Source organism: Rhopalosiphum padi, chromosome 1 (genome assembly GCF_020882245.1).
Source record: "Rhopalosiphum padi isolate XX-2018 chromosome 1, ASM2088224v1, whole genome shotgun sequence".
NCBI classification, from domain to species: domain Eukaryota; kingdom Metazoa; phylum Arthropoda; class Insecta; order Hemiptera; family Aphididae; genus Rhopalosiphum; species Rhopalosiphum padi.
The window spans coordinates 12,901,344-13,045,522 of record NC_083597.1 but is presented as its reverse complement, the minus strand read 5'-3'; the positions used below and the strand labels follow the sequence as shown (position 1 = coordinate 13,045,522).

The 144,179-nt window shown below is 29.4% G+C and overlaps 8 protein-coding genes and 1 long non-coding RNA gene across 12 annotated transcripts in view; 4 read left to right on the top strand and 5 right to left on the bottom strand.

The window, feature by feature from the left end:
- The window catches only part of LOC132918048 (rac guanine nucleotide exchange factor JJ), a 7,339-nt gene extending 1,593 nt beyond the window's left edge, over positions 1-5,746 (bottom strand). The window contains exons 1-2 of one of the 2 annotated variants that reach the window (XM_060979120.1): positions 4,796-5,746; positions 1-1,516 (exon numbers count right to left, since the gene is read on the bottom strand). The exon at positions 1-1,516 is cut by the window's left edge and continues 1,593 nt beyond it. In XM_060979120.1, coding sequence (XP_060835103.1) covers positions 1-1,505 — 1,505 coding nt within the window. In that variant the 5' untranslated portion in view covers positions 1,506-1,516; positions 4,796-5,746. Of the gene's footprint in view, positions 1,517-3,293; positions 4,727-4,795 lie in introns of those variants that run through there. The other variant, XM_060979113.1, reaches the window with a different exon arrangement.
- Positions 5,747-30,433: 24,687 nt separating this feature from the next.
- On the top strand, positions 30,434-34,845 carry LOC132932159 (zinc finger MYM-type protein 1-like). Its single transcript, XM_060998402.1, has 8 exons — positions 30,434-31,091; positions 31,612-31,737; positions 31,802-31,927; positions 31,991-32,116; positions 32,180-32,267; positions 32,593-32,742; positions 32,817-32,896; positions 32,969-34,845. The coding sequence occupies exons 1-8, from the start codon at positions 30,962-30,964 to the stop codon at positions 34,843-34,845; spliced, it is 2,703 nt and encodes a 900-aa protein (XP_060854385.1). The 5' UTR covers positions 30,434-30,961.
- An 18,792-nt stretch (positions 34,846-53,637) lies between these two features.
- LOC132917452 (glutamate receptor ionotropic, kainate glr-3-like) lies at positions 53,638-70,213 on the bottom strand. 2 transcript variants are annotated; one of them, XM_060978200.1, is made up of 7 exons: positions 69,908-70,213; positions 69,075-69,215; positions 67,054-67,194; positions 64,763-64,887; positions 64,036-64,256; positions 60,195-60,469; positions 53,638-54,714 (listed from the first exon to the last, which is right to left on the bottom strand). In XM_060978200.1, the coding sequence occupies exons 2-7, from the start codon at positions 69,173-69,175 to the stop codon at positions 54,417-54,419; spliced, it is 1,161 nt and encodes a 386-aa protein (XP_060834183.1). In that variant the 5' UTR covers positions 69,176-69,215; positions 69,908-70,213; the 3' UTR covers positions 53,638-54,416. The 2 variants fall into 2 exon arrangements, with proteins under 2 accessions (XP_060834183.1, XP_060834184.1); XM_060978201.1 differs by having other exon boundaries at positions 70,040-70,213.
- Positions 70,214-70,367: 154 nt separating this feature from the next.
- LOC132917453 (uncharacterized) lies at positions 70,368-72,962 on the top strand. The gene is made up of 3 exons (XM_060978202.1): positions 70,368-70,735; positions 72,416-72,487; positions 72,592-72,962. The coding sequence occupies exons 1-3, from the start codon at positions 70,673-70,675 to the stop codon at positions 72,841-72,843; spliced, it is 387 nt and encodes a 128-aa protein (XP_060834185.1). The 5' UTR covers positions 70,368-70,672; the 3' UTR covers positions 72,844-72,962.
- Positions 72,963-73,504: 542 nt separating this feature from the next.
- On the bottom strand, positions 73,505-76,589 carry LOC132930872 (uncharacterized). Its single transcript, XM_060996974.1, has 5 exons — positions 76,382-76,589; positions 75,884-76,051; positions 75,608-75,820; positions 74,896-75,096; positions 73,505-73,848 (listed from the first exon to the last, which is right to left on the bottom strand). Exons 2-5 carry the CDS (start codon positions 76,041-76,043, stop codon positions 73,739-73,741), a joined length of 684 nt encoding a protein of 227 aa, XP_060852957.1. The 5' UTR covers positions 76,044-76,051; positions 76,382-76,589; the 3' UTR covers positions 73,505-73,738.
- A 10,130-nt stretch (positions 76,590-86,719) lies between these two features.
- Positions 86,720-90,759, top strand: LOC132931916 (uncharacterized). The gene is made up of 3 exons (XR_009662792.1): positions 86,720-86,934; positions 89,080-89,338; positions 90,472-90,759. It is a non-coding gene; the product is annotated as an uncharacterized LOC132931916 (long non-coding RNA).
- Positions 86,970-89,829, bottom strand: LOC132931915 (uncharacterized). The gene is made up of 3 exons (XM_060997999.1): positions 89,434-89,829; positions 89,099-89,324; positions 86,970-87,240 (listed from the first exon to the last, which is right to left on the bottom strand). The coding sequence occupies exons 1-3, from the start codon at positions 89,532-89,534 to the stop codon at positions 87,088-87,090; spliced, it is 480 nt and encodes a 159-aa protein (XP_060853982.1). The 5' UTR covers positions 89,535-89,829; the 3' UTR covers positions 86,970-87,087.
- Positions 90,760-96,029: 5,270 nt separating the features above from the next.
- Positions 96,030-105,873, top strand: LOC132918563 (nostrin). Its single transcript, XM_060979844.1, has 13 exons — positions 96,030-96,224; positions 99,135-99,237; positions 99,328-99,413; positions 99,555-99,805; positions 100,347-100,501; positions 100,568-100,656; positions 102,188-102,323; positions 102,440-102,607; positions 102,678-102,833; positions 103,692-103,847; positions 103,959-104,061; positions 105,368-105,490; positions 105,578-105,873. Exons 2-13 carry the CDS (start codon positions 99,148-99,150, stop codon positions 105,682-105,684), a joined length of 1,620 nt encoding a protein of 539 aa, XP_060835827.1. The 5' UTR covers positions 96,030-96,224; positions 99,135-99,147; the 3' UTR covers positions 105,685-105,873.
- On the bottom strand, positions 105,687-128,071 carry LOC132918562 (neprilysin-2). Of its 2 annotated transcripts, none has more exons than XM_060979842.1 (12): positions 127,822-128,071; positions 127,324-127,488; positions 113,070-113,203; positions 110,937-111,062; positions 110,562-110,807; positions 110,254-110,465; positions 109,706-110,097; positions 108,865-109,167; positions 108,678-108,774; positions 108,379-108,547; positions 107,596-107,846; positions 105,687-106,726 (listed from the first exon to the last, which is right to left on the bottom strand). In XM_060979842.1, exons 2-12 carry the CDS (start codon positions 127,350-127,352, stop codon positions 106,385-106,387), a joined length of 2,301 nt encoding a protein of 766 aa, XP_060835825.1. In that variant the 5' UTR covers positions 127,353-127,488; positions 127,822-128,071; the 3' UTR covers positions 105,687-106,384. The 2 variants fall into 2 exon arrangements, with proteins under 2 accessions (XP_060835825.1, XP_060835826.1); XM_060979843.1 differs by having other exon boundaries at positions 127,324-127,484.
- Between the last annotated feature and the right edge of the window lie 16,108 nt (positions 128,072-144,179).

Below are 144,179 nucleotides of genomic sequence, written 5' to 3'. Positions count from 1 at the left end.
TGGTGGTGGAGTTGGTAGACATGGCCACCACGGCCGTTATTGTCGGGCATAGTGGTGTACAAATCCGTGTTGGTAGTTGTTTGGATCATAGAACCCTGGGTGGTGTATGGCTGGATGGTATCCGTGATCTGGTGGTGCAGGTATGCCGAAAGCGCTTGTTGACCCGCCGTCGACTGCCGGTGGCCGGGGAACGACGTGGCCGGGTGGAGGGACGCCGTACGGACCACCGTTAGGTCCGCCCGGTATTTGCTGCTGTTGTTGTTGGGATAAGAAGAAGTTTGCATCTCGTCCGTGAAACCTGCCGTACTGCTGTTGTTGCTGTTGCTGCTGCTGCTGCTGTTGCTGACCGGCCGACGGGCCGGTAGGAATTGGGTTCCCCCCAAACTGTCCGAGAGGCTTGCTGTCAGGTTTGGGGGAGTCAGCTCTAAAAAAGAATCGGTGTTGAACGATGACGTGGACGTGACGGGGCGGAAGTCGGCTGGCATCATCATGGACGACTGTTGCTTGTGCAACGACGACCCGTTCTGCTGCTGCTGCTTGAGCTTCTGTTGCGCTACGTATGCCGGATCCCGGTACGGGTGATAGTGATGTTTCATGGGCAAAAGCGCGGGATCTGGTTTGCCGCTCTGCTTGACCGCGTTCTTGTGCAACTGCGTGCCGTAGTGCCGTTTCAGGTGACCCGAACTGGTGAACCACTTGTCGCAAGCCGGACACTCGTAAGTTTTGGCGCGCCGGGCCTCGTTTGACTTCCACGACCCGTTTCCTTTGGTCCCGGACCCGGACCCGCCGCCGCCGCTTCCGCTTCCGCCTCCGCCGGGCTGTTGGTTCGAGTCGACCGCGTACCCGCCACCGTCAAAGTTGGCCTGGTACTGTTGCTGTTGTTGCATGTCGGAAGGCGGTGACCCGCCCATCATCGTCGGCGGTGTGGTGGTCGTGGTCGACACGTTGTTGTAGTCGGGTGACAGGTGTTCGCCGGACAGCGTATTCTGTTGCGGCTGAAAGTAGCCGGGCCACTCGACCGCCGGCGGCGGCGGTGGGGGTGGCTGCGGCGGCCTGTCGTAACCGGGCGGCACGACGACGCCGTGCTGCAAGAACGCTTTGGTGTCCTGTTGTTGCTGTTGTTGTTGTTGTTGCTGCTGCTGTTGTTGCTGTTGCTGCGACATGACCTGCTGCGAGTCCAAGTCCAGGATTTCGGTCTCCACCTTGGGCGACACTTGCTGTTCCTTGGCCGCGCACATGCCGCACAGCTTCTTGCCGAAGTGGTGGCCACTGCTGATCATCGACAGTTCGACGTAGCACCGGTCGCACCGTTCGGCGGGCATGGCGTGCGTGACGCCCGCCGAGTCGTAATAGAAGCCGCCCAGCCTGTCCGGGAACATGGTGTTCTTGTACGACGGTATGGTGGTGACGGGTGGTATGGCGCCGGGAAGCTGGAACGAGTGCGGTCCCGTCGCCATCGAGTGGTACAACGGGAACTCGGACGCGTTGCTTATCTGCATCTCCATGACTACGTGCGCTGAAAACGAGAAAAAACACACGAATACGCGTTAGTCATAATTATTGTTTGCGCACAGCAAGTGTTGTCGGGGACACGCGGGCCGCGGGTTAGCGCGAGTGGGCGCGGGCGAAAGACGGACGAGGACAGAGGTGGTGGCGGCCGCGCGAGGCATTTAACGATCATCGGGGCCGATATATTATTATGCATGCGTAATAGGTATGGATGGTTATTATGTGATTTTTACGCTTTTTACGTGTCCGAAAATAACGAATGATAATATTTAAATGTTCGTAATCGGCGGAGCGCAATGGTGTACATACACCCCCTCGCGGCCGACGGTGCTGCGCTGGCCACCGCGTATAAAATACAAATAATAATATATTTACGTATACATAAACCATACTATACATGTATATACGAAGTCGCGACCCCTCGTCGGGGCGCCGCCCACCCGCTGTGACAAGTGTATACGACCTGTGTAATTTACGTACGTACACATCTCCTCTCACACACACGGGGCCAATTAATCGACCTCCCACCCCCCCCCCCCCGCGTCGACCGCCATCGAGCGTATATCACCTGTGCGCGGTGTGCCGTGTGTTTGTATGCGGTGACAAGTGTAACGCTCGCGACGACAAACGCTGAAAAACGCGCAATACAAATAATGGTGATAATAAATATTGTCGATTATTACGACAAATCGGTTTGTTTTGGTTTTTTTTCCACTCCGTTGTGTGAAAAACGTATAGCAGCGATTTCCGTGTTATTATATTACTATTATTATCATTATATAGATGTATAATATATACCCTCTGCACACCGATCATAATAATAATAATAATAATATTATATACATGACGTGTACACGATTCGGTCGAGTTGCGTTCAGACGTGTGTACTTACGCCGTTTACGACGGAAATGCCGCACTAAACGAAGGCACGGGGTATGTCAAGGTCGGGGTCGGGCGATAAAAACTTCGAAACACTCTCGCCGACGACGGTGCGCGCGCGATGTATTACAACACCACCACCACCACCACCACCACCACCGCCGCGGGCCACCGCCAGACACTAATATTGTTATTATTACGTCGACATTTCAGCCGATAACGCGTAAACTTCCGATTTATTTTTCCATTAACTCGAGTCTCGTATTTTTACGTTCAAATATCGATTAATATCGCGTCTTAACGTCACAATAACCGGCCACCACGTCATAATATACCTTGGTATACCAATTATCTTTTAACCGGTGGGAACGGTTAGGGGGGGGGTTAATATCTCATACAAGTCTTGTCAAAAATAACGATTTTTAATTACGTTTATATGGCATTTCTGGCGGGGGCGCTCGTGTGTGTGTATGTTTGTGCGGTTAGTATAGTAATTATATTATTATATTTTATAAAAAAACTAAAAAAAAACACGAATGCAACGATTTGATCGCGGTGCGCAACGAGGAATGACTCACGCTAATCGACATACCTGTTATAACAGTCATAATAATAATAATAATACGATATTATGAGTAACTATTTTGTTTAGATTCACTCTCACTGTCGACGTTTTATAACACGATAATATTTTACAGTACGTAATAGTATAAGCTTTCAACCGATCGATGCGGAACATCATTATTGTACTGCGCGTCGCCATACACAGATTACTCGACTTATAAATTATAATTAATATTTTTACAAAAATACATACAATTTTATGCACATTGCGCGTGAACAACGTCATTTGAGATGCTTAATAATAATAATATCGTGTGATGTAAAACGGTCTAAATACGTACCGGGTAGCAAGTACGGCATGGTCCCGCCGCCAGAAACCGTGTAGAAACGAGAATTTGAAATCTCGGGCATCGATGTGTTCGTCGTGGATATTATTACAATATTATGTATTAATAAATAAAAACAGTAATATAATAGTGTGGAATACACGGCGGCGAATTTACAGAGTGTAGAAAATCGTTTACGAGTGTTCACCTAAATAATTCGCGACCCATATATGCTAAGCGTAAATCGGAAAACAAAAACTGTCGGAATATACAATAATTGAATATCGTCGTGTGACGGCTTATTACGATCGACTACGCGCGCGCGTCGTGTACCTACAGCTGTATTAATAACATGTAATCCACACGAGTATCGGAAAAATAACAATATTCGTGTATAACCTGGACGAATAATAGTATAATAATATTGTTATCGCGATCGATGTGTGTCGCTCGCCGATCGCGCTTTATTGCTTTATTATCGTCCGACGATGTGTGTAGGGAAATTTAATACGCGCCTGGTGTATTTTCGTCCCGCGGAATTTATACAAACTCGAATAATATCGTTCAATGTCACCACGGTTTATGGCAATAATAACGATCTTAATTCACCGAGGACTATATTATTATGTCGAGCGAACATTGGAGGAGGGTCTTACCGAGACTTAGCCCCATCGAAATAATATTTATTAGTTTTGATTTTCTCAATAATTACGTGTATAATTTTTTCATTTGTTAAGACCATACAGTATATTTATACAAAATCAATAGCGATACGAACATTGTTTTACGTTCAACTTAAATCCCAGAACTATACATTTTACTAATTACCCGACAAACGACAAGCACAGACTTTCGGGGCATGTCTGAAAAGCTAGTCAACCTGTCTATTGATAAAATAATAACGTTTTCACTAAAAAATGGAAATGTAATTTATCATTAAGTAGATACTAAACGCTGTATTATAATTAAACTTAATAATAATTAATACGTATAATATTAGGTATGACGTATGAATAGTGTTTATGTTAAAAATATTTCTATTGGTAAATAATATGCCGGAGGTGTGGAGGTTGGTTTTACCCCACGAGAATATAATGTACGCTACAGAATATTTAAAACCTCCCACCATTAAATTAGTCGAGAATTTTATCTTTGCCGTGGACACCGCGACAAGGGAGATATATTAATACGAGCTAGCTATTCGGTGGTCGGTCCGGGAACAAATTAATAAATACAGTAGAAACACTAATATCACTAACTCTGAAACTCCTAAACAAAACTAAATCGTGCGAAAAATAATTACTACAACGCCGATGAGCACCCGTGATTTCGGACTTGTTTAGCAAAATATTATTTTAGTGAATTACGACGCTCGTAATAAACCCAAGTACCCAACGGTACACGACTTAATATTAAATACCTCATAATTATAATATATAATAAAAAAACGATGGCGGTAACGTAATACGACGTGTAAGCGGAATAATTATAGAATAACTCGAAAATATTAAACTTACGTTATTAGCTTCTCCTTCGGCGTGCGAGCACATGAGAATCAGCTGAGCGTACTGTTTTGTTGTCGCTAGAGCAGTCCTGTAGCGGCGACGGTAGTGGTGTGGTGGTAGTGAGTGTAGTAGTAGTAGTATCAGTGGTGGCGGTGTTGTAGTAACGACACTCGTCGTAGCGGTGACGGTGATGCCGCGCGCGAACCGTCATCATCGGCGTGACGCCGGCGTGTCGCCGGGTGGCCATTGGCGGTCGGGTAAAACATGTTTGGCGGGCAAAAACATCGCAAAATTTTTAAAAAAAAAAAAAAAAAAAATTAAAAAACGTCAACTGGTGGGTAGGTGACGGACGTGTTTATACGGTCACGAGTCGGCGGATGACTTTAAAAAAAAAAAAAATAATATTTTCGTTTTTTGTCAAGCGAACAGAAAAAAAAAACCAAAATACGAAACCGATAATTTGATAAAAAAAAAAAAAAAACCGAAGAAATCGCGACGAGTCTCTCGACGGTGTGTGACGCGCGTTCGTCGTCCGTGCGAGTCGGAGCGCGCGATATTGTGATGTGTGCTCGACGACACGGGGCAGCCGGTGACGGAGGTACGAACGGGGCGAAATATCGCGTGTGTATGCCGACGGTGTGTGTGTACACTACACGATGCGATGTCGCTTGGCGGCGGTATCGGTAGTGGGGTGGCGGTGATGGTAGTGGTGGTGGTTATGGTGGTGGTGGTGGTGTGAGAGCGCGCGGTGTGTGCGTGTGCGTGTGTATGTGTACGACGACTACGGCGACGACGATGACGACGACGACGACGACGGCAGCGGCGACGACGACGACGACGACGACGGTGTCGGTGGTGATGGTGGTTGGGGCGGCGGTGGTGCGCGCACCGCCGATCGACAGGGTGCTGTGTGGTGTGCCTCGGGGGGAAACATGAAACGAGTGCCGACAGAGTGACCGAGAAGACTGAAATTTTCGAATGCCGCCGCCGCGTTGGTCCGCGGGCGCGAGCGTGGCGTAGAGCGGCGACCGGCCGGCCGTCCGACCGACCGACCGTCCGGCTTGCCCAGGTCGGGCGCGCGGCGTGGGGGGTTTTATCGTGCCCGATCGGTGGGCGGGCGGGCGGCGCTCTGCGATAGGGGCGGGGGCGGCGGCGGTGACCGCCCGCCGGCCCGATGACCAGCGCTCCGCGCGCCTACCGGCGTACGTACGCGGGGCGGTTAGGGGTGGCGGCGGCACGACCCTCTGACGGCGGCCGGACGTACTACCCGCGCCGGCCGAGGCGGATTCCCGTGCACTCGGTCGCTCCGTCTCGCTCTCGCGCACGCCGCCGTTACGACGCGTAAATACATATATATATATACATATAATATTATACAGTGTGTATATGTACGATATACGCATAATACATATTAGAACGGAGGGGAGAAGTGTGTGTGAGTGTGTGTGTGCGCGCGCACGTACGCTGGTCCGTCTCTGTGTGTGTGTGTGTGTACGCGTGCGAGTGTATGTGTGTGTGCATATCTGAGAACCCTACACACACACACACACACACACAGAGAGACGGTGTATAGCGTCCGAAAATGCGAATAGCTTCCGAGAATAATATTCATCCTCCTCGCCCGCCGCCGTCACCGACCGTCAACGTCCATATACATACACCCCCGTCGTCTCACCGCCCATTCGCAGCCTTTATGTATATCGTGTGTGTGTGCGTATATATATATATATATATATATATGTATATGTATGTATATGTATATGTATATGTATATATAATATGTCGTTTCTACGCGCGCTGACCGACACCGCCTTTGCATCCGCTTCCACCGCCTTCGACGGCGACGACGGCGGCGGCGGCGACCGTGTATGGTCTCTTGCGCGACAACGCCGCAATATACGCGCGCGCATAATATAATGTATTCCGTGTATTAATTCGGTTCAATCAATGGCCAGCCGCCGCCGCCGTCGCCTCAGCAGCACGGCCGTGCGTGTGCGCCGATGTCCATGTGTGTGTATGTGTGTGTGTGTGTCCGTCGCTTAATATAATATAACGCGGACGCGGCTACCCCTTGCCGACCACCACCCGCCCTCTACGGGCCGCACAACCCTTAAAGTCCGAGCGGCGGAGGGGAAAGTGTTTTTTTTATATTTATATACATATATTTTTTTAAATCTCTGTATCGATCGCGTATATTATAATGTAGTGTGTACGACGGTGGCGGCAGCGACGTATATGCAAAACGGACGCGGACCGACCGGACTACCACCACGACAACGGCCAAGGCGGCGGCGACACCCTCTGTACCCGGGACGGCCGTCGCTTCGAAGACCCGCAAACATAAAATAAAATAAATACGAACACCGTTTCGTCGCGCGAATAATATAACGTGTCGTTTATTGCCATCATCGCTATTGCTGCAATTATATTATTATTTTTTAGTATATACATATTATTATTTTGATGAAATCGTCATCCTGTAAGAGTAAAAGTTTTTGCGGTTCGCACACCGAGAAACTTCGTGCGAGTCTCCTTACACACCGCCGCGAATCGTGGATTCGTAATAAGTGCGTTTGGAGCGCAGTTTTCGTGAAATCGACGTGTATTAATGTATAATATCATATATCTATATTATAAACGCGAAAATAGAAATGTGTTTGTCACGCGTGTTCTTTGAAACTATACTCATCCGATTTTTTTTTTTTTAAGAAAGTATATCGCGGTCAGGTTTTAAACCTTATTTTTTTTTATTCTATAAGCTAATGAAAAATTGAGTCATTGATTTCTTATATGACCGCCAATTATTAGTCATTATTAGAAATTAGTATTTTAGTGAATAGTTGATGTAATATGACAGTAGTAACGGTTTAAAACTTTTTCGTTGTTTTTGGTTCATAGTTGTTTGTTTTTGGTCCATAATGAAAAAGAAATCAAATAATTAAACAAAAAGCAGAAGAAAAATAATTTTAAAAAATGCTACTGTTAAAAAGTAGTACAACTATTATATTATGTAAATTCATTTGTCGGAAGTATCATCAATACACCAAACCAATTAACCAAAAATATTATTTATCTATACGCGTTACTACGTTCTATAATATGCTATGTTAGCATTCGGCAACCGAATTTAACACGGATGCATTTTGTACCTACGAGTCACGAAGTGCATGGGAATATAGTATAAACGTATAATATAATATAATGTAACCGTCTACCCCGTAATCAGGTCATTTTGCTGACATGTCATTGCACATATATATTCGAACTCAAACTATAGGGGTGTTTAGACATTTACAATATAACAGTCTTAGAATTCAAGTAATGTCTCCGGGAAAAAAAATCCCACATCTCGTCGATCTTTTAATGACTGTCGTTATAGTACCTAATATAACTATGTCACGGACGGACGAACACGTGTACGCAGATTATTATAATACACACTTTGGGCAAATGGAGGCGTACGGTTGCAGTGCACAGTGATACACCCGACTAGTTACGCGGTTCGTGGCGTGTGTCTGTGACGTTTCATTGACGATGTTTTTACGTTGGAAAAATAAATGAAAAATACGACTGCACGCTATTGTATGGATTTTAATCCGATAGACAACCGATGAGCTAAGGATTATGATGTTTTATCGCGAAATACATTTTATATTAATTATTGTTATACTCGTATTAGATAAAAAATATAATTTTCCCTTGTATCCACCTGATATTATTACGATTTATAGTTTGAAGAGCGTTAAGTCAATTGGACATTGTTTTAGTCGCATACCGATATGGCTATACTGGGAATAAAAAATTTAAAATACAATAGTATATTTTAGCCATTTCAGGCGCTAGAATAATGGTTGTTTAAATTGGGTGGTCTGGATAGTCCGCGGAAAAGTCTAAATAGTAAATACTATTAATACCCGGGATTCGTGCTCTCGGTCGGTTTCTCGGAACAGTGGTTTATCGGCAGGTACACCGGACTTTGGACAGGTAGATTATCCGTAAGTCACAGTTTCCGACAATATTGGCAGCAATAATAGTTCTATCTTGTATTGTTTTTTTTCCCCGTAAACATATTTGACGATTTTTTTACTCTCGTGATTTGTCGTATTTGTAGGCTTTGTTATATTATAAATATATATAGTATGATACATTTGCATACTACCTCGCGATATCAAATCAATAATAACGTATTATAATATTACAATGAGTCTACACGAATCGCAATAAATACATTTAATATAATATTATATAATTCCTCGCGCAGTGTTTTTTCAGGCTCGAGCGGTTTACTCGTTGGGGGAGTGTCGCAGTGTTAACAAATATTTTCGCAGATATTCAGGTACATGTATAGAACAACACAAAACAGCAACAAAATAAAAAGTTGTAAAAACGATTGTACTTTGACGAAAATGAAAAATAAAAAAGAGGTGATTGAATCGCAAACTCGTATTAACAAGTGTTTATATAATAATATCATGTACTTATACCCTCCCACCCATCACCGACCTACCGCATCGCCACCAATATAATTGCCTAAACGGCGACAAAGCACATGACGTGTCGCCCGAGCTTTAGGCGGATGTACGATTATTGTATTATTATTATTATTATTATTATTATTATTATTGTATAAGACGTATACGACATAAGTCCATCTCGTTTAACGCATAAACGGAGTTCTTTATAATATTTTGCCGTTTATCAACTCACGGGTACCAAACCTATATAAACGCGCACTATAATACCTCTATATTATATACATCACGTATCATTGAAACGTTTAGTTGTCCGAATACACTTATCATCCGAGAATAATAATATGTACATAATTTTCCGTAATCATACGGTTGTATAACATTTGTATATTATTATTACGGTATATACATATTACATATACAAATATATAAACGAGTATTGACAATATTTGATGGGTATACATTCAGTATAAATATAATATTGTGTTATATAGACTTATAGACCAAGACGATTCTGCATGCAGATTACATGAAGATGTGTTGTGCGTACACATCAAGTCGCATTCTCGCCGGATAAATAGATTTTAATTGCTACACAGGGAGGAGAGGACGGAGAAATGGCCGTTCTACTTACTCGTGCAAGTATAGACCGTCGAAATTTTAAGTAATGCCCATCGGCGTCGGTGGCAGACCAGAGGAGCGCGTCGTATAGCCCACCTATATATATATATATATAACTATATATATATAGTTATATATATATATATATACATATACGACGACGAGAACCGTTCGTAAATCGATAGCGGCCATACGCATAATATAATTCTGCGGCCGCCCTTCTCTTCCTCCTCTTATTCTGCTATCCGCCGACGCCGTCCATCGTCCATCGTCGGCGGCACGAGTTAGATATTTTTTTTCCTCGTCGTATCCCGCTCGAGATAACGCCAATGCATACTAATAATATTACAATAACGACGACGGTCGTGGGTCCAGAAATCCGAAATGGGGAGGAAAGCGGGCTACATTTGTTTTCAGAAAAAAAAAGTGCAATCAAAATCGTATTAATAGTTTATTAATTATTGTACACGTACACCGATGATATTTGACAAAAAAATTGACGATTGTATATTTTATATTTAAAATCCATATGGATTCGAAGACACAATATGAAGTCATGAACTATTTACCCATCTTATAAATAATAAACACAAACGTAATAACATATTCGATTTCCTGCAAAAGGGGAGGAGGGAAAAAGTTTCTTAGCTCCCACTTGAATCCTTACACGAACGACGTTAATAGCAATCGCGATCCGCACGCGATACCCGTGTACGTAGATATTTTTTATATTCGCGTCATAGAGGTTTTGTCCGGCCGCCGACTCGGCACACCGGTCGACCGATTTTTCTCGATATCTCGTCCGCCCGTCGCAAATGCCGGCCAAGTCTGTGCACCTACAACGTTATTATATCGATACGGGTGTTGTATATTTTACAATATACATGGATAGCAGCTGTCGCGTGTTGTGCGTTTTCGTTCGGGCCGGTCGTTTTTATAAACGCTCGCGTGGGCCGTGGACCGAGGGGATGAACATAATTACTAATTAGCCATCGGTTTTTATTTTTTTGTATTTTTATTTTCATTTTTTTACGACTCACCGGCGGGCAAGCGTGTAGGAGGACGGATAATATTATATACATATTAAATACGTACACGCGCTATATTATGATAATATTATAATATTATATATGAGTTATTCTCGTGTATAATTTAATTTAGACTCAAGCGCGCCGCCGCCGTTCTCCCTCGAAACCCCGCTGTACGACATCATGTATATAATATTATGCACCCGGGCGGTGGAGATTCGGCCAAAACTCGGCGTTTCGCCAGTGTTCTTATTATGATAATAATAACGATGACGACGATGATGATAATAATAATAATAATAATAATAATAATATAATAACAGCGTCTTTGTTAGGACCGACTCGATATAATATAATAATAATAATAATAATAATGGTATTACAACGAGTGGCGTAGGTACATATTATAATAATATATCTGCAACAGTCGTGTAGGTATATAAATTTCCGTTTCCGAATCGACCCGCCGAGGCTGTGTTTGTCCGCGCGAAATCGTATATGATGCACACGACTCGTTCGACTCGAAATAATACCATAACAATATAATATTATAATTATCATCATACAAACGAATTACTCATCTTGTACAATATCGCTAGTAATATTACGAGTATATACGGCGGTGGCGGCGGGACGTCCGCTAAAAGTGTTTGGAAATACGGGAAAAAACCCCTTCGGTCGTCGATATCCGTACAATTCGGTTACATATTATATTATTATAACGTGTGTAGGTACGTCGTTTACGATAACGCAGATAATATGATTGGTACGGTATAACGACATCGAATTTTAATAAGTATAAATAACACGTTAAAATACGATAATATATTAATATATGTACCTTGCCTAACGTGCCGGTACGTGTGTCACCGCGGCGTGACGCCTGCCCGTCTGTTGCGTTTTAACGGTGACGGCCATAATATACAATATGCAATATTATAATAATATTTTAATCTCTCGGACGGTCGAAAGTTATCCGAAACGCGCGTGCACGAATTCGTAAATTACTGTTTTCGATCGCGAAGGGCAACGACGGTCAATCGAGCGGCGGCGGCGGTGGTGGGCGGGACGTGGCTACTGAAAAATGTATCGCGGCATTTTATTTTTTCGTTTTTCGTAAATTTCGTCGGAACGAAATAATAATAATAAAAAAAAAGAACGTCTACGTACATGTATATCATTACATCACGCGTGTGCGCCATAATATTAAACCCGTTGGATATAATATAGGAAGGACGGTCGCATAAAATAGGTGCGTGCGCGGGGTGTGTAGCGGCGTTGCAGCAGGAGACGTGAAGCCCTCTGCTGACTGATCTGGCGATTTTTAACCTTTCGCAAATTGTTTCGACGCTAAAAAATAAAACTGTTAATTGTCCGAGAGTGTATTACGCATTCCGTACGAATAGTAATAATAATAATAATACTGTAATGATGTCAAAAATTATATGAAACACGAAAGGTCTACCCGACAGCGGCGATTATTCCGCGCGTGCCAACTCCAGCGCAGTATATTATAATAATAATAAAGTACACTACATATACTATGCGTACGCCATGTATTCCATTTCCGTGGGCGTTTTAATGATAATATTATCACTTTATTATCGCCGCCGATTACGCGTATAATACATTTATATTATAATATATATATATCGTGATATTGTGATTAGTGCGTTAAACGCAGGTAAAACAATAATATGTAAGCATATACATGCACATATTATACCTTATGCATATAGTGTACATAATATTAATATATATATTTTTATTAATTTATATTACAATATATTGTATAGTATTGTTTTTATTAGGAAACGTTTGAAAACTATATAGGCATTTACATTGACTATTGTATATTAGGTAGGTATCTATACAAAAATAAAAACTCTAATTATGATAATCTTATGAAAAAAAATAACCGTTTTTAATTATTTAATTCAAAAACTTTTACAATTAAAATAAGTTGGAACCTAATAACAAATACAATAACTTTATTAATTGGAAATATTTGAGAAAATTTTTTTCTTTGATAAAATACCACTATAAAGGTATCTAGAGCTTTATAATTTATAAATTTCTACGAATAATAATATATTTTATATACAGCGTTAGAGATTCTTGTATAGTTATTTAATAAACTGCTCTTTGAATAAGTGCACAATATGAACGTATATAACAATGCATGATCGTTAAAAAGTATCTTAAAAATAACGCAAAATGAAAATAGTCCACGAAATCAAAAAATATGAATACATTCATACTGTTTTCTGCGATACAGAAAACACTTAATTAGATTAAATTATTAGATTCTAAAATCAGGTTTAGAGTTGAACGTTTATTATAAGACTTGTATAACGTGATTTAATAAATATATTCTGTTATGTATCATTCTTATTATTTAATGGTAGTCCCGCCGCAGTGACTGCAATCATTTATGTATTTTTATTCGTTTCATTTCACTGTGAATATATGTATTTTTTCTATGAATTTATTTCAACATCTGGGCCACTTGCTCACATTTGGTTTACACTTAAATTACTATAAATTATATAAATTTGGTTCATCATGCCCATCATGCATTTCAAAAATTATTACTTATTTCATCTGGTTTCAATCATATATACCTAATAATATATATTACGGGACGATTCACCAACCATATGCTCACCCACCATTTTATCGTTTACTAATGGATTTATTAAAATTCTGATTTTCTAAAATTTTATATACACTTAGAGACCATATTATTATCTAATACTGATATTTTTACATCATTTAAGAAGAATCCTGAGGTAATTCAAATTATTTTTTTAAGTGAGAACCATTCTTTTTTACTGTAAATCAATACTATAGAAAGATTTTTATAAAAATGTCGATTGTCGACATCGAAATTTGAACGAGTAATTTCTGTGTTATTAAATTCTATGTATTATAAATTATATAATAGTCTTTAACTGTAGTATTACATAAAATATGAAGTCTATGTAATACTTAGTCTAAAGACCTATTTTAACTATTATACCCAGTCACTTAGACAATGGTTAAAAATTATACAATTTTAATATACATTTTAACAATTGTAACAATTGTTTCAAAACCATAATCATAACTTTCAGCATATATCTTTTATTGATTAAAAAAAAAGAAAGTAAAAACCAGTTGCTTGACAAATCTTAGTTAAAAAGGGTGATACTTATTTGAAAACAAGAGTTGGTATCACTACAGGAAACTCCTTAGATTACATAAAACAAATTTAAGTATTTATAAATATGGTTCTCAAGGATATTTAAAAATCAAATTTTGAATATTCCATTTATATTATGCATGGCTACAAGCATAAGCCATGTAAAGGCTGTTTAAGTTATTTCTTTCTGATTTCTGCATTTTTTATGAAAGTTATGTTTGAGTTTAACGTTAATTAAATGTATTTGTACCCAACAATATTGGCACATTTATAACAGATTCCTCTCTTTTATTTAAACGTCTACCCAGCACATTTCGTTGTATTTCCCTCTATACGACGTATATAGGTGTCCGTCTAACATCAAGCCAGTATATTATTATTAAAAAAATTTTTTTTATCTTCCATTATTCTGAGTATATATAATATATTATAACGTATTCTAGTTGTAATCCATATAAATCCAAAATAACGTATTGTAAAGGCATTATCACGCACAGTGTATAATGTTATAAACGTTTTCAATCCTGTCAAGCCAAACTCACCGTTTTTTATTTCCTAGAAATTGAACCTACCGATATATTATATTATTATTATAAAAGACATTTATATTATAATATACAATATGGTGTACTGGGTATCTCGATGATTCGGTATATGGCATGGTCTGTTCCTCGGACGACCAGATTTCGTACAGATTCGACGTATATTGTGGCGGGTCACAGTTGGAAGACCACCAGCTGTTAATTATTATTATTATTATAATATATATATACACGAAATCGGGTCCGGAAGTCTATGCGTTCTGTCTCATTTTTCACCCGATCCGACACGGACATGCTGGGCACTTATGGATTTAAACTATATAATATGTTTATGATATATTCGTCTATACAGAATTACAGAATAATATAGTTAACACTTACCCCATCGGTACGATGTATAATGTAGTGTCGTTCAGCAGTGTGTGACTTCGAAGAATTGTGAAATGCGAACCGACGCGTGATCGAAACTATATAGACATTATTATTTATCATTGTCGTATTGTGTTATAAATAATACGCACTATTCAACAATTGTGTAAAATATTATAATGTCCAGAAATTGTCGAATGCTAAAAATTCGTTTCTTTTCCTCTGGTGCGCTTTTAGGGATTATACAGGTTACGATTATAATATATATATATATATATATATATATATATATATACATAAATATGTGCGTGTATATAAAATAAATGGAATTTATTATATTGTTATTATAATGTATCCGATAAGTGTGATATTTTGTTGACAAGCCGTATCATTAAACCTTGTCAGACAAAATAAGTATACAACAACTATAGTACGGATATAACAAAAGTATACACTATAATATTATGATATGTCTAAAGAGAACGGTACCCTCATATGTGTTATTTCTGTCTTACTAACATAAAACATAGAAAATTTGGGTTCAATTAAACTATTTGTGCGTTTTTGTCTTTAATATTAGAGTGAACTGACCTATTATCAAAGTTAAAGATAAATAAGTAAATTATCTGTGTTTGAGCGTGAGCGTTGGCTTCTTTCGGTATTTTAATTTTGAAGTTAGAAATTGCAATTTTTAACTTATAATATTTAGAATACTCTTATCTTGGTTAGACATTAAAACATCGAAAAAAGTCAACACATAAGCACAAAATATAATGTTCTTACCTTTAACTTTGATAATAGGTCAACTCGCTCCAATATTAAAGATAACAACACACAATTAGTTTTACTGAACGCAAATTTGCCATGTTGTATGTTAGTAAAACAAAGACAACACATGTAAGGGATGGTAGATTGTCTAATAATTATTGTAATAATTATAATATAATTATTATTTATATTTTCGATATACAACATTTAAAAATATAGGTATTTTGCTAAAACCTGTGAATAAATAAAAAATGTACACTCGTATGTTTGGATTTAAAAACCAAAGTTTATATTTTATAGGTAGCTTATATAGATAAGCCTGAAGCCAACAAATAGATATACAATTATGAAAAAATAATAAAAGCATTGTAAAATATTAGAATTTTATAAGCTATAATATATATTTATTGCATTTTGCAATTTTGCATACCTATGTTAACACATTAAAAAAAAAAAGAATGATATTTTTCGAAATATTTAGTGTTTTCAGCTTTACACGATATTAAACAAATTATCCAGTCGTGTATATATAAATTATTCTACACAAACATAAGTTAATGTAAACTAAAAATATATGAAAATATTGAAAATAAAATATTTAAAACAGTATTTTATATCACATGACATATTGACATGTATTCGAGTACATTAAATACTTATTTGAGTATACAATTAAATAATACGGTTAAACACACCAAATACCAAACAATATGTAATATCGTCGCAATATCGCATATATTTTTATACATTTATATTATAATATTCTTCGATTGTTTACCGTAGTTATTATGATTCAATTTCTTTTTAAGACTGCGGCGAAGAAATAATCGTTTCGTTTCGTGACGAATTTTCAGTTAATGATATTTGTTATATTTATTGTTTCTTTGGCGTAAATTAATTACAATTCAATTTAATTAAAACATAATATTTAATAAATACATTCATTAACCAAGACCGCCGTGGTGTATATACAGACATACACAGTATACATTCTTATATAAACACACAAACGAACGTATAAATATTATGCATTTTATGGTTTTTAATCAATTTCATATTTTATAAATCAAAATCAATTATTGTATTGTATACACGTAATGTTTTATAATATTATATATTTTGTTTACTGTTTTTTTTTTTTTTAAATTTAAAATCACAAATAAATAAATAAATAGACCCTCGAAGAATTAATTTTTAATTAACGAACAATCTATACATTGTAAATTTACTTAACACAACAGTAAATGCACGTACTGTACATAAATGTAAAAATTATTGATTAATAATTGATGAGAAACGGTCCATACTCCACATTATAATATATCGGATATAATATGATATAATATATTGTAAATACAAAAAATAATTGTTATGAATTATTATTTTCAACCAATTTACTTTAAAATGCACGAACATTAGGTACATTCAATAAGTCGTAAAAAGTCTCCAAACAATTCCAGTTAATTTAAAAGTGGTCTTAAATTATAATTCTTGATGAAATAATATAATAAATACATTTTTTTATACAACAGTCAACAGTATTAAAAAAATACGATATGGTTCATGTAGAAATAGAATATTTGCATTATTGAAACCCCTTTGGCTCACTTTAGATAAGTAAGCATATTTAATAATAACATTGTAGTGCAAGCAATGTGTTATTTTTTAAGTGACTTTGTCGCCTAGACGGCTAGACATCAGGATTATACTGCAGAATAATCAGTAGTCATTCGAACGGGAGTAATCGATTCATTCAATATTGTGTAAGGTTAAACCTTTACTATAGTGATTAAATTAATTATTTTTTAATAATTGATCTGACTAATATATAAGATATACAGACTGTCGTGTTAGTGTTTGAAATATAACCTGAAGTTAGCGAACTCTTATGCAACATACTTTACGGCCTTTACTAACCTTACTACCTTACTACTTTTACTAACCGGACGAGTATATCTGATGGCAGTGGTGATGGGATTCGAATCCACGCCTCCGGAGCAGACTAATGGAATAGGTATCTAAAATTGTATTAATTTTAAAACAGCACTAGAGGAACAAATATCATTTTACATAATATGCGTTTAAAATAGAGAATTTAGTAATAATTATAATAAACATGGCCCTTCAAGGACTCGTTAACTTTAGTATATTAGGTATAAAGACACTTAAAATAGATTGAAAGATACAAAAGTTAAAGTATTGTTAAGTGAAACAATATTTCTGAAAAAGTATTATTAAATATAAATGGTACAGGTATTTTATATTTTGATAATTAATGTGAAGCCAATATCGATGATAGTATTTTATCAATATACCTATGTATATATAAAAAATATGTAGAGACTATAATAAGTATAATATGTTCCACAATAATTGAAAATACCAATTGACGAGCAAATTCAGTTAAATGATGTTACAAATATAATTTTAAACAATTTAATTACTTTAAATAAAGACAATTCTATAGTAGTAAGGAAGAATTTATTTAAATTATTAGAATATTCTAATTCCTTAAAACGAGTTAAAACATACGTAAGCTAATAATGACACGACGAAGATAACGAATAATAATTTTTTTATAATTGGAGGAATAATTGCTATTAGTATAAGGTCTATTGCTAGTAGTAAGCCTAAATGTAATAATTAAAAACAAACTTTGTAAAACAGTCAATTCAGTACAAAAAACCTAATAGAAAATAAAGATAATGATATTGTGAGCACTCCAAACCATGAAAATCGATTGCCTACAATAATTTAACTTTACAATAAACAATGAACTTTAATTTAACCCCGGGAGTGTTGAGAACCCTTTGGCTCACTTTAGATTAGTAAGCATATTTAACAATAATATTATATAGTGTAAGCGATATGTTCTTTTTTTAAAGCGACTTCGTCGACAAGACTGCAGGATTATATACAGATTAAGTAGTAGTCAGTCAAACGCGAATGTACCTAATCGATTCCTCCAATACTGTGTAAAACCTATACTAGTGATTAAATTAAAATAAATGCTTTAATAATTTATCTAATTAATAAACGTTTTTAAGATAAACGGACAATCGTGTGAGTAATATAACCTAAAGTTAGCGAAGTTTTATAAAATATACTCTGCGGCATTAACCGGACGAGTATAATAACGGTATTTTAGATTTTTGGAATATTAATTGTACTATTGTGCCAGCCTTAAATTGTTTTTTTTTTTCGGGGAATCGGTCACATACGTTACACGCATTCGATTTAAATCGGAAATAATATACCTACCCGGGAATAAGAAGCCAATGAAAACAATTCACTATCCTATGGAATCTATATAGTCTATAGTATGGAGTATAGACAATAGTTGTAGTATGATACGGACTTCGCACGATACCGTAAGATAATAAAATAATAAACACGACGTTATTCTACGACATTGTCGACGTTCTATAAAATTAATAATAATTCTATAAGGCATCATTTTCGTCCGCTTGTACTGATACAACACGCGTGTCACAAATAATATCGCGTACCTATCATACTACATATATACGTTTTTGTGTGTAAACACTAAATAGACACGTTTACCGGATTAACCCTGAAAGCTATGGCCATTAATATTTATTTTTTTCATTTTCGACAGGGTCATCATCGAATTATTGACTTCAGCCCGACACCTTACATGGACACTATATATATATATATATATATATACTCAATATCGTACATGTATACATATACAAAGGATCAGTCTTTGTGATGCTCGTTCTTAGAATTCCCGGACAATTGGTTTCAGGTTGGACACTTGTCATGTGCGGTCACGGTTTATTGGATTCAAATAATTCCGTTCTGAATAGATATTGTAAGATAAACACGATGTTCACACTAGATCAATTGTGAAATTGTAAAATGTCAACAGTCGACTGCTGTGTGTGTTCCGCGCCAAAGTCGGATTGTAAAGCACATATACAATTTATATATATATATAAAGATAACAGGTACGAAAAAAGATTTACACAAGGATTTATTGGTAATACACTTCTGATTCACATGATATTATTATTAATACCTTTGTTCTTTTTTTTCCTTAGTTTCTTTTTCGAATGTTCTTTTTGTCCCTGTCCATTTTTTTTCTAAAATTCGCATTTTATGTACGGGAGGTACAATACATATTATAAGTTTTGTAAAATATCCGTACGGCTATACATAATATATTGCATTACTACTATTTATGTGTATAATATGTTTATAGATATTATTTTTTCGTTTTCAAGATAAATCGAAATTTTGAATCAACAGAATCTAAGATAAAAAATATTATAGTTTATAATATAATATGTATTATTTTCGTACATTAGGCCATGGTTTGATATAATGCCGGCAATTTAACAGTTCAGAAATAATACAGATGGGTATATACTGTATAATATAACATACATAATAATATATAGTATAAAAATTATTGTATTTAAATAAAAACTAAAATACTGTTTTGGTGGTTATTTTCTTGAAATGTAGTGACGGAAACGATAAATATCTATTTTGATCACTGGTTACAATAATAATGCATATGTATTAACTTCTTCTACCTTGTAAGTTATAAAAAATAAAAATAGTTTTTTAAAATATTTTACTTAAAACAACAAATTAATGAAAATTATGTTTAGGTATTTTTATTTTTATTGAATTAATTTGTTTATATTTATTTCAATATATTAACTAGGTTTGATTGTGGGGGTAGGTGATATTTTTACTATATGTTTCATCAAATCTATGCATATTTATAATATATAATCAAGTAATCAGAAGAGCGGTGGTAACCGATGTCGACAACCTATATTTTCGTTGCGGTGACATGGTATCCTCACCGAAAATAAGCTGTTGCATTTAATAATTATTAGTATATTGTTTTCGAATTTGCAATTTATTTGCAAACTTGAATATTTACAGGGTGTCCCGTGAGGATTTACCAATTTCGATATGTCTTGAAATAATGGAGATATCATAATTCTGGTTTTTTAATAAGATTCACAGGGACAAGAACTACAAATATTTTTTATTTTAATTTATTTTTATGTTTTGGCAAAAAAGTTAAAAAAAACATATTTTCTTATTTAATTATTTTTAAAAATATTGAAGATAGCCATTTTGTAGAGTTCATTTTTCTGAAAATATTAACGTTTAAACATTTTCATTTCATAAATCTCCTGATTTTTAATATTTTTTTTTTAGTTTAGAAAAAACTGTGAATTATTTAATTCATTGATTCATTGTATCAAACACGTGGCCCGTGTGCTCATACGGCCCTCGAACGCTTTCGGTGTTTTTCTTAAAATTAGAAAAATATTAAAAATTAGGAAATTAATGCAATTAACATATATTGACTTATCAGAAAAATGAACTACAAAATAGCTATCTTGCTATCTTCAATTTTTTTTGAAAATAATTAAATAAAAAATATATTTTTTATCATTTTACCAAAACATTAAAATAAATTAAGACATGAAATATTTTTAGTTCTTGTCCTCGTGAATCTGATTGAAAAACCAGAATTATTTCAGGAGATATCGCAACGGGTAAATCCTCACAGAACATTCTGTATATTCGTATTATGGCACTATGATAATAATAATACAAAAATGAATAAAAGTAAAAACAAAGCCCAGATTATTAATTGCATAAACATAGCCACATAGGTAAGTTCTTCTATTTGAATTGCTAATATTTTTTTTGACGAGGGGGGGGGGGACAATTTTAAAATATTTTGGCCCAATCTTAAACAAATGTCTAGTTTTATCTATGATTATCGCCAATGTACAACTCAATACAAACTGAACCAGTCGATCGTAATAATAATATTGCTAGTTGTTACAGTGCATCGCTACAGCAGATCGTCCTGTTAACACAGATACTGGTTTACACCAAGTGCTACATACTCGCAAAGGTATGCATGCTCACATAATATGCGTTAATATCGGCGAACGGCATGTAATATTATAATAATTATTATTATGATGTATATCGTGTTGTACTTACCTACGCGTTTGCTAACATATTTAATAAGTCAAAGCTAATTATAGGTATATAGAATGTTAGAACGATAATTGATGTAGAATATCGACGATTGATAATTATATTAAGTCTACGAGTTTTAGGATTATTTTAGTTAATAATCATCGACGATATTATTAAAACATAATACAAAGTTTCGTAAAATAATGAATATTCCTAATTAACAATATTATAGTACTGTTTTTAAAAAAACCTCGCCATACACGATATCGTACGCGGAAACGTGCAATCGTTATCACACACGTGATTCGTGTACAAATTTTATAACTCGCCGATCGCCAATGTAGGTTAGCTAGGCGTATACCCAAGAAGTATGAAAATCGTGAGAATAAATTATAAACGTCGAGCGTTTAATCTCAAAATAAAATTTATTTTTAGACCGATGAAAATATTTTTTCCCCGTAGGCAATAACAATAATAAGGTACTATGATAATAATACGGTTTATTATAACAACATTCGCTGTGCAGTTAATTTGCGAACAGATGATAAACGTCGATTATCGCGCTGTAGTTTCGACGAAGATCGGAGAAAACCTGAAAGTCTCATTTTGCCCGTACAAATATTCATATAGTGTGACGATCGTCGTCGGAGACTCGGTGGCGGGTGATTGTATAAAATGTATAAAATATATGATATTATTGTGATGTACAGGTGCCGCTGTATTGGAATTATCATTATTATAATAACACTTATATCGTTCGGTCCGAGTCGCGTTGGGCGGTGGGCGCGTAAAACTTATACGCCGGTGGCGGTGCGGACGGCGGGCGGTCAAGGGGCGCACGCGCATACCGAAAATTACGTCGCCTTGCGGATCGCCGGATTTGTCATTATTTATGACCCTCCTCCCCCCTCCCCAACCGCTGACACACCGCCCGGATAAACTTTTGTCGCAAACTTTTCCACTTCTTCGCCGTATACATGTATAAAATAATATAGCTATTCACACCGTCCGCGTATTTATCGTTTCCTCACACCTGTACATCACGATAACGGGCCATCGTGTTATTACTATTATTATATTATTACATAATTCAGAGTACGATTACGATTAGAGTTTCCTGTAAATCCGGACGCGCTCAGAGACAGCCGCCAACAGAGTTATGTATGAACGACAACGACTTGATAATAATAATATTATACTATATACACTATATATACAGTGTCACCGCAGAAAAGTAGAACCGCCACTCGCGAGCACCTATTTATCCGATCAGTGTTGTTCAGGTGCAAACTCCTTAGACGATACGTTTCCTTTTGGTTACGAACACAAGTTTCGCTTTATAAATAATAATTATATAGTGTATATTATATATACTTTAATTAATTTTATAATTAATATTAATCTTAAAACGTTAAAAAATTAAAAATCCATTTTTTATAGTTGGACATTATAAAAAAAAGGAAAATCTACAAATTTAAATAGCCGCGGAAGTCGGCTTACAGTTAATTGTAAATTGGTCGCATACATTTGGACGTTTAATTTCGGTCATGTGTTAAATTTGTCGCATTTCCACAATGGTTGCAAAATAGTAGGAAAAAGTTAAAATATAAGACTCAGGATTTATTTAATTTAAGAATACATGATATTATGTTCTATAAATAGTACTGAGTAATATGTAGACAATGAGTAGATTACTGTTAAACTTTAAGATTTTAGATGAGTATAAAAAATAATAAATGGCAGGTGAACATTTTCATCATATGAATCTATATTTTAATTGTTTAAATGCACATATATTCTTTTTTTTTTTTAATATCCCTTGACTAAATTTTTAAAATTATAATAATACTCTATTATAGAAGATTCATATATACAAATAAAGCAGTTGAATTAATTCAAAACCGCATTATTAAATATCTATTAGTTAGGTAAATAAACTGCTTACTGCTTAGTTTAATTTGATGTACATCCCACATTAAACCCATTTAATAGACTAAATTATTATAGTGATTCTCAACCTTGAAACACCTTACAATAATAATAATAATAATAATAATAATAACGATTTGGTATAGACTATAGATATTTATTTTATAAGAAGCTTTGAAAATGAATACTATTACTATACACTTCGAGAATTATAAAATATATTATGTTAAAAGCAAGTCGCTAGATATTAACACAAAACAATTATTTTATATATTAATATATTTGTAAGTTATAAGTTTATTACTAAAAATATACATACTTTTACCGTTTAAAAGTACAATTAAACTGATTTATTAAATGTAAACATAAGAGTAAGTAGGGGAGCTTAGGAAGACTTAGCCCTTAGCCCTTAGCCCTCCATGAGATATCTTAAATCATCTCTAAGATATGTTACTTCATTTTGATACTACACATTTTTATGAATTAGTAATCTCTTTATTCAAGTTTAAAATAGATTATTTAATTTAAAATCAATATTTGTAATCAATGGAATAATGGAAATAATTATAAATATAATAATAATAATATGTTGGTAGGTTTACATTGATTTTGTTTTAACATTTTATAAACCGTTTATGTCTGTCATAACTTATAAGTAGTTAATTAGTTATAATAACGGCCTACCTTACCGAGTGTCTCCGAATTTGGACAAAATTCAACGTCGTCTGATTATCTACATACACGTATGTATGAGCAAGGAACGTATGTGTGCGGGTACAATTACACGGTGCGTGTCGTCTAAACGTATAAATATCACTGAAAATTAAAATACACATTAGATAAAATTGTGTGTGTGTGTGTCGTGTGTGTAGTAGGTGAAAAACGAATCTCCCACTCTTTTTTTTCTTGAAACTTTTCGGGCCAAGCCCTATGAGGGATCACTTACGTCCGTGAATATAAATATAAAATAATGATGATATAAATTAATATAATAAAATATAGGGATGATGGTTTTTACAGAAACTCAATAATATTCTCTGTGGAATTTTTAGATACATTCTCATTTGCTCTTTAACGAATTCTAGTTTTACGGTTGTTTTTATGCTTACAAATGTAGACAATTTTCGTCTTCATAATATTGTAATGTTAAAAACTATTATTACTATTTTAGGTAAATAGTCAGTACTACTTGCATATATTTTTCGACAATAATCCAAAATTAATTACGATAGAGATAACGGTTGTAAACCTGTATCGAACTATAAACGTAAAAACCCACAGGTTTTTATATCACATAAGATTAGGTTTTAATACTGTTGTAAACATTTTTAGTAATCTCCAACTAACACTATAAATATTCGAGTGAATATAATATATAAATTATTATAACTGACGACGCTTATACTGCGACACTTAACATTTTCGTCGAAAACTCTACTCATAGGTGCATCTATACCTCTTCATTGCTATTACATACTCGTATTATTGTAATATGCACACATTTCTGATCATATTTTCTGAAATATGTTTACATTTTACTACACACTTTATAAAAATATATGTTCAATGTTATTCTATATTTTATATATTTATATATGTATATTTTATAACTATATTATATTTACATGGAAATGGTATCAACTTTAAATGAAAATAAAATTTTCTGAAAATAAATAATATATACATAGGTACATCATAACACGATATATATTATACATTAATCAAACATCATACTATAATAACGGTTTATTAATTACAAACAAAGTTTGTACTGGACGAGTACTGGACTAATAATTATTATGGGTACAGTATTTATTTAATTCGATAAAGAATGTTTTTCGCCCGTCCTCTGTAACGTCTACATATTAATTAATCTGTTTAAACTTGGTGTAGATAATTGGTGTTGCGGTTTAAAATAATAAAAATAAAAATCTAAGAAATTTCGAGATTCTTTAGAACATTTGCGTTAAAACTGCAGTTAAAAGTTTAACCTATTTATTATTAATTATAAAAGAAAACAATTTAGATCCCGTGTAATAATATACTAATATAAAATATGATATTTGATTTAACGCTCGTACATCGTAAAATATATTTATGTTATCGGTTATCGCGTAAACGGACCGATATAGTATATATATATATCTATATTATATAAAGCGGAATACATACATCGTAAAATCGATATGATATAATAACATTATGTTATACATTTACGATTACCCGTGACACACACACACACACACACACACACATACGTTTATTTTAGATACCTTTTGACGAAACTGCTTCGAGTGTAAAATATATATATATATATATATATATATGTATTGTGTGTGTGTGTGTCGTTTGTGTTTGTTTTGTAAAGACTCTGTAGACTTAAGTACGGCCGAATAGTTCTCTCTTTCTCTCTCCACCACACACACGCGATCCGCCTTACAAACGTCTCATAAGTTGTACGTCACGGGAATGACCTTGGGGAAAGTTTTTTCGGTTCATTTTTTTTTTCGAAGTTATTTTGTTGACCGTTAGCATTTCCCCGTAGACGGTCTTCCACGCGTACGTATTTCGATATGCTAAACGGACCCGTTGCAAAGGACCGCCACCGCCCAAGGTAATATAATAGGTATATCGACGTGCAGTGAATGATAAATTATATTATGCGGTTGTAAATTATTACGGACGGCAATAAATCATTATAATTTACAAAAATAACATATATTATATAGGTAGATATGTATTATAGAAGTACGCGGCGAGTATTGTAGAAGAGTTACCAGACTTAGACATTTTGGTAGTGTTTTGTTGCCGAAGAAATCGACAAAAATTAACGACCTAAAATCGCGAACATTCCGATCCTAGCTTAGGTTACAAGATTGTACGTGCGTAAAGTGTAAAGGTAAACCCACATGAAGAAAAGCTATGCGGCTCGCGTCGATGAAACGGAATACAGTGAGAACAAAAAAAATAATAAATTAAAACGTAATTTCATTATTATAAGTTCCGAAGATGCTTGTGTATACTTTATGTTGAGCATTTTTTGTAAACGCAATATTCATAGTTTTTTAAATTATTTATAACTTTAAAAACTTATAGATGAAATAAAAAAATAATTTTAAACTAATTACTAAATAACAATTAAAACATTGCACCTAAATTTTATTTGTACATATTGTTAACGAATCTCAAATTGGCCACCTGACTATCCCCAGCGGTTATTACTTATGTCCCATTATATTATAACATGTTAGTATGTTACTACGTTACAACTTACTATATATATCTTGGTGCGGTCGTGGTCATAACAATTTTAGCACACAAAACTTTTAAAAACGATATAAATAAAATAATAAACTTCCCTCATCACTAACGTATAGTTTATGTCGACGGTCTCGTGCGAATGTGTATATAGGAGTATAGCTAGTATAGGGGGCATAGGTGATACGATAACCATGTATACGCGATACGCCTATATAATTAATAAATTATATATATATATATGTATAAAAGTCCAATCCATATTATTATACGAACGTCGAGCATATTTTAGAATATATATACTTTATTAAAGTTAAATTTAGATTTTAGATATTATAATACGTCAACTTTGTCCATATTACATAATGTACTCAAAACTCATCCCTATATAGTGGTGTATTATAGAAAGGGTGGGGCAATGGAGATTTATTCCCTTCCGCCTTGTCGCGACGAGCTACTTTTTAATGTAAATTATACACTTTTATACGTTAATGTTATTATAATTACATTTGGCTTTCGTCTTCATTAACGATAAATAAATTACCATCCCCCCCGAAAAATGTCGAATACTCCTGTGTCTCGTTTTATTGAACCCGTACTATAACCGATGCGTAAAATTGTATAGAAGACGTCTTTGATATAGGTCCAGTTAAAAGGTCATCCAAAATCGAGTCATCGCCGTAGTTATTACTGTAACAGTGCAGATTAAAAATTAGACTATCGTATACTATACACGATTGAGGAGGGTCTTAATTAAAGTTATTAAAATAATTGAATAATCGAATTTTTATTGAAATACAAAGAGTAATGGGAAACGGGGATGACGTCTAATCTTTTCGATTTTGTTGTACTATAGTATATTGTAGGTACATATTATAATCATAAATATACAAGTCACAGAATGTTTATTTTAATCGTACACGATACACCATAGTATCCGGTATCCCGGAAAGTTCTTGTGTGTTAATAAAAAACGTCCTTAACACTTTGTATGTATTATTTTTTACTATAAATTATATCGTTTTTTTTTTTATTAGGGTTCTTAAAGATATCCCCATATTTTTGTAACTACATATTTTATTGTAGTGCAGTATGTTGGTTTGAAAATGTGTCTATGTATAAAATACATTAAATAGTTGTATTTAATCAATAGTTTTTTTTTATTCATAAGTTGTATATAGTCAGCTATTACTCTATTATATATTATAATTTGAGGAGTATAATACAAAATTTTAAGGGTTATACCACGACCATTCGACTCATTCAGCAGTCTAAAATCCTTATACATAAATATACAAAAAATGAAACATAACGATACGTTTATAGAAAAATAGTTTGCTCCAGAATATCACATTAAGAAATATGTTTTTATATTAAGAGAGAATAAGTATGCATGGTAATTGGCAGTAGTAAAACTATTAGTGTTGGCATTATTTCAAACTATATAATGTAACAATACGATCATGTTTTTTTTTTTACAAAAGTAACTAACAAGACAAAAATATTGACATGAGATAATGAGTGCAACACGTTAATATAATCCCACCGTGTATATAATATTTATGTATAATGGTGTATATATATATAACCAGCTGCTGCACCGCAGTATAGCGCACTTTGTAAATTAATCATTGTGCATAATATAATATGTACAGTCTTTGTAGTTCGTGTAATAACCTTGGTGGAAATATTAATACATTAATATGATTGGGAAAACAAACGAACGGCGCGAGCGAAACGTATTATTTGAAAAACATCCGTACAGTAATTTTTTCCGATAATATTTTTGTATAATATACCTAACCGTATTATAAATTTATTGAAAATAATGAATTATATTATTATGAGCTTTAGTGAATCGACTTGCTTCAACGTCCGTTTTTTCTACATTGAAGTATTTTAATTATTATATACACGTCGTTGTCATCGCCGTAATAAATATACTTAAATAGATGTCGGTCGTTTGTGCCGCGACTACGGAAATGTATCGGATACGAAAAATCTTAAAGCGCTTTTGCACCCTTTTACTTAAAAAGAAAAAAAATAATAAAAAAGCCGGAAACAATAAACACGATCAAAGGTACGCTATTAGATTAATCACCGAGGTTCTCTATGTTACTTTAAAGTCCTAAAATTTGTGTATATATGTATGTTTGGGGGAAAAACAAAAGAATGTTAACGTAAAAGAAGAAAAAAAAATCGTGATACAATTAAACATATTATAAATGAAATACAGGAGTAAAATTATTTACTTTTGGTGAAAGTGTCAAATCCACACACTATTTTTATGGCTTTAAAATGTGAAATAATAATGATAATAATCAAGATTAGACCTCAAGTCTGCAACGAGTGATTGCGGTTGGCGGGATGAGGACAATGTTATCGACTTCGATTTATGTTTTTTTTAGATGCATACAATATATTAATGATTGATTATTTTACTCATTTATTTACTCCTCGCTATTTATTAGTGTATTAACAGTAATACGTATACATGTAATATAAGTACATTATATAGCATATACTATACAATACATTCATCGAATAAAATGTATATTATAGTCATTTTCCGCGGTTAAATGTAATTTCAACGTAAAACTGTCAAACTTTCTATCATAATATTAATGTATTCTAAATAATAATTAGGTATTGTAAACGTTTAATTTCCAGTAGCAGTGTTGGATTCTCCACGTTTTTTTCTTCGGGGAAAGAGTCTTGAAAAATAAATAATAATATATAAAAACAATATTTTATAATATGTATCATTATAAATTGTATAACATTATATAAGCGTCTAGGGATGGGGTTCAGACCCCATTTGCCTCCCCCTTCCGTAAATCCGCCACTGCCCAGTATTTTTCAAAATAATTGGGAAAAAACCAAAAATAAATAACACATTTAGTATTAAATATTAAAAAAATATATATTAATAATAATATATTAATTATTACCATAAAAGTGTTTTTCTATTATTATATATGCATATTTTTTTTTCTGAATGTTTAATCTTAAAAACAAATGCTGTAATTGGGCTAAATGCCCGTAAATAATTTAAATAAATAAATATAATTTATTAATATTAATTTTAAATATTTTGTTATTTTATACAATCATTTTTTTTTAAATTTATAGATTAATTTATTTCTACTGCGAACCTATCCACAACATTCTACGTTGTTTACTTCGGAGTCAATAATAGCTAGCAATAGTATATTTTATAATTTTTAATTATCATTATAATATTTAATATAAACAATTTGTTATTGAAAAAAATTAGTTCAACCATTTTTATTACAACCAGTGGCGCATTTAAGGGGGGGCAACTGGGGCAAGTGCCCCGGGCGCCAAATTCTAGGGGGCGGGAAAATTTTTATAGTTTACCACTACATATAATTGAAATCTTTCTATTTAATTTGATATAATATTATTATACAAAATACAAATAAAGATTATAAATTAAAAATAGACATTTTAGTTATAACTCATAAGGTCTATGATTATAAACGGTTTTCATACAGGTCTATGAGCGGCACGGGATTGTGACAATCATAGATATAAATATCAATGATTTATTTATATATTATAATATATATCATCTGTGGCGGAAATAACATGTTATTAGCTAATACGAGTTAAAAATAACATAATATCCACATCAAAATATTATTTTCCTTATCGCCGACCGCCGAACGTTATTTTTGTCAATATTAGCTATAGTGACTCGCGTGTTTAATTGTCTTCTGACAGCGTCTTGTGTAATAAGTTAACCATACGGTCATTAGACGCTTAATGTTAATATTTGATTTAATCTTTATTGTTTATTGTTTATAATTCGTTCTACTTTCAAAATTAGTATTCAGTATTCCAGTATACCTTCTATAAATTACTGGAATTTGGTAAGTACAATGTTATAAATTTATAGTTTATATATGGTTCTATGCACTGTACTCGATTGAGTATTATAAATTATATTTATATTACTATATTCTGTAATAGATTATACGCGGATTTTCAATATGGAAGCTAAAAAAAAGCTTAGTGGTTCAGGATATAGAAAGCAAGCAAAAATTAAAAAATTAAAACACGATGCATTAATTAAGAATTGTAGAAAATTAGATAGTATGTTCAAGCCATCGAATAATTCAAGTAAGTTGTTTTTGTTTTTGTTTTTATTGAAGTATAAAAACAAATAACAATTCAGTGTTTCAATTTTCAAATTTCTTATTTTGTATTTAATTATTTAAAGTACCTACCTGTTTTAAAAAAATACCAAACTCGCTTTTTATATTAATATAGGACCATTATATTATACCTAGTATAGACTACCTATCTGATAATTGTCTCTTATAACTATTGACATTTTTAGTGATCAAATTTTTGTATTTATTAACTAGTTGAAGTTATAATTAGTTAATAAAAGCTGGTTTACTTTGAAACTTATATTTTGAATTTTATAATAAATTTGAATAATAATTGAAACTTGATGAATTAGATATGTTAAAGTTAAACCTACCTACAAAAATAAATATAAACCTGAATTATTCAAATGTAAGCAGTTCTGTACAGCATGGCTACAAAAAATGATGGAAATATTGAGACAGAAATTAAATTAAAATTATATTTATTTTATGTTTGAAATTAAATAATTCTTTTTTATGTTTAATAGATACAGATGATAAACTGGAGATGTTAAACCAAGGTACACAAATACAAATGAACCCAGATTATTCAAATGTAAACAGTTCTGAACAGTACAAACCTACAAAAAGTAGTGGTTATATTGAGACAGAAAGTAAAATTAAAAATGTAACTATCTTATATTTGCAATTAAATAATTGTATTTTATTATTTAATAGATACAGATGATGAACTAGATATGTTAAACCAAGATACACAAATACAAATGAACCCAGATTATTCAAATATAAACAGTTCTGAACAGCACAATCCTATGACAAGTAGTGGAAATATTGTGACAGAAAGTAAATAAAAAATGTAATTATTTTATTTTTGCAATTAAATAGTGGTATTTTATTATTTAATAGATACAGATGATAAACTAGAGATGTTAAATCAAGATACACAAATACAAATATACCCAGATTATTCAAATGTAAACAGTTCTGAACAACACAAACTTACAAAAAGTAGTGGTTATATTAAGACAGAAAGTAAATTAAAAATGTAACTATTTTATATTTGCAATTAAATAATTGTATTTTATTATTTAATAGATAGTATTTCTGAGATAAATACTGATATATTGTCATCTAAGAATAATGAAACTGCTGATGTTTTGTTTGAGCCTACTGATATTCCTCGGTAAATTATTTTATGTTAATATTTTAATAATTACTTGTAAGATACCTAAATTATTTACTAATATTTTAATATAAATAAACACTATTCAATACAAATACTATTCTAATATTTATGTGTTTTAATTTGGTAGGTGTATTAAAATAGTTAAAAAGGAATTAAGTGATTAAATGAAAATTACATAATTATTAGTTTTGTTTTAAAATAACCATGTTCAGTGTTTGTAGTGTTTTCATAATTTTTTATATACCAGTCACTTAATTTTAGTATTTATAGATTAAAATAAATCAATTACAATATAATATATAATAGTTGTTATTTTTCATAGATGTGATCCTGCTTTATGGAAAATAAACGAGTTCACTATAGAATATATTTGTATTAATGGATTTTCTCAAGATTTAAATGATTTAAATTTTACCAAATCTAAACGAGCATATACAAAACTTCACAAAAAAACTACCAAAACCTACTATAGGTACAAATTTAAGTTTTAGTAACTAATGATAAGATAATTTTAATAACTTAACCTTATTTTAATTTAATTTTAAGATTTTGCAATAAAAACTATTGGAATACAAGACTAACTAATGGTGATTCAATTAAACGTAATTTCATTGCATACTCAGAAAGTAAGGGTGTAATTTACTGTATCCCATGCTTGTTGTTTGGCAACATAAATTCATCTTCATTTGCTTCAAAAGGATTTTCAAACTGGAAAAGAGCTGAAGAGCTCATATCACAACATGAAAATTCTTTAAAACATCGTTCAAATATTCTAGCAATGAAAAATCGAGGACAAACACATCAAAGAATTGATCAACAAATAATACAACAAATTGAAAATGAACGTATGTATTGGATCAATGTTTTAAAAAGAGTTGTGGCAATTGTTAAAACATTGGCATCAAGAGGTTTAGCATTCAGAGGACATACTTCAAAAATTGGATGTCCACGTAATGGAAATTTTATGATGGCACTTGAGTTATTAGCTGAATTTGACCCTTTTATATCAAACCATATTTCCAAAAATGGTAATCCCGGTAAAGGTCATACTTCATATTTATCATATTATATTTATGAGCAATTTATTTTATTAATGTCTAAAAAAGTAGAAAATACTATTATTCAAGATGTCAATACTTCACGATATTTTTCAATTAGTGTTGATTCAACGCCAGATATTACCCACACTGATCAACTTTCTTTAGTTGTACGATTTGTTGATGAGAGTGGTAATGTATTTGAGCGTTTTTTATGTTTTATGAATAATGTTGGACATAAATCAGAAGATATGGCTGAAGCAGTGATAACAATTCTGAATAAGTACAATTTGAATCTTAACTATTTAAGAGGGCAGTCATATGACAATGCGAGTAACATGTCTGGTAGTTACTCTGGATTACAAGCTAGAATAAAACTGATAAATCCATTGGCCAAGTTTGTTCCCTGCTCGGCTCATTCATTAAATTTAGTGGGACAAAATGCTGCCAGCTGTTGTAATGAAGCTATTCATTTTTTTAACTTTCTTCAAAACTTGTACACATTCTTTTCAGCATCAACTTACCGATGGCAGATTTTAAATTCTTCAATCAAGAGATTATCAGATACAAGGTGGTCTGCAAGAGATGATGCATGTTATTCATTAAATAAAAATTGGTCATCTATTGAAAATGCTTTAATTAAGATTGGAGAAAATGAAAAAGAAAAACCAGCTATTCGATGTGAAGCAAATGGTATACTCAAAATACTTAAATCATTAGAAACATCTTTCTTGTCAATTTTTTGGGGAGACATATTACATAGGTTTAATACAGTTAGCAAAAAACTTCAAAGTGTAAATATTGATTTAAGTGTTGTTGTTGAGCTTTATCAATCATTAATTAATTATGTTGGTGATATTCGTACAGATAAAGATTATGAAAATTTTAAAAGAAATGCTATTGAAAAATGTGGAATTATGAACTTTAGAAATACTGAAAAGCGACAAAAAAAAATTAAAAAATTTAGTGATGACAGTTCAATGGAAAGTATTGTAACTAATTTTAAAATCAATACCTATTTTGTTATTTTAGACCAATTGAAGTCAGAATTGTTGAGAAGAAAAATTGCATATAACAACCTTTTAAAAAATTATTATTTTTTTTTTAAAATTACTAAAATGACAGCTGCAGACATAAGGGTATCTGCTGAGCTGTTAAGAAATGAATATAATACAGATTTGGGAACTTCATTTCCTAATGAATGTATTCATTTTAGCAGCTATTTGAAAACTATTTCTAATCCTCCTCAAAGTATTCAAGATATGTTAGTGTTTATAAGAAAAAATAATTTGAAGGATATTTTCCCTTATATAGATATTGCTTTAAGAATGTTACTATGCACTCCAGTTAGTAACTGCTCAACTGAGAGGTCATTTTCAGCCTTAAAACGAATAAAATCATATTTAAGGTCAAACATAGGCGAAGAAAGGCTCACTGCATTAGCAATCATGAATATAGAATCTGATGTTACTACAGCAATAAGCTACGACGATATTATTCAAGAATTTGCTCAAGACCATGCACGACGAAAATTATAAGTACATTTTTAAATATTGTTTGTTCTAGTATATTAATAATTATTTTAAATATATTTATATTTATTATCTACAAAAATATTAAATGTGTATTTCTTGAGGAGGGGGGGGGGCGCTAGTAAAATGTTGCCCCAGGGCACTAAATGTTTAAATGCGCCACTGATTACAACATTATTTACAGCTGTATACAATATTCTAGAACTATAGTCTGATATAGTTGTTCTACACTGAGAATCGTTTTTCATCGTATGTAATGATTATTCATTATTGAATTCAAATTTAATGCAGCCATTACAATGACCTACTCAATTATAAGGTACATTCAATCAGGGGCGTCATTTCAGGTTTTTTTCAGGTGTGCGAGATATCAAGCATGTCATTGTAAAATTTCACCAGGTTATAAACAAGTAGATATACCTTCTATACATATATGTACATTATCCTGTTTTCAATTATTTCAATACATCATAGACCAAATAAATGTATCGACATAAAAAAAAAAAAAGTGAAAGTCCATTTAAAAACTAAAATACAATAAAAATGTATATCACAATATTTGTTTATTATCAATGTAATTTAAAGTTGTAATCATGATTGACAGTATACCAATATTGATAAATGTCAATATAAAAAATTAAAATATTTAAAATACAATTTGATTTTAATCATATTAATAATCGAGCATTATTTCATCAGGGTGCAGCCCAATTGGAACTATTTTAAAAGTAAGGGATGTAACCGTATATCCTGATCCCCCCAAATGACGCCCCTGCACTCAATATACCTACTATAAAGCAAAGCGACTTCTCCATTTTTTTTGTGATTATAAATATTAATTTATTTGAACAGACAAAATTGTGTACTAATATATAATATTTTAAAATTGTAAATAATTATAAATTTTTTTTTGTTCAAACAACACATGCAAAATTATGAAAATGTTCGTTGCACAATTGTTATTGGCTAAATGTTACAGTTACCAATTGAAGCGCTCCTATTTTTATTATGACGGTTCTGTAAGCTTGCAAAAATGATTACCACGCACTAGGGGGTCTCTTTATTCATATGAACTATGATAAAATGTATAATAATAATTTTTTATTTCATAATCAATCGAATCTCACTTTATTGATATTTTTCACAATGCCGTGTATTAGTCCAATAGAAAACGAAGGAAATCTTATGGTCAAAAATTACCTTTATATATTCTTACTATTAAATAATAAAAAAACAAATTATAAATACAATAATTTTATTGTTTTCTTAAAATAATTTCAACAATAAGTAGGAAAGAATATAACTTCCAGTCGTCCATCGCTTGCAGTATTGATAATAATTGTAAATATTAAAATAGATACACTGCTAACGTGTATACATTGAATGTACAAATTTGTATATTTCTTGAAAGTATCAATTGGCAACCACGTCATGATTATCACATTAATGCAAGATAACAGCAGTAAATTATGTCTTATTATTGAAAACAATACATAATGTATTATAGGCCATCATATAGTTAACATTATTATAAATTTCGTCTAAAAATCTTTGCCGTTTGCATTTAAAATATTATAGATGTATTCGTGGTAAACGTGCATAATCAATATTTCGCAGTTATAGATACTGCTGTTTAGTTAGATTTGTGTAATTTAATAAGTTGTCGGTGAAATAATAATTTAAAACTTAAATTAAAATTACAGATATTTAAAACAAAAACAAAAAAACATTGAAAATAAATAACTATATTTTCTAATAAAAAACCCATAATAGTTTAATTTTTCCCTGTTTTAAACATGTCACATCTCTTCCAATATAATTAGGTAGGTATACGAATACGTCCGCACCATACGGCTATGGCGCTCTACGTATATTATTGCGTAGCTGTAATACTCACTACATTTTTTGATTCAACAAAATTGATGTTTACATACGAACATTAACGCTAACCGAATTAGTCTTTATATTTAATTATTCTATCGCGAATACTGTTTTGCTAAATGTTTTAAAGTGATTAAAAAAAAATTACAATACAATAATATTTTCATTATCAACATAATATTATATTTATCGAGTTCAAACAACATAATGTAATATGATTACAATATGTTAAATTTTAGGTTAACACAAAATGCTATTAGTTTAATTCAGTCGACACTTTATAACGTTGAATAATATTAATATACAATATTTCATCATACACGTCAAAATATAATAAATATTACAATCATACATACATTAATTATATATATAAATTTAATTACAACCCTATTTTTCTTACCATTTGGTTTTATAGTATGGTTTGTTTATTTTTGATTATTTGTCAAGATCGTTAAAATATTAATGAGGTTTTTTAGTTGTATAGTTGTAAATAGTTGGAACTTTTATGCATTTAACCAGTTGACTGTTGACAATTAAATGTTTACCACTTGTGCATTTTTACTATTTTTAAGCTTAAAGTTTATATTAACGATTATAATATTAAAGTTATCATTATTTATTGTTATTTGTTAATGATATAAATATGATAAAATCATAAATTTGCATTCTCGAATTGTATACTACCGATTGATTCGTTTTGGTATAGAGTTAATAGAAACATGTTACTTATATTAAAAAATACTGACGTATAATTATTAGTTATAATTGAATAATCTCGTTTTAGTGACGTGTAAGTTTAGATTGTTTGTCGCTTCCATAAAAGTTGGTTTTCAGTCCAACTCTGTAGATTTTAAGATAGGTATTATAAAAAAAATCCTGTTGGTACATTGATTTTACTTCGATAATAAAAATTATAAACAAAAAGTGTGTGGGACTAAAGTGAATTTGTTCAACGATTGTTTGTGGTTCAGTTTAGTTAAAAAAATGTTTAAAAAATTTTGGTGGGAGTATTTTTTTTTCGTATTCTCGAAATAATTATCATAACTTGTGTAAAAACTAAATCATTTTTTTATGTATAGCTCAAGTAGCGTTTCTATTTTTAATCTGAAATTTTGATGTAGAATTATTTAATTTAATATAAATGTCAACTTTTGGTGGTGATGCGGTTTATTATTTATAAACAAATTTAAAGTTTACGAAAGGGGTACCTATGGAGTTATAGCAATGGAGTTAAAACACGTACGGAGTATAAAAAATATAACACTACTAGACGTATAACTTATAAATTACCTATATACTAAAAATACATTTTAAAAAGCGGACCACATAAATACGATATTGTAGATTAAGCAAGCAGTATTCATCACTATTTATCGTTCTAAGTATACTCGTGAGTCAAGGCTGATATTTGTAAATTGTAACATATTATTATTAATACGCAAAGCGAGAATAAATCGTATAAATCAAGAATATCAATAAACTACAAAGCGTACTCCGTTATACACACAGAGATTCGACTATGGTATGAATTTACGACCCATACGAAAATACGAGTACAATAACTTTATTGAATGTGATTTTGTATTGTATACACCTATATACGTATATTATAGTCACCGTTACGACTAGCTCAAAAGAGCCGCAACGGTCAGACATCACGTTCACAAACAATAGCACCGTCAACCCTGACGCCGTACGTTAAATTAAAGACTATGAGAGTCCCGTAATATAAAACACCCTAAAATACATTTTTAGAAAGTTTTTTGAATGGCCAGATTTCTTCACACGATTCAGTGAATTGCCCGCATATGACATATTTATTAGTAACCGTACCGCCTGGTCGACAACTGCCGAATTCGGCCCGAGGGCATCATGATGGCCAGATCGAAGACATATTGCACTTCTTTGACAAAATTCCAATATAGATTGTTATAACTATACTCTGCAGTATATCAGGGCGATTCGCCATGCATAGGCTCACTCTCGTTTTTTCTATTCATAAAATTTATTTATTCGAATTCTGATTTTTTGTAATTTTGAAATATGCTCAAAGACCATATTTTCAAATTCTTGAATTTTGTCGATCTACTTAAGGAGTGTCTGTGGTAATACAAACTTCTGTTCTTCAAATGAGATCTTCCATTTTTTACTGTAAACTATGTAGTGAATATTTTTTTTTGAAAATGTTTTTGTACCTAATTCAAAATCCGAATGAGTAGTTTTCAGTTATTAAAATATTTATTTTAAGGATAATAGTCTTTAAAAATGATTTTACAGTGATATAAGATATATATGTAATATTGGATCTAGTATTTATTATACTTGAACCATTTTTATAAATTATACATATTGATAGATTAATATAAATTACTAACATTTTCAAATCACTCTGTAACTGTACCCGTGGAAATTGCCTGCCACGTCGTCTACACTCGTTATCATAGACCTATTATTGTTGTACGTAAAGTTAAATTGATAACTACTTATTCGAATTTTAATTTATCCTTTAATGATTTATAGTAGAGAAGGCGGGTTTTCAATTGAAAAACAAATAAGTTTGTATCTTTCTGTTAAAAAATAATATATTTTCTATCAAGTTTTAATGCATTTATATAATTGCCGTGTTTTTCTTCTTTGTGAGATAAATTATAAAGATAATGTTATTATATAATAAAAGGATATTGATAGTGATTAGTGAGTCGGTGTCGATAAAATATGTCATCGGTATCATATATTTTTTGCATTATCATAAGTCCGTACGAAATATTGTCCGATTGACAGACTAATTAAGAGTCACGTAAATTGATGATTATGACATATAAGATACAGCTTACTTATTATTATATTATACAAACCAAAATATATACGAATACATGTGATTCATGTGCATCCCTCTTGATACCGACATTTATATTGCAGTCGAGTTTGTGTTATAGCTTTTACATGTGTATATACGGTCATGATGTATACCTTCCCTTCCCCGTCATAAGTTTATTACTTTGACAAAGGAAATAGAACGCCTCAATTAAATAATCTAAGGTCTTAATCACCAATGTCATATAGTATAAGTCACCCTTGTCAATTAATGAGGCTATGTCCTCGAAATGCTTTCCAATCCTGAAAATTGGTAATGGCGTCAATGATGATAAATCGAAGAGCTTTATTAACGTTACTTCAATAGTCATATTTTAAATTGTTATACATTTTTTTCTATGCATAGATGTTAGTTGATGGGTATTAGAAATTAAAAAAATAAACACTACCTAATTTATGAATTGTGTCTCAATACATTTTTGTATTACATTACTGCAGCTTTATACAGTTTTGTTTATTTCTAAATCTGTATTAAATACTTTCTAAACGGTTATGCTATACCTGATAATAGTATTGACATAACTCAATGATAACTCATTCATATAGAACACAGAAAAATAAAATTTCATTTTATGTTTATTATTTAAAATTGCGTTTTTTTTGTTTTTAATAATAAATTATTATTTGTATTTATAATATTATAGTTTAACTATTCAAATTTTAGAAACGTAAATTAGTATAAAATAATAACTTCTTAAATATCAAAGCAGTTTGTTATTTTAAATATAGATGGGATTTTGAGTACATACTTAGTTTGATTAAGTTTAGCTAAAGTACATTTGTAATATAATTATAATATTGTTGTTATGATTTAAGTTGTTTACTTTTGAACAACTGCTTTATCTATTTAGTTTTTACTTTATAAACATAAAACTGTTAAATGTATCTAAAATTTATTAATTGACATAATATATGAATTATTATATTCTATATAGGTATACCAAATCGTCCAAATCACACAAACTCATTTTAATCAATTCGACGCAAAATACGCAATTATGTATCTGTTAAACCTGTGATTTGTCTGCTTATTTCATTATATGTATTATAGATGCAAATGGTGAAAAATTCGGAGTTTTATCAAAAGACAAATTTTGATTACAAATTTCACCCTAACTATTGTTTTCACTGATGTTAAACAAAAAGGTTCGATTTTAATTTTTGCTGAAACTATTTCTACCTGACGTATTATTGGCTGTAAAGATAATATTATGATTCCAAATCACTATATAGCCGTTATCGGGGACCACCCAGCCACGACTAATGTGAAAATAACAATAATACACGTACGTCATAAAATACGACCGTTTCAATATTTATCTAAGTACTTCTATATTTTCAGTATAGTCAGTATACCTAACCCATATGTGTACATTTTAAGATATACTCGCTTTGTCGTTGTTGACAATAAATTTACGTTGTCCGTAAATTATCAATTGCCGGTTTTAAAAGTAAGTTACACGATACAATTTTTAAAGCCTTAAACTACTGGCAGATTTAAAAATAGTATCACTTTAAAATAAATTAAAAAATTGTTTTTTCGATGAGAATTCTTATAGGTACTTCATCTATTTAAATATTTATCCCATGTCCAACACATGCAGGAGATAAAACAGATTGTTGTAAAATCAATAAAATCTCTACATTTGAAAAAATAAATACAACTAACAAAAAGTTTCAATTGAAAGTACAAACTATATATTATTAACTATTAATACTATAACTATTAATGTGGTTTTAGAATTTTTATACCTTAACATATTACATAATGTACTCGGAAAGTATGATATTATAAGTATTTGTATATTTCATAGGTACTATTTTAATTTTAGTAATTTGTTACTTTTTTTTATTTGTTAATTTGTGTAGTATTACTCAAGGCAAAATTGAATCTAAATTTTATGTGTCAAAATTATCATAATAAAGACGTTAGTTAAGTTTTTTAATAGTTATATTAATCCGATTTATTGAATTACAAGTTTGGTCGATTAAGAGAGAAACGAATAATCGATATCATGAGTTTTAAACTCAGTGAGGCCCAGTATAATATTTTTTGATATTAAAATAAACAAATATTATTGTACAGTATTGTTATAAATCTATAGTAATACTTAATAATACTTTAATAATGTTCATATTTTCTGAGGTATTTCATAATAATAATTATTCTGATCACACGGCGTTTTGTATAGACTATTTAGGTACATCAGTGTTGTGGGTTTACTTAAAAGATACTTAGTTTTCTTCATTATAATTAATTGTAATTAATAAAACGAATAAGATGTTCGAAGTATAGAAAATAAATTGTGGAAAATTTGTGTTTCGTGGATATAGATTGCATAAAATAGATACATATGCGAATAGGCGTATTGTTACTTTTGCGTATATACAGCAAGATATTTCATAAAGTATGCTCAACCCTGTTTTTTCTTTTAATAAGTTTTTGTTTCAATTTTTTTTCCAAATGTGAACTATTTCTTTTCACTATAAATTGTTAAGTACATAATGTCTTAAAAATGCTTAACGTGTGTCTAAAAATTTTAACTCTAACGAGTTATTTCTGTAATACTCAACATTTTGTATTATAAGGACGATGGTCCACGATAATAGTTTTAAACATAGGGGCCATGATGATTTGAGAATTATAGTAATTAATATTTTTAAATTTTATGATTATGAATATTTTCCGAGTATAATGAAATTACTAGACTAAATAATACATAATATATTTTATATTTGATATACAACCATTATTAAGGATAATTATCTTAATAGTGTACATGAAACTTAACTACTGAAAAATTACTCAACTAAGATACATTAACATTTTCAAAAAATGATCGTGATTATTGATTAATAATATACAGTGAAAACGGATGGTTCTCTACTGGAGAAATAAGTTTGTATTGCTTCAGGACACTTCTTTAATGGTTAAAAAAAAATTTGATTATATGTATCTAATTAATGTTTAATATGTATTATCTAAAACCTCCAAAAATCAGAATTTATATGGAAGCGTTATTTTAAACGATTAAAAGGGGTGTGAACATGTTTGGTTGATCACTTTATATGTATCGCGAAGTCATGTGCACATACATTGTGTCTTTTTTTTTTATCGACATAGAAAAATGTACAATCCCCGTGTTTATAATAATATTATTATACACCACAGTATATGACGTGTTAGCGCAGTGAGAGGAGGGGCAGTCCAGAGACACCAATTCAAGCGTACATATTGTCTTTATCGTGTGTATTATCATAATAGTACAACGAAATGCGAAAACGATAGACATAACATATTTTATATTACATAATATGCCTCTATATGACGTTTTTCAAAACGTGCGATTGACGTGCATATACTGCTGCATACAGTGTGTAGGTGTATAATGTCTGTATAATATGGGCCGTACGGCTAGAGCAGTGTCGGGTGTTGCCGGCGTAGTTCGTGATGAAGTGGTAAGGGAGAAAGTACAATTTGATGCAATGCGGCTTATAAAATAACATGTTTTTCCGGGAAAGGAAAAAAAAAGAAAAAATTGAAAATAATAGGTAGGTACTTAGAACGAAAAAAAAAAAATAATAATAAGAATAACGACTATACAGACGGTATATTTCAGTCGGTTGACTCGTGAATAATTTATGTATAATGTCTTATAGAACAGTATCGATTAAACGCGGAGACCATCAGTTATAATATTATATACCTACCTTATTATTAATATATACTCCGCAGCTATACGGTATACTGCAGAAATGTGCGCGCCAACTTTATTTACATTTTATACGTATAATATTAATATATATTATATATACACGATAAAGTATAATAATATATGAATGTATATTAACGGTTTTGCAGAAAATGACGTAGTATTTTCGTGTATGTTGTCATTATATTATATAATATGATATTGTATACACTGCACCGTTACCTGTATACACAAGCGTCCTATATAGGGTGTGTTCAGATTTTCAAAATAAAAATACGTGACACATTTTGACACGTTTATCTCTGCGCACCTGTTTGACGACCCTATGCTATATAATAAAAAAAAAAAAGTTTGCTGCTCGAGTCCATGATATTATACACTATCGCAATATATCGTCACATCGCCGCGTACATTATTATACTGTATATATACTTTTCTACAACTATATGATGTATTACATACAATACTCACTATTTGATATGCATATGTTATATCACATGTATACTCGTGAGTCACATAGTATATCGTGACTTTTAATAAACGCATTATTGTGTTTCTAGCTTTTTATCGGAGGTGTTGCGATCCTAGATGAACGTGTCCGTTATAAGCATTTTGTTGGAAATTTATCTAAAATTTGGTTTTCGGAAAGGTGCGAAAATTCTAGACTCGTCTATTGAAAATTATGTTTTTCTAATAATATGTAAATTTTTTATAAGCGAGTACTACTATCTACAGCGAAGTAATTTTTGATTTTTCCCGTTTTGTACGTATCTATCATAACAATTTTATACTATTTCTGTTACTATTAAATTTATCACTACTATTATTATATGTATCCAACAACTTTGGATATACATGTGAGATTCGTTCCGTCATTTTCTTGATGGGCGGACAAATGCATGAAATTCAAATCGATAATAAATAACATGCATTGGAGAAAAACAGGTTCACGGGTTTGTGAATTGATTTTAGACCTAAAGTAACTAAAAATAAAAACATCTGATAACATTTTTTTAGGTAAAAGATCATTTTGAGTAACGATTTACTCATTAAGTAAATTATTGTTATTATTTAACATTGTGTCTGCTAATAATTTGTTTTTTGTATATAAATTGGTTTATCATTGAATTTTTATATTTATTACAGTGACCTATTCAATGACGAGAGGTTCAATCAAAACCTATACACGGCAGAGTGATGAGTTTCCTTGTATTTTCTTTTGCTTAGTTCGGTGTGCGAGATATATTAGTTTGTCTGTGCGATGACATCTCTATTAACTGAAACACGGATTAATTTTAAAATTAACTTGGATTTTAAAATAAAATTCTTTAACTGCTTTCTTACCACTACAAACCATCGCAAGTATATATATCTGAACAAAAAATATATTTTATTATAGTTTAATACACGTTTACTACTCGGCATTATTGTAAACTAAAAGCTATTATATTTACATTTTATAGGTAGGCGTTTTATTATATAGTGAGTATAATATTTTTATACAACGTATTTATGTTACTTGAAGCAGATAATATATACGCATATATAGGTTTAATTATTCAAAAGACTTAGCGTTTTAAACGAACAGGTAATTATTTTCAAAGGTATATCGCGTGTCTGATGGTAAATTAATACTAATATAATACTCGTATATATATTTTTTTTTAGCTGTTACCGTGGACGTGAATTATCATTTTTACATCCAGACCATAAGACCATAATACGTTCGTAAACACTGTAAAAAAGCGTAATTTTTCATCTTCACCCTCTGTTACCACTGTAAATTAAAGTCAAGAGTCCTAACTTTTATTTACTCTAAAAATATTATACTCTTATTGTTTCTAAACAGCGCATATAGGTACATGTATAAATATTAAATATATTATTATATTATATTTATGTGTTTTTACGACGTTTATTTCGATGATAAAAACTAAAATAACCCACGCAGTGACCGGACTTCTCTTATTCTTTTTTCATTCTATTTGTCATATCAGTGTGTAGTACATACATATATTGATAAACGGAATATTTATATATATATATGTATAGATACTTCATTAATGTGTATCATGGAGTTACACACTGTCGTTGTCTACTGCTGCGGGATATAGTTTTGGTCATTGCTCGTAAATTAGATACCTATATGGTATATATTATTATTATAGACGGTACCTTATACCCGACTGGAGGCTATATTTTCTAAAAAAATATTTATGTACCGCTATTAGAATATAATAATATTAAAGTACCGTCGACAAGACATCAAAATGCAGTATTGTTAACGTGTGGTGTATTGGTTCAATAACATTTAAAAAAAAAAAAAACTAAACTCCCCCTTTTCAGCAACTATGAATTCCCTTTGGAGAAGATTTTATGTATAATAATATGATGTATGCTGAATGGGATTAGTACTGGTATCAATATAGCTATAATAATATATACCGGGAGCCTGAGGGTTATGCGATGAAAATCAAAAATCTATATATTGTAGTTGACGTAAAGATCTCTTGAAAACCGCGATGGGTTTACAAGAGTCACTTCTAATCAGTGACCATATTATGCATTATATACTATTATTGCATGCAGCAACCTGTACGGTCAAGAATTTGGTAATAAAAATTGGTGTGGAGATGTACATATAATTTTATTAACGTTAATCGTTACGTCACTAGATTTTTTTTATAGTGGTTTGATTCCACAAAATCAATCGAGATTAGAATATATATACGTGCGCGTGTGTGTGTGTGTGTGCTGAGAACGGATTTCTGTGCTACATTCAGCGTGTCTATGTTGACCAGATAAACATAACAGTCCAATGTTATATTATGTAAATACGAGTAAGTGAGTTTCAACTGTTGTGCCCCTTCTGATGTTAATATTGGCACTTTATTAATATTACTCCACATATTGTATCTTGCATATACATGTATATATCGTATATAACGTATATAATATCATATAATTTGTCTACCAACTACTGCAAAACACTTCACATTAGTGTATTATCTATATATTAGTATTTAGTATATTACTATATAAGGTCCACTGTAATATATGATACGCTATAGACCGTTTGTAGTATTACAGTTTGCACAGTATTTAACCATCACGCGTTGTGATGTTTAAACGTGTTTACCGTATCAGAAAATTCACTATACAGTAATGTCAATATTGTATAATATAATATATATATTATAACAAACGCATAATAATATTACATCGTATGACATTAATTATTGTTTATATTTCATTTTACGCTCGACAATTTCGTATTTATAGAATATAGTCGTATAATAGAAAATGTGTGGGTTGTCAATTAAAATAATTGCTACATCCTACCAAAAACAGCGTGTTTGCGTGGAAAGTTAAGTAGCAGATTCGTGAAATAAAACATTTTTCACTTAATTTATTTTGATAACGATTATCGATAAAACAATGATTGTATTGTATATTTGTATGTAGAATTTTATATTACCATTTCATTTTATGTTTATACTCGATTAGTAATATTTATTAGTAATCATAACTCTCTAGCTCCAACACAAGCTGCATAAGCTTACAGGAGGTAGGTTAATAAAATCTATAACTAATTATAATATTTAATCTGTTGTAATATATGTCAGTTTTTTTTAATAAAAAAGAAAAAAAATGTAATGGGTAAACCGAAAAAAAAATCATTTTTAAGTACAATTATAATTATTTATATATTAACGTAATATTATCTTAAAAATAAGTATTATGTTATAGGTCTTTTGAAAATACTATATACGTATTACCTTTTTCCACCTTCGTGTTTTTTTTTTTGGAGTTATTATACATTATTGTTTTTAAACTTCATATATATATATATATATATAATTATATAAATTTATATTTTTATTTAATAGCCCGTAGTAGAATAAACACATAATAATTGTAATAAAGGTATAATATTATCGTTTACTGAATGAAAAGTTTTATACTAGTATAAGCAATGAGCGTATTACGTTTAGATAAGAGAAAAGTGACAATATAATCCACTAAACTTAAATTTAACACATTTATTACAGTGACCTGCTTAATGACACTCGTACACTCGGAACTCTTATACTCTATTCAGCGGAGTGAGTTCCTTGGTTTTTTTAAACGCGTATTTATAAAACCAAGAGTGGAATTATTGTTCTTCCTGCGACCCTGTCCACGTGCACGACTTTGCTAGTTCTACTATTCTCCATTATACCCGGAATCTAGCTAGTCCGAGAGTTATTAACCTACAGATCACATATTTCACTGGCTCTGCAGCTGTACACCCCGCTTTCTCCTCGCAGACATGCCCGAATACAAGTTTTACAATTGAGTCTTTAGTAATAAAATAAAAATCGATTATCAAATGATTTAAATGTAAAAATATTTCTAGATCGAAAATACACGGGTCATTTTATTTTTTACGTTTCTGATGAAATCGCACACGATCGCTACATATACAAAAAATACAATTCACCGTTTACTGTTTATTAAAACGTATTTTAACGTATCTTACGTATCGATTTTCGGAGATAACGTGCAAATGAAAAAATATCCACCGCGTTTTCATACGTTTTCGATTAATATGTATTTAAGAATTTAAAATATAAATCCCAAATACCACGTGTCCACGCGTACGGTTGTACACCTCATATTATGCGATGCTTTGCATTAAGTTTACATTGTCGTTTCAATTATCATATTAAACTCGTGTACACATAATATTAGTCGTAAACGTGGAATTGGAATATTATTTACATCTACACGAGCGCGAACGTCACGGGGTTTATCGTTTTTTTTTTTTATAAAATATGACAATTGACCGTCAGCGCGTAATATGTATTATTTATGTGTAAATATTTTTCTATGAACACGCGTCGCATGAATGCATGCGATGTATTACCTATACAATACATAGCGTATGCTATCTAATAGCTTTTATTATCGACAATCGACGAATGGACTTAAATTTTTCATCAAATCGTGTTGTGGACTTCCGACGAAACGCGTATGCATATTGTGTTCATACACTGTGCGGGGTTTCATAATTTATTATTAAACTATATGAAAAAAAAAAAAAAAAACCGGACAATTTTTTTTTCTTACCAGGTAAGCAGAAAAAAATGCATATTTGTACAGCGATATATTCATACCGTGTATATTGTTTAATATAATATGCATATAGAAACGGAGTTATGGTACTTGGCGTTTTCAAGTATTAGCTTATATTATTATAATATATTATATTGTATACACATGTATTGGCACGTGCATAACATTGAATATTATGATGAGGATAAAAAGGCCACGGACCACCCTGTATATCTATATATCTATATATAAATATTATAAACACTGTGCGTATATATAGGTATCCCTTGCAAATGTTGATAATGTAATTTATAGTGTTTGCGCAATCACTTATATACATTCTATATATATATATATATATATGCGAATTTTCGGGGTATATTATATATATTATGTTATGTACCTCAATACCTGCTGCAGCAAGTCTCGCTCGCCCGAGGCCGGAATAGCCTACGATGATGATAAATACGAAAATGTTTGCATTAGGTAAACATAATAATAATAATAATAATAATACGTACTACGGGCGATCATCGTTTGTCTCATTCGATTTCTGCCGGTGGGGCGATGGTATAGCAATGAGTTGGACGATACGCGTGTCTGTTATTTTTACTTCTTTTTTTTTTTTGTTAAAAACCTGTCCGTGGTATTTAAAGCCACTGGACGTTTGGAAGACATTTTTTATACATAAGTAATAGTTTTTGAATATGATTATCATTAAATTTAAAGTTATTTATAATATAAATAGATTAATTTGAATAAGTTTGTACAATATATTATGTTATATTTGTCAGAAAATGTTTGATCTTAAGGAAATATATAATCTTATAGATTTGACTTGGGTTCTGTTTAAAGGATTCTGAAAAGTGGTTATGGACATTCCCAATTATTTATTATTTTTTTTACCAACTTCTTCTGGCCAATCTCCACAGTTATCGCGAAAATTGGTAAAGAATTAAAAATAATCGTGTTGTACCTTAAGGTTTTTTTTTTAGTTTAAAAATAATAATATTTTTACTCATAAATGACTAATATTCTGTTTACATTTGAAGCCTCTTGACCTGAACTGCTGACGACCTGGTTTAAAAACGTTGTTTTCCAATACCATATATTTAGTGTACTATAGGATTTTATGGTAACCGTAATTTAAATTACATTATATTGTAAACTCGTGTTTGAAATTTGCAGCACATTAGGTACTACGCTCCACGAGTGTTCCGTTTTTATACTCAATAGTACTACTTTTATTATTTGTTATGTTAACGAGTAAAAACCGTACGTATACAACTTATATACTTGAAAACTAGACGGCAACGATAGTGTTTAACGCGAAAATAATATATTACAACTTCAAAATTGAACACTATAATATTAATAATATAGCAAGTATCATAAATTCATAACACAAATAAAAGAAAAACGAACATCATTGTGATAGGGATTGCATGTCCAGCGAATACGACGACACATAATATACAACTATAATGTGTACTTGCGTTTTTTAACGTATCAAAATATTGGCCTAAGCTGTCTGCGTAAATGTATAATTAAATGTTTTGATAAAATCAACTTTGTATATATATGTATATATATATATGTGTATGTGTATGTGTGTGTGCGTGTAAACTAGCTGCTACTTATTAGTACGTTTAATACGTATAATATAATACAATTGTGGTTCGTGACAAGACAGTAGAAACTTTTATTGTTTTTTTAAGCTGTTGGAATAAATGTATAAATTATTACTTTTAAAATTCAATTATTCGTATTTTTTTAGTAGGTATCGAAAAACAATAATAAATATATAAATTAATATAATATCGAAGAGTACTACACTATATCGTATTATTAATTCATATCCGTCAAACTCAGTTTAATTTTAAACTCTAATTCATAAAATATACATAAACAATTAGTTTTGAATAACTTTTTTCTCGTATTTTCTATACATAAAATAATATAACTAACACAATATTTTGCATTGCGTTGTTAGGACGTGAACATCAGTAATAAAATCTAAACCTACATAGCTATCTAGGACATTGTCCGAATTTCGTACTTTTGTAAGACATTATATTATATATGTATAGTATTATGTCAAATTGTGGATAGTAATTGTTTATTTGTTTGAAGGATATTTTCTCGGGTGGTTCACTGTGGTACCATAAAAGTGGATTATTTTTACAATTAATTGTTCTACATTTTGTACCACTGAGTAGAGAATTTAAACTTTAATATTTCATGCAAGAATATTTCAGCATCAGTTCAATTGCTATATTTTTTCTATATTAATTTTTGCACATCAGGTAATGCAATTAACGTACGAGTTAAACACTCATTAAGTTACTATTTTGCAGCTTCGGAATATGAAATTAAAAATGTATACTGTCATTCAAAACATTTCTCATATTTATGGGATCTTAGATAATTTTTTATTTAGTTGGTGTTCATTGAATATTGTGCATTTTAAAAATCGTTTAATACAAATCGAATTCTTTATTTTCCACATGACAACTGTCACATTTTTAATTATTCAATTTTAATTTCACATCACAGAATTCGATTAGAATAAATCAATTTAATGAATTCAATTTGTTTTATTTCAAATTCAAGAGTGTATAGTATAAATTAATAAAAGAAATAAAATATAAAACCGTTAAAAATCTATCTAGTGAATAATTTATGTTGTGTTCGACAAAATCGTAGTGTGCCACATTGGCTGTAGATTTGATGATGATTTTTTACTTGCATAGTTTTCCAGCCACCAGTGTGTGCGTTTACGGATATACTTATAATATTTCTACATGTTAGCGTTAGTAATTAATTTTAATATAAATAATAGTGCACTGTTTGTTAATGTTTTAATAAAGATTATAAAATAATTTTTTTTGTACATAATAACGTTTTGTTTTGTGTTATTGAACATTTATTGTTAATGTTATGAACGTATGTGGAAAAATATTATTCCACCTGCTGATTGTGAAGCATTGACAATAAAAATACCTATATTTTAGTAATTTTTTAACTCGACATTTTTTAAAAATTATAATTTTATAACCCAAGTTTTACATCATTATAGAGGTAAATTTCATTAAAAGTCACATCTTTATTCAACATAATATAATTACGTATACATATTATAATAAATAGTTAAATGTTAGGCCGTCTTAGGTCGAATCTTGCACAGTGTATACTTGTATAGTTGTATAAATGGTTTGTCAAAATTTAGCCTCTTACATAATATAAATTGAGTTGTTGTATTATGTACAGCCGTTTCCGGTCCCTTTAAGTCAAACAAAGTCCTTTTGTGCCGTTTCCCATTTTAGACGTACAATATATATATATATATATATATATATTTATATTAAATACATATTTATTATATATTTTGTATTTATATAATTATATGTAATAATATAATGTTTATATCTGATAAAAATTATTTTTGTCTATAGAAAACCAATTTTATCACAATTAAATAGCTATTTATATTCGTAGGCAATTAAAAATGTGTAAACGCGCAAAAAAATATAATTAATTATGATATATAAATTAAATTTATCTATTCACGGGTTGTAACCCCTCACGAAATTTCTCCGAGGCCTAATATAATAAGTAATAACCTATGTCTTATGTATATATATTGTAATAATGTAACTTCCCTCCCCCCGAAATGTTTTAAGTTTTTCTAGTTGCGCCACTGAATATAGTGATAATTTATAAGCAATATCATTATATAATATATTATAAATAATTGTTGTAAACACTAAACTAGACTATAAAATTTTCGTCAGCTTACAAGTTATTTATAGTTCATTTGAAATTTAAATATTTATACATTTCATATCACTTCGAGTAAGTGGTATTAACTAAAACATGTTGAACGATGTTCGTGTAATATCATTACGATCCGATTGGTAGAAAACTTTAGTCGGAATTTTATGATTGGTAAACTTTATTTGTCAGTTTGTCATTGATGGATACCTCAATATTGGACAATTGCCATGCTGGTAAAAGATTTAGTGCTTAGTGACTGATGTATAATAATTATTATTTGTAACTATAACATATTATTATCACGGCGCTTAGGATAGGCTTTTTTGCTACACAAATGACGTTTGTCTGTTTTCCCAGTTTTTATAAAATGCTTGATTGATCATTATTACAACTTTAAATACTTCATAGTACCATATAATATGAGTGCGTTAGTAAAACTTTACTTTTAAGTAAAGTGTAATATTTACTTTAATTAGTATCATATGTAAATAATAAACATAGTAATTATAGTTATGACATGTTTACGTGTCTTTGATGACTAATACCAGAAAAAGGTAAACAATTTTTTTTTTTAATTATACTAAACAAACGTTTTATTCGTTTAAAACTATATTTTAGTTTCTGAACGGAGTGATAAAACTATAAAAGTATTGATATTACAAAGATGTGTGTGAGTTTTTTTTATTTGTCATTACCAGTAAAAATGTTTAAATTTTGAACCTTGGTGGTAGTTTTAGGTAGGTAATAAAATTGAATCTAGTTTATACTAATGAGGAGGGTCAAAAAATGAAAAATTTCCAGTATTTTTTTCATTGTCATCAGGGGAAAAAATTGAGGAAAAACAGGAATTTTTACCCTAAATCAATTGTTGACAATATTGATTTGTTTATTTAGTTGTAATTCAAAATTGAATAACGTAGACAATTTAGGTATAATATTTATTTTATGTCCATGTTAAAGTTCTAAAAATATTTTTGTTCTTTTTGAACTATTTATAGACGAGAGATATTTTTGATTTTTTATTTGGTTCTTTTTCTATAAATGTGGATAAAAAATTATTTGGAGGGTCAAAACTTTTGTAGTTCATATCGGAACTAACAATATCTAAAAATACTGTCTCCACGAAAAATTGTTTTTCGTATACAATTATATCATTGAATTCAAATTTAACACGTTCATTACAGTGATCCATTCGATATCTACTATATAGCAGAGAGCGGTAACTATTTGTCTAATTTTGTATTGTTTAAAAAATTCATTTTTTAAATTGTTATCATTTTGTTATTGTTATTGGTTTGTTTAAAACATAAGGAGTTAAAACGTTTTTTTACAAAACAACTTATTTAAAACATTTTACAATTTTGTTTGAGAATTAAGTATAATAAGTGTATTATTTAATTACAAATAAAATAAATAATAATAGTATTATATATATTAAATAAATAATATACTTATATATTACGTAAACGGTGAACTAATATAATCGTATTATTATATAATATTTAAATCTATAAAATTGAAAGAAGGCTTTGCTAGAGTTTGTTGAAACATGTCTCATTACTTCTTTTAGTATAGTCACATATCAATATACTATATACGTAGATATACAAATAATTAATCACAAAGTAGTAATTTACAACTAACATATTTACATTAAATGTATTACTTTATATTATAATTATTTTTGGGTCTAAATCTGATAAATAAAACAAGGGTAATATTTTATAATACATTAAAATTGTTTGTCTAAAAAAAGTTAACAAAAAAGAAGTTAACACTTTTAAAATAGTGATGAGTGTTCACTGTTAAAGTTTTACATTTACTGTATACGTACCTATGTTTACAGAAAAACTGCTAAGGTCAAAACTCCGAGTTTGAATTAAATCAAAAGTAACTTTTTTTTTTTTAAAGTGTTCTTGACCAGATCTTTAAAATAGTTCTAGATATATGATATGCTTATGATTTGTATATTATAAATGTTTTATAAATATTTGTCGACATAGACTGAAAATATTTAGATACGAATTATTTTTAAAAGTGTAACATTAAGTGGTCTCATGTCGCTACTCGGCGGGAGTCAATATCCTCTCCCACACCTATACCCATCTTTGCAACCTGTATGTTTGGTTGCCGTGTAATGAAGCTTGAGTTGTCCACCAATTACGTTTATTAACTTGAATTGGGTTTATAGAATTCAGGGAGCTATAATATAAATAGCACACTTAGCGCCACACACTATTTGCGCCAACGGATACCATTAGCAGCTACATGAAAGCTGTCTTGGCTTTTGCGATCAACCTTACGAAATGGGATTGAATTCACAGATCGCTTAGATCCAGCGATGGCCAGTTCGATGAGCATGACGGCAGTGGCGACAACGACAGATAAACCGAGGACGACCAGCAGTCCACGCACGTGTCCGATGGTCACTCCGATGCTGTCGGCTTCAGTGAACGTCCAGTCGCGAAACTGCCTAGACAGCCATTTCTTTTGCAAGTAGTCCACCACGCCGTTGGTGAGCAGCGACACCATTCTGTGCGAAAGACGACATTAGTTAAATCCAAGTACATATTGTACACATAATATAAAAAATATATATATATATACATTGACATGAAATCATTATATTATGAACTCACTGATAAATAATTTAAAAAAATGTCGTGGTTATAATTTCATGTAGATAGTTGCCTGCAATGATGATAGAAAAAACATATTTGTCGCTTCACTCGAAATCGTTATTTCTTAAGTTTTTATCATGCAAATTAATAAGTGTACAAGATTTTTAAGGTTAAGAAGGTAGTTTTAAGATATTTTTTTAGTATTCCCTCCATTCCACCCCCCACCCACCCAAAAAAAACAAAAAATAATTATGAAAATGTATGTTACGTGTGACGTCATTCACAAAACGAATTTAAATTATCTGAATTAAGAATACTTGGACACAACAAATCGGATATTTTTGGTGGTTTGGTATTTTGATAATTGAAAATCGTAAACAAGAATTATATAGTATATGGCACGCGGTGTAAACTCGAAACGTATAACCACGTGTCGTTGTAAGTTTAGTGAGAAAACGCAAAAAAAATACTAGAGAAGTAATTTATATGTCGTATACTCTTTCTTTTCCCTCCAAATAAACCACTGTATGCAATGCGTGACTACAGTTATATTATATACATAACAGTATACAACATTATATAGGGTGATCATAAATAATATTGTCATATTTATTAAATCGATAACGGATTAGCCATAATTATTTATAATACAATAACTACAGTTTATTTGTAAACAATAATATTTTAGAACAAATTGTTTGCCCAATATTTTTTATTGATGGTTACAACTGTTACCAAACTCTAAATCTTGACGACGTGCCAATGACTTATTAACTGTAGTACATTACTCATCATTACACCGTTATATAGTTGATAAGTAGGTAATAGATATACAATATTTATTTTGGTTAGTGATAACATTCGATAATATCCGTACGAGTATATACATTATTAAATAGGTGTAATACTTAAGTTTATAAATAATATTATATAATCGATAAAGAATTTTATACATTTAATTTTCATTTGAAAATTCTATGCTTTCTGGCTGGTTTTGGGAAGCAAAGAAGAACGACAAGATCATGGCCGATTTCAGTTTGAAATCTCAAACGAACGGATCTGATAAAGAAGTAGGGCGGTAGGGTGTGTTGGCCAGTAAACTGCTGAGATTTCGATACTATATAACCTATATATAATATAATATATACGGTCCAGCGTCACTGCAGCAGCTGCTTTAGACTTTCGTAATAATATATTATAATGGTGTGACACCGTGCATTATTACTATCATTGTAGTATATTACAAAGAAAAAGGAACGGAATCGACTGAATTCAATACGAAAAAACACTAATACGTGTAATTTTTTTCATTAAATTATAGTTTTTGAAATTTGTTAAATATTAAGCAAATTCATAAGATCGAAATTTAAACTACCTTTTAGACTGTTCTAATCTTTTATAAATAATTTCAAATGCGGTAAGCGAATAACTCAGAAGACAGAAATTGGATTCTATTAAACCTCTTCATTTAAATTTATTTGTATACTTAATAAGCCACTTATTAAATAATTGTCGCTTATACCGTTTCTCACGATGTTATTATATTTGTTATCGGAATGTTCTATCGATTGGTCATCCGGATAGTGGCTGGCGTCGGTAAACTACGTTTCAATAAAATAATAATATTATAATCAGGCCGCGTAACTCTATCTGGCGGACGTATGAAGCCTAGCTGTAGCCTGGAATCAACAGCCGGGCGACGGATCGCGCTCGTTACTGCTCACGCGACCGAATTGGGGATGTTGCGACGACTAACGAAAGATGAAACTCCCCGGTAAGGAATACCTACATAATATTATAATATTATTTTCTATAGGACATTTTTTATTTTCACGTGTGCGCGATCAGCGAAAAATTTGTGAATTCCCGGTTAGGTTAGGTACGATATTGTTACGCCGAGGTATATAGCAATGTCGTACGAAAAAATGATATACGATATTTTTTTCTCAAATTTTAAACAACGGTGGTGTGTTGTAGCCGTTTTCCGGCACCTCGAGACGTGTCCCCGTGGGTCGAGTAGGTTGACCGCATGCATATATAGTATAATACCATCATAGTACATTATATATATATAGTATATAGTAGATTTATATAATATATGATATATTGTTTTTTGTATAAAACGCGCGCACAGAATAGTATTTTATTTTCAGAATAAAACGAATTGGGTAACTATATAATATATAAAATTATATATGGCGTATATTTTGTGAAATATAAATATTTTTGTTTTTCCTATACAGTTTTAAGTTTTTCACAACCATCCATACGTTATACAAACGCTTTATCTCTTATATTTTTTGTATAATATTTGTTAAAACCATATTTTCATTTTCGGCAGATGTCTATAATTTTAGATTTTAAATTTTAATGCACGAGTGTCAATCATACGCGATATTGCACTGCTATTAAAACTTGCAGCGTATGTTATATTATATTACATAATTATTGTTAATTATAGAGATCGTATCATAGATTGGATGAGTGTAGAGAAGGATGTATATAGTCTTAAATATAATATAACGGGTATGACATAGACGAGAAATGTATATCCTTCGTCGACGGAATTAAAATTGTTATGGTTAATAAACTACAGTTGGGTTCGAATACGTAATTATACGCTTCCATCGAAAATCATTAAATTTTAAAATTATGATTAACTGTTATTGTTATTATTATTACGTGTTCACATTTTGGAAGTCGGCTGAAGTTTATAATAAATATCGAAGTATAATATACTGTTCTAAGTTTCTATCGGACAAGGGTCTTCGTATAGTTTAAATCATTGTAATTAAAAACTATATGAATAAGCAAGCCTAATAACCGTACGTATTGTGTGGATATCTAGACTCAACATTTCCTGGAGTAAAGTTATTCGAATATTTCCTTCAGTATCAAGTTATAAAACAGTGTTGACATTGTCGTTAAATTATACGAAATAGTTACGTACACGTTGCTGTGTTAATTATTATTATAGGTAGATGCGGTCGGTGTGGTATTGATATACCTACTTTATTCAAGTATCATCTACATATACTTGTATATTATTTATATATATTTATTTAGGTTATATTATTAACTAGTTTATTTAGACATATGATGTGATTCACATAAAATATATATTTTATGGGAATGAATTTTTTGACACCCTAAGTCATGGTGGAGTGGTAGACGACAGACGAGCATCAATAATTAATTCTGTTCGCGCTGCACCCTTATGTATAGATGATTGCAGGATAGGGACACTAAAATAATATGGCAGAATAATTAATTACAATGGCAGATGCATTCGTTGTATACTATTTGACAAGTCAGACTAAGTTTAGTTTTGTTTTGATTTTCTTTTGTTATCACATTCCATTGTGTTTTAAAATACAATAAGTGATACCATTATTAACCAACGTTTAATTAGGCATTAGAAAGTATCTATAACATATCCATATTATATTATTATGGTAAATTTATATTAAATTATCTCAATTGTATTTTTCACGAAGAACAGTCAATAAACAATTAAAAGTTGTTAAACAATTAAAGTCTGACATATAAATTTTTTTTTTTTTTTGAATCTGTTATTCACTACACAATTTATATTTATGTAAATGTTTTATAAATGGAGTTTTTCCGTCAATAAAGAAACAAAATAAATATATGGATAGACGGGTAGCAAATGACTGCTTATTCCTATAGAAGTATTACAGAGACTACAAGTCTACAACAATAATCATACCATGATTATACTATTAGAATGATTAGGTACCTATAATAAAGTTAAAGTCGTCCTTAGGCCCAGACCCTGCATCTTGCAATTTTTAGTATGATTTTTTGGGGCTTGACTTATATAAGAGACTCAACTTATAATACCATTAAAAATCTATGTTTTATATAGCAAAATAGTAAAGGAATATGTTTTAGAAATAAAATATTAAAGTGCATATTATTATATATTTAAGAGTTAATAAGTAAATAACTGTTGTAGTTGTTGTAGTCAAGCATTATAATAGAATATTATGATAATAGGGTAAAATTACAAAGGCTATTGAAATAATTTCAGAAAACCTTAGAGCTTTTTTGTTACATGCACTGTTCATTGTTTATTATTTGGTTCTCAGAGAAATCCCGTGATACAAAAATAAAAATATTTTGAAATTTGTAAATTTTGAATCAATCAATATGAATAGTGCTTCGAAGACACTTGTAAATATAAATTTATGTTAGGTTTCACATCGGGCCTCACGAATCCTAGAAACTTCCCTTAACATGTTATACCGTATATTCAGCGTATATATTATAATTGGAGATAGGATGTTAATGACTTGCATTTTTTCCTTTAATTCTATAAAATGTTATCTTGGCTAAAAATTAATTTCATGCTTCCTTGATTCAGAATATTATACTAATTTTATTTTGCATTTTTAAGCATATTTAACTATAAATGTATGCATTTATTAAATATGCATATTTTTATTTTTAATGTCATTTTTTTGGGCAAGATTGTTTGCCTAAAAATTACCTTTTGCTTTTCGCCCAAATATTTTAAAACTATTTTACCTTTTCACCCATGAATATTATAGCATTTGTTGACCACATTTTTGTATTTTTTTATATTACTTTTTTTTTTATTTAATAATATTTTTAACACAAATCTATATTCTTTTTTATTTTTAATACTATATTGTAATAAACTAATAAATGACAAATGCTTACAAATGTACAAATACACAATATATTTTTGGAGTGTAATAAAATCCGTCTCTTCTTCGTGGTACTCTTTGGGTAATGCTAAATGGCTTTATAAAACTAATTTACACAAATAAATAATGAAGTGATTCCCTAAGTGTATTATAAAAATATGGTCAAATAATGCTATAATATTCTTGGGCTTAAAGGTAAAATAGTTTTAAAATATTTGGGTGAAAAGAGACGTGGGCGAAAAGCCAAAGGTATTTTGTTGGTGAAAAGAGTCACGCCCCATTTTTTTAAATATTTTTTCATATTATAATGTATAGGTCATATTTGGTATTTTTTGTACAATGTGGGGTAGTTTTCTTGAATTTGAGATTTTAAGAAAATTTGTTTAAAAATATAATTTTATGATTAGTTGTAATTTTTGTTTGTGTTATTAGTTATTACTTATTAATATAATTTATATTTTAATTTTTAATGATTTTATGTATATATATTTTTTTACTTTAAATTAAACTTAAAATTTAATTGTTTACTACATTTTGTTTACAAACGGTTTTTTATATTTTTAAATCATTTTTTAAAAATTTTTTAGGTTCTTTTCTATATTTTTTAAGCATTAAAGTATTTTTTTGCGTAATTTTGGATACTGTTTTAGATCATCAATATCCTATCTCTAGTTATAATTGTATATAAATATACTTGCATCTCATTAATCAGGGGTGTGTATGGCGATCCCTTGACGGTCAGCACTGATGCGTAAGCTACCGCATGACGACCGGCCACTGACATAACTCGACACCCATCATGGTGACTCATAGCCCTGGCCATCACCATGGGTGTTTCCAAAACCAACAGGGCTTGATCACTGCACACTGATTTGGCCATCACCTCGATATCGCCGTACTCGTACTGGGGGCACGGTGGAACGTTCACCACTCCCAGCCACCGTTCCATTAAAAACGTATCCGTCTCGTTCGCCTGCAGATTTATATATACATATATATATGTGACATATATCATAATATACAGACAGATGCATAATTAGTAGGGCTATGTCATTTTACAAGTTAAAACTGATATGCAAAAAATATTATTCAAATTTTACTATTATACATTTTACATATTATTATTTATTTATTTTGCTATAATTGTTTTAGTTCAATCATACTTAAAACAACTAAATTTTAATAAATATTACTACATATTATTTTTAGTAATACATACTTAAAAATATATAATTATATATATAATACACAAAGATATTAATGATATTATGTCCTATTTAGATAAAAAAAATAAATTATTGCGTTAATTTTTTTTATAATAATAGGAAAAACAAAACCAAAAGTCATTTTTTGATTCAAAATAATCGAATTTAACTTTTTTAGGAATGTTATTAAAATTACCCAGTATTTTAGTTATACATATGAAAAAAAATTAATAGTTAATTTAATTACAGCATTTAAATTAAATTATAAAACAGGCAATCTAAATATTATAGTTATAATTATACTGTGAAAATAGTTGATGTTACTGAATTAATTTTTCTATACCTCTATACTTTAATAATTGTTAACATATTATGCACTATAACTTAATTTTTAATGCACTTGCAAGGTTATGAAAATATAATAGAGTTGAATAATATGCGTAAATCGATCTTTAATGAAACTACTGAACTGAAATAACTGAATTATTGAATAGAGCACAAGTTAACGGATATAGTACTCAGAAATATTGACTGTATAAGTTTTATGCACCTACTATATATATGCAATGCAGTCATGTCATGTAATGTTAAATTATTACTATTTACTAACGCATCATATACCATTTATAAGTGTACTAGTGTACATACCTATAATGGGTAAGTCAAATGCTTTTATAAATTAAAATATTTAAATTCCGTGTTGCAATAGTGTAACGATAAGGCCATAATATCCTTGAAATGCATCGATATTATATTATTTATATCTCCTTTTCACAATAAACAAAGCCTTTATAATATAGTGTTAAGAATTTATACTATATGTTATTTTTCCATACGTAGAAGCATATCTACATAAGTGTAGCGGTTTATTTACGACAATTTTTCCTAAATCTAAATTGATAAATAAATATATATTTTTATTTTAAATTATACAGATTAATTTTATACTAATAAATACGTATTACACAAACATTAATTATATGTTAGGTAATATACCTGTAATAATTATTGTTCATAGTGTGCTGGAAAATATATGTATTTACGCCAAATAAAAATTCGATATACTACAAAGAAAAGAAGTTAGTTCGTTTATTATAGTATTTTTTAATTAATAAAAAAAAAATCTCCCAATATATTTTTGTCAAGTTTTTTTTTACTTTTGTCTCTACATATCTGAACCATAAATACAGTTGTCAGTGGTCAAGCACTACAACTGAGAGACCTAATTTTTAATCGTTTTGAGTGCAGACATGGATTAATTATTCACAGTCGCTTTTATCACTTAATACTTGTTTTCGCTATACGTTTTTAATGGACAAACTCCAAAATTATTTTTAACGATTTTAAATAAAGGTCGGTTATTCGATTTCATCTTGAAAACAATGAGTCCACGTAACTGCGTACCTTGTATGCGGATTTAAAATTTAAAAATATAGATAATATAATTTCATGATTATAGTATAGTATTCCCAATTCGATTTTCCTACTAATTTTTCCCAGTTTTACTTTTCCCGAATCTTAAATTACCAATTTTAATATTTACTAAAAAAAATTATAATATATATATATTTATAATAATATAATATTATATTTTTCATAAATTAACTTATATATTACCGCGTCGTGTATTTTTCCTACATTAACTCATATTTATACCGAGTTAAGTGTATTCATTAAATAAAAATGTAAAATAAATATTATAAATCCACAATTTCCGATAATGAATTTTGAACAATCAATAATAAATGCGACGAAGAAAATAACTGGAGTTGAAATACACGTTTATTTATTTCATTTTTGTCAAAGTCATTATTGTCGTATCCAGGCAGAATGATTACAGTCAATATAATAATCCAGAAAGTTAGCAATTCAGATGATCTGCGCTTTTGAATTTGTTTCACCATAAAAAGTAGTAGAAACATCTGATGATTTATTTGAATTAGTACTTGTAGAATATATGCCAATTGTCGAATATTTTGAGGTAAATTATTTTTTTATAAATTAATATATAATAAAATAGCTACTTATATTTTTATATAACAATATTTAAATATTTAATGATTGACAAATTACATTTTTGGGAGGCAAGCTGTAATAGTTGGAGAAGATGTACTGAATTCAGATTACTTCGAAAATCGTGGAACTAGTACCAGTAGTACTGTATAGTATTCCAACGATTTGCAAGAACTAATAAATTGTAAGAAATCTGGCATATCGGTTTCAAGTGATTGTCGGACGACAACATCCTAGCGTTTATACAATTTTCACTGAACTTAGAAAAAAACAAGTCGACACTGAGTGCATTCTACGATAACTGAATCTAGGACAAAAGATAAAGAAGTGTCCAATATGGTACGACTGAAGTAGAAGAAAGAATATGTAATATTGTTTTCAAGTATGACGAATTTGTTAATAACAATGATATAATTTGCATACATTGGTCATAATTTAAAATTTGAATACACTTTGATTTATTTATACTACTTTTTTCATTATACTAATACATTTTAAAATTAGTAATAAATCATTTTTGTTACAGAGTAATATGAAAATATAATTTCGAGAAAAGTAACTTTTTAGAAAACTGGTATTATGAAATAGAACTTTTGAGAACCAGTGGTATTGAGAAAAAGAACTTTTGAAAAAAATATCGTGAAAAATAGATTGGAAAAAGTGTCACCTTACCCAATTTCATTTTATGATTATCATATTTCGTTATAACTTTATAAGTATAGTAAATGGCTCATATTATATATATGTTAAGTTTATATATAATATTATTAATATTGTTTAACTACCAGGATTTATACCCGGGATAACGAGTTTTTTTTTTAAATTAGTGTTGTTGTTAATTATTGTACGATTAAAAAATAATTTAGAAAAAGGATTTAACACGAAAATAACAGAGATATATATAGTTTTAAGAAAGAAACTAAATTTCACTAAAAATGTAAGAAAACGTTGACTTTGCATTATATACTGTTATTATTTTTTATTTATTATACTATTACGAAAAATGTATTATTGTTTTTACATTTTGATGTTCTTCAAAGTTGAATAACTTAACTTAGACTTCTCGTTTATATCCCACGTGATATCTTATTTCTGTATAATATTATTTTATAATTATTAAAAACTAACAATGCGGCACTGATTCGAGGTACTACTTGGAAGTCACTTTCAATTAGCATGTATTATTCAAATGTATTTAAATTTTCGTTTTTCTTTAAATTTGCATTGATAAATTAACCTATTTCAAACCCCCTAAAAATCATAGGTGGCGGCGTCCTCTTAAATATCATCATAAATAATAAAAAAAATATAGTATAGTTACTTTAAACAGCAAGTATCCAAAGCTGTTGCGCCGCACGCACACCACGTGTGTTCGCAGTCTGGACAGCGATTCCAACGACGGGATGGCCAGGTCAGATTTGTCAACGGTCAACCGGGAAAACAGCACGGCTGAGTACGACGTGCTGATGCACAGCCCGAACAGTAACGTGACCCAGGATACAACGCGCACAGAACAAGCGTTGGTGTTGACGGTGTGAAGTCCTACAAATAATAATGATCGAGATTTAATGTAATTATTAGTTATTATCGTATGCGTATTATATATTTATATTATGATTCGGAAAAGGTTTAAAATAGTATGTTTAATTATACATTTATATGTGTGGTGTGTCTATATGCACTATGGGTACGAAATATTTCATTATTTTTCTATTGGTCGAATAGAATCCGGATATCGATAACTCGACATATTTTTAATAATTTTTATCATTAATTAATCATTTATTATAAAGAGTCATGAGATAGACAACTTGGAGATAAAAACATTCCTTATTTTAGTACTGTACTCTTTATAAATATTTACATTTTTAAGTTGTATCACTGTTAATAATCATTGTGTGTTTATTGTTTTAGAAGCTTTGCAGTATCATGGTCCACCACGCCAAAATCACCGTTTACGGCTCACCACCACATCGAACTATGTCCGTACGCGTGTTCTTAGTTTCTTACACATATAACTTATAAGTTATAATGTACAACGGACATACCTTGACTGCAAATCGACCCCCACACGATGAAGAAATAGGATATTAGGCTAGGAGAATCGGTAGCCGATCGCTGCCACCTCTGCGGTTGTACCACAGGTACGTCATCCACCGGCGGAATACAATGTCTGAAACACAAAAATTATTATTATTGTATATAGGTACTAAAGAATATAATATCCCGTATTATTAGACACTACGAGCTACATGCCAAATTTAGAAAATTTCACCGAGTCATTAATTATCTGTTTTTTTTTCCCATTTCTTCTTAAAAAAAACATTGTGTAAAAAAATTTATGCTTACGTCAGTTTACTAAAAAAAGAGAGTGGATACTTAAAAACTATTGTAAGATACTAAGATCTCACGTTATTACGTATACGAATAAAGTATATTATAATGTAGTCATGTCATTCTTTCCAATCGAGTCACGGTAAAAAATGTATCGTTAACGTATACATGTTATATATTTAAATTTTCTGGTTGTTTATCGCAAATACACACGAACTGCAGGGAAATAATAATATTTCGAATTGATAATATTTTGATGGATGGTCTCCCGAAGTAGGTAATAATAAAGGAAGAAATAAAAATTACGTATTTTTACGCGGGAAAGTTCGGCAATGTCAACTGGGTTGGCGGATTTCACGCCCAAGCTCTAAAGTGTGCGGCAGGATTCTAAGATCCTGGTACAAAGCTCACGACCACTATGGAGGGGTGAAAAACGCTCAGTCACACACACATAAACATATACGCACGCACACATATATACTACGCTATTGATTTTACCCCTCTCTGATAATGCACGGGGACCCTACATTATTATACGAGCGTTTGCAAAGGTTACATTTGCATATTATTGTACCGGCTTGAATAGATTCGTCTTACTATATATTTTACATACAATATATACATAATATTCGTTTCGGCCAGCGAATCGTTTTAACCGAATGGCCGATTTGTTTTATTTATGTATATGTATATATTATAATTAAACGTGATTATTCATAATTTGTAAACCATATAATACGAAATTCTCGAAATCATAAAATATTAGATCATCTTGAGTTATAAGTATACACGATGACTATTCAATTTGTTCATTCTCACACAAGAATATATTTTTCACTTTTATAACATATACGTACTACGTGCTCTAAAAATAATATAAATTGAGATTATCTTTTATATTTTACTTTATTTAAAATTTTAAAAGTTTAAATGTGTTTAATATATATTACGGTCTTGCTTATACGATATATAGCACAAATATTTTATGAAAACGTTGTTTTTAGTTAAGATTATATTGCAATTAATAAAACCTCACACATGACAATTATTCTATAAAAAAATCCATTTTTTAAACCTCTCTCGTAAAGACATTGAAATAATATATGTATTTATATGTGTTTAGTAGTACCTAATGTATTTAAAACTTAAATGTAGATATATATATATATATATTATATTCTTGGATAAACTAAATAACGCATGAAAATTACAAACGGTATATTTGCTTAAATTATTTAAAATGTTAATAAGATAATAAGTAAACATTTATTTGCCCACAGATCTATTGAGGTCTTTAAGGAACTACTAAAAATGACGACAAATAATAACAAAATTATTAATGATAGTTTTATTTTTATATTTTAATTAGAAGAAATATTTGATGAAAAAAAAATAGAACTAATTAAACTAATTAATATAAAAGTTTTTCTTTTTATATCTATTCTCGCGATATTTTAAATATTTTTCGTATCATTTTAATGAGTTCAATTTGTTTTATTTTAATAAGCAATATTATACAAAATTATATAACGTTGAAATTTCATAAAATCAAATTTTCTACCAGACTAAATAAATATTAATTTAAATATATAATTATAAGTATATAGTATACACAAATATATTTTATGCATATATCATTATAAATATAATATTATCTAAAGGATAGGTATTTTTCCCGTCAGTGAAAGGAATAAAAACGACCAATATTCGATTTGCTTCGACGGTCATAACTTATGAATATTTATGACTTGTAACTGCAATATATATATTATATTATAGGTTCCGACCTTTTCTCGCTCTATAATTATACGCAGACGGCAGTAGCAGTTATGCATACGTGAACGCAACTTACCTATTTAACGAAATACAATACTAAACAAGGTAATTACAACATGCAACTAAATATCGTACGAAACATCCCTTTTATCGTTTGTTAATATTATTTATAATAAATATTATTATATAATATTTGTGTTTTATCATATTCGACCATGACATTTCACACCTGATTTTCGCGACCAACCACATGCACACGACGATCACGAACATCGTCAACAAAAACGCTGCCCAAACTTCCGGACTCCAAGTCACCAAATACGACAGTGAAGTAGCCCGATTGACAGTGTACTTTGCGTACAATTCGTACCTGCAAGATCAAAACGATTCATGTAGAATAGTTCTATGCATTTTATACGAGATCCGCGTATGTAATGACTACGGTTAGTTGTAGGTAATACAATTGTAATATTATATAATATATAATTCATATAATATAGGTTGATTCTTTTATCGAACAACACTCATTATTTCATTATCTAATAGTGATTTTAAAAATATATTTTTTACATAATTTCTAGTCAAAATAAAATCATAACTAAAAAATATATATAGATGCTTTTTAATATTTTTAATGTTATATTTTTTTAGGTTTTTATTTTTTTGAATGACAACATACATTTTTAATTTCATATTATAAATAAGAATATTTTTTGGAGTATTTTGATACATAAAAATTGAAATTCGAATGTGTAGTTTATGAGTTATAAGTATTTAAAGTTTAGTTGAGCAGATTGGAGAGGTACGGAGATACCCCACAATATATTGAATTACTACTCCGCTTACTAAAACTTAAAATATTATTATTATTTAATCTATGAACAACTCATCTGAATTTCAATTTTTATCAAAAACATTAATATATTTTGAAATAATGCATTATAAAAACAGTTTAACTGGGACATAGTATTAATTGACAGTTAAGCCCTACTGTCAGTTAGTTAATTGAAAAACCGGCCCTAAGAAACCGAGTTTAAGGCTTTGAGCGTTGCGTCGAGTTTTTTTATATTTTAGTTTTTAAATGAGTTATAAGTGAAAATTTTGCTGTAGGTAACTTATTTTAAACATATTGTTAAAATATTATTTTATAATATTGTTACAACTATCATAAAGAAATATTGGAACGTAGAACACTCTATAATATTGACACAATCTTTTAAAGAAATATTTTCAAAACGTTTTAATTATGTTTTTTATAAAAAATATTTATATTACATAATAAAAATACATTGTGCTAATATTTAAATCAATATGTTGTCAAAATAATTCTAAAAATATATTTTTGAAATGTGATGTGAATATTTTTGAACAATATTTTGCTCATACATGTGAAAAACATATTGCACCAATGTGTAATTTAGTAATATTGTAAGCAACATATGTATTAAATATTGAATATGTTTAAATTGCTATGTGGGTGAGTATATTGTTCGATAAAAAAATTACTAATAATATTAATATTAATATGTGTACAAAATAGATACAAAATCCTAATAATGTATCAAATTTGACAAAACTAAAGCGGAATACATATTATTAAGCAATTTTCAATATTTTTTCAAGTTGACTTGTGGCAGTAAGTATAATATTATATGTATAGTACACAATTACGTGATTCGTGATGATAGTAGTTTACGTTTAGACGGCGTTCGTTATTTTATGCTATAATGCTTTCGTGATTTTATGGTATTACAATAAATAATTCATATAATATACTTGTAGCAGTTGTATGTAGGTATTGCGTCATCCCATTGCAGTACGACTTGCGTAGAAGAAACGCGTAAATAGAAATATCTAGTATAATAAGTATGTTAAATGATGTATACTTAAATATTAGGTATATACTTAAAATAGCATTATTGTAAAATCTATGGCGATATAAAATATTGCGAAAATCGCACTTATATCTTAAATATTGTCTAGTGAGGAAAGTTGTCAATTGATAATAATTTTCGAATCGATGGACGCTTGATGCACTGCTTCAGTTTATATAAATAATTACATTACAATACCATATACGTCATTCTTGTGACATTTATCACATTTATGTATATACTCTCAACCTTTAACACAAGCCTTATTGCTTAGGTACGCGGTATGCGGTTGATAAATCATATATTTTTTATTGTTAAAATGTGTTAATTTCTATAAGAAATGGTTTTTATTTAAAAAAAAAATATAGTAACGTACCATGTTTTAAAAATCGGAATTGAAAAATCGAAATCCTGTACGTCAGTAGTGGTGACCACGATCGGCACCAAGAGGACGTCACCAGTGTTTTCTTTCAACATTGATCTGCCTTTAATGAAGTCTCCACGCACATAATTACTACTGCTCACCAAACAGATATATTATTTATATTAGTATAATGTACATTAAATATCAGTATCATAATATCTGTGGAGGCTAAGGGTAGATTACCCCCCTACCCTTTAGAGCTAGGCTATGTTTTTGTACGTATTTATTATTATTGTATACGACTGTTGAATTGGCAAATAAGTATTAAATACAAATATATAACACAAATTACAAAACATATATCACTGTAAAAAAAAGTTATGAAGTTGATGATGTGAGACATGAGGGGTGCCATCCGTGTCTAGTGTTGTAATAGAAAATGTAACCACCCCTACCTCTCATCACCTTTGATCGAGTCAAGGGCGGACACGCCCATTTTTCACGTTATTAATAAACACTATAAATATATAGTTTTGAAACGCGTACTTATGTACACGATTATTAAAATATGAATATATACAGTATAATTATTATTAATACATCATAATTTAGACGTCTCTTTGTTTTGCTCTCTCTCTCTCTTTAAAAAAAAACTTTATTGAGCGTTTTGCGGTTAGCTACTATTATTACTGTTTTTGTGCATATATTTACACATATAATATTGTTAAATATTACTTACACCTACGCGAGTGAACGATACATTATAATATTCGCATTAATTACACCTAGTCACAGCTATATATATATATATATATATATATATTAATGTGTGTGTGTATACGAACCAGTTGTCATAATAATAATGGTAATAATATCATCATCGCATAACCGCCGCGGTCGTATATGACGAACGAAGACGAATAGGTAGTATATCTGTAAGTAAATATAACGCGCTGTACACACACACATAATATTACCTGTCGTTATTTGCTTGACATCGATTTATCGGTCTCGACGGGAGAAAAAAAAATTTAAAAAAATGGTAAACACCTCGTTTTACAATTTAAAATTCGCAAACACACGCGTGTATAATTGCTCGACGTATGTGACGCGCGGAGAGGAGGAATGCTATGTGTATATATAATTATCACGTTTATGTATAAATATAAATATATATATAAATGTGTACGCACTCCGGTACCAGAAACGTGGTATACAATAGCGCTGTTCTGGCATTTTGTTTTTTGTTTTTTTTTTTTTTTTTTTTATGTTTTGGTTTTTACATTTTCAATGACACGTTTATTGTGTGTCGTACAAGTCGACATATTATAACCGTGTCTACGCGCACGCCGTGAAAACTGTCAAGCGCCATATAAATTTTCAATTAACCGCGTCGTTGTTTGTGCTCCTACCGCCGAAGCGAAGAAGACTTATCTGCCGCCGCCCCGTGTGTCAGCGTATAATACGAGTAGATAATAGCTGGCGTATACCTTCGTAGCTATTACGTTTTCGCGAGATCGCCGTACGATTGTTCGTCGTCGTAGGTAATTTACAATATTATATAGTGTTGTACTGTCGTCGGGTCGGAAATCGCAGCGACGCCCGCCAACATGAGGGGACATTGGATTTTCGTCCTTTTGTGCTTGTCGTTTGTCGGAGAACTAGTGTTCGGCGTAAGTTGTCGTTATTCATAGGTATACAATTATGTTATATGTACAATATTATGATATGCGGTCACTCATTATTAAAACATAGTCGATATAGTAATGACAAAGGTATACCTGTACACGGGTAATAGTATACTTTAATAATATACTCTCGTCTACGAGTGTCTGCGAGTAGTAGGTATACATAACACATCAGTCCATATATATTTTTGTAAATTTTGCTACTACACTACACTTACCCATTTTTTTTTTTTTTAGTATATCTAGACAAACCTCTTTTAAGGGTTGTATAACTAGTAAACATAAACTTTCTTTTGTCTATTTGTCATTTGCTACTGCACACAAAAATAGGGCATGTAACATATTATATGGGCGATTCACGCGCGGCCGCGCTCGTCGACCCGATTTAATCCAGTACTTACTGTGCACTTTTTCAAATTATGATTTCAATCGCCTGTTTAAAGATCATAATGTTATAATATTAATTTCTACTTTCTGTGTATAATTATACTAGGTAATTAGTAATATTTAGTCAAACGCCTATACCTACTCTATATTGCATTATTGCCTGTTATTATTTGGATTTTTAAAAATTATATAACTAATGCAAGTACTTACTAGGTACCTATACTTATCGATATTATAAATTGTATATGTCAGTACATCATAACCTAAAGCCGGAACCTATGCTCATTGTTCAAATTCAAAAATTCAAAATTCTTTTGTAGTGTTATTATAGTTTAATTTTTATAATAGGTATACCTACCTAGTTGCGTAACTAGATAACTATAGGGAGGGGGAAAAATAATTTATTCACCAAAATCAAGAATCAATAACCTAATTGTTTGTTTTTACACAAGTTTTAAAAATGATTTTATAACTTAGAAACAAATCGTAAGTATCCATATCCTTAAATAATATTAAGTAGGAACTAAGAGTTAATTAAAAAATGTGCTTTAACATGTTTACAAAAAAATAGACGCTATTATCATAATCCTGTACCTAATCATGATTCATGAAATAATATTTTTGGGATATTTTTCAATTTTTGTAACACATAATATAACGCAATAACGTTGAAAATAGTCAACATATTGTAGAAACGTGAAAAAATGCAGTTTAATGCAATAATTTGAGAAAAATAAATTGTTATCTCATAAATATACCTATGATGTTAAATGTATTGCATTCTTTTTTTGTTTCAGAAAATTAAAAGATTATCATTAATGGTATAACTGGGAGAGGGGGTAAAATTATACCTACATCTATTTAAAGTTACCTCTCTACAATTACGCCATTGTCTATACTTTCTAAAAAATAGCAACCAGTAATTTATAAGGAACTATAGTTAATCGAATTTTTGTGTTGATACTTCGATAGGTATACCATTATTTTCATATGAATCATTTTCTTAATAATTTACATGGAGATTCTTATTTGAACAAAAAAAAAAATATCAGGTACTCAGTGCACTCTTTAAATGCAGTTATTTCATTTATATTTGAAAATATGGTTTTTAGGAATAACCGCATAGATTTGCTTTGAAACGAAACGATAATACTGGAGTGAACCGTGAACGTGTTTAACGAATTATTCTCTTAACGCATCATCTATATACATTATACACTATAATTTGATTGTATGTCTATATGATATTTACCTTTAATTGTTTACGTTCTAATTTAGAGTTTGTTTCCTCCAATTCCTCCGAACGGTCAAAATCCATCGCAACCAGAAAACGTGTCTCCACAACAAGAAGTAAGGAACGTGTATTCTTAACTGTCTTTGCAGTTATTTTTATGTACATTTTAAAATTTAATGTACATAGTCTAGTATTAATCATAAATTGAGTATGATTTAAGGTCAATTGGCCATTAAACAATTTAGCTACACCTGAAGTGATCGTCGTCGGAGAATCCACGCTTAATACCAGAGGTCTCCACATGGAACAAACTAGAGACAAGCCGTTGGAAACCAGTTTAAAAGCCGAAGAAATATTACCAAAAGCTATTGTTATTGGAACTGAACAAAAAGCAGTCAGTGAAATTGTAACCAGAAATAATGCAGAAATGGAAAATAAAAATCTTCGACCAATAATAATTGATAACAATTGATAACATAATACTTGATCCATATTAAACATAATGTACAATTTTTCAAAATAAATATTTCATTATAAATATTAATCATTACTTAAAATTGGAGAATGAAAATATATATTAATTGTACCTGATTTCCAGACGTTTTTCAATGATTTTCCAAATTTCACCTACATATCCTGAGATATCATTAATCTTACCGTCATTTGTCATTAACAACAAATATGGTGGCATCTACATGTCAATATATCAAAATTATATTACAATTCAGAAAATATAAGGTATTTTCTAAAGTTTAGAAATGTTTAATTTGATCAACAATTTAAAAATGTGTTAAATACAACTTTAATCTGCTTATAGGTAGTTAAACATGGATTTAACTAAAAACTAATAACTATTTAATTTGTACTTAAATAATTTAATATTTACTTACATGATCAACTATCACATTGAGTGTCTTAGACATTTTCAAAAACTATACTGGAATTCATAATGGTTACATGTCTGTATAAACATGCCAGTAAAACTAAAAAGCTCAATATAAACATTTCAATAATAGAGATAGGTCAGTTTGATAATATTATTCAATACCACCATTGTAAAATTATTTAATTATTTTTTTGAGGTATTCACAATAGTGTAACTAGGTCAAGGTAAAAAAAAAAAAAACAAATAATAAGGTTAAGTTTACCCATATGGGCTATATATTTTAAAATTATAAAAAAATTAGCTCGGTATAAAATTCTAAAAATGTTAATATTTATACATACAAGTTAGTTAAATACAAAACAGTAAAACGTATAAAATACAGTGTAGTACATAGTTTGAGAACAACAGTGAAAACATAATATATAAAATAAATACCCTATGATATATAGTGTTATTACAATAATAATATTTTATATATTGGTTATTCTTTTGTATAGTATAAGAAAGCTAACAGGCCTTGAATATCTTTGTTTTTATTATACAACGCTGCTGCTTTCAGAACTGTCTGGCTACGTGGAGTTATGTCAATAACTGTGCATGAAAACATAAACAAAAATAAGTAGGTAAATTAAATAAATATCAAACAAATTTAAATCTAATAGTGATTGTATTGTATTGTGTACCTAATATATTATGTGGCGTTCAAAATTATATCACATAACTCATAAGTGACATAAATAAATAGGATATAAGTAGGTACACATGATTTTTTTTTAAATCAAGTTATATTTGTTATACTTTTTTTAATGATATTTGATTATAGGAATAATCTATAAAATATAAAGATATCATAATAATTGTATTGCATCTATTTATATTATTAATTAATCTGAATTAGTATGGTCCAACTTAAATATGCCAATTGAACAAATTAACATTAATTATCAATATAACTTTATTTGATATTAATATTTTTTTAATTACTCCAAACAGCGAATACTCCAGAAACTACTCTAACAAAAAAATTGATATTAGATTTAAATATGTTGTGTAATAATTAGTCTCAACTATAAAGGTTTTACTTATTATATTTATACTTAAGTGGTTATTAGTTATTATTGGGGATTAGTACTTAGAACATCTAAGATCATCAAAACAACCGCTAAAATCCATTTAAAGACTAAATTATAAGCATTTTAAAATACTTTGTAAAATTTGCATTAATTTGTATAATGAAATGTAACCGAGTTAAAATGTATTTAAGGTATGCGTATAAACATAAAAAAAAATTGCAACTTACTGATGTAACAAATAATTATACTAATTGTACTAATGACAACAAGGGCATTATAATTACTATTTAGGTTCTATTTTAATGATTATATGTTTTATGAGTTTAAACTAATAACAAGTGGAAAGTACATTTTTGCAGCGTGAAATATAATTTTAGTTATATTATTTAAATAAGTACTAAATACTAATACAACAATATACATAATATATTATAATCTCAGGAGATGTTCTAGATTATTTAAAAATTTAAATAGCTTTATACATTTGTAAATATAAATTAGATTTCATAATACAATTTTCATTAGAAAATGCTAAATAAAATAAAAGTAGTTATACAGTACTTACGTTTAAAATTGTTATCATTTTCTTCAAAAACAATTTTGTGATCTGAATGATTATTTAAATTGTTTATAGTAATATAGATTACAGCATTTTTTTCATTACTTTCAATATTCATACTCAATTGTAAAAATCGTTCATACATGTTCACTCCAATTCTGAATGAATTTATTTCTCTTTTGAGTTTTTTTATACTTGATTTTTTTTCTAAAAATAAATAAATAATAACTTTTAAGATAAAAATAATGAAAAAAAATAAAATGTACAATGTACACCTACATAATAACGGTCTGTCAAAAAAGTTCCCAATGATAAACAAAAAATGCACAAAGTACTAAAATATTTATTTTTGTTTATTTGTACTTAGTATTTTATTATTGTTATTATTTTTATAGAACTAGTGAAGTTAGTGTGTAATGTAATTTATATGAAATATATAATACGTAATATTTATCCAAAATTATCTATCATAACCCAAATTTCTTTATATTCAATACTTTATACACTACAAATGTCCTAGTTTTAATCAATAGTCATGAATTATGGTTAAAAAAGTCTGATACATTGTACATTATTACTTGTTTCAAAGTATATTACAAATATGAACGTTTTTAATTTTACGGTATTTGATTATTATAATATTTTAATAATTGTTTATTAATACTATAATGATATACTTTTTTTCCTAAATTTAAATGTAAATAATAAATTAAATTACCTTTATACACTTGGTTTAGTTGTATTTTGGTTTTATTTATTACATCATTCAACTCAATTTCTGTATCTCTCAAACTATTACATTCATCACTAATAGATTCCAAACGATCGTTTTCTGTCTGCAATATCTGTTGTTCACATTTGACTTTATCGGCTATATGCTGAAGTGTATTACGGCTCTTGTCAATTTTATTATTGACATCTGAGAGATTTTCTAAAAATAAGTAATACAAAATATTTAAAATCCATAAGACATCTGGCAATACAAAGTACATACTTAATTTCTTGCTATATTCGTCCATGTTTTGTGTGTATATTTTCAGTATATCATCATTGTTTCGTTTTATTTCATCGATAAAATTTTCCATTGTATTTTTGTAGGCTAATTCATAATCAATGATTATATTATCAATATCAACATTAAAATATCTTGTCATTGTGAAGACTGAAAATAAAAATTAATATCTTAAAGTTAATTTTTATTAAGTAAAATATAATTGTTATTCTGCTGTATAAAACTTAAACTTAAGAAACTTAATGATTATTTTAAAATATGTGTTTAAAAATGGCATTTTAAATTATATTGAAATGATAAGTTTATATTATGTTGTTGGTTCAGTTGCCAATTTTGTTTAAAATTGCTAACTGAGTGACAATCGATATAAGGGCATAAGGAAAGAGTCAGGATAAGGTTAGGTTAGATTGTGTATGGCATTATATTATATCTACAAATGCATAAATTGATGGAAATCCTCACAGAGTTTACAATACTTACAAATGCATAAATCGGCTAATCGACGAATTTGGAAGAAACGAAAATCAGATGAGCAAATGAACAGCGAACGCGGTTATTCTTCTTACTTCTTACTTCTTAGTATTTTTAAACTTTAAACTGACTTAATCCATACTAAACATTTAACATTAAATATCAATCAGTAATCACTGTAAACCGTGTAAACACCGAGTTATTTGCTATTGTTGTAGATAAGAAGGACGATAACGGTCGTTTAAATGTTCGAAACGATTACACCAATCATGTGCGTGCATGCCGGTCCGCGGAACTACGTCGAACTGCGCCATCTATGTTTTCTCTCTGAATATTTCGCTCTTCATCTCGTAACTACACATTTCTCGTATAGATAGTTGATCCCGTTTATAAAGGAATATTTTCCCCCGTTTTACCGTGTTTTAAAAATGTTTTGAAGATTTTCTATGATATTATTATGATTACCTATATAATTAACCGCACTATTAACTTTTCATTAGTCAGTATTCGGTGGTAGCGGGGTAAGTAGTAAGTACTAACATTGATTAAGATAGATTTAGGGACTTGGTAAATAATTGTTATGGTTGGCGCGGTGAAATGTTTCTTTAAACCTAAATCAATTTTACAATTATTATAGCCTCACAATAATACAAACTCTTTCTATATATATATGTATCGATTATGGACGATTAAAAATTAAAATTATGTAAATTAACTATTTACCTAATTACTCGTATAGATATACTTATCAAAAAATCGAAAAAGTCGCTCTGCTCACACAAGGAGCATTCCTGTGTTTCTACATCGTTATTGAATAGGTTACTGCAGTAATGGACGAGTTAAATTTGAATTAATTAATAAACAATTGTATATTGTACGAAAACTATTCTGAGCGGAGGCGGTCTGTCTATTTTGGCTTGCTCATTATATTGTCTTTTTTTTTACTCGTCGTGACTGCTGAGTATAGCGCGCTGGTATCACGTACCCTTACTCGCCCTAACCTAAACTGCCCTTACTTTATTAGAGAATAAGATGATGTGCGGAGGGTAAACGGTGTTTGCCCGGGTCCGTGTCCGTGTCAACGGAGTGTTTCCAATATTCTCGGACTTATTCTGTCGCGTATCGTTATTTTTCCGAATAAAAATGTTGGTAGGTCGTTTGCGCATCGCACGTTTCAACAGTATAATAGGTAGGGCGGTGACACGATCGGATAATACACCAATAACATAATACGAGTAATGAGCAAAAGTTATAGCATAAGTTATGAATATCACTATAACAAATTCAAAAATAAATAGATTGTAAATAATTGTGTACTATTTTATGAATGTAAATAAAGGCCATTTTATGAATCTATAGTCAAACTAAGAAAATTGTATTTTAATAATTTTCAATATATTTTTTAGCAATAGCGATATGCCCAAACAGCCTATAAAAAAGTTTATTTGTTACAGCTACGCCCACTATTCTATAGCTATTTCATTTTATTTATATTATTTTTAGTAAGATGGTAGGTACTAGGTAGAACTAATTTTTGTCAAAAACATTGCTTAGGTATACCTATGTACCTATATAATGGCAAAGAGTTTTATATCTGTATAAAAATATTAAAAAAGTATAGGCACAATTTTTGTATATGCTACTTAAAGTAGAATTTTGACGAAATTCATCAAAATCACAAATAAAAATTGTAAACTATTTTGTAATTAGAAATTCATAAATTTTTTTTGTTTTATAGCTTAATTTTGTAAATGTAATACAAAATTCCTCACAAGTAGTTCATACTAAAACTATATTAAAATGTTGAAAATTATATAAAGACAATTAGGTATACTTTATAAAAATTTTAAGTTCAAATTTGGACGAAATTACTTATTTAAACGATAAATATAACGATGTTAATTATTTTGTTATAATTTAAAAACCTTATTAGTTGAATGTTAAACTTTTACGTAGGTATATTATATTATTACATATGAGTTTTACTATACGTATGCAATGATATTTTTGATTTATTTTAAGATATTAATGATATTATCTATTTATTCTACATATGAATCTACTTTTACTTTCTTTCGATATTTACAGAAAAATGTTTTTACATTGTGAGTTATTTAAGTTGATATAATATGGTATAAATATACATTAATATTATAATTAAATACTAATAATTATATTGTAATAAATTATAAATGCATACTATTTTCGGGAAAATTATATCTATCTACTGGCGTAACCAGGATTTTTTTCAAGGGAGGGGGGGGCGATCAATTTTTGTAAAATACAATCTAAGATTTTTGTTGCTATTTCTATACCCCGTTCAGCCTCCCCTGGCTACACAATAGATATATTATTGAATTCATATTTTTATATTGTTAGAATGTAGTTTAATTTGCACTTGAAACACATGTGTAGTTTGAAAAACATATAAACATATAATAGTGCGGGTGGCCTTGCACGAATCATCGATCATTTAAAATCGAATTAATTGTTTTCGATTATTATATTTATTTGAATAATCGTGTTTTGTAGCTGATGTTTAGTAACGTATACAACTCCAGATGCTATTTTTAAAAAACGTAAACACATTATAATGGTTCAATGATTATATGTGAACAAAATAATGCTTTACCCGGATTCTTAAGTCTTACCAATACATACGATTTTTTCAATGGTCTTCTCAAAATACACACAATGATAAGAAGCATGAGGCCATACAATTTGTTTAAAAATTAAAATTAATCTGAGATACTCCAGACATTCCAGATGGGCTGCTATCTACTCTTTCGTAAATCTTTGGTACATTAATAAACATCATTAAAATACGAAGTTTAATTTTATTTCGAAATCATAGTTTTTTATGGTACTATACAAAAACAACGATTTGTTAGAAATGCGTACCTATTAAAATAATAAAATATACAGTTGACCTAAATTATTTTTCAAACAAATAAAATATAATTTAATTATTAAAATACTAACAAAATAATGTATGTGTTTAAATTGTTAATGTTGTTTTTTTAAGTGCCTACGTCCTACGAGAAATGAGCATACTATTGTGTATACATTTCTTTTTTTTTTATTTATAAAGTTTATGATAAAATATTAGTGAAGAAATTTTAAATTTAAATTCAAAAACAATAAATATACTTGTAGTATTCTACATTTTAAAGTTACCTGCACATCTTTTTGGTACACGGTAGAGTAGAATAAAATACTAAATAGACAATGACGTTTGATAGAATAATTAGATTATTTTTTTTTTTTTTTTTACTGAGCAATGATCTATTTCGTCAATTAATATACTAAAGTTAATCGAGATAAATAGTTTATTCTTTAGTTGATTGATTTTAACTATACAATTAAAGACCACAGTGGGCACAAATGCACAATGTTATGCTATATAAACTGATTATAATGATAATAATAATTACCTATATAGACAATTTTTTATAGTCTATAAGCAAAAGTAGTATTGAATAGGAATAATTCACTGAAATAAAATGTCATTTTCATACAAAAAAATTACCTATGTACTGTTTATTGTTAGTGTTATTTCGATGTTTTATTTTTTTAGACAATAAATACGTATACATACCTATATTTATTTATTTTCTGTGTTATTATATTAACAGTACTTATACCTATTTTATTATTGCAATGAGTACTGTTATGTATTATGTAATGAGCGATTTCATTAAGTGGATGCGACATATAGATAATCTATATATTCTATAGTAATATTTAACAATAAAATTGTGTTGGATAGGTAATTTGTAAATACAATTTATAACAATAACTGCAGTTGTTAACAGATGCTAATTGGTTTTTTTTAAATTTTTAACATTTTTAATAAAGTTTGAAATATTTTTATCAATATTTACTTTTATATTAACTTTGAAATGTTTTAAAAAGTATTTTTCACAAAAATCAAGTTTTTAAACTCTCTTTTTGTAAAATATTGAAAATTATATACACGATAAACCTACGTAACAGAGCTTGTTATTAGTTTTATCAATGAAATTGTATAATATTTAATATAACAATTATGGTACTCATTAATTCATTATTATAGTATTACGTATTTTTATTATTTTAAACAAGATCATTTTTAATTTTTAAAATAATATAATAAATGGTAATTCAGATAAATTTATATAGGTACCTAGTATAGTATAATATAGTCTGTCAGAATGTCAGTCTTTATCACCAACTATTGCAACTATATATTTTCATGATATATCTTTTGATATAACTAGTCGGTTTCACACGGTGTAAACGTTCACTTGAAATTCATTGTATCTAATTTTGATATCTAAAAGTTAATTATAATTTATTAATAACTTAATTTTCTCTTTAAGATAAATAATTACTGATGAGATCAATTAAATTTATTGTAGACTGAAAAATACATTAATTCGCAATTATTTTTGCAATATTAAATATAAACATATGATTTTAGTAATCCCGTTATAATGTATATACTATATTATGTATTATGATTACAATAAGAGAAAACGGCGTAAAAACGATTATTTTCTTGTTTTTTATTTTTATTTGGAACTGTTTCAAATAAGGTGAAATTTTGTCATTATTCAATACAAAACATGAAGAAAAATGAATAATACTGATTACTCGATAACATTTTATTGACTTAAAAAATTGGTGGATTCGATTTCATTATAATATATAAAGTTAAAATACACTTAGTAATATAGGCATATTAGGCCATTTAGGTAATAGCTAATAGGCTGGCTTATAGTTTATATAATTAAGTAATATAGATTCTAGTTACTTCGAAAAATGTATAAGCATAATATAGAATAATATTATATTAAAAACGACGTAGTTGTTTGTATAATACTGTCTTTTGAATAAATTTAAAAAGGTCAAAAGTAAAAAACTATGGAAACGTTATTTTACTTAAATTTCTTGTCCTCTTTGACAAAAACGATACTTTCGAATTATAGTGATGATCTGATCATCATCGTAAATCCTTAATAAAAGTTAAGATAAGATCAGGAAATTTATTAGTTTTCAAATTATACGATGATATTTACATACTACTTATTTCTATGATGTAAACAATTTTGTTTATTTTTTTCTGGAAACTACCTAATCATTAATTTCAATCATTTAAAAATGCGATAGGTATCATAATATATTTATACGGTATATTTAAAGTTTTCTTATGATGTATTAAATGTGTACATAATTTTTAAATCGTAATCAGGATGCGTATGTTATAATAGATTTGAAATTTTTGTCCATTATATTGGAAGACAAGTAGTATAATATTTACATGAACTGTGAACGCACACCCATATTAAACCTGTGTGTTTTCTAAATAATATGCATATAATTTTTGACATTTAATGACTGCTTAGACTGATACAATACAATTTAGTAACTGGTTCGCTGCACTTTCTACACACGCATAAAAACAACGTGTGGTTATTATTATTATTGTATGTGTATATATAATTGTTTGAAAATTCTAAAATGATTTCATACGATACTTCCTACTTGAGTAATTCCATCGGGAAAATAATGACATATATATATATAAATAATCTTTCAATATTGTGTTAATTCACGTGTATTTTTACATAGAAGGACAAAGATTTTATTAGGGGGATTTTCTATATCTAAAATTAAGTTCTCGAACCCCAATTATTGCTATTTGTATAGGGGACCACAGATTTCATTGTGGGTTGCAGTGTTTTAAAAATGAGTGTATAATAATTTTTAGGAGGTTTTTCTTTCTAGAAAGGGGTTATAAAATTAAAATATACACCTGCAATTTTCCACGATAAAGTTTTTGTGTGTTTTTACTTTGTTACTGGTTCACACACATAATCGAGTCATAAACTAAAATATAATCGAAATAAGAGAATAAATATAATAAGTATATAAACCATATTAACTTCAATATTTCCAAAAAAATATGTTTTGTCCTGACGAGGTCATGTCCATTTATTTATTATCTATATGGAAGTATGGGCTCGCAACAATTAAGTATAGTTTAAGTTTTAATAGTTTTAATCACAACGTTTTTAATGTAAAAATTAAGGCATAGGTACAACCACATTCGTGTTTTTTAATTGTACTTGCAGCGTTTCTTAATGAATCAATTCACGCTTTAGTGTTTTATGGGTAATATTGTAATAATTAGTACCATTACTACCATTAGTACTAATATACCATTGTATAATGTATAATATCTCATAAATCACAATGTAATAACGAAATACAGTAAACTAATATAGGTTATACGACAGGTAATTATACGACAGACTCAACGTTTTGAATTTTTCAGTTTTTTGTTTTTAAAAAAATTATTGCTCAAGATTTATATTATTAAATATGGTCTAAAAGCGTCTGTTCAATGTTAACCAAAATTAAAGATTTGATTTCATATACCCATTACCCATATGAATTATGAGTGCCATTTTCTTCAAACTAGAATGACAGAACAGTAATAACACATATACCCATAGCAAGGTTATTAAGTGTAATTAGAACATTGCACAATAACCAGTCAATGGAACACTCGACTTTCTTGTATATAATATTATATATACGCAGTTTGCTCTCGACAGTTTTTACGGTACTGTTATGCACGTAAAGTTAAGTATGAACAATAATTATAATATACAATTAATATTCAGTGTGACTGTCCTATACAATTTTATATAGCATGTTTGTTACTTACGATCAAACAGTTTAATAATAATATAACTATGATAGAAAAATAAATAATAATAGAAATATAATAGAAAACAAATGTGAGTTGTTTGTTATAGTGTTGAATTAGAATACGAGAATTTTAATTTTTGCAACATATCAGTATATAGGCACATTTATTAATCGTTAACTTAAAATGTAATTTTCATTCAAATTTTTAAATTTAATTATTTTTTTTTTAATGATTTTTGTCGAATATCCACTCATAAAACTAATTTTCTCGTAAAAATTACACCGCTAAGGCACTATAGCATCATATGATTGGCATTTATTGCTATTATGTACTCGTATTATTATATATTTATAAAGGTATATTTGGATTTAGAAAATAAGATATAATGTTTAATTTGTTTATTATTATGAGTTATGATATATAACAGAATACGCGTAATATTTCAAAACCAAATTAAAATAAAATGTATTAAATAATATCAATTTGAAGATAGAAGCTGAACTGTGAACGGTCTGTCGGTTATAAAACTATATATTATGTATAATATAATGACTTTTTTTATCTTTTTTTATCTTTTTCATCTATTCTAGACTAATATTTCCGGGATAAATTAATATATACATTTTACTGTTTAGAATTGCGAAATATTCATTAGTTATATTTTTATGTAAGTCTTGTTGCGATTGCAAATAACAAATAATTATTGTTTTAAGTTTTGCAGTTAAAAATATTTTTTATTTTCAAATGGTTTTTTTCTATCAATATTCTTATATTTTTTAAACTATTAATATTTAGAGTATATACTTTACAGAAAGTATTATTTTTTTCGTTGGTTTATATTTACGATGTACTTATGTTAAAAACATTTATAAAATATTAAGTATTCTTCGTTAGTAAATGTTATAGCGATCTTATATATATTATTGTATTTTATGTATACCTATACATAAATGTACTACTTCTTATATTTAGTCATATAACTATATACCTACGAGTATATAAGTGAGAACAAATGTTTCGTGTTAAAAAGTAATACATTTTTGGATAATTTTCAAGAAGTTATGAAATGAATGTACGTAGTATAATATAATAATGTGTACATGGTACACATTTAAGATTTTTTTTTTATTAGTGTTTACTCTTCGAAACAGTTCCAATTTATTATAAAGTATCATATCGTATTCTATTTCGGAACGAGCGTAATTGACAAATCAGTCGATAGGATAGAACCTACAAAGTACTAATAAAATGCGTACATAAATATTATATACAAATAACATATACATGTTTGTATTGAAGATTTAAAGATATTCATTATTTATTTATTTATCTTTCTAGTCATCAAATTCGTGAGATTTAACTAAGTACTTTAAAACATCGACCAAGCAAATGTTATTAACCGAATATTTTCATTCATTTCCCGTGTGTGATATAAACGCAAATAGGCACAAATAGGAAACCATATATTATTTATCGGCCGTCTGTGTTAGATGTGATTTTCCACATGCGAAGTATTAAAGTATTACATGCGCGTATATACGATTTTATTATATTATTACGGCGCGATGATCGGGACGTTGGCGTTCGTATTAAGTTCATTGGTCGCGCATACATGTAAATATGGTATTTACATTAGGTAGGTATATATATTGTACAGGGTGTTTGTCCTCAAACTTTAGGTTTGCAGATTTTTTTTTCTATTTGATATTTTTTTAAATGATTAAAATACATATATTAATGAGCCACAGTTGTTAACATTTATATAATATATTTAGTGCAAAAGAAAAAAATTGTTATTTTTAAGTTTTGATAATCTGCAGTTTCTCAACGAGTTATTTCATCTAAGTATTAAAATGGTGAATGTAATTCATTTCCGTGAATCATTCAAATACAATTCCTTATTCCCTTTTTTACTAACTCTGTACTAACTATAACATTATTAAAATAATTCTCCCCTTAAACGTCTTATATGCCTCGAAAACGAGAATATTTTACCTTTTGACTATCGATCGTTTCATATTTATTATGATACTGTACATTTCAATCCTATCAATACTATTACATATCTACGTTGTTAATAAGGACAAAATCCCGTTTTATATTATTATTTAATAAAATAAAATAAAGTTATCTGTACGTTTTTAAGTTTAGATATAATGCTGCGGTATAGACTTCATCGCGATGATGGGTCGTGGGTGCGAGGACATATACTGCACTACGTTACGTTTAGATACCCTGTATGTAATAAGTATACAGTAGGTATGTATATACGTGTATGGTTTTCAAACTATGTTTCATATAATTGTTATTATCGTTATTATAATATATTGAAACAGTGTACGGACGACGCGTGAGTATAATATTTACGTAGGTACACGTAATAATATTATTATTAAAAATCTAGAGTTTCAGCAGTGCACGTATCAAGTATAATAATATAATACTATATTGTAGAGTATAGGCCAGTGGTTGTGTGAACGGGTTCCTGTACAGTTATCCGTCGCCGTTTCTGATGGTGACCTTGTTGTACAAATAATATATTTACTATTTTGAGACTACGACACACACATATAATATATATGATTGTATTACGTTTGATTTGTCATTAAACTAAACAATACTATATTATATTATACAGTGATTTATATGGTAATTCTGATTTTTTAATCATATTGATCGCCCTCCATTTATGCTTTGATTATAGATAGTATTTATTTAAGTTTTGATTTTTGGGATATTTTTAAGTAAACTGTTAATGATAATATTTTGAAATGTTTACAAATATATTTTATATCGTTTAAGGAGTCTTGTGTCAATACACAATACATTTTTTTTTTATTTCTGTAAATTGTTATAACCATTGAATTTTTTTTGAAAATATTTATATAAGTATTTAAATCAAAATTTATACAAATATTTTTAAAGTTTTAAACTTTATGAACTATTAAGATAGTGTATTATAACGTTAATGATAAAAATATCTTAATTTTGAAGGTTATAGTTATATGTATAAAATATCAAATAGACGTAATATTTAGTTTAGTATTTTGTGCACTCGACAATTTATAATATAAATTATAAAATAGGTATCGTAAAAAGATAACTGTTTATTTCTATTATTTTTAAATCATCGTAGTATAAAATATAAAATATTATCCTAATAAATATAATAATGTAGTCTAATGATTGTACGGATTCCAACGTAGATAGTTTTATTTATATTTTAAAAATAATCATCTATTTTTACAATTTTTTGTAGAGAAGAGTGATTTTAGTTTGAAAAAAAAAGTTCTTATCGCCACAAGATACTCCTTGAATGAAAAATAAGCAATCTATTTGAAATTATATCGTCTTTAATCTTTAAGTGTGCATGCAAATTCTAAATAGAGTTTGATTAAATGCATATAACCAACGGATAAATTGGGGACTATAATATGTTTGGTGAATCACCCTGTATACTAATATAAGATGTTAGTATAATACGTATGTGTATGCCGCCGCAGCTCTTCCTGTCGAAATGTTTGCATTACATACATATTTATTGTGTGTATACATCGTTTTTTCGATATATATATATATATATATATATATATACAGGTACCTATGTTAAATAGACATACCTATATGGATACGATTAAATAGGTACCTACGCCCTTTCCTGCAGCAGTGCGCCGTTGCCAGTCATTCCGAAACGATATTACCGCATGATGATACCTTGATTTGTGTGTAAACGATAATTAGTCGGTTTATAATTCGAATCGTATAGGCATTGTCCGCGTTGACGGTCACGGTGTGCGCGAGCAGTGCGACGAAGTCCCGAAATTGGGTCGCCTCCTCCGCCTCCACCAGGATGTCAATTTAGGTTAGATAATATGTTATATATATTATACGAATGTGTTACTGTTTATTATAAATTTAAGTGTATATAACCGTACATGTGTGTCTATAAACATTTATTATACACTGTCTACCGTGATAATAATATTATCGTCGTCGTCGGCGTATAAATTGCCATTTAATTAACCGTGGCGGTCGCTGAATCCATGATCATTCCGATCACCAAGGTTATGCACGGCTTCCACGCCTCCACCAGAAGCGTGTCTCTGGCAGGTACGTCTGTCGGCACTATGCGCTCCTCAATCATACATATGAGTATGTCTTTGATGATCTGAAAGACACATACAAATTACAACAATGATAACGCTTACTACGATATAATGATGTTACTTAACGATATAATATAATATACTATATATAATACATTTTAATATTCAAGGTGATTATTTCATCACAAATCAGTCAGTTTTTGGTACATTTATATTTTTATACTTGTTTTATTATTTATATAAAGTTACAACTTATCAACTATTGGTTCGGTATTTGATTTTTACATAAAATTATATCTTGTAATACGAGAAAAAAAAAGGTTTTCATGTATAAAAAAACGCTCGTTAACCGTTAAAAGAATCACCCGGTATGACACGTTTCCAATCGTATGGCAATAAAATGCGAGATATAATATCATGGCATTATATTATTATTATTATTATTATTATTATTATGTAGAGCGACACGAAGAGAATCAAACTATCGATATAGGGAAAAAAAACCATTACCTATTGTATTATATTATATTACCTATTAATATAGGTATACTTTTTTTTTTTGAAACAGTCCCGACCGCAATATATATTTAATATTTATGCACTCGAGTGTCTATCACTATCATATACATACTTTATATAGTCATAAAATAGCTTATAATATAAAATGTATATAGCATATTATATACTTACCTAACCTAACCAGGTACCTACGACTGTAGCACGTTTCATGGGATTTCCGTTAGATCGTTTGACACGTCCTTATATATAGATTATAGACTATGTATACTCTACGAGTTGTACACAGTTATGTAATTTTAACGCGTTTCTATGACTCGCTAAAATTTACGATACCCGCACACTTTTGAATCTTCTTTCGTCAATTTTATCACTTTTTTTACGGTGCGATCGTAGGGACTATATAATAATGTTACCCTAATTCACGGTTTTTAGTCGTCTATGTTATATATATATATATTCATATGAGGTTTCGTTGTATTGTATTACAACCGTATTCTATTGGGGCTTTCGATTTATATTACGTATTTTTTTTATTATTAAAAATATTAAAAGCGATAATAATATACAAGCCACAAACATTTTGTAAACCTAAAATTAGTGTTATAGTTCTAGCGGGGGGCTACGACTCACTCATCTAAATGTAGACCCTAGATAATCACAGTTAATTCCTATACGGTTCTATTTAACGATTAGTGAGATATACGAATAAAAAACAAATCTATGGCTGGCAATATTACTATATTATAATAATTATAATAATAATATTAAATATTATTAATTTCACTTAACTAAAATAATCAAACAGTTCATAATTATTATTTAATCAACGGACCAAAGAAAATTTATTCAGTTCGTATTATTACACTACACATAGTAACGAGAAATTGACGTAAATGTAATTCATTATAATACTTCCACATTTCATACATTCAATTGTAATAATAATTAGTTTGTTGCATACATAATTATTCGTTTCTTTGTTGAAGTATTGATATGATTATATAATATATATTTATATGAATACTTATGTAAACTGGCATTATGATTTACTGATTCACACTCTGGTTTTCAGAAAGTTGTAAGTTTAATATTGTATTTATTATTTATTAATACTTAATTGCAATAAGTAATGTAAAGTTGATTATTGTGAATAATTTTTAAAACCATCATGCATAAATTATACAAATCAATCGATTATTTCGTTTAATAAAAATGTTTACATCAGATTATTGTAATTCACAGTTGCAATATTATGAATTATTATAATTAGTATATTATATATAATACTTACTATTGTGAAGGCGAAAGCATTAAATAATTCACGAATAATAATCAAAATTAAAAAATTGAACCAATATATATTACAATATTATACTTTTTAGTTTTTTGGTTATTATTTACCTCAAAATGTTCGGCCGTAAGATGGAACTTGCGATGTTTTTCTCCCAAATCCACAAGGATTTTGTGTAACTCCTCAGGTGTTTTCAAGTGTTCAATAGCAGTATTAAATGCAAATCCGGTCCTAAAAGAGTGTGCCAAAAAGTGAACGTTCGATTCAAGTTCTTCGAATGGAACATGAGCGAAGCGATCGAACTGTAATTGATATGATGGACTTCTCTTGAAAAGACTTCGCAAAAAAAAGTATATGCATATATTTATATAAAATTCCAAACATAATATGTGTAGTGTGTACTTAATATAAATACATTTAGAAAGTATAGAACACTTTTGTATACTTAATATAAAATGTAGTCCAAAAATTATTTGAAACTATCATAGGCCATGATTGTTGCACTAGAATCGTCTGAGACTCGTTCAAAAATCGTGTGGACTTCATAGTAGTTGTGTAAAAAATACAATGAAAGATTAGTAAATATAAACGTAGGTACCTATATTTTATATTATATCATTTTTAATATTGTTTAAGTTTAGATAAGACACGTATAGTTAAGCGTTTAATAGTTAAAAGGAAAAAAATATTTTTGTTACCTAACTATCTAAATATGGAAATCGATTCATATGAAATACACAATAAATAGATAAATAACTAGTAGGAGCATATTTCGCTCGTTAAGTATTCATGAACTTTCTGTAAATAAAAATAATGAACCAAACACAGTCAACTGCAGGTTGTCTATTTAATGGCATATTGTCGTTGATTTGGGAGCTTTGTCATTACGGTGATCTATTAATTAATTCAATTCATACATTATTTCGAAATATTTTCTTCCTTGAGAATTTGTTTAGGAACTTAGTACTTTTCTATTTATAGTAATTATTTAACTATCATAGGTTGAACAAATAATTTCCTGAATTATTAGGCATTTGGTTAACAAATACGGTTTTAGTTTAGTATTACTGTTTTAAATTTATTTTTAATAAAACATAAAAAGTTTACGATTATAATTTATAATGGTTGTTTTTTTTTTTAATGAGTGAGTATCATTTGACTTAACTACTTCAGCCATTACAGTGTAAAACGATAACGCGATAATTTTCTAAACAACAATAAACCCGCATAGTTTAATGCATTTAATATGTTATTTGTTTACGATTTATATCAAAGGCCTTATTAAACTATTTATTTGTGTCAATTTTTAATTAATTTTTTTAACTAAAAATAATTATACAATTTTAATGAAAACGAAAATGTTTAGGCGATACTGTAATAAGTATATTGTTTACTATTTGAAACCAAATTCACGTAATTAATTTACATTTTCTGATTACTTTCAAGGTTTTTCTATCAAATAATATTGTTTGTTTTTTTTCAGGATTTTCCTGCAAAAGAATCAACCTTATACGTTCATGTCGTACATGCACGTTGTTGTCAATTGCGTGTTTACAATACATTGTTGTAAAATTGTAAAGCCGCTTTAAAGTATACAAACATACAGTATTTATACGTTGTCGAGTAATAGTACATAATATTACATGTATAAGGGTATAATGGTTATGGAATTAAAAAGCATGTTGCCGTTGCTGTCTTTGAATTTGAGGAACATATTATCCTATTGTGAAGACAAAGTAAGAATTTTATATACCATTATAGATTTAACTGTTGTAAGCCAGTAAAGTTTTTAACTTTGGTTTTTAAAATACTGCACTGCTTTTATTTACTCGTGTGTGCACCTATTTATTGATATACTATTTTAAAAAAGTTCTCATTATAAATTAATAAATATGTACAATAATGTATATACTATATAGGTACTATACGTACAGTTTTTTTTTAAATATTATTTTTGTGGTTATAAGTAATTATTTTTTATATAATATAAAGTAATTATTGAGTTATTCATATTATGTTAGAATTGTTGAATTTATTTAAATTAATATCAAGAAGATTACTGGGCCTCACTGAGAAAAACTTGTGTAGAGGCCAAGGTCATATTGATTCACTAATATAATATGACCGGATAAATAGTTCTATAATATTATTTTTGAATACAATTATTGTACTATTTATAATTATATCAGTTTTAATAAAAATAAAAATAATAATTGGAGGGATAATTGATGGAACATTACAACTTGAGATACGTCTGCGTGGCAAAATAACTAAAAAAGGAAATACTCTAAAGATTTGTCGAGTAACACGTGGGTTTGGTAAACGTGTAAGTATAGATAAAGTATTAAGTAGGTAGTATAGGTACACTAAATTCTGACTCTCAGCCAAATTATTCGGTATAGGTATATATTATTATAATATTTATAGTGTAAAAATGTAAAATAAAGAATACGCTAGCTAATGGTTTTCATCTAATGATCTTGTTTTGTTGGTCAAGATGAAAACGTGTTGATTTTGTTGTTTTTGTCAACAAGTTACACGTTTAGCTATAGAATAAAATACGATTCATTGCATCTAGGTTAGTATTTTAATATTATATCGAAGAATTTAAACAAGAAATAATTATCCACGTCATCAATCTCTGTTTGTATTTTTTACACATTAACAATAGTTCATATTAAAGAATCGTAAATTTGTATGTGAATCGTTTTTAATATTAAACATTGTATTCATCTAAAAAGTTTTAATTATTTTTAAGTCGTGTTTCGTTTTAAAATTTTCCCGAAAAATACTCCACGATTCATCAATAATCACATTGATTTTAATATTCAAATAATATCACTACAATATATTATAACTTTATTATATAATTTATTTATGTTATAATTCAACAAGTCGATTGTGTCGTTTAATGTAAACATTAATACAATAAAAATGATATAATATTAATATATAAAGATAAACGACGATTAACTCGCCGCGTTACCAGTAACATCGATTTAATAAAATAATAATAATAATAATAATATATACTTTCATGATCGTATATGAATACAATTGTCCAGAATCGCGAGAAATCGTCAGATTCAACAAAAACAAAAAATTTCAGTATTACAGTCATATGCAATTAAATAGTATTTTGAATTCTTTTCACATACCTACATTCCAACAGAAAAAGAAATCATTATTGTTAATATTTTATTTTATTGCACGAAATATAATAATATATGTTATTGTATAATTTATTATGGTTGATATATCATTAAATTATTATACATTTGTCGATTTTGCCCTATCTGGACGGGATAAATGTATAATAATATGCCAACATTCGATTTGATACACCATGCATAATAATATAATATACTATCCAATAATCAAAATTAAAAGTAAAAACCAGTAGTCAAAACGAATACAATAACCATATTTTTTATTATCTATGATATTTACTTCACTCCAGAAAATTTCGTTTTGACTATTGGTTCTTACTTTTGGTTTCGATAAATTTCTCAGTAGCAGAAAGTTGAACGATATTTAAATGTTATTCATAAGTCGCAAACGGATTACTCAAATTAAATATTGTTATCACTGTAGCTTTAAAGCTATTTTTTTCAATTTGTTTATAAATTGGTTATTTTGAATTTTTTTATTTTCTGTGCAAAAAAATGAAAAAGAAATAGTTTAAATTACACGTGTACTATAAGAGTCAATTAATTTTATGAAAAAATATTGCTGAGAACACTAGTTATTTAATTTTTCAGGACTTCATGATACACTCTGTATATTATGCCGATAAAGGATTTTGTTCTAAATAGTTCGAATATACCTACAATTGGATGAACCTGACAACGGTATTTTAATTCAAATGATCTGGTTTCAATTTCACACGTTAAATCGCGGATAACAATTACACAGAAATTTGCGAGTTTTGCTTACGCAAATTATAATGCACTCTATAATACCATCGAATTTTACTCATACGTATACAAAGATTATAGCTTCAATAATAATTAAACAAATAAGATATTAAGAGTTGAGTGGGCGTACGCGTACGGATTTTACCTTACTCACTCTGACGTTGAAAAAAATAATCACACTATTAATTATTATCGTTATTTATTATTAAACAATTGCGCACGGTACAATATAATTGCACATGACATTATTTTAAATTATAAACGCACAATGATTTTTATTATAATAAGTATTTAGAAATATGACTGTAAAATTGCTTTATTCTTTATTTTAGAGCCTAATTTTTACAATATTATTTTAATTTTTAAAATATACATTATGTAATGATGTAACATTGTAACGGATAGTGATGTATTCTAGTATTTATACATAATATACGATTTTTTTTAAGATAACAGTATAATATTAGATTTCATTTCTTGATTTAAAGAAATCCATTTACATTTTTGCTGCATTGAATTGAAAAAAATTAAAAAATAAATACCTAGGATACTAAACTGTATATAAGTATTATTTCGTATTTTAAATCCTGGTCTTTTAGCAAAACATTGTTACATTAACATTGTTGTACCATATTACCAATTTACCAAAATGTATCAATATTATTATTTAATTATAATATTTGTGATTATTATAAAATATAATCAAATTTAATGATAACGAAGAACGATAAGTCGATAACTGATGTGTTAGTGTTGAAGAAGTGACTTAAAATTCTTATTTGCACTTTTTTAGGATTCTTGCATATCATAAAATATTGAACACTTATGTTATAATTTATAATTCTAATTCTTTTATAAAAATAAGTCAATTCAATTTAGATTCATTAAAATTATTGAGATCATTATTGGATAATACATTTTAAATATTATGGTTAACAAATAAAAATAAACTTTGTAACTGTTTGAATGTAAAATTAAATATCAAAATAGTATTCAATAGACAATATATCGAAAAGAAACCGGTAGTATACTTTAAGTAGTAGAGGTTTTGAACACAACTGGAATATTTTATTTCTATTGAATACAATGAATAATGATGTTTCAAATTATACTGCAGTATGTCCCAGAATTCGAAAGTCATTATTAACTGTAAGTTAGGAAATTAATATTTTTAAAATCAGTTACATAGAGACGTATACTGACGTACAGGCAACAGCATTAAAGCATTTATAATAATAAATTGTCATACTTATTGTTTTCCAAAATTTTATTTTTCTGAATATTTAAATAAAAAATAAAAAATAAATGCATATTATAATATAAATTTCGACCAATTGAAAGTGTAATTTTTCAAAATTTTTAGAATAAGTAGTTTTAAAATAATTTCTTATAATTATTAATAATGTAAAATTATTTAACTAATAAGTATTAGATAGGTAGGTACATTATACAACTGAAATTAAGCCATTTAACCAATGATTGGCTGAGTCATTCGAATGGGTTTCAAGACTGTTAAGAGTTGTGTTATCGTTTTTAAGTGATTGATATAATCACCCTATTAATATTGTAAATTGGACCAATGGACCAACGTTTTTTTTTCAAGCTTAATTCGTACTCAGTGTATATTTTATGAATGGTTGAATAAAAGTTCACGAGGATCAAACGAAAAGGGACGCTTAGTAATTTATCATATATAAGAAATGTCTCGTTTGACCACAGTTAAATATTTCAAAATAAAAAATCGAAAGCACACGACATTATCTTACTTTGCGTGTTTGACTGCCTATGCGAATTATCTTTAAAATAATTATAACTTTAAACGGTAACGTACAAATGATGCAACCTACATAATATTATATATTATGTACAATTGAATCCGGGACGGGGAAAAGGAACGGTCTTAAGTCCCATTTCTTTCTATAAACATTTTTTTTTTGCACACATATAATAGACATTGTGAATTTTCAAAACATAAAACAAAAAAATATTCATATTATCGTGATGAAAAACTTTTAAATTATAACTTCCTAATGAATTTTTATATTTGATCACAATAACAATAGGATAAAATATTTTGTAAATTAGTGAAAGTAGTAGCGTGAACAATGTGTGATATTTCCATGTAGCTAATTCAATTATTATAATTTATATCAGGTGTTTTTGACCTATTTGTGTGAGGTAAAAATATTTTATGATAATAATGTACACGAAGATTGTTCAAAATTAAATATTTCAACTTCAACCTTAATTTTTAATTCCTCATTTATTTACTGCAGGTTAAAAATACTCGTCGTCGATATCATAATATTATTGTACTGACATTTCCTGTGACGACGACCGTATTATAATATGACGCGTTTATATTTATATTTTTACTTCCGGCGGGGGAGAGGGACTGTTACTGCGTTGTTCCCGGGAAACAGTTAATTGATTCAGATGGCGAGTTGTGTAAAATAAAATATATAGCGACTAGCGAGGCATATATGAGGTGTCGTGGTGATCTGGGGAGGCATGACGAGTGTAACTTTATATTATAAAATAATGATGAAGCGGTCTAGTCGAGTGAGATAGACAATTGGGTTACAGTAATTATTTTGAAAAAAAAAATTAATTTCAAAAGCACCGAAATTTGAAGGCTTGTCGAAACCCCTCCCCCCCAAACTCTTAATAATTAACAAAAAAAAAAAAACAATTAATTCAATATTGTGTAAGTTGAATAAACAGCAAACACAAAAATTATGAAACAAATTTGGGCAGTATAATTAGAATAGCCAAACACACACCCACACAAACAAGGCTTATCACGTGGTAGTGCCAAACATATAGACATAATATAGACGCTCACAATATCTCACATATATATATAATATATGTATGTGTTATATTATTTTTGTGTTGTTTATAAAATGACGGCGGCGCGTCGGGTGAGCGTGTGTGCGTGTGTGTGTGTGTGTAGGGAAGGGGGGGGGAGAGTGCGCGGAAGGCTGCGTGCGGCCACATAATAATACCGCGCGAGTGCGTGCGCTCCGGGCCCCTCTCCGTCGTCCACCAACCCGACCGCACTTCCGCTCCAACACCGCCACTGCCGCCGAACGGGTTCTCCTACGTGGAAAACGATCGTCAAGTGGTCCGCCGTGCCGAGGCGATGTTCAGTTTTAGTACACCGCGAACAGCAGGTTACCGTGCCGGCGACATGTGCGCGTCTCGACGGTCGTCCGCCCGCTCGTGAAAAACCGCCCGACGACGACGTCCCGGATTTCCTGCGATTTTCCCATACCCCGTTCCGGCCGTGGTCGTGATCTTCAATCGGACCGTTAGGGTAAGAAACGATTACGAGACAATAATATACCGTCGTTACGCACTACCTATATTATGACACATTATATATTATTATGAGATTATATTTTGTTTTCGATCGCGTAATATTGGATGATGGTTATTTTACTATGCGGACGATTTTCGATTTGATATCGAACGATAGTACCTAATATATAATAATAATATCATAACCCTACTTAGTAGGTAACTAAAACAGTCGCGATAGGAGTTAATATAATACCGATCGAGAGTGATGTCGGTCGTCGTCGAAAATGCAGCGATTACCCATTTACCCATATATGATTACGAAAAAATCATAAAATACACGAGATAAGAGAGATTGCGATGGGCATGATCTGCGGGTGCAAAAATTATTTTCGATATCTCGCGTTTTGTTCGTGCTGCTGGTAATTGCACAGTATTTTTCAGAGAGGTATTAATCCGATTTTATTTCGATTTCACACGATCGTGTTTTTATAGCGTCAATAATATTATTTACAACGCTGTATGCAAACGACGTCCCATCATGACATACATTTTTATACTCGTGATTTCACACCGATTTTATTTGGCAACAGGTAATAATAATGTTTCGATAAAATAAGTGTGTACACTATTATATCGACAACACGCGATGTATACCATCGCGTTACTCGTACAAGAATAATGTATATAATATACAATACCGTCGCTATTATAGATTCATACGCAATACCCACGATAGTCAATAGGTGTCTAATTAAATAATGATTTTTATTTTATTTTCGTTCTGAACGTCATCATATCACGCCGAGTTCATTATATTTTTATCACATGAAATTACACGTGTCACGGGGCTTAAATCAATTATCGTTCGTCCGAACAATTTGATATATTAATTATTATACGTGTTTGATTAGCAATAGGTTGTTGTTAATCATATTTGTATTTCTATTACTAATTACTATGGTGCACTGTGCACTGTCATTGTCAGTCTTATTAGACTCATACATATTATTATAATGCCGTTTACATAAATGTTTTTGTAGGCATTATTTCAAATCGAAAATCGTATTGTTGAGAACGTCTTGCACGCGCGTTTATTATTACCACATAAAACAAAGAAATTTCAAAATTACCAAATTACCGCTCGTAGTTTTGTGGTTTTTAATGCACGTAATTTTATGGTCGTACAGCTCTATTCTATAGATCAATAGAGAAGAGTATAGTTCACATAGAGTGAAGCGATTATTACGTGACCATTAGGTACGTTAAAATATACTCTGTACGGCGATTTTGTGATTTTTTCACTCGGGACTTGGTTATATTTGTCGATGATCATCGTACGAAGTATATTTTACACGTGCAGAAGCTGAATTATATACCCCACGATGTTTGAATATTTTTCCGTGGCGGGGATTGATATATATATATTATAATATGTACCATGTACATATATTTACACATACACACACACACTTATAAATAAAACGAGAAAACTAACTACTCCACACACACACAAAAAAAAAAAAAAATAATGTGTACAATGCACATCTGTTATAATTTTAATTTATACTTTTTTAATCGATTTATTAAAAAAAAACTTAAATCTGTTTTTGTCGTCATAGAAAAGTCACGACCAATATAATACATACGTATTATACTATTAATTCGTTTAAAGCTTATGAAACACTTGACAACAAGATGTTACGGTCGATGAAAAATGTTAATTTATTTTTCACGGATAATTTGTGTTTCGTTACTAGGTATACGATTCTGTATAGTAGCTCGGATGTTTGTTGTTTTCAAGCCATAGTTGTAATGTTAAAGGTTAATTATAACTGGGTCTGCTTAACTACCCATTTAATAGATTCACGTAGGTACTCGAAAATTCGATAACAGTAGTAATTATCACTCGTACTGCAAACGAATTTCGTTTTGATGAAATTCAATTTAAAATTTTAAAGAACTTTATTGTTTTGATAAATAGAAAAAAAAAATTTAATTATATAATATCATGTTTTTGCATAACAAGTTATGAATTATTTTTATAATTGCAATTATAAACGTTCTGTCGAAGAACCTCGAATGTGGAAACTGTTTAAACGATTTTTTACGCACTAGTTTCGAAGGTCTTATTATTATTGAAGCAAAAATCTTTTCAAGTGAAAAAAATACATTTATATTATACTTTAAGAGTAAATAGCAAAAAAAAAAATAGACATTTTTATGCACTATACATGTCTACAGTTTTTTTCTATTCGAAGTACCTATACTCGGTATTGTTTCTGAAATGTCACGGAAACAGGTTTTCCAGATATGAAGCCCATTATTGTCAGTATAGGCTGAATTATAGTAATCAGACTTCGTATTGATGTGCGAGAAAATTTCTCTTTAAAATGCCGAGGTGAATGTGCTACATCTCGCCGCAGCAATACATTAGGTATATGTTGTGTATTTATAGCGTGTAGTGGTCGCAGAATATAATCCGTAGTTCTGCCGATTAATAGAGCGTGCTAAAATCCATTAATTACAGAATTATTCTTTACGGTAGAAAATAATGCTTTTGATAAGTACTAAATCAATTATTTCATTAAAAAAAAAGAAGCATTATGTGCGGCGTTGTTAACAACTCAGAGAAAGCAGATGGCCTTGTTCGGATGTATCTTGATGTGGCCAGAGTGGACATTACTTTCAAAACAACTAGACCTAAATCGGCGGCTCTTTGAGGGTTCTACAATAGCTGAGTGCCCGGCCCAACCGGTTTCGTCTATTGACAAAAATAAATTTTACTTTTTCAATTTTTATGCGTGCACACCATACGCTATGTGCAATATACATATACGCATAATATTCTTATATTCTTATTAGAAAGCGGAATCCGACTTGTTGCAATATTATAATTATATTTGTACATTTTCCATTTTTGCAGACATACTGTCGCAATGAGTACAGATAAACCACGAAGCCTGTCCGGTAGCAGGAAGGGCAAATTGAGGTATACGCTCAGAGGAGGATTCGACTTCGATACTATGGTAAGTCTGTGGGCAAGACAACCTCGAAACACACCCACCTGGGGACGCCCATGGAGAGTGGGCAGTGGTTTAATTGACTAAATATTTTAGGGCCATTCAAGATATCACGAACTGCGTAAATTTGTTAAAAAGGGCAATGACTTTTGCAAGGAACTTGGAAACATTATGCAAGAAAGGTAAACAACACACTTGATAAGGAGTGTCGTATTGTATTTATTGTATACCATATATATTATAGTAAAGTATACGATTGTTTTCGGTTGTTATTTTTTGCTTATATAATATAATTTATAATATTTTTTTGCAACACAATTTAGAGTGGAACTCGAGTTGCATTATGCAAAAACAATGTCTAAGCTTTCCGTGAAACTTATGAAAGCTGCACAAAAAGGTATCGGCTCCATACAAAAAGCTTGGCTAGTGATTGGAAAAGAGATGGAAACCGATGGTCAAGCACATCGTTGTATTGCTAATTCATTGGAGGACGACATAGTTAAACCACTTAAGAATTTGCAAGAAACACACTGTAGAATAAAAAAAACAGTTGAATGTAATGTCAGCAAAACCAGTAAGTATAATGGAGAAGTAAATAGTAAATACGTATATCGGTATAGTAATATGGGTAATAAATTACTAAATAACTATTTATAATCGTTCGTAATAAGTAGATATACCTCTACAACATCATTTCTGTATATTAAATTTTCAAATTAATATACAAAACAACTTATACTATATCTTATATAGGTACTCTTAATATTAGCGATTGCATTTAAATTAGCTTAAATTTTCTTAATTTTGTTTTAATAATATATTTTATATCAGGTTTTGTCTTCATCTAAACATAATTTAAAATGTATTTTAATTAATCACTATTTTTTTTCTATATTGAGATATTATGTTTGTTATTTGTTTAAAGTATTATGTTAATGAAGTATATTTATATATACTTTATATATTTGAATATTTTTATTAGAAATTCTAGTGGTTAATAAAAAAAAAATCATTATAAAAAAAAGTTGTAAAATAGACGATTTAATATTATATTAACAATAAGTTTGTAATGAAAATATATACATATTAGACATTAATAAGTTTTAAATTATTAGAAAAATGTATGAACAAATGGAGAACCGATGAGCGAAGAAGTAAAAAAGAAAGTTTTACGGTGGCTAGAGAAAATGAAAAAGTTCAAGACATGACAAGTGATGCTTCTTATTCGATCCTTACAAGTAATGCGAATTTGGCCAAAGATGCTACTAAAGTAATTGTTTAGCTTTATATTATTTATTATACACCAAAATAATTAAAGCAAGTTATTTTTTTCTAGTTGGAAAATAAAAAAAGAAAATTGGAAGAGTCTGTAAAAAAAAGCTACACAGAATATTATACGTATTGTGTTCGAACAGCCAGAGCCAAGTGAGAATAATAAATTTAACTTAAAAACATTTTTTTTTGCGAGTTCTGATAAAACTACATTTTTTCATACAAAAATTTGAATTATTTTTCGATTCTGAGGGAAGTAAAAACACTATTGGTTTTACAATGATGTGTATTTTTTAATTTTTAAATTGTCGTGTCTATTATATTTTAGAGCGGTAAATTTGCTCCAATTTCTATTCAACACGGATTGTAGTTTTTGACTTCATATTCTTCCTATTAGCGGAAGGTTTAGAGGGGGTTTAGGAAAGTTTAGAAAAATCTTAGTAAGTTTATTAATGGTTGGGAAAAATTTGCTTAAAAAATAGCGGTAAAAAGGTGATATTATAAATTATAATTTATGAAACTCTAGCTTTTAATAATAGACATTTTGTTTCTTATTTTAATTTAAAAATGCCATAAGCTATCCTTAGGAATATTTATTGACCTATCCGTCTTCGCTCAGAATCATATTTTCGTGTATAATAATATATCATTAATTACAAATTTGACACATCCATTACAGTAAGTGAACTACTTAATTACGAGTAGTATACATCATTCATCTAAGTACCTATACATTCTAAAAGTCTAAATCCATACAGTACAGCAGAAGCGAATTCTCAGTTTTACTATAGTAATTATTTTTATTTTATTACTTTATGTGATTGTAATTTGTAATTTATGTTCTTAATTTTATACTCCAAAGTAGAACATTAAAAAAATTAATACATACCAATGTAGAAAGTGTAGTTTTATATAAGAGTTGATATTGTAATTACTAAAAGTACACGGATGGTGCATGCTCATCATGCTCATCGTCAGAGAAGATAATCACTAATGATTTTGGGACTCTCAGGTTTTCGCCAAAGTGACCTTCGATCATTATTTCCACCATGTCCCTTTTTGAACAAATCTTATTTCCACTAAAAAAAATCAATATATTATTTTAAATATTTATAAGAGATTCCCTATTTTTTACTATTATTTAGTATTAGCATTAATAATGTGTTTACATTTTTATACTTTTAATGTAATTGTATTATATAATTTAATATATTTTGATGCTAAACTAGTGATGTTTATAGTATTTAATATTTATATTGTATAACATTTATACGTTATTAATTTAAAGAGCTTTTTTTTTTAACTTTTACCGTTCTATTATACTAGTAGTTAATACGCTGTATATTAAATATAAATCCAGCTAATAGCATTTACGTTTGGAAATACACTTACAAAATTATACTGCTTGATATGATTGATACTGGGTGAGGTAAGACGAGGTGAAGTGAGGCATGTTTATCGTAATCGTGATGATTTGATGGATTTAGGTTCAGGGGTTCTCAAAAAATACCTAAAATAATTTGTTAATTATTTTTGTCGGAAATCGAAAATTAGAATATAAACTTTGCAGAAAACAGAAACCGCGAAACAGTCATAAATCGTGACCCTTAAGCAAAAATAGTGAGGCCCGTGGTTTTTTATGTATTTAATGATAAATAAATTACCGTATAAATACTACTTGCAGGCTCGAATGGGAAATGTCTGTAAATGACGCAGAAAAAAATTTCATGGCATTAGAGGAAGAACGTTTGCTGAGGTTAAAGGAATACGCTCACCACGTGTCGCAGACGTACCAACAGTTTGTTCCAAAAATTTCGCAGGTAACAAGAACGGAAATACTTCTTATAACTTTTTCACCTACCCATAATAATATACTTATCTTCTCAATTGAATCGTATACATACGATAACTATATAACTGCCTCGTTGTGTTCTAGCTATCGTCCCGACTCTCCGAACCGACATACGAATGCGACGTGTCGCAAGATTTTACAATCATCACAGACACGGTGAACCGATACGACGAAGATTTGAGCGTCCAAGTGCTGCCCGACTTTTATCCGGAACACACGAACCTGGCCATGAACAAAAAAAGAAGAATATCCGTAAGCAACATTTTACACAAATTTTCCGATAACAATATTAATCAAGTTTTGTCATGATATAATATTATAGGCGTTAACGAAAATACTGCAGCTGGTCAGACAGGATCTGGACCGAGAGCGACGCAGTAAAAAAGGCTTGGATACGCTGGCCAACGCGATGCACCACAACGCTTCCGGTCTGAAACACGACGACTCGCACAAAAATATCTATGAAAAACTTCACCACGTTAGTTTGGACCACAATTATTTAATACGTAAACATTGTCCTTATTGGGACCTACCCGAGGGCGGACGTCCGACACACCTTTCCACAAATTGGCGGCACATTCTATTGCGAGTTACAACTGGATCTTCCTTATTCGGAAACGAATAATATACAGGATGATTCACTAAGCATGCTCACTCAATAGTTTTTCGTTAAATAATGAATTATTTCAAATTATTAATTTTGGTATTCTTTAGTATACGTAATTAAAGACCATATTTCCGATCAATTAGATTTTTTTTTTATAGAATTTAAGAAGTGTCTTACACTTGAATTATACCATTTATAATATGTTGATTGATTAATATTAATTACACAAATTTTCGTCTTAGCTCATCATATCTTCCAAACATTCTTAATTAAACATCACAACAATTATTTGTTCAAATTTCGATTAAGATTGGCACATAATTTTTAAAAAATATATCCGATTAATAATTTATACTAGGAAAAAATGGTATTAGAAAAAATAAGTTGTTGTCGTAGTCTCTTTAAACCGTCAAATTGTGTACTTGAAAACATGACTCTTAGGTATATTTAAAAGTCCCAAAAATCTGAATTTGAATAAATTGGTTAAAAAAAAAAAAACGATGCGAGGTTGATCGCCGCGCTCTGTAAATCACCCCGTATAATATCATGAAAAAACCACACCAGTCGTCGTTTAAATAATCTTTTTTTAAGTCATTATATATATCTAGCTTTAGCCACCGTCGATTAGTGGCGGGCACGAGTGTGTAGACAGCAGTAAACAACGCCACACCCAACGCCTATAAAAATAATAATTATAACGATAATGTGTCATGCGCACTTTGTTTTCAGACGAATTTAATGATACTGTACTTGGAAGCGGTCAATTATAAAGTAGTTACGGCTCTGGCGACTCTAGAAGGTCACCCGCCGGCCGTGTCCAACACGTTCTCACAGCACATCGAGACGACCAGAGATAAAAACGGACATCAGATGTCCGTGCTCAAAGTACGTATATACACGCAGCATAGGTACCTACCTCAACCGTGGTCGTGACCAGAATTGTCGTCACGGGCCCTCTCGTAACGCGCCGATGATTTATTTGTCCGTATTATTCAGATGCCCGCGTCGGTGTGCCAGAAGTTGACGTCCACAGCGCCCATCGACGTCCTGCACGAGTCCATGTGGTCGGACCGGGGATCCGCGGACGGCACAGATATCGGTGGGCAATTATTATTGTGTCGCCTTTACGATATGAATCTCACCGACGGATCGTCAAAGGCTCGTTGCCCTATTTGTTCGAACGGACGTAATGCGACGGTCGATAGCAAAAATCCGTTCGTTGGAAATTTTTAGGAAAACCGTACAGTGCACGTATATGCCCGTCGTGTTATACACGCATACGATGGAAACGTGTTTAGTAGTCTCACGTATTTGTGCCATAAATAATTATGAATTATTTTTTAACACAGCTGATTTATATTTCCGTGTTATTGCTATTATAATAATCGTTGGTTCACCGTTTTATTATTTTATTCGCTCGCTATCAATTTTTCACGTGTATTATGTTTCGTAGTGAAAAACGTTAGCTTTTAAAAAAAAAAAAAAAACAAAAAAAAACACGTATTCGTGTACCTACCCCTGAAATGTATTTTTTATAGTTATAATACTTTAAAGGATTATTATCATAATACTAGATTACGCACCATTTTCCAAAATCACCTAAGTATGAAGACTCATCATCAGTTTAAACAGATTAATCGCATGGCGATTCAATGAGACAGAAGTAAAATTTAATGGTTTTAGACAGTTTTAGTTATAATTCAGTGTCCGAGTAAAATAATTATTGATGAAAATTTTAAATTATTGTCGATAAGTAATGAACATTTATAATTTTATTTTAAAAGCAGTTTATGGCAAATGTATTCTCAAGAAAAAAAATACATAAATCCAAGTATAACATGGATACATACGATTGATATACTCCTGCATGCATTATCATTATACTTGATATTTTTTCAACTCAGATACACAAAAAAGTTAAAAACAAATTTGAAATATTTTGTTCATTTTGAAACCAGAAGTATATTTTTTTCAACTATTATAGACAAAAATAATTGCTCATTTATTTATGCAAAAGTTAGATGAGATTTATTTAAAAGTAGTTATTTTCTAAACTACATAATATGATTCAATACGTCTTCCTTAATCTTATGAACATAACATCTGTATAGATTAGGTTATAGCTGTTAATGATTAGGTGATAACCATGTACCACGATGCCTGCAATCATATTATTATGTCTTATCAAATGTTTTTAAATACAATTTCAATTAAACTATGGTCGATTGATTAAAAAATACGAAATAAATATTTGATTATTATAATATAATACGTATAGGTATCATCTTTGTATTAAAAATGTTGACGATTCGTAGGTTAGATTCGAATAATTTATATTTATAATATTATGTAGTATTCATTGTTATTCTATAGATACAGTACTAATTACGAGAATTTGTTTGTAGATGATTTCTCTAGCGACGAAGACGATGCTGACGACGATGACGACGAAAACATAAAAAGTCCTCGTTGTAAGGCTCTCTACCAGTATTCAGCGAAATTGAACGATGAATTAAGTTTAGAACCAGGTAAGTCGAATTTTCATCGATTTGGTCTATATCTGTGTTTGCGGATTAACGAATAAACTGTCAATTTATATTATTTATTTGTTTTAGGCGACGTTATACACATCCACAGCAAAAAGTCCGACGGCTGGTGGTTAGGAGACCTGAGGGGCGCTATCGGAGTATTTCCAGCTACATACGTTGTAGAAATCGACTGAAATGTGTTTAAAATATTTATTTTGTATATAATTATAAGTTTACCAAAGATTATTAGAACCTAACAAATCACACACAGTTTATAACATACCTTATATACAATTTTTGTTAACGTTTAAGTATTAAAACTTAAAAGTATAATCTTATATAGGTATTGATTACAAAAATAAAACATTTTCTTAATTTTGTAATTTTTTTTTGTTATTGTTAAATCATAAAAAAAAAATGTCACATGTTATTTATTATATACTCATGTTGTAGACTGTAGATACTTAAACTATGTCGTACGTTTTAAAAACAATAATAATAATAATAATACAATACCACGATAATAATAATAATAATAATAATAATAATAAAATATTGTATATAAATAAATTACCACAGATAAAGCTCGAGGGAGGATTATGATGGGCCAGTGGTCAGGGAGGGCGATCTGCGGGAGGGAAGATTTAAATCGTCAACGGGAATGTTTTTTGAGTGACGAATGTGGGAGTGGGACGATTCAAGGGACTGGTTTGATCGTATTCGAGTATATTATAATATTTTACACCTATACAACAATATTTTTGTAATGATATAAGGCGCACGCGCGACGAGATTTTTTTATCACACATAAATTATAATATTATTATTATTTCACACCTATAAAAATAATAACAATAATGATAATGATATGTGCACGGTCGGGCGGTGGTCATCTCACCACACTTGGCACTTCTTGACCGGGTTCATGTTGGAGCCTAGCGGACACCGGAAGTCGTTGCTGAAGTCTTCCAGGTTGGAGAACGGGCCGATGATCCGGAAACGGCCTGGCGAGTGGAAGCCGGTAGTGATGCGGTTCTTGAGTGTTTCCGGCCTGTACTTGGAGCACCACACGTTGGCGGCACTCACCCAGAACATCTGTTGCGGTGTGTAGTCCTGGAGCCCCGGAAGTCGAGGTTCGACGCCGTGTCGTTTGGTCCACACGTTGTACGCGTAGTACGCCTCTTTCACGCCACCGTTGTCCGCGATGTTCTCACCCTGCGTGTTGATGCCGTTCAACTGCGGAAAACAAATCGTTATGAGTTAAGTCATAGACGTGACAATGGTAGCGGTGGTTGAGATCCACGGGTTTTAATAACGAAATGTCCGCTGGTATAGTGAAATTCACAGAAATGTTCTACAAAAATCTGTCTACATAGGCGAAATATTTTTATAAATAAATTTCATCGATATTATTGGAAATATTCAGTGACGATCGGATTAAAATAAGCTTAAAATACTTAAATTATGTCGTACGTTTTAAAAACATAAGTCTTCTGGCGATTCGCGACTGCTGAAAAGGGATCGCGATGTACCAAAGACAATACGATAAATATTATAATGCGTTTTACTTTATACGGTTTGAGTATACATTTATAACCGCAAATTATGGGCAACAATAAGACAATTAGTGCTGCTTTGGTCTATTAATATAACATACATTATAAATTGATGTTACGAACGGTATAGTATAATATTTTTTACGCACTAAAACAATATCGGCCGGTATATCGTTATTTTCGATAAGATGTATTATGTAATTGATTACACGCGCGTTTATTGTAGTCCGCAGTTTTAAATTTATTAAAATATTATATTTTCAACCACCACCAACCACGTTAAATTGAACGACATTGACGACAATTTGGTGCAGTTTTATAGGTATACATATAATTTTATACGAAGGAAATCATTTAACAGTATTCTTTCCGAACGAGTAACACAATCGCTCGGCGGAATCGATTATAATGGCAACCATTCGAATTTTGAACATTTTATTGGCATTCGAAATTCAAGAAAAATTGGATTTTAAACGAACGATAAATTCAACCTCGAAATTAATCCGCGTAAAACGTCGTCTTAAGAAACTTATTTTATTATACACACACCTTGAGACCGACTTCATGAGCCGTGTAATTTCCATACTGTCTGATGATGCACGTCGCCTTTTCCAAGTAGCGTTTCTTCGTCTCCTCCGCCCACCAGTCCACCAGATTACCCTGCTTATCGAACTGTCTGCCTTGATCATCAAAACCGTGGGTGATCTCGTGACCAATTACAAATCCAATGGCGCCGTAATTCATGTATCGAGGACGATCGCTGGAGAAGAACGCACCTTGCAAGATACCAGCGGGAAACTCTGAACATTTAAAATCACTTATATTATTTATGAACCGTGGATGTATAATAATTGCAATATTTATGTTGTAGGTATTGTAATTTCAATTTAACTATTATAGCTCTGTGAAAACCTCTCTTTAAAAGTATTCAAGTAAACGTCCATAATAATCATTATTTAAAAAAAAATATATCGCATATATATATATATATTAATAAATATAATATATTCATTTTTGATTTTGATTTCACAAAATATTGTGTTGAGCGGAAAAATAAAATGAATGAGCTCCTTAGCGATCTCGTTTAAAGTTACAAAAAAACAATTTGATATAATATTACGTTGTTCCCAAATAAGGCAATAAGTCATCCAAAATATTAGGATGAGCGTAGAAAATAATTGTTTGATGACCACTAAATGTTGTTATTTTATTTAAAATGGCTAATTTCTACACCTGCAGATTTGAATTTTCAATAATAATTACCCAATACGTTTTTACATTGAAAATAACTATCAAGATGCACATAGAATATTATATTTTAATATTACTTACGGATACTGTTTTCAATAGCACTATAAAATGCATTTACAATTGCTGTTTTACTGTGAGTAATCCAATCCGATTTGTTAACAGGTTGCCTTAATTTCGAAAAGCTATAGTCGGTGCCAAATTTAGTCAAATTTAATACTGATGTGTAATAGTCATTATCGTTGACTTCGAGCTAAGAAAAAAAAAAACAATAACATACAATTATTAACCAAATGATCATAACAAAAACAATTTTTTAAATGTATCATATATATCGTATAAAATATAAATGCGTTCTAGTTATGTCTTATATAATTTATTACATTTTCATAAAACGCATTCAATTTGCTGTCGTCCAATAATTCATCCGGATATGCAATGTGACTGGTCATTGACTTTGCTTTGTCTATAGCGTTTTTCCTGTAGTGAAAAAAATGAAAATAATAATGTCATCATTTTTATTATAGAAATCTATGCTGCAGCGTATATTAGCTGAAAGCGGAACTTTACCTTGTTTCGTCATCCATCCAATCAATTGACGATAATATTTTGTACATCTCCTCTCTGATACCGTTCACCATTTCTAAAGCGTTCTTTTTAGCGTTTTCGTCGAAGTACCGTCTTACGTACAACGATCCGATGGCCAATGAGAAACTTCCGGAACTTATATCCACACATTCCTTCCATCTGGGTTCTCTTTCGGTCCTGCCCGATAGCTCGGTACTGTACTCCAACTGTCTTTTTCTCATTTCTTCAGTCAGATAGCTGACGGACGCCGCAGCAGCTCTCCAAATCACGTAATTTGCTTGGATCCTGGCGACAAAATACAATTTATTAAAGATTGTTTCGACGTGTTTCATCTGCGTTAATAAGGGGTTTACATAGGCAACTTCAGTGACGTTTGAGCAAAATATATTTTATACCATTGATTATAATATAATTCAATATTATGTAATTACGTTACGGAATTGATATGAAAAATTAATTTAGAACAATTTGGCACAGATCATACTGCTTTCATTATAAAATCGAATGAAGATAATATTTATAGCATTTATTTTAGGTATCAAAAATTGATTTTTTTAACAGCTGTAACATTTTTTGTTATTTTAAAAACTACGTAAATGTCGTTGTAAGTATCTAAAAAATTGATCAGCCGTTATAGTCGTTACACATATTTCCTTTCCTATTATTTAACCACATTAATAGAACGAGTAATTTATTTTCTCAGAGTACTTTTCTATAAAATACGACACGAAGATATAACGTCCTCTTGTAAATGTATTTCATATTACACCGTACAACAATGTAGAAAACGGTCTAAATCCGTACTTGTTCGAATAATTTTTACCTCTTGGGCGTGTTGCTGAGTAGAGCTTCGAGGTCTGACAAGTATTTTGGCGAGTTTACAATTATGATGTCGTCCTGCCGTATGGTCAGCGGGTTCAACAGTTTGTTCAGGTACTCTTGCCACGGTATGCTCGGGAACTTTTGTTGTAGATCCGCGATTTTCATCGGGTTGTACAGCTTGGCGGCGTCCCGGCGCTCTTCCAGCGGCAGCGATATCTTCGCCAATCCTATCTCAAAGTCCAGCGACTCCCTCAGCTCCTTGGTGGCCCTCTGCCGGTCAGCGCCGAACAGCACCGCGATGTCTACCATGTACTTGTAGTACGCGGCCACGATTTTTTCGTCGGTGCCTTTAACCAGGTATTCCCGGCTGAGTCCCAGCGACGCTTGGTCCAGCTGAAATGTGCATCGGACGCAAAAACAAAAATACCCGTTAAACGAATTATTACACACAATATTTAGACGTAACGATAATAATTGTTTTTTTTTTTTTTTTTTGTATGTCAAATAACAACATCATATTGTATCGTGTATAATATTATATCAGCTCACGTCAATAGCTCTCGTTGTGGTGTTTTTTAAATCTGTGCTGATGGAGAAGTCGATGAAGTAGTCTACGCTGTAGCCCGCCACTCTGAACTTGTACACGCTGTCCTTCCACGTGAAATCGGCATCGTTCCATTTCTCGGCTTCCAGTACGGGCCATCCGCCCAGGCTTTTTAACATTTCCTTAATAGGTCCCAAGCCAACTTTTTCGATTTTTTCTGTGGAAAAAAAATGTATAGTAATTATATGATTATATATAATATATATACGTGTTTTGGCGATGACTGTATATAATTATTGAAGTTCGATCTTACCTTTGTCCATGCACGATTTGTACAATAATTTCGCCATTTTGAACGGTTTCTGTTCGTTCGGTTGAATGGGTTCGGTGATGATTATTCGAAGCTTGTTCAACAGCGAATCGCTAATCGCGCTGAATGTGGTTTGCGACGTTTTATCGTCGTCGATGATAGTTTCCTTTATAAAATTACCACACGCGAACTGATAGAAATCATCACAAGGATCTACTGATGTATCCATGTTGTTGATTACGGAAGCCGCTACATAACGTTAAACAGTTTTAGTATCATATAAATCACACAGAGATATAATTGTCAATTAAACATTATAAAACATTTTATTCGATTTAAATCAGTAATCGATAGATTCGCGTAAAGAATGATGCTTACCGGCTTTAACACAACCAGCGGTGAGACAAATGTTATCTTTTTCGTATTCTCTGTTTTGGAAAAGACTTCTACCTCGCGATTTGCCAATCAAACCATTGTTTTCAGCTGATATCGACGGGAGACTCTCTGTGGACGTATACAATCGGTTAAAAATTATCATTATATACCTTATATATTATTATGATATATACTGTAATACTAATTAATAATATTAATCATTACAATACGTATAAATAAATATAAATATGCAACGTGAACAGTATAATTATACTGAATAGTCGACTTAACGTTGTAAACTATTTAAGTACTGATCATATTTTTAGAATATTACAAAGTAATAACTAAATCACAGTATAATTATGTATAGTCACCATTAAATAAATCGTTGTTTTTTTCACATAATATATAATTACTTCTACCTATATAGTATAATATACGTATAGTTGCGATAAACTGTAATACGTGAGCACCATTAAGAAAGATACTATACTAACGTCCAACTGGCTCTCACTTTGATATAATTTTCGATCAATTAGTTGAAAAAGTATATAAACACGACATGTATACTTCACATGACTAATATTTTCACTTCTGTGCGTATATATAATATTATGGAGAACTAAAGTGTGTAGTGTGGTGATTTTAATTTAATGTTTATAGGAAATGGATAGTTAACATTTTTTTAATATAAATTTGTTTTCATGCAATTTGTTTTGATTGCGCTACTACAGTATTAAAGTTACGATGATATTGTTGTACCAACAGCATATTACTTACTATAGTTGCTTATATACAATTAATAATTTACTACAATATTAAAATACGGCAGATAAAATATTAGATAACAGTTTGAAATTAAATAATACATTAAAAAAAACAACCAGAATTACACGAAAAAATATCTTATGTCAAATAATCGTAATTATTATAAGTTATAACGTAATAAATTATAACTCGCATACAAATTGTGTATAAAATAATCATGTGTTGCATAGAAATGTGATGGCTATTTATCATGAGTCTATGTATTATCATCATTTAATCTTCAAGGTTTTTTTTATAAGCAAAATATGGGTTATGTTTATTTATAAAAAATTAAATTATGAAACGATTAAACGTACATAAATGAGATAATGATCGTAATACATTCTGGAAAAAAAAAAGGTAAACACGAAAATCTTCCGGGATTTCACGGAAATTATCATCAAATAATGTTATTTACGTAATTTTTAAAACGATAATAATATTACAAGAGGTATAATATAATATTATTCACTGCGGAAATCGAAAAATTATAAATTTCCTATCAATCTTATTCGTCTATAACCTCTCCGGTCGTCGTTGCCCGAACACAAGAGTGTTTTTTTTTTAATTTGTATTTTCTCGTATATGATTAATACTTCGTTTTGCACTTCGCCGCAATAACATTTCTGCGTTAGAAAATTATTACAACCATCTGATAAGTAATAAGTACAGCGCGAACACGATTTATAAGCTGACAATAATTATTACCGTTTGGCGCCGGCACCGGTTTCTGCGCGAGTTTAAGTTTTATTTTAGCGGACACGTTTGTTGCTCGGTTACCGTTATATAGAGTATACAACAACGGGTTTCATTTTAAATATCATACACCATGTCGACAATCCAATGTAGAACTAGTTTACCGGGTAGGTTTTTGTTTTTTTAACACGTAATATTTACCGGTCACATTATAATATTATGCGATAATAATATAATGTATTATATTATGTTCCACATAGATGTATTTACGTATCTCTTATCGGCACCGATTCCGTACCGTACATAGTGTATACTGTAATATCGTTGTAACGTAAATATAATAATATGTACATTGCAGGGCGGGTCTGGAGGATTTGAAATGTACATATGCCTATATATATATAAGCACACTGAAATTACATTTAAATGTGTCGTATACTGCAATACTCTGTACCAGCCATATTATAACTGCCACGCCGTTAATCGATATCGCGTATTTTATTCAATTATGTATAACTGTACGATATTTTAATGTTTACGTGTGCCCTATACACAATTTATAATCGTTATACCGATTGCGTTTGTAATACCGTCGCAGTGTTCGGTTATAGTTAAATATGTTTTTCGTCTTACCCATGTTGCAGCTATGGTTGAAGTACAACGTCGACAGAGCCAGGGCCAGAAATGAGGACGCCAATAGCATTCCGCCGGCCACGATGGTCAGATTCCGTTCCAAGTTCGTCCTCCTCTTCCACCATGTCGGGTTTCTGAAACAGAACAAAAAAAACCAATCGTTATCCCGAGTTAATAAAATATATTTTAATTATACGCACATAATATTATGTGTGTGCGTCTTTCAATAAGTCGTAAGTTTATAAGCGATTAAGACGAAGAGTATATAGTTAATATTATTTAACAGGTAAACACTTAACGCGTACGTACACGAATGCAATAATGTAATTATATTATAATAATGTATGGTGGTATAATGTTGTAAACTTTTTTTTATGTGAAATACAGGAAAACGTCAAGACGACGTTATTTCTACGCGATCGACTGCTGCGAAATACGTCAAAATTTACTGTATATATATTATTATAATGTCCCATAGGAAGTATTAATTGCTGGTTATCGTTGTAGCAGATTTCTTACGTGTTATGACGAGGACAAATCGCCAATAAGTTACATTATTTATTAGCATTTAGAATAATATTATTTTATAGCTTGCACAATAAAATTATACTATGACTGTGATGTGTATCATATTTCGTATACCTACAGAATATAAGACACGTTTATTTAGTCTACGCGAATGCCTATCATCAGGATAATATACAGTGAGTGTCCGGAGGGTTTGATAACAATTGATATAATTGAATTTGATATTTAAATACATTAGCCGCCGATTGTGCTTTATTGCAGGACTCGCATCGGAATCAAAGGCATTATTTGAATCCATTAATCGAATGCGTCAACAAGTCGACGGTCCGAGAATAAATACATCAAATATTATATAACTATGAGCGATTTGTTAGTGAAATCAGACTATGCGCTGTTACTCATAAATAATATGCGTTACTGTTTATTTATCTATTAAGTATTTCATTATAATTTATATTCATTAAATTGTATGTCATACGTTGGTATTTTATAATTTGAGCTAAATCGATACAAATATTCAAAATCATACTTTTATAATATATATTTGTTATTTATCCAATTATGTAGTATTTTAATAATTGATTCCATCAACCGGTGCGTAGTCAATCCAGTAGACGGATTTCTTTATAATATGACGTGTTACAGTATGTCTGAGTACAATAGGTGAAGGAGTAAATTTAGTGTTTACCGCGAGTCCAAACAGCGACGATTATTGCGTATATTTAAATCTTACAGGTAGGTATATACCGTGTGGCCGTGTGGGCTGTGGCTTGCACCCATATCATATTAAATGGCTGTACGTAATATTGTGATGTGATGAAGATACTGTATTTTATACTGAATAAATAGAAAGCCTATCCCGTTACGTGTTCTCGTCATATAGGTCCCGAGAGTTTTAAATCAGTTAACATTTTTAGTTAAGATCAAATATGGACATTGGACATCTTACAACTGATTATATTATAATGTGCATTTAAAAAATGTGTGCACTGTCAACAATAGAAAACAGGAATATGCAAATATAAGTATACAAATTTATTATATTTATATAATTGGGTACCATTATATTTTAATGAATATTTTTTAATTTGTTATACTTAGTACATAGTCAGAAGTACATATTATAGTCAAATTTTTAATTCGTATTTTATATATCTATCATTCGTTTGCATTATACATCACACGCGTTCACTTTGATCATTTTAGGAGACTGATAAAGAAATCATAAGGCCATCGATGATCTAATATAATATAAAAATATGATACAAGTGTCTATTATAGTGCTCATATTATACATTAATTCTTTCTTATTGATTAATACTACTAATTAATGGTTATTGAGCAATGCTGATTTTCCAAAAAAAATAACCACCATAATAATATTATAATATTACGATTATTATAATTTATAATAATTGGGCATAATATGTGTACCATATTGTTATTAACACTATTAATGTGCTTAAATATTAGTTGTGTACAGTTTACCAGTGATATGATAACGTGTGCCTATATCGGTGATTATTAATTTTGGGATTCTGTAAAAAACGTTAGTAGGAAACGATCGATGCAATGGATTGTACAGCATTATTACGCGCTAACACTGGTGTTGATGTTATATATGATTTATGTAAATCAATTGCAGCGGATATAGCCGTGTATATAATAGTAATAATATTATATTCATAAAACGTATTGTATTCGGTGAAAATTATGACGAACCTGAATACGTGAAATCGACCATGACCAATCGACCATACCCCCATGTAATTAAACGGCCACTGTGTACGATTACTTTATAATTTTATTTTTTTTTTTTTTGCTGAAAAATCAAAAACTAAAGAGAAAAAAACGAAAAAGTGAAAACAGGAAAAGACTCGTACTCACATAATAGTTATAGTGTTATACTAAACGTGATATTATTATCGTGTATATTGTAAATGCCTCCGCACGCGTACAACGACCATCAAATGTGGTGTCCACCGACCTGAGTAAAGCGTTGCAGTTGTCAAAAACAAAAGCTACCTATAAGTCTTAGGACTTAGGACGATAACTCCTAATTCATTCGAATAACGGTTATTCGATAACCGATAGGATTTTCACGGACATCGAATTGTAAATTGTAATGCATTAAATGTTTCATTTTGGACGCTCAATATAGGCTGTAGTCATGCGAACGCGACGTTATGTATTTTGGTCCTATGTACGATGGTGATGATGATCATATGAATCGTGTACATAATATAATATTTGTCAAATAGTCAATAACCGTTTCCAAACGTATATTAAATGGTTTAATAGATATCCTATAAATTCTTGTCGGTTAGTGTCATATATTTATAATAATATATTTTATTGTAGAGTATTATATTATATAGATACATGTTATTTATCTTATAATACATACATTTTTCCACTCCCTCGTCCGATGAAAGTATAAAGTTTTTTTACGACTCGAGTTTAAAGCTGGACAAAAAAAAAGAGGGACAAAGCATAATATACGATTTGGCACTATAATTCATATTTTATGATATTGGGTAGATGATTTTATTACACATGGTATTAAGCGTGAAGACACACCGTCCGGACCAGTTTGGACTACTTCAAGATCAGTGACCGGGGAACGGGTTTGGTCAGCACGAAAAAGGAAATTAAATTTAAAAAGCCGTTTGACGTATTCGTAAAAAACTCGAAATAGTAACTATCGCATTTGCGTACAATTTACCGAAATTTAAATTAAATCGTAAAAACTATACGTTATCATATAATTTTACGGGTTGGATAAAACTCTATGGTTGTCTCGTTTCATATACGTGTATGAGGTTAAAATCATGTACCAGGTAACAGTAACTGTTTTTCAGTACTCTTATCGCGTCAGGTCGTATGTAAGTATATTCCGACTAATTTGATATTAATATACTACGACCGAGGGAGTCTGCATCCACTTGGGCGCGACACTGACATCTATCGACTATACTGACCATAATACGGTCCATCCTCATTATATTATAGCTATTGGTATAATCTGTTGAAATACATAATAAATAGATAATATGTTTTCGTTTAAATACATTATATTAGATTTAACGTGTGTCTGCAATTATACATTTTGATAACATAATCTCTTGGGACTGATTCAACGTTCGTGAGATAGTATTATTGTCACGGTTGGAAAACGCTTCCTGAAGAAAATTGTTGAGTGAAAAATAAAAAGATTAAATGAAAACAGATTAGGTAGGTAGTAATAATATACATGTAACATAGTATATTACTGAAAATACTGCGTGAAAAAATCTACTTGATTATTGATTAAATATTAATAAAAAAAAAAATGATTACAGTTTACGTTTTTAATATAAACGTGAAATTTAATATGTAAAATGATTGCATTTCCGTAAGATATTTTATAGATATTCGATTGGAAATTCAAACAAGTCATCGCGTCAAACGAGTATTATATTATACAGGTAAGAACGTATTTTTATAGGTATAGGTACTGCAAGTTTAGCAATAAACAACAATAAATAACAATAATATAAAATAAAAATAGCTGTTTGTTTTAATTTAATATGCGTTTAATCGTATTTTGTTCATTGTGTGTAAAGTGTAATAATAATAGTTTAATACTTGTTCCTTTCAGTAAGTTTAGTTTAAAGTCAAAATGTTAATTTCAAGACCGTGAATGTTCATTAATTACTGCATTTATGAGGATTTTACGCATAAAATGTAATTATTATCGAAACGTTAATGTTTTTTTATTTTAAAGGAACATAAAATGTATACGACGTATTATCTGAATTTGTATTTTTTCAAATGTTAATATAATATATTTCCGATTATTCTTATCGCCAATACAGAGTACGCGGTCCTTTTAGAAATATTTAATGATACCTCAATTAGGTATAAACTATTAATGCGGTATAACTTAATTATAGCTATGATGTTACGCGCAACAGTATCGCGTGCTAGTTTTGATCAATTTCGTCGTCCTTCACTATATATTTTCACCATTTCGAGTGTTGGCGAATCACATTATTGTTATATTATTATGATTGTTGTTTATTTTAATATATTTTTTCATAGATTTTTTCACCAAATCAATTTATCAAATAGTGAAAAAATAAAAATGCCGTCTCATTTTTTTTTATTTCAACGTTAGGTACTCTTTAGCATTTAATTGTTTTTCATTTTTTCGGGGATGACATAGGTTGGCATTGTATTGTAAGTGTCGTTATATTTCAGACATTAAAAATCTTATACTTCAACAGTTCAACTTGTCGCAGGTTGCAAGTTCAATACATTAATTAACTCATTACACTGAACACTGTGGGTAAAGCCTAACTAAAAGTTTTTTTTTAATATTGAGTTTAATTACAGTATAGAATGGACAAATTATTATGTTTTGACGACGGATTAATGTTTTCCACATTAAGTCAAGTATGTTGGTAAAATATTTTTATAGTAAACATTAGTCTTAATGTGATATTTTAATGCCTAATAATAATAATAATAATGTACGTTTATGCATCGAACGTATATAGAGCGTATGTACACGTATTGATTTAGTTTTGATTGCTTCGCGTTATTTTTTTTTTTTTTAGATAGGTCGGTATGTCGTTAATTCGAATATTTGTCAAAACGATATTTTCAAGACACCGGTTAAGGTCACTTAATTAAATATTTTCAAATATGTTTCTTATTCTTCGCAGACTTCTCCGAGACGACCTTTGGCCTCAGAATAGAGACGTTCCGGCCAATAATTGCTTTCTATCCTTCGAATCGTGTGGCGCGAAAACCGCCATCGCGGCCTTAACTAGTGACCCGAACTAGTGTTTTAAATTTTTAATTAAACAAAACTACAGTCCAAAACGATATTATTATTAAAACCTAATGAAAATCCCACACGTTGTCGGTCGATATAGTGTAAAATTGTACAGAACACAATAATATTATTACACATTATAATTTACATTTCAATATAAGTATTACAGTGGGCATCATGTGTCACGATCCTTGATTATCATGTTATGTGACAGTAATTGAGAACTGCGTTTAAAATATAGTGGCTTAGGTTATGCCGTCTGTTCGTGTCGAAGATAATGTTAATGTTACGATTCGTTGGCCCATAAATATTATATCAAGTTATAGCTATAATAATATTGTCTATCCAGAGCCATTATAGACCAAGTACATTATGCTATACGATACATTCTACATAATAATAATAATATAATACGTAAATTATGTGAGTATATCGTTAGATAGTCGGTAGTAATGTTAAACTATCTATAAACATTAAATAGTTTATTCTGAGGATAAAACGAGCTGTATAAATTATATTCGTTACACAATATAACTGTTTTTTTCTCTAGTTTTTATTGATATTGTTGTAACACTATATTGACTTTGTTCTTTCGTTTGGAAAACTTATCGATTTAATTTTCATTAATCGACATTAAAATTAGTAATTAACATATTAAGATAAAATGTTATATACCATATAATGCTATAGTGATCGATTAAAATGTGTGTACTGTTATTAAAAACATAAAAACATTGAAACATTATGACGATGTTCAATTTATCACGGAGTTACAGATGATCACGTATTAAAAATGTGTTTAACAATTAAAACATTAAAAAAATATAAATTTGTGTACGTGCTCCTTTAAAAGATCACGCCAGTATAATCTCAAAAATAATATTATACATCATAAATCATTATGATTATTAATTATAATTATTTAATAATTATAATAATTGATACTATATACGAACGAACGTATGATACGCATCATCCCGTATTCGTAAAGTAAAATTGAAATGGAACTGTTTTACTGTTATAATTGTAAATGTTATAATTATAAGGAATATATATATATTTATTATTTATAATATGCAAAAGTAAAATTAATATTTTAGTTTTGTATCTGCTTTTGTTTTTGAATTGAAATATTTATTAACATCGAACGCACTCATAATTGAAACGCACGACTATGCACATTTTTCATTCTGAGGACGTTTGACATTGACCGAATTGATAGATTTAAAAACCAAACCAAGAAAAATCGCTCTCTGAATTTTAATTAGTTATAAAATCATCAAACATTTATGATCATATTATTTTATATTAATTTGACGATAAACAATGAAATATACCTAGACAAAATCAAAGTGTATTGTTTTCACAAAAAAACCTCAGTTAGTCCATAGCATGAAAATCTATTGTACTAAATGACATTCTCTTGTATATTAGTTTAATTGTTTTAATTCTTAAGAAAAATTGTTAATATAATTTTATTGAGTAACCAAATTGATTAGGTACAGCAACTATAATAACAACCCTTAGGTAAAATAATTGATATTTTTTCTGCCTAAATACTATTGTTTAAAAAAATAATTTTGATTTAAAATTATTGTTTTTATATTACTTCTACTATTATTATTATTGTTATCATCATCATAATTAAACGCCGAGAGGCTTGCCTTTAAAAACCATTTGTCATTGATTAAATATTTAATCAATGCGTTTGTTGTATTTGTGTATAACAATATATTATACTGATATAATGTACGAATAAAAAAATAATACAATGTTATTACGTGTCCTTATAAAACTTTGATAGGCACTTCATATTTAACGAAAAATCTAATGTGGGTACCCAACCTAACCTATTTTTACTTTTGTCATACCATCGTTTGTTGTAAAAACTGCAGTTTATCGTGTATTAATGGAAAGACGATTATTGATACAAAAAATGCGATTACGATTCAAAAAATAAAAACCTTGTGCCTCGCTCGAATTCCAACGTCTAGATTTATATGTTAGGTCATTTGTTAATAGTTAGGTACTTATTTATTACATATATTTATTTGCCCGTGGGTTAAAAGCGATATGATGTAATAATAATAACAATAATAAAAAACACGCGATAGGCATTTTATTTGTTAAAAAAAAATATTTGCTCCACATTTTTTAGTTCGCATTAAACGTTCAGACCAAAACCATATAACTACTTCGGTTATTAAAATAGCGAAAATTAAACGGAAATATAATTTGAAATCGATAACAATATATTATATACGGTGCCGTCGTAAGGCTTTGACTTAATTTGATTATTCGATAGGAACACGAACGCTTGTTTGAATGATATTTTTTAAGTTTTTATACATTATTGTGTACCTAATACTTAATATTATGTGTATTAACTTTACAATAAACCGAATGAGCATAAAATATTCGTTTTGAATAGTATTTAGTTCACGCATTGTTTGTAATAATGTTATCTTATTTAGAATTATTATTCCTTTTGTTTTGTTCTTTTTTTCCAGTTCGTAATTTTATAATTGTAGTGTAATTATTGTACATCGCAGGTTTTGACGTATTAAAACAATACAAAACATATACATAATGTGCGGAATTGTTTGGTGAAGAACAAACGATAGGTACACGCTGTGTCTACGCTCATATACGGCAATAATTGTTTCGATTTAAATATTCATAAAAGACCTTGGTCCGTTCCATCATGCTCCTGAAACAACAAACCTCACGGCCATAAGGTAATAATATAATATTGTTAAGTCCTCTGCGGACCCGAACCTTTTGGACATGGTCCAAATGTCTCTCATCTCATCGCAATCTCACCAAGAAAACCGGATTTATCGTACTCGTTTTAATTCGACCCTATGTACATTAGTATATTGCAGAGTTCAAACGATACATAAATACAATAAATGATAATCGGTCAACGACACACGAACATAACATTAATTTACGTACAGCATTTATCGTTGGCTACAGATTCGTATCCACACGTACATTACAATCCGGACAGCTTTAGGGTATTAAAATTAAATTCGATGTATCGAAACAGTGGTTTTGCAAATAATCACGATTTCGTTCTTATACTAATATAATAATATAAGCACCGCGCTGTATTTATCGTCTCGATCGGAGCGTATTATTTTGTATTGATGCGTTGTGGTTATACCTTTATGTCATACCGTTTGGAATAATGTCAATATAATAAATGTTTAATATAATATATTATCTCCTACGATAATATAAAATAATTAATTAATGTTCTTAATTTAGTTATTATTTAGTTAAGTTATTATCGGCTTTTATTAATAACTTATGAATAATTACGATCATAATGTTAGTTTAAAGTTATCATACATTATAAATAAGAGGATACAAAGTATATATATAAAAAAAAAAAATAAATATTTTCTAACTTAAACAATAAAACACAATAATACAGTTTTTATCGTTGATGTCTTTTTGTCGAAATAGATGTCAACTATACAATTTAATTTCAATGATAAGAGCATAAACTATAGGACAAATATTATTTGTTGAACAATTTCTTTCCAATTCCCAGCTAGGGAAATTAATAAAAGAGATTTGAATCCACATTAACTTAGTATAATGAAAAAAAAATACGAAAGTACGTCTAAGTTGGCATCTACTTTTTATTCTCAACTGCAGTTATAACAAATAACGAGACTAGACAGCCTACAGTACATGATTTTCATTGTATTAATTTTGTATTAATATATTTGGTGTATGATCGAAATAAACAGTTTTAATCACTTTCTCTTCCACGCATTCAAGTCAAAAATATGAAGAACCTATACGGACGTCTGATGTATATGTTTTGTTATAATTTTTTATATAAATATATAGTAATATTGACAATATAGCCAATAACCAGAGGCTTTCTCTAAACTCTCGCTATCTACAGCAAATTCTTTTAATAATATTATATATGAGCATAATATTGTTTAAAATTAAATTTATTAGAAAAACCTATCTAATCACGTGTTTTATTGTTAAACGACGATTATGAACGTCTATTTACGATCGATCTCTATAATAAACATATCACATTATGCCATAGTTATGTAAGCAATGTGGGTTTCTACGACAACAATACATACACGTGAAATAACGACGCGAATTTCAGTGATATAATACCGCCGGTGACTTTGCATTAATTTATCAGCTGAATTTTTTGCTCATCGTCTGAAACGATCACTATATAACAATATGACATCATTGAAAGTGCACAACTATAATGTATACATATTATCGTTGCAGTATTTCTCGTGTCGTAATCACAATATTGAAAACCAAACGGTTTTAAAATCATTTGTTTCGAAATTTGGCAAATTTGTTGAAGTCTGCCGAATAATGTAGTAACATATAGCGTCACTTGCGTTTAGTCAAATCGAAAAAGTAAACACCAAAATAAGGATTACTATATAATTTCCAGCTAATATTTTCTGGCTACCAATGAAAAAAAAATCACCACTGGACGACGATGTAGCTATTTATATTTTAGATTATAGACATTGATAGTATTGAATTCGCGATATAGTTAATATATTCTCTTTATGTCGGACACCTTAGAATAATGGGATGATGGATATCGTCGTGGGGCAAAAGTTTGGTAATGTGAAATATTTATGCTTTACACTGCCGAGTGAACACGGTGTTCAGTATTATAGAGAGATACATTTTACTGACTGTATCCACGTGATGTTATCTTTGATAATGTTGTTAGTCGTTATTTATTTGGATTTCGACGCGCGCGATTACCTACAACTAATATACAGCGTCCGTAGGTAACACATAGTACCTGTACTGTTTCGGTAATGTAGGTTAGCAGGTTTCGATGCGAATGTTGTATTATACTTACACTTACGTTTCTGTATTCGGATTTCAATTTCCATTGGTGTAAAACTTTTAGAAAGCATATTATTAGTATTGCATATCGCGAGAAAATATGCATTAAAAAAAAGCAAAACAAAATCCATCAAATCGCGGCGTTTTTCATGTTCCATATAATATTGTGTGTTAAGTAGGTACCTAATATAATATAATATATCATATTATATTATATTCTTTCGAAATGCATAGGTATTATGTTTATACACGCAGTACACTATACCGCAATATCGTGACAGATGAAAAATATCGAAAGTTTTGTCAGTAGGTGCCTATTGATATGACTATACGTATAATTATACTATAATAGATCATAGACGGATCTACATAATAATGAATCCATATTGATGCAGCTAGTGGCGTAGGATTCGTCACGTTTTTCGTTTGCTCGCGGCTACATCTATATGTACTCCGCGGTAGGTATAGCCTTCCAAATGCGTACACTGTGAACTGCGCCAGATTCAATGGCCAAACTTTTTCTGTGTTTTCACCAATGCAATCGCAAAAATAAATTTAAATATATTTACCTACACTGCGAGTATATAACACATACGTATGACTATACTATTATTGTTGTTGTTGTTGTTGTCGTTGTTAAGCGGCACTTAAGACACACTATTTATATAATATATTAATTTTAACGCCTCGCCGATGTGTTGAAAACCACAGCGCGAGAAAGTCTCTAGTGCGACGTCTTGACGGCGATCAAATCCGCCGCCGACACCTCTATTTATTCACAGATGATATTATTATGTACACCGCACTATAGTAATAGGTACGTTATATTAATATTGTACACCGTTCACATGTAGGAACTTTTGAAAGCGAAGGTTTACGCACACGTACCTATTGTATTAGGTATATTATATTTCATTAGTTTTTTTTTTTTTTGTTGCCATACTAAATTGTAGGGTTTCTGACTGTGAATGCATATTTTATCGACGGAAAGAGGCCAGCTTAGATATGAATATATAATTGAAACTGTTCTACCGAAATTGTCAAATCTATACGAATTTAATATTAATCAATGAATTATACGAAGAGAAAAAGTTTAATTATTGAAGAAGTCTGATTCATTCTATATTAGCTCCAGCACTCATAATATTTAAACGTTGCAATATAGTTAATAGTTCAGTAAAGAAAAATCATCGTGATCTTTCTTGGGTTGACGAGTTATTTTTTGTGCGTGAATTGCTCGAAAATGTGTCTGTGCACCATGTTATATTAAATCGTTATGTATTACAACTTACGGGAACATAAATGCCTAAATAGTATTGTTGTATTCATGCAAAACTACGGTCGATTGTGAAAATCGAAAAAACAATAACAATTTCTAAATTCGATAAACGATGATTTTTAGCTAACCAAAATTTTTTTACCTACCTATATAACATTATAAATACGCACACTAGCCGCAGACGGATGTTTAAATCGTTCAGAACAACGGCCAGAGAAAGATTTATATTTACTGTTTATATTATTTATTATTTTAATCCACAGTACCGATATTAGATTTAGGGATAATATTTTATCCAACGATTCCAACAGCAGTGTCTAGTCTTCGATAATATAATTGTGTATGACGATAAAGTGGCAGGTGAATAATCGATGAAATAAGCGACTGGAACTCACCGTAATAATTATATAACTATTTTAATGTGTACAATATGCGTACGGTGCACCTCGTACGCGAATGGCAATAGTACCTAAGTTGTGTGTAATTAGGCTGGCAAAACTCCTTGTTAACAATATTAATCAACCACGGAAGCATTATATTAAACTTATGACGGCAACGCGTTTTGGACTTAAAGTAATATATTTTTTTATATCATAATATTTTTTTACATGCGCAGTTTGTTTTATCAATCGGTGACTGAGAAAATTGTGAAGTGTGAGGCTACAGCTTCGTTTGATGACATGAGTTTAGACTTGTGTGCGGCGTGATATAAAATATATAATAAAGTGTGACACCGAGGTCTGTACAATTAATATTTTAATAATATCGTGTGATCGTCGATAACGCGTCTATATAAAAGAAATATAACAATTATTATAATTTCGTGGCTAGGTTTGTCGTTCCGGATAAAATAGTAAAACTACTTCGGTGATATATAATTACATCTAATAGGTAATATTCAAACGCATTTCTATTATGCACACATAGTATTTACATACTTAATTAAGCCAATTGTAAAAATAGAACATATTTATAATAACAAGAGTAAAAGAAAATCATAAGTTTTTTAGACCAGCCGACCGACACAATTATTCAATGACCAATCAAAATAATAACTAGGAATAAAAATATGACCAAAACCGTATTCCAACATCTAGGTGTTTAACTTAAGAAATATTTTAATTTGAATAGTAGGTACCTCTTATGGGGGAGACTGACTCGTTGGGACTTACGCGTATAGTGCTTACTAAAAAAATGAACCATGTATTAAAAATCATATCAGAAAATTAAATGATAAAATAATATTGTATTGTAGGTAGAAAATTTAATAAATTTAAAATAAAACAAATAAGTTACAGACTTTCAATTAAATATATCATCACCAAGTGACATGTTTGTTATTATTGTGTAGCATTGTACAAAATGAAATTGTTTTAAAATGGTACAATTTATGTTGCTATATTTTAAACAATAATCAAATAAAAAGTTACACACTGTAAAAAAATCAAATAATTCGTCCGTGAAAAAGTGCGTAAAGTTGAAATTTGTTTTACACTACTGAAAAAATTTAGAAAAAGCAGCTTTTAATAGAACGCCCACTAGGTTCAGTTTTTGATGTTTTTTTTATTTTTATTTTAAATTGTCAAGACTAATTGTTTTTACAGTCTAATAATAAGAAAAATTAATTTTTTTTAAATTACCTACATCAACTCGACGATAAACATAATTTTGTAAGAGCGTTTTTTTTTGGACCGTACCACCGTAACCTGATCCGACCTCTAAGAGCGATGTTGTTGTGATGAAGTGATTTTTTTATACTTTATTATATTATTCGTGTCGCATTTAACGGAGCGACTCACGAAGCTTTAGTCATCGGCCACCCCCGAAGGTATAATAGTATACTCCGACACGCTTTGACACATAGGGCATATCTATATACATAATATATTATGTTTATCTAAATATAAAGGAACATTGATGTATTATATAGTTGTATATATTTTCTGTATCCTGAATTTAAAAACGTATGTGATTATAATATTATACACAATACAAATAAACCTAATGCGGGAATTAATAATTCAGTTTTTGATATATAAAGTCAAACTAGCTTTATTAATTAGATATCTCACAGAACCGAAAAAATCTTCGAAACTCGAAGTATAATTATTAAAAAAAAGTTATGAAACGATCGAATGTACACGATATTGATTTTTACACAACGGATTGCCATATACCAGTTTAATATTTTTAATCATTAGAATTAGATTAAACATGACAAATTGCTTTACATCATTACAAAATATTAACATAATTCTTTATTCTTTACATCCTCAATACATTATTACAACATAGTATTACAAAATAAATGTAGGGTAGTATGAAATATATTGTTGGTCATGAATTCATGACACAGCCACAAGATGAAAATCTCAAATCCAATAATCTAATTTTTAAGCTAAGAAGTTTTCAATCAGGTAAATTACAACTATAGTCGATTATATTAATCACCACAACATTTGAGCAAAAATCGCCAAACGTACGCTCTAAAAAGTAATTAAATAGAGAAATAGGAAATATGTTCTTAATGTATAATAAATAAATAAGTAAACTGTAAATATATGAAAATAGTCAATTCCAATTTTTAATAACTTAAGACTACCCAGCGGTAAAGCTTTAAAGCAAAAAAAAAAAAAACTATGCTAATGCGAATGCGAATGCGGCAGAGTTTGAGCTCTAGTTATAATGATATATATATATATATACTACCCACTTACACAATAACTATTAATTATGAAAAAAAATTATATATTTACTTGATCACTATGGTCGGTTGATTGGTCATTTCGAACGATGGCGGTGTCGTGCAATGCGATGTTATCCCTGTCGTCGTGTCGCTGTACGCTGTCGGTCACCGTATATATTATTATTACAATAATAATATAATGACTGCAGCACGCGGCTGACGGATTCCACGCTACCTAACGATAATAATATTATAACGTTTAACAATTTAATATAAAATGTATAACAACAACAATAACAATAACAATAGCAACAACAATAATAATTGTACGACGACACGCGGTCTTTGCCCGTCCGTCTGTAAACAGAGCGGGTCGCCCGTAAGTTTAAAAAAAAAAAAATTATTTGAAAATTTTCGGAAAAATCGCACGGCGGATCTCGCCCGACGTACGCAATACCATTGGGCGTAGACAGTGATACGTCATATTAATATTATTATATTATACTCAATAAACATGACTATAAACAGATTTTTTTTTTAGTTTTTCGACAAAAATATTGTTACACACCTCGGAAAATAATCGAAAAAGGTGCGTCTACGAAAAATATGTTTTCACAATATTGCAGTGGCTTCGCGTACCGGCGGCGGTGGCGCCTCGTTGGCGGAGCGCGCGGTGTTATTGTCGCGTAGTTGGTGCAGCGTGATGTTATATACTGCGTCCGACGGCCGGCGTGACGAGAGTGACGGCCCGAGAGACTGCGACGACGGACGGACGCGGCGCGGTCGTGTCGCGACGGTGCAACGGCAGCGGGAGAGTGTACACTCGTATAATATTTTCGTCGTATTTGATGGTTTACGCGCCTTCCGCAGACGTGGCCGCACCTGAAACTTTCGGGTCCAAAACGCCTACCCCCTCCCCCCCTCAACGACACCTCACTCCGCGGAGACCGTCCGCCGACCAATTTATATATACGTGGGTACGTTTTACATGATGTTATTATATGCGCGATGTGTTGTACTTATCGGAGTGGTATAGTTACTATGTATAGTGGTGAGAGAGTTTGAAGGGTGCGCTTGTCCCCTCCACATTTTAACCCTTTGTCGAATCTGCCATTTTTTATATATATTTTTTTTTTGAAAACAATTTTCAGATAATTTTTTCTACCTCAAAGTGGTGAACTTTACATGTATTATTATTATGCTTCGATTTTGCAAGAGAATAATAAACTTTTTTTTTCTACTATGATCATATTTTTATACACTATTTAGATGATCATCGTTGGCACCGTAAAAACTATGTGTGAAACAAATTTCCAGAGGGTAGCTGTTCGTACAGGTTTATAGGTGCGATTCAAAGACTTAAATCTTAAATAAACTTTTGTGTATAAGAGTTTAAGATAATAGAATATTTTGAAATGCTCATGATAATATGAATCATAAATAAATGATTATTGATAATAATTATCATATTTATATTTATATATAATAAAGTATATAATTGTCGTGAAATCATCAATTTTATAAATATTAATTAAATATTTATCGAATAAATATATATTTGAAATTATTTAAAAAAATTATTTTTATATGCATATAAATTGTTTGTACACATAAGACATAACTAAAAAACAAATTTGAAAAATATTGTTCTTCGATTGAAATGTATGGCTATACGCCATTACACCAATCATCATTACAATGCTGATCTCTACGACCTCGACATGCTGCGCGGGGCCTATGGTCTCTATTCAGTCCTGCAGGGGTGTCAAACCTATTGAATATTATCTAAATTTTAACAGAAATTAAAAATATTTTTATTCCGTTGTTAAATCATTTATTTCAAAATAATATAGTTATTAGTTTTGAGAGTTCAGAGCTCACATAGAAAAAAGTTGTCCATTTCATAGTATATTATTCAATGTTTACAGATATTTATTTTATTTTAAACAAAGAACATACGATAAAATCAAAACATTAGAATACATTGAAGAGTAAAACTAATACTGTTCATGTTTTATTAAAAATTTCAAACTAACGAAATACACATCTAATATTAAAAACATATCTAATGATAAATAAGCGCAAAGATCACAAATATATATAGTATGACGTAGTGGGTAGGAAAGTTCAATTATAAATTAAAATGGAAATTATATAAAAATATTCTTAAATACTATATGTTTGTAAAACTCTCGATCACCTCGAATATATATATATATTTTTTTTGATAAATATCTTCAAAAAATAGTCATATGTTATAAATGACACGACAAATATGTTTAAAGCTCTGATTAGGTATACAATTTCGGAATGTGACCAGAAAAAAATTAACAGCTAACCATTCCTGATGTTTACGCTATGATATTAAGTTATAATATATAATCAATTATGTCGATAAGTATTCACGTTTGTATGAGTATGTTAGATCACTTAAAAACTTGGTATATAATTCGACCAATTGATATAAAAGTCCCAATGTTTGACGTTTGTGAATTTTCAGTTGTGGATGAAAATCTAATCTGTTTTTTTTTCTAAAAATTTTTAATTTTTTACTCAATCCGAGTTGATACCATATTAGGGAATAGGGGATCTAATAGAATAACGTACGAGCAATTAAAAAAAAAACATATTTTATTAATTTCATGCACGATAACAATTAATATTTAATGTTTTGTTGTAAATAGTAATATATTATATAAATTATAAGTTCACAAGGATAAAATATTTTTCTAAATACAATTATTATATTAAGTCGTACATTTTCAATATTCGTACTATATTATATAATTATACTCGTGATATTGTAACTTAAAGTGAATACCTACGTTACCAAGATGAAAAAACGTAGATTTATGTGTTAGGTGTTATGATATATCGGTAAAAGTGCATGTAATATTTATTTTAAATTTTTAAAATAATTTTTGGTATATTTTAAATAGGTATTTTAAGACGTTCTTAAAAGTTATAATGCGCATCTACGTATATTCGTTTGACTGCTTTTTGTTTTTATATTTTAAGTCATAAGTTATAACCGTATAATGTTATAGTTGTACTGCAAGTTAGTTGGCCAATAATAATTACACACAAAAATTCTACTTTCGTAACATATAATTTTTTGTGTCCTCGTACGCAATTGATGAGTAGGTATACCTACACTAACACATTAGTGTTGCATGTGTGCACCTATGTATTTGAATAGTAAATACGCACGCCACATAAACACGCATGCATATGCGGTAAATTGTTATCAAACGCGGGCGTTGTACCTATTTGTTTTTTAAACGAAAATTAATTCAAATTACTATACGCGAGGAGTTCATGGATAAACAGTTTCATGTGGGTACTGACATTACATAGTATTGCCATATCTGTACGAAAAACGCTTTAATTCACAAACAATAAAATATTATATTATTTAAAAAAATGTTATTCATTATCTTTCGTCACTTTTAGGTGTACATGGAGTAATAAATACACCAAGCATTTTCTAAGCATAATGAATTTATTTAATTATTTATGATGTTTGTAATCTTTAAATATATGTGAGGATCATATTTTCAAATATTTTAATTTAATAAGTGTATTGTGATGGTACAAAATGTCTCTTATTTTCAAACGAGAACAAGTCTTTTTCTTGTATATTATTAAGGATAGGATTTTTTTTAAATGTTGATTTATCTATATAAATTGAAATTTGAACTATTTATCGTTTCATTTAACTTTTGTATGTAAAGGCATTGACATGCCTTTACATACAAAAATAAATCACGAATAAAGTAAACTGATATGAAATTAACTGACCCAAATAATAAACAAATAAATTCAATAAGTTCTACAGAAATCAATGTTAAAATAAAATCTCATAATTTTAAAATATTTAACACAAAATATTGTAGAAGATTTATCTTATGCATTAATAATTGGAAGTAACTTCTTGTACAATTATATATTATTGACTTCAAAGACAATACTATTATTTATTTACTTAAAATAATAATATTAAAATAAAAACCTATAGCAATAAGCTACAATCATATCGATAAAAAACTATGTTGGATTGACAATAATTTTGTTAATTTAGAGCTAGATTTTATAGTGTTAAAAATAATTTATAAAGAAAATCTAATTAATATATTTGAAATAAATAATAACTACTCTTTAACACGATTCGTACCTTTATGTAGATTTAAAAATAAATATCTAAAGGAATAGCCATAAATAAAAATAAAACCAAATGTAGAAGAAGCGATACCGCTTCTCTTACGTTTAATCCCTCAAATTAGTGATAGGTATATACTATATATCAAATTATCAATAAAGATTAATGACTTGTAAAAATGATTTAATAATTAAAGAAATTATTTTATCATAAATCAGAATATAAAGATACAAAAATCAATCTATCGAACTTAATATTATAATGTATGATAAAACATCATATTCGCTATAAAATATAAATTCTCAAATTATTGTCGGGCTTTAATAAAACAACTTATTTAATCAGGAATCCAAATCACTAACATAGTTCTAATTAAATGTAATTTAAATAATACTGACATATTATAGATAGTTGAAAAACTAATAAACATGATCTAGTACTAAATAGTAAATATAATACGAAATTTTAAACGAAATAATTATAACAACAAATATACATTGGATAATGAAAATCATAATGTACACGCAGTTTTCAATAATTACAAACCAGGTGAAAACTTCACTAATGAATGATGATAACTATTGAATATATACTATTTACAATGCATTAAATGACGTCCACAACAACAAATATTTTAGAAATGATAGGTTTATATAAACTTCCAAATTATTGGTGGTCTGATGATGAATTAGCTTCGATTGCGAATCATATTAGTTTTGATTTAGTCATTTTGATACATATAGTTTTGATGTTACTAGTAATAGCAAAATAATTTACTATTGGGAATACGATAATAGACTTTTGGTATTATTATTATATAATGTGAACAAAAAACACGCACTGAATACCAAGTAAAAAATTAATAAAACCATCAATAAAATACCCATTAAATTTATAAAAATAATTAATACAATTCCATTACTATTCCAGTAATTGTGAGTGCATAAAGAAATTAGGGTTGATGTAATGATATTCGCATTATTATTGAACAAAGCTTCATAGATAAATATTGTAATAACATAATTTATTAATATAATATTATTCTTAAAATCAATAAAGCAACTGGCTGTACCCCGAAGTATGTATTATTATAATATATCAATTAAAATTATGATAACATTTAATATTGTTATGTGTATATTTTGTAACTTGTATGACAAATTATGGCAATTTTACACCCATGTACATTTGAAAAAAAAACAACATTTTTAGGCCACGGTATAAGTAAGATCAAATTTAACACGCATATTCATATTATTATTATTGTGATAGAGATAGAGTCTCGCATACTAGCACATTTTATCAATGTTTTCGATACACTTTACTGTAGGCAGATACTGTTCTCATAATATTTCAAAATATTAAAGAGCTATAAAAGTAAAAGATGTGCTAAATAAATAATTTAAAAAATAATGCATTTATTTCAGAAGAATTTTTACACATAAATATCGATTACCGAATGTTCATTAAAACTATTTATCTATTCTTTTTTTTTTAATTTGCATATAACTCGTAAGTGCTTGACATTGAAATAGCTATAGACAATCAATACATAATATTATTATTTATTATTAGAATGAGGTAAAAAATAAGTCTTTGTAAAACAATTATTTTTTGTGATAGTAGGTATACATAATATTGTTAAGTAATTTTTAATGTTTTTTCATTAAGTATTTACATTATTACGCTGTTGACAATGTATGTTTATAAATAGTAATATTTTTTAATTACACTCATATAATATATAGTTAACAATCGACCTAATATCGTAAAACATGTATTTTTCGTATTAACAAATCGAGACAAAATAACTCTACAACACATGCAGTTAATATTTACATAATACCGATGAAGTAATAACCCATACGAATAAATCACCGGAATTGGATTGGATCATTTGAGGTACTTTTATTGTTGTTTGGAAACTATGTTTCTTAATTTTCTAGAAATCATACTCACATAATGTCAGAGTAAAAAGTGTTGCGAATTTAAAAGCCGTGATATAATACTTTTATATTTTATCGTCTAAACATTTATCGAGGCCATTAAATATTTCAATTATAGGTCAAACATAAAATATTTAGTGAAAAATTATTTTCGTATAATCTTAAAATACTAATTTTGGAAATAAAATTAAAAAATTAATATTTTCATTTTCTAATACGATAGGTAGCTAAAAATTTAAGTTAGTTTGTAAACTAACGAATAATCAAAAAGATTATATTTTAATTCAAAGAAGAAAACTGTTATTAAATTAGACACGTTTATTTTTTCGTTGTAATAGTTTTGTACCAAGTAGTGGGAATACAGTTGGTTTCATGCAATTGTTTCAAAAGTGTATCGACGTTTTACATTTATATGAAACATATTATTATACATATTTCATCAAAGTAGACCTTTAAGCTTGATAATTTTTATTATTTTCAATATCAGGATGAAATATAAATTAAAATATCAACCGTCATTTAATATTTTGCGTATTTAAGTAATTATTTATAGCTTTTTAAAGTTTTTTGTTGTAAGGAGGTAATAATTTATAAAATTGACGAAATTTATAAAGAACAAAATACCTACCAATCTACAAATAGTATATATTTTTAAATATTTATGTGTGTATATTTTATCCAAAAAACAATTACACTATTTATTGTTTCAAAAAAAAAAATATTTGTTTTAAAATAAAAGTATAATGAACATTCTACGAATGTCTATGTTGTATTATTTTGAACCTAATGTGATTCGGAAAAGTGTTATGAATTTATGACGCATATAAAAAAAAATCAAATATAATTAAAATTTATTTATAATGATACAAATAAAACATTGGACAATTCCTAAATTAATTTTATACGCGCGTGTCTGTATTATATATTAATGAAAATCAGTATTATACTAAACAATTTGAATCGCCATTTTTTCTCTTGTATAAAATCTAAAAAAAAAAATTTATATTCGTCGAATTAAATGAATACGCAAATATTCAGAAACTAAAAATAACACAATTTGTAAGTGTATATTCATAATTTAAAATTAATAAACTATTTTATTTTTCTACGGTTATGTAAATATATAATAAATCAATATTTAAATTTACAACTTAATAGTGAATAAAAAATAAAAATTGCAATTGTAAAATTGAAATTCATTATTATTTTTTACTTAACATTACAATATTATAACAATGTTGCATTTCGTTAAACATATTATAACCAGATTTTTTGAATGATTATAAATCATTGAACACAAACTGAAAGGCCTTCAAACTGTTAAACGGCTTATTAATATCCTTGAAGATTAAGTCTTGACCGAAAAATCAATTTTTAAATTATGGAAGACGTACCTATACAAACTTTTTTGGGTGTCGATAAGCAATCTAAATATTCGTATCCGTGGTATGTTTAATTAAAATGTTAATAGTTTGTTTCATGTATTGAACATATACTTATAATAATAATAAACGAATATGTTTATAAAAATAAATATATAGGTTTTAATAAAATTTTCTATCGTTTAGCTATACATTAAACTAGACCATTGGAATATTTGATATTATGTAAAATTATATAACAGAATATAAATTGTTATTAAAAAATATAACAATATATTGTCGTGTAACGTGTATATTGTATATAACGTGTTGTTATATATTTAGATATTTTAATTTAGGTTTAATAATTATAATAATTTTAAATCGGGAATTATAATATAATAAATTATAATTTCAAGTACTTAAGAAAAATTAAAAAGCTAGGCACAAATGTAATTGCAATGGATATTATGTCTTTCGTACAGAATTAAACAATTTATTGGATTATAATTTATTGATTAGTTTAATAATTGTATTATTTGTACTTATATATAATGATGGTTTTTGAAAAATATTTTTTTACATTTAAAATCTTTGTGATTAATAAATTATTAAAAATTATTATAAAACATACAGTAAATAATTTGAGGGGTTCTATATAGGCAACTCCAATGAAGAATTGAATAAATAGAATATTTTGATAGAGCCATAAAACTAGTATAAATTTATGACGATAGTATTTTATTTCTTAGCATAACTGCTGTAGATTATCATAATACATCAATAAGTCTTTTAAATTCCTGATTCGAGTGTGAAGTATATTAAATGTATTTATCAATGTGGTTAGGGAATTGTTGAATGGAATAAATAAATAATTTAACCAAGAACATTGTTACTTTTAAAATTACACTGAATTTATTAAAGTCAAATGTCTAAATTAAATAATTTAAATAGAGTTTACGGAAAAGTCTACTCCACTATACGTATTACTGCGTCGAAAAACTGTACAACTAATCAGTTCACACATCATCATTCTATAAACTAGAATGTTCTAAGACAGTGTTCTATGGCTCTCATTCACGTGATCATCGTATTTCTTTTAAATAATTTTAATATTAACTATGCTTGTACAACGAAAATTATATTTCAGATATTGATATCAATTTTCATGTTATCGTATGATGTATTACAATGTTAGTATAGATCACATTATAGTAAATATTGGTTAACGTTTATTAATATTATTATATACGACATTTAATGAATACGAAAATAAGAAATATAAAATTATTTTCATGAGATCGACATTTTTAACTAATTTTAAAACAAAAATGTAATTAATGTTTTACAGGTATAGTGATGCCCTAAATTTCACATAAATTATTTCGTTAAAAATGAGATAGATACTGTTATATTTTACTACATAACATTATGTTGATAATTATATTACATCATATCGAAACAATAATCAGTAATAAGTCACAAGCTCTAAAGATTACCTACTTCCCGTTAACATAACTAATGGAATATAAAAAAGTGGTAAAAATATATTAAACGTAAATGAACATAATTTTATACATTTTTTAAAGAAAGTCAAAAACTTATTGAAATTTATAATATAAATTCATGTTTAATTTTTTTTTTTTATTATTACTCGTTTATATTGATATTAATTTTTATACTTAGCATAATCTTCAATTTAAGTTGGTGGTAAACTAATAACAGTTAAATAAAAATAAATGTATACCAATAATTTAAACATTTTTCAATCATATATTAAGTTAAAATAAAACCCCATATTATTATATTTTATATAGTTATATATTGTTATTTATTTAATAAATACTTACCAACTAATTTATATATAGGTTTTTATGTTTAATCTAAAAACGAACTTTCAGATAATATTCATACAATTTTATAACTTATAGAAGCAAAATCAATTTTTTATACGGGCCCGTCTTGTACGTACATTATTTTTTGTATACAACACTTGGACATAAAATCAATATTAACTAAAGAGGGTCTAAATTGTCAGATAAATGGTTGTAATATTTTGTAATTAATTATAGAGTTACCGATAAAAACACGTTTTAAAATGTCATTTAATTTTTTGATTTTCTAAGACTTAAATTAGATCGGGTAATATTGTTTATTGCTAGTCATTTTAATTATTTGAATTTATTTTACAAAATTATTTTAATCATTGAATAGATGTAAGTGGCTTTACACTTTGTAATTTTGTAACTTAGTTGGGCAAAATATTATCTAGATAATTATTCGAATAAAAATTTGTTTAAATAATTCGAAACCAATATTATTCGAATGATTTTTTTTTATAATTATTCGAATAAAAATGTAATTGAATAATTTTCATCATAAGGCTAATACAAAATAAAATTAATTTATTCGAATTCTTTACTCTCTTAAGTTTCTTCTTTAAACTTTTAAAATTTTCATCTGAGCATTTTAAATAGGTATATATATATATGCAACGATGGTCATTATGAATAAATAGTCTTGAAGACGGACTAAGAAATAATTTTACATCGTACTATAATAACATTATCGATGATAATATTTGTATAAGTTCTCTGACATAAGGTGTAATCGATATTTGTAAAAAAATAATATAACAGTAGTTTAGCTCGCTTCATAGCTGTAGAATATTTGTAAATAAATAAATTAACATTTGCATATAAAGTATATAATATATACAGTGTTTTTTTTTTATAATATTATGCTTTTTAACAATGACGACCAATAAATGTACTGTTTTATCTCGTTAAAACCTGTTCCATAAAACTGAACTTCAACAACACGTAATGTCTAATAGTGTCGTGCATTTGAACTCTATTCCAATGTTATATAGGATAGTATTGGTAAAAATGTATACATGTATTTCTACAATATGTGTATTAATTATTTCTAGGTAAACAAAAACAAATCGACCTACTATATTGCATTCGATTTTCCTTGAACGGTATTTTTTTTAAATATTTTTATTATCATTATAATTAGGCTACAATAGTACAATAGAATTATTACTTATTAGCCAAAAAAAAAGTACTCTTAAGCAATGTGATATTAACAATATGCTCATAACGTTGATTGGTATATTTTTTATGTTTGTATTCAGATTATTTATTTTTGTAATTGATAATTTTTTTTTTCATCATTTCTTCTGAGAAAATATCGATGAACCTTAGTACCTTAGGAAGAAAAATAATTTTTAATTTCTTGTTCATGAATAAGGGGCTTGAAAACTGGTTTCTGAAGGTCGGTAAACCTTAAAGGCCTTGACAAAATAACATTGGTCATCGGACCACCAAGTCACGGGATGACTGAAAGAAATATTGACTGCCGCAGGTCGTGTTTATTTTTCAATTAACTAACTGTAGTGATTTTAACGGTTTTAAGTAAGTAATGTGAAATATTAAGAAACACAATAGACGAGTTATGTATATTATATTATAAAATTTCTACATTTTCTTAAGTTATTTATACAAAATTAGAAATATGGAAAAATGTAAAAGTGTTTATTTAATATATTTTATGTTAGTACTGGTACCTAACATATTAGTTACAATTATATTATGATATATATTTAAATTGAAGAATTAAGAAACAATAAACAAGTATGTGAATTTTATTGGATTGTAATTTTGATTTATGTTATTTTTTTTATATCAGTGTACACGATAAGTAGATTTTAGAGAGATCAAAATTAAAAATACCAATATTTTTCAAAATAATCGATAAAAGAAAGTACAAAATTAAGGACATATTGAATTTTTACACAAAATTAGATATCAGAAAATTGATTTTGTTTTTTTTTGGCTTAATTTATTACTCACAGATAATTTTCATGTTACCGATTCTTACATAAGGTATAATTTTCAAAATATTTTGACTTTTTTTGAGGTACATATTTATAGACATTTAAAAATTTCCATTGTTTAAGTTTTATTTCTATAAATGTCAATAAAAAATTTCCTCAGTCAAAAAGCTTAATAATTTAATACGAGTGCCTCCATATAAGTTCTTTTTAAAGATAAAAACAAATATATTTAAAACACAGAGATGGCACATTTTATTTTTATGAGCTTTCAAAGTTAATATTTTGATAAAATTCATCAAAATCTCGAAAATTCGCAATTTTTTGCAGTTATAACTATATTAAATATTTTATTTTATTTCTTTACTATTTAATACAAAGTTCCTCAAAGTGAAGCCCCCTATCATTGTTTGTTAATTACAACGAAAATTGATAACCATTTTAAAGTTATTTATAATAGCTTTATAAGATTGAAAGATTGTACGTTATAAGTTATATTTAAAATAGAGCATTAAATACTAATTACTAAGAATAATCGGTCAGAATAAAATCACTAAGTTGTCAATATAAACATTCAAATTTCCGATATTTATAATTTTACCTAATCGTATAACATATATTATAAGATATACCATATATTTCTATTGGGAGTACAGATATTTAAATAATTTATAACTATTCTAATAGTTTAAAACGAATTTTTATCAGCTAAAACACCTTTGGTACTAAAAATAAAATACACTTTATTGAAATTAGCTTATAATATTATTATTATACAAAATCTCTTTTAACTATAGCAGTATTGGCGATATTTTACATTAATTATTCTTACCGGTGTGATGAAGCCGATTGAAGGAACTCATATTATATAGAACTAGTTTTTGATATTATAATTTATAATTATTTATATATTGAGCGGATGTGTAGCAGATTTCAGTTGTTTCAGTTACGTTTAACTGTTAAAAATATCTGTCTATAAAAAGAAACGGCATATGAGTTTATATATTTATATAACTATATATAATGACAAAGTTCCCGTGGAAAATATATCAACTTTAATGAACTATATAATAGTTCTACTGACACTTACACATAAATGTTATTTATATATTTTTTGAATAAATAAATATGTTATTTTGAAGAATCATTAAGGTTCAAATTGTATAACTGTAAAGTTGCTTATATATATTTAAGATTATATTTTTATGTTTATAAATATAACAAAAATTACCATGTTTATAAAACCAGTACTATTAACTTGAATTACCATAATATCATGTATAAATTGTAAATACGGTGTAGGAACCATAAGAAATGATTGCAGTGACAGATTTGAATATATTATCTGGACAGTATTATTACTTCAAGCTTTTTAAAATGGGGCATAACGCATTTTAAAAAACATTATTAAGTTTTATATGATTTTCCTTTTAAAAATATTTATTATTGTTTTTAATGTCATGGTCAGTTTTTGTTGACGTGCCTCGAATTAACAATAAAATCCATAGTCATGAATATAATACGACTATATATATATTTACAATAACTATATGTATGTATATTTAGGTATCTAGGTAGAGGTGCGTGCAACTATGGCTATACTATTACTATATAAATAAGATGAAATCTTTTTCATTTAAAATGTATACTTTTTTTTTTTTTTTTACTAAATTTCTCTTTTCGGTAAGACAGCTGATTAGGATTCAGTCCTGTTTTCAACTTGAAATCAATATGCGGTGGTTATATCTAAATTAAAATAATTTTTTTTTTGTAATTGTTTACCTTTTCAAGATCTATATTACTAAGTTTTAATAATGCTAGTTGTTCGAAATAGTTTATAGATGTACAAGGCTTACCGAAAGAGTAAATTAACTATTAATATGATCGATAAAACACTGTTCGAACAGTTTGTTCTAGACCAACGATAAAGTGTACACTGCAGTTGCTTTGTCGACATATTGTAGGAATTTTAAAATTACATTTCAACATTTAAGTTGTAAAAAAAAAAATCATGGTTACGACGAAATTCACTGTCAAAAACAATAAGCGTGTTCAAATATTATTATAATATCATAAAATATAAAGTGGTTAACGACTGTAAATATAATTATTGTTTTTGCTTAAATAATACAGGTTTTACTTGCAACACTATTGTATAATAGTCGTTTTAATATATTCCCTCAACCATACACCGGCTTTTCATCTAATGTGTCGTTATTACTCGATTCTTTCCACAAAACGATATACATAATACATGTACAAAATTTGTACTTAAATGAACAAAATGTATTGTATATCTACATCACGCACGTCAAAACGGTATATAGTTTTGTTAATACAGTATAATAATATAATAAACAATAAATCTTGTGAGTTTACAGTATTTAAGTCGCAGTAATTCCATTAGAGCTTGTCGCCTACCGCCTGCTCTGGACGTTCGTTCTGTGTGCTATTAAAATGTATGTCTCATACAATTATGCTATGTGTACCTACTAGTTGTGAAAATATAAGGTAAATCGTCCATGTTAGTTGACGCAATTAGCAATTTTTTATTAATATTCTGAGTATATTATGTTTTTATAATACAACGATCGCGGGCGATTGCCAATACATACACCGAGTTATTCTTTATAAAACATAAAAATTATCATTCCGTTTTAATAACACATTAGTAATAAGTACTATAAAAATATAAAACTGCATAATTATAATATGCATTATTATTTATTATTGCTATCGATTTGATCGTCAGGAGCCATGTATACCTCTAACTTGTTAAAGAGAAAAATAGTTTTATTTTTATTAGATACAGCTGCAATGGCATAAATATTCCCATAAGTAACAAATACAAATAAAAATTTATATTTTTTAAGAAATCTGCACATTCTTTTAGCGAACAAATGAAACATAAAGTCATATTTCGTAGAACGATTAAGTTAGTTTTTGTTTAATTTTCTTCTCTCATACCCGATGAGTGGATAGAAATGTTTATGCGTACACTACTGAGTAGGCCACTTCTTTAAACGAATGTCGAAGGAACACATAATATATCGACAAATCAAAATACGGTAATAACAATAAATTAGGAAAACTATAATATTATGATACATTACATATTATACCAGCTATATTGTTGTATTTACGCATCATCTATATAAATCGAAACGGCCATCAATCGCGTGAGGTCGTATGAGACGTACGAATTACTATTGAAAACTTGAACAAATACTGAATAGTTTATTAATATAATATTATAATATTTAACACACGTCGCTTGAAAATATAACATATTCTTCTACAAGTGTATTACTGTAATAGTGTGGTATCGTATTGGCAAACACAAATTATAATTATACGAAAAACCTTCGATCTCTTATCAGTTACCAGATGTGTACCTAAATCGTATTTCAAAAATTAATTTAAATATGACATCGCATTGAATATACCTATATGGCATAATTTATATTGTTTACCGCAGCGTCAACTTACGTTATCGCTTATCAAATTCAAATATTAAAATTACACTATTTACTTCTTCCAAATATTCAGAAAGCTCTCGAGATAATGAACTCGAAAATTTGATTTAATTATATCCAGTACAGGTACAATGTAATTAAATGTAAAATATATATACTATGATTTAATATACTATACCACATAACATTGGTTTGTAGCTGCAATTATATGCTATGCAGTAGGATTATGTGACTCAAAGTACGAGCTCAAAATACGTGAATTTAAATAAAAAAATAAATTGATTACTGTTCGTTAAAAGAAGTATCTACAGTTGTCACTCGTAGGATACTGTACTCAGAAAACGGGTTGTCGGTAAGATGGCTAGTGCGCATGTACTTGATTTTGCACTAACATTGCATTCATCAATCCATGGTTATAATAATCTCACTGTCAAAAAAGACAACAAGGTCACGTCGAAGCTTTATCAAAGGGTTTTACGTTACCAAAAACTATTTTTCTTTTCAATAGCATATCCTTTTTTCGGTCATCAAATGGGTTTTCTGGCAACATATAAGTTCTGCGTCTTACCGACATGAGTATACGTGTCGATTTCTCAATATCGTGACCATGTATGGTACGGGTCATCCCTTTTTCAATACTAAAGATTAGGTGTAACTTAAACTATTTGACTGTTATTTATTATATTTAAGTTTATTTATTACAACGAAGCAAGTCATTAAAATATTATCATCCCAAATTTTAATTTCACAGTAAATTTATTTAAATTATAATTTAGGCAATTTTATGAAGACCATATTTTCCGAAATTTAGATCGAAATGAACATTTGTAGGGTGCAAAACCACCCTTTTTTACTCTAAATTGTTGAGCAATTTTTTTTTCGTGATCATATTTATACTATATTTTGAGTAAATAAACAAAATAAAATAGCCTAAAATAAAATGAATTAAACACTACAAAAAAGACTAAGAGACAGTACAGAAATCTGTGATGGTAAATCTTTAGCAGTCTAAAACGTTATCTACTACGTGTCTACGTGGAAGCGATTTACCTCTGTACCCCATTCTAATCATAATCAGGATTATAAGATTTTATGTTCCTACCAAGGATAATATTCATAGTAATAAGTTTAAATATACGAGAATGATAGTATTTAATTAAAATTTTATAATTTATTAAAATTGACAGAGTATAATAAGTACTAGTTTAATTTATTATAACATACTTATATTTTGTATTTCATTTAGGATCAAGGATTATTATCCTAAATACACACAGTTTAATAACTCTAAAATTACTTATTCTAATTTCGATTTAGATCAGCATTTAAAAAAAAAGTATATATAGTTCTCAATAAAAAAAAAAAAAACTATGTATAACCACGGGGTACTCCTTCAAATATATACATAAATCTAAGTATCTAAAAATGTGGTATTATATTATTTTATTATAGGTAACTATGTACTTAAAAGTTCCAAAAATCAGAGTTTTGGTAAATGTAATATAAAAGAATAATGTTTGGGGGAGGGGGAGCTATGAGCGTGCTTAGTGAATCGCCCTGTGTGAATACCGTATAATATATTATCAAAGTCTAAGATTATAGGCAGGATAAGAAAAATTAAAAACCTAACATTCGAGCATCGCGAAACGAGCCACGAGACACAGTTTAAAACGTTCTTTTTTCGTTTGGAATTCGGGCGAGAAAAAAAAAATCCGCGTGTGATAAAGAACAAACACGACCGAGATGGGCTGTATCGTATTTCGTGTTGTTATGTAGCCACACATACCGGGCACATCCTACTCGCGGCGAGATGAACGGTTCGAAACGGTTGTCACGCCAAACGTCCGTGTATCGCGCATCATCATCATAAATGCGTAACAATAATATCGCGATATAAATTATACGCAAAGAAGCGCGCGGCTTCGGTATCGTGATAAATATTATTGGAATATAATGCAAAACGTATATATAGTCACTTTCGACTTTCCTACATGATGGCCACTCGCTGTCTAATAATGGCAACAATAGGCGGTGAACATTATGATATTATTATTATACATGCTGATGACGGGGACGAGAGAAAAAAAAACCAAAACCGAACGTCAGTGAAAAAAAAAAAATTGTGAGGTAAAAAAATGTGCGCGTA

What these genes read in the sequence shown, in the direction of transcription:
- LOC132918562 (XM_060979842.1), bottom strand. Translation starts at nt 127,352, where the DNA reads ATGACCAATCAACCGACCATAGTGATCAA. An exon ending in TGGATGGATGACGAAACAAG is followed by an intron (nt 108,775 to 108,864) that starts GTAAAGTTCCGC and finishes TTTTCACTACAG; the next exon opens with GAAAAACGCTATAGACAAAG. An exon ending in CTCATGAAGTCGGTCTCAAG is followed by an intron (nt 106,727 to 107,595) that starts GTGTGTGTATAA and finishes TGTTTTCCGCAG; the next exon opens with TTGAACGGCATCAACACGCA.
- LOC132917452 (XM_060978200.1), bottom strand. Translation starts at nt 69,175, where the DNA reads ATGTTGAAAGAAAACACTGGTGACGTCCTCTTGGTGCCGATCGTGGTC. An exon ending in TTGGATACTTGCTGTTTAAA is followed by an intron (nt 60,470 to 64,035) that starts GTAACTATACTA and finishes ATAAATCTGCAG; the next exon opens with GCGAACGAGACGGATACGTT. An exon ending in ACACCCCTGATTAATGAGAT is followed by an intron (nt 54,715 to 60,194) that starts GCAAGTATATTT and finishes TCTTTCGCACAG; the next exon opens with AATGGTGTCGCTGCTCACCA.
- LOC132917453 (XM_060978202.1), top strand. Translation starts at nt 70,673, where the DNA reads ATGAGGGGACATTGGATTTTCGTCCTTTTGTGCTTGTCGTTTGTCGGA. An exon ending in TCGGAGAACTAGTGTTCGGC is followed by an intron (nt 70,736 to 72,415) that starts GTAAGTTGTCGT and finishes GTTCTAATTTAG; the next exon opens with AGTTTGTTTCCTCCAATTCC. An exon ending in ACGTGTCTCCACAACAAGAA is followed by an intron (nt 72,488 to 72,591) that starts GTAAGGAACGTG and finishes GTATGATTTAAG; the next exon opens with GTCAATTGGCCATTAAACAA.
- LOC132931915 (XM_060997999.1), bottom strand. Translation starts at nt 89,534, where the DNA reads ATGAAGTCCACACGATTTTTGAACGAGTCTCAGACGATTCTAGTGCAA. An exon ending in TGGACTACATTTTATATTAA is followed by an intron (nt 89,325 to 89,433) that starts GTATACAAAAGT and finishes TTTTTTGCGAAG; the next exon opens with TCTTTTCAAGAGAAGTCCAT. An exon ending in TTACGGCCGAACATTTTGAG is followed by an intron (nt 87,241 to 89,098) that starts GTAAATAATAAC and finishes TGTGTCTTTCAG; the next exon opens with ATCATCAAAGACATACTCAT.
- LOC132932159 (XM_060998402.1), top strand. Translation starts at nt 30,962, where the DNA reads ATGGAAGCTAAAAAAAAGCTTAGTGGTTCAGGATATAGAAAGCAAGCA. An exon ending in TGGTTATATTGAGACAGAAA is followed by an intron (nt 31,738 to 31,801) that starts GTAAAATTAAAA and finishes ATTATTTAATAG; the next exon opens with ATACAGATGATGAACTAGAT. An exon ending in TGGTTATATTAAGACAGAAA is followed by an intron (nt 32,117 to 32,179) that starts GTAAATTAAAAA and finishes ATTATTTAATAG; the next exon opens with ATAGTATTTCTGAGATAAAT.
- LOC132930872 (XM_060996974.1), bottom strand. Translation starts at nt 76,043, where the DNA reads ATGACAAGATATTTTAATGTTGATATTGATAATATAATCATTGATTAT. An exon ending in CGAATATAGCAAGAAATTAA is followed by an intron (nt 75,821 to 75,883) that starts GTATGTACTTTG and finishes ACTTATTTTTAG; the next exon opens with AAAATCTCTCAGATGTCAAT. An exon ending in ACTAAACCAAGTGTATAAAG is followed by an intron (nt 75,097 to 75,607) that starts GTAATTTAATTT and finishes ATTTATTTTTAG; the next exon opens with AAAAAAAATCAAGTATAAAA.
- LOC132918563 (XM_060979844.1), top strand. Translation starts at nt 99,148, where the DNA reads ATGAGTACAGATAAACCACGAAGCCTGTCCGGTAGCAGGAAGGGCAAA. An exon ending in GTTCGAACAGCCAGAGCCAA is followed by an intron (nt 100,657 to 102,187) that starts GTGAGAATAATA and finishes TACTACTTGCAG; the next exon opens with GCTCGAATGGGAAATGTCTG. An exon ending in TCTATGAAAAACTTCACCAC is followed by an intron (nt 102,834 to 103,691) that starts GTTAGTTTGGAC and finishes CTTTGTTTTCAG; the next exon opens with ACGAATTTAATGATACTGTA.